Source organism: Dipodomys spectabilis, unplaced genomic scaffold (assembly GCF_019054845.1).
Source record: "Dipodomys spectabilis isolate Male_0828 unplaced genomic scaffold, ASM1905484v1 ptg000009l, whole genome shotgun sequence".
Classification (NCBI taxonomy): domain Eukaryota; kingdom Metazoa; phylum Chordata; class Mammalia; order Rodentia; family Heteromyidae; genus Dipodomys; species Dipodomys spectabilis.
Window position 1 is genome coordinate 17,624,528 of NW_024870686.1, and position 144,179 is coordinate 17,768,706.

The 144,179-nt window shown below is 39.2% G+C and overlaps 2 protein-coding genes across 4 annotated transcripts; one reads left to right on the forward strand and one right to left on the reverse strand.

Annotated features, from left to right (window-relative positions):
* Positions 1-3,647: 3,647 nt before the first annotated feature.
* Trappc11 (trafficking protein particle complex subunit 11) lies at positions 3,648-42,654 on the reverse strand. 2 transcript variants are annotated; one of them, XM_042700149.1, is made up of 31 exons: positions 42,510-42,654; positions 40,021-40,023; positions 39,319-39,543; positions 36,441-36,610; positions 35,750-35,820; positions 34,195-34,309; positions 33,699-33,798; positions 33,059-33,132; positions 30,736-30,832; positions 28,411-28,544; positions 27,682-27,829; positions 25,738-25,831; positions 24,600-24,679; positions 24,424-24,502; positions 24,288-24,342; positions 23,858-24,003; positions 23,582-23,643; positions 23,207-23,339; positions 22,453-22,583; positions 19,816-19,971; positions 18,209-18,396; positions 17,958-18,106; positions 17,398-17,519; positions 16,766-16,885; positions 15,085-15,150; positions 14,836-14,992; positions 11,778-11,889; positions 10,079-10,170; positions 8,432-8,565; positions 6,563-6,730; positions 3,648-5,015 (listed from the first exon to the last, which is right to left on the reverse strand). In XM_042700149.1, exons 3-31 carry the CDS (start codon positions 39,520-39,522, stop codon positions 4,971-4,973), a joined length of 3,402 nt encoding a protein of 1,133 aa, XP_042556083.1. In that variant the 5' UTR covers positions 39,523-39,543; positions 40,021-40,023; positions 42,510-42,654; the 3' UTR covers positions 3,648-4,970. The 2 variants fall into 2 exon arrangements, with proteins under 2 accessions (XP_042556083.1, XP_042556092.1); XM_042700158.1 differs by lacking the exon at positions 40,021-40,023 and having other exon boundaries at positions 42,503-42,654.
* Positions 42,655-42,877: 223 nt separating this feature from the next.
* On the forward strand, positions 42,878-62,798 carry Rwdd4 (RWD domain containing 4). Of its 2 annotated transcripts, XM_042701825.1 has the most exons (8): positions 42,878-43,094; positions 44,899-44,979; positions 47,055-47,164; positions 47,246-47,393; positions 48,700-48,817; positions 51,328-51,377; positions 51,511-51,513; positions 61,011-62,798. In XM_042701825.1, the coding sequence occupies exons 1-8, from the start codon at positions 43,071-43,073 to the stop codon at positions 61,041-61,043; spliced, it is 567 nt and encodes a 188-aa protein (XP_042557759.1). In that variant the 5' UTR covers positions 42,878-43,070; the 3' UTR covers positions 61,044-62,798. The 2 variants fall into 2 exon arrangements, with proteins under 2 accessions (XP_042557759.1, XP_042557767.1); XM_042701833.1 differs by lacking the exon at positions 42,878-43,094 and having other exon boundaries at positions 44,897-44,979; positions 47,059-47,164.
* The last annotated feature ends 81,381 nt before the right edge of the window (positions 62,799-144,179 follow it).

Below are 144,179 nucleotides of genomic sequence, written 5' to 3' on the forward strand. Positions count from 1 at the left end.
AAATGCAGGTCCACACAGCAGTTTTGACTCTGCTTCTAATCGCCTGGGGAAAACATGCTTCAGAAAGCAGAAACAATAAGGCCTTGTGATTACTTGCTTTACTTTTGTTATTGGGCATAAGTAAATTGCGTAGAAGAAAACGTTTCTCACAAATTTGATCTCTGAAGGGAACTGGAATATAACTATAGATTTGTTTCCATGAAAACTTGGGATATTGTACTCATTTAGTGAATTTTGTAGAGCACTTTAGTAGGTATGTCTGAAAATGAATTTGCTAAACAAAAAAAAAAATGGCGAGATGGTCATAGAGCTACCTAAATAGTATTATTATTTTTTTGAGACAGGGTCTCCTGCCTCAGCCTCCCAAATGCTGGGACTACAGGTATATACCACCATGCCTGGTAGAGTATCACTTCTTTAAGAATGTTTTAAAAAAGTGTTTAAGGATTGAGTGTATGTGGTTCAAGAGGCAAAGGGCTTGCTAGCATGCATTAAGTCCTTGATTCAATCTTCTTTCTCTCTCTCTCTCTCTCACACACACACACAGAGTGTGTGATAAAAACTTTAAGTTGTGAACAATGGGAAAATAAAATACAGCATGAATTTATTTCCCGGATCTTACATTAGGATGGTGGCTGTAGTTTGTGTGTATTTTATTTAGCAGTCATTTGCTGTGCTTCAGCTGCAGAGGATTTAGCCCTGCAGGTTGAATCCAGATAGCTTAAAGGGAACAAGATGAAGTGTACATTCTTAATCATCTCTACCCACTGATGTCACACATCTGTTGAAAATTAGTCACTACCATTACATAACACAACTCACTGCTAAACTAGGACTTGAGACTCTTCAGGTACCTTTTCTGGATTGTGAAGTCAAGAGGGGAAGGAATGTAAGAAAGGTATCTGCTGGGATTATGCGGCCCCTCCCTCTGAAAGCGTAAACTACATTTTCCCTTTGCTGCTCCAATGGAATGTGAATGATAGCTACAGCTCACAGCTTAAACAGCGATTGACTACTGGAAGACTTCAGATTCTGAGTGGAGAGAATATGACTGTCAAAGAAATGACTGCATTAAAATGACCTTTCCAAGACTTTTTTTTAAAAAACTAAGTGTAATAGTTAATATTATTCTTAGAATATAAAACTAACTAAATTAGGAATTCTTTTTATTGTTGGTTGTGGGGCTTGAACTCTAGGCCTGGATACTGTTCCTCAGCTCAAGCCTTGTACTCCACCACTTGAGCCACAGCACCACTTCTGGTTTTCTGGTGCTTTTATTGGAGATAAAGAGTCTCATGAACTTTCCTGCCTGAGCTGTTTTTGAACTGTGATCCTCAGATCTCAGCCTCCTGAGTAGCTAGGATTACAGGCATGAGCCGACATCCAGCTAGGGATTTTTTACCCTCCCAAAGGTATTCTCCTTTTCCTCTTTGGATTACTCACTAGAACTTATGGTATGGATGAGAGAGAAGCTATTACACAAATCCTACAATTTATAATGCATTACTTAAAACTTTACTTAGTCCTGAATGGTGACTGGCTGGAGGAGAAGCAATGCTGAGAAGCAGGTGGTGGAGTGGTAGAGATAGAGGTGGGTACTCTCATCAGAGATGGAAATCATGGCTAATGACATAAAGACATAGGGACAAAGGCAGGTTCTTCTTGACACACTCTGAGTAAGCCAACACAACACTTCCTATGCCACTGTGAGAGTTCTGATTTTTTTTAGAATTTTTTTAATTGTGAAAATACTGTATGGGGGGGGTTTTACAGTTACATGAGCAAGGTAATGAATACATTTCTTATCAAGCATTGTTGCCTCCTTTGTTTTTCCCCTACCCTCCCTTCCCTTCCACCGCCACAACTACACTCCCCTGCTCCCTAAATTGTAAAGTTCATTTTTTGACATAAGTCTCCTACATCTCATTGTTGCAATAGGTCGACCTGTATCCCTATTTAAACATTTTGTTTTTCCCCTCCCCTCTCCAAATTATACCAACATCAAATATAGTGAAAACAGGGGTTATACCATGGGGGAGGAACATACAAAGCAACAAAAAAAATGACATGGTACATTATAAATACATTAGAAAAAATAGCAAGAAAGAAAAAAAACCACTTGAGTCCTTATCTTGGACATTTCGCTTAACATCATCTTATCTGACCTTTTCTGCTTGTCTCAGACATATACTAGTTATTGTAAATAGGGGAAACCATGGGACCTATGTTTCTTTGGGCCTGGCTTACTTAACTGAATATTATAGGGCAATGTCATTCTTTCTGATGGAGGCACAGAATTCCATTGCGTATATATACCACATTTTCTTGATCCATTCATCTGCTGAGGGGCAACTGGATTGGCTCCATATCTTAGCCATGGTAAATAATGCTGCAATAAACATAGTTGTATGGTAGCTTTAGTATGGTCTTGTTTGTGATCAATTGGGTAAATGCCCTAAAGTGGGATTGCTGGGTCATAGGGGAGCTCTATGTGGAGTCTTTTGAGGAACCTCCATACTACTTTCCAAAGTGGTTGAACAAGTTTACACTCCCACCAACAATGTAGTAAGGTTCCCTTCTGGCCACATCCCCTCCAGCCTCTGTTGTTATTAGAGTTCTTGATTATAGTCATTGTCTAACTGGGGTGAGGTGGAATCTCAATGTTGTTTTGATTTGCATTTCCTTTATGGCTAAAGAGGTTGAGCATTTCTTCATGTGTCTATCTGCCATTCTTCTTTCCTCTTCAGAGAAGTTTCTTTAAGTTTCTCTTTAGCCCACTTATTTATTGGGCAGTTGTTTCTTTGAGGATTTGTTGTTGGAGGATTTAATTTTTTGAGTTCCAGGTATATTTTAGATATGAGATCCTTGTCCGTTGTGTGGCTAGTGAAGATCTTCTCCCAGTCCGTGGGCTTTCTATTATCTTGCTAGCTATGTCCTTTACCATGCAGAAGCTCTAAAGTACTTTTAAATAGGTTACATCCCATTAATGTGTCAGTCATGCAACTGGTTCAGCAGGTTACAATGAGGGAGTTTTTAAAACACAGTAGTATATAAATGGGATACAGTTACAAGTATTATCTCTTGAAACTCCTGTCTATAGTTTTACATACTTATATAAGCATACTTGTTTGGATATATGTATACCCTCACATGTGTACTAGATTGTGTAATATATGTAACAAATTCTGATAATATGGAGTTGTCTAGGAGCTGCATAAAGTCCTGTTCAGCCTTCTCATGAAAAGAGATAACAGATGTCACCAGTTGAGGACAAACTTTAGGTCAGGGGCTGCCCATTATTGGTATTAATATCCAATACTCTTTGGGTATCAATCTACAGCACCCTAGAGAAAAGCCAGACACACAGGGGCTAAGTAACAGTAATCTAAACAGAAAGCTTCAGAGCTGGGATTTGATCCCAATGAGCTGACTCTCACTCACTCTCCAATGGCCTCTACTTAAAGAAGCATGTCCTCCCATGAAAGCCCATTCCAGTGTCCAAGTCTTAGGAAAGGTGGACAGCCAGCCCTAGAATATGATACCCAGGTCCCAATCCTGCCTTTCTACTCCACCTCATGAACCACTTAGTCGAAGTTGTTTAATGAAGCTGAAATAAAACAAGTTTAAAATAAAGGAATATATACAAGTGTAGTTGAGAGAACATATTTATTTACTATTTCCTTTTTACAATACACTTTTTAAATAATAAAATTTTCTAAGAAATTAGGTAGTTAAAACTTACTCAGATATTTTAACAAAGAAAATAATACTCTAACTTTTTTATTTACATTAATTTCAAGAATTCCAAATAGTTCTTTTGAAACCACTCCATGGAACTAAAAAGCTGTTATTCAGACCTGAGTCACTGTCAGGAAGTTTAGGACTCATGCTGCTATTATCAGGCCTTTGCAGTTCAGATTCTTTCAGAAAGAAGAACCTACTTCATAAATGATACCCTCTCTCAAACTTTTTTTTTCCTACACCAGTTTTATTAAATACAAATTAAGTATTTTTCTTTCTGTAATAGCAAATGGTTCAAATAATGCTGAACATGAATCACTGACTAATACAAGAACTTTAAATATAGAAATAAAAATTAACTTTTCAAAAGTCAAAGAATAAGGTTATATACAAACAGGACTTGGAATCTATATGCTGATTCCAAAACTGCAATGCATCTGTGAACTCTGCGGAGAAACAAGAGCGTTCCACCCCTGCTGTGGAGAAGGGCTGTCACACAGCATTCGGTCGACTGAGGGTGGACTGGTCATTTTTGCTTGTGCAGAATCAACAAGATCTTCCCAAGAGTGAATGAGCAGTCCTGTGGCTTTCTTCCTTTTCCATAAACCCAACAAGGCTACAATGAAGTTCAACTCTCGATGAGCCGCTTACAACAGCTCTCTCACACTTTTTGATCAATAAAAACATTTTGACGTCTTTTAAACTGCTTTCATTAAAACTGTCTGGAGATTTCCTATGTCAGTCACACAGCAGTATACACTGCTCTCTGATCATGAGAGGCAATTAGGATGGGTTCTCTTTAGACTGGCCAACTCTTAGGACACTCACCAGGGATTCAATACTTTCCTGGTACAGAGACTGCATGTACTCTCTTCTCTGTCTGGTCATATTTAGGATGCCTATCTTACCACTGATATTGCACAGACAAATCACTTACTTTACATTAAGAATTTACTGTTCATAAAATGACTTTCCACAGTAACAATTGTCTGACACCCTTTCACATCACACTGACAAAGATTTCAAATTTTTATTAGTAAAACTATAAGACAGGGTGATTTTCCTAATATTTTCAGCAATAATTCCTCTGAATAGTTGATATGACATCCATTAAAAAATAGAAAAGATGATTTTTTTTTTTACCATGATCCAAGCTACAGGTCATTGTAAGACACCTGTGTTAGCTCTGCCTGAGTCCTCTGTAAGAACAAGTCTTCTGGTCTTGATCATCACGCTGCAGCAATAGAGGCATCATCCATGAGTCGACCCTGTGGCTTCACAGTGGAAAAAACAAAATGAGATTACAAAGGAGTAATGGTAAGCTCTGTTAATTGAAAGGATGTGTGAATTCTTGGAGCAATTTTACAAAAGCAGAATAAATGTGCATAAATATCTAATTGTCCTCCCTCTTTTACTGTTTCTTTACCTAAACCTGGTGGTTACTGCATAGTCTGGTACTATGCGGTTCCGCTACCCTAGTACCAATGGCAGACATCTCCAGCTGACCATATACTTGACCTACTGAATCCACTTCAGCTAAAACTTCCCTCTCTGTCTTATGCTCAAGAATCTCCTGCCAATTTATCACCATAGCATGAGAAATGGAAGCTAGTTATCACTCCTGCCTAACTGATGCTTTATTCTTTCTCTCTTTGCTCAAGGCTCTTTTAAATTTCAAACCTTAAGTATGTTTAATGAAATGTTTTCTAGATGCAAAAGAAGCTGTGTGAGTAAGCCTACAAAGATAAAGGCAAGAAGAGTTTGGGGTCATTGATACAGACAAATTTATAATACACTAAATCCTGAACAAGGAAAAACCCTCCAAAACTTGAGTGAGGCAGAACAAAAAAGCAAGTAGTGAGTAATATCATTCCAAAGGAGGGTATAAATGTGTAAGAGGGCACCCAAGAGTCACAGATGTAGTAATATAATGGTTAATATAATGTAGTAATACAATAGCAATATGAAGGACAGAACTGTCTGGAAGAACAGCCTTCTAAGTATCTGGGAGTGACCAAGTCAAAGGGGGAAACTGAGCCAAGTACTTGTCCTTCTCTTATATGCTGAGTATGATCAAATGATCATCATAGGTATTCTAGAAACTGAATCATTCCTTAAGACTGATACATTTATCACTGTACAGTTTCTGACAGAAATTTTTCAACTCACATGTAGGTACTCAGAAGAGAGTCTCAGAAGAGACTCAAATGTAGGTATTAAAAGAATTATAGAGCCAGGTGTCAGTGGCTCACACCTATAATCCTAGCTACTCTGGAGGCTGAGATCTGAGGATCATGGTTCAAAGTCATCCCAGGCAGGAAAGCCTGTGAGACATTTATCTCCAATTAACCACCAGAAAATGGGAAGTGGCGCTATAGCTCAAGTAGTAGAGCGCTTGCCTTGAGCTGAAGAGCACAGGGACAGTACCCAGGCCCAGAGTTCAAGCCCCACAACCGACCAAAAACAGAAAAAAAAAAAAAAAAGAATTATAAAGAATTAGGGAGGTCAAGGCATATTTAGAAAGTTAATATATTTGATAAAAACTAGTTACAAACTATAGCATTTAAACATACTTAACTAAGCCACAGAAAGAGCATATTCAAGGATACTTAAGGAATAAATCAATTATCTAAGGGGATAAAAATCTTGGATTTTGGCTTTAGCTTATATAAATGCTACTATAGCAATGAATGGTAATTTTCAAAATTCAGATAATAAAAGACAAAACTATCACTGTCACAAACTATTCAGTGAGGTTTACATAAAAAAAAGTCTGCTTTTAAGACAATGACTTTTAAAGACCAGAAAATTTGAGCCATACCTTTACAAAAATACTGGTAGGTATAAAACGTTTGAGCAGTTGATTTGTGAAGTTAGGAAATCTAAGTAGGTTGATGTTGAGATACGGTAGTTGCTGATATCCTGCCATTAGAGGATAGAAATTGTATAACATTTCCTGTTCGGTGCCAGGTAGAATGCGTAATCGAATCTAATCATAAATGGTTAGAGAAAAATAATTAAACACATATACTTGCAATACATATATATATATATATATATATATATACACACACACGTAAAATCTATACACATACATATGTATTTAGCTCAATTATTTACAAAAGATAAATATCTAACTATTTTCAACGAAATATTCACTTTTTCCTCTATTCTTCCTTCCAGGATTCTAAAATGTAGGCCTAAATCAGTTGGAGGCTAGGATAAGGCATACAGGAATGTATTAACAAATTTACATAGCATGATTTCTCAGCTTCTATCTATATGAATCATGATGTCTCAGTTTTTATCATGATCTAAAAGCAACTACACCTACTGAAGTAGACAGCAATAGTCAGGTTACGATTTTGGTTTAGGTAAGGTAGATATTATGTTTCCAAGACGTTAAGGAAATTCATTAAAATATGACTCTTGCCAGAGGCTGGTGGTTCGCACCTGTAATCATAGCTTCCCAGGGAGCTGAGATCTAAGGTCACAGTTCAAAGCCAGCCAGGAAAATTTGAGACTCTTATTTTGAAAAATGCCAGAAATCGAGCTGTGGCTCAAGTGGTAGAGCACTAGTCTTGAGCAAAAAGTGCAAGGATAGCACCAAGGTCCTGAGTTTAAGCCCTAGGTACACACACACAAACATGACTCTCTATAGATGGGTCAAGGTAACACAAGCCAGTTGTTTCTGTTTGTTTTCTTTTAGTGATTTTACCACTTGCTTATACAATCAACTTCAGGAATAAAGGTGTTTGGAATCTTAATAATACTTTAAAAGAATGAAAATTGTATGGTTTAGTATTGTTATATTTCATAACAATTTATAAATAAATACCTGAAAACATCAGGATGTTTGAGCAAAGTGTATTCATTTGTAACTGAGATATGTGTATACATATAAATGCATATGACATATCAGAAATAATTTATATATACACATGTTTAATATTTAATGATACATGGATATTAAAGCATACTTCATATATAATTATATTTTTGCATTTAAGAATCTACAGAGCAAAGCTGACTCTTTAGTCAGAACAGGCACTTGCATATTGTCTGTTCCTATAATTACAATTGGGCCTTTATTAATAGAAAGTACTATCACTCAAGGAGTATCTGTTTTGCCTGAGTGTTATGTTGACTCTTTTTAAAACCTGATAAAAATGTACCCATCTAATTTGACTGAACAAATGAAAAGTTTGGAGTCATTTATATGAAATTTTATCTACACATATCAAAGTAAATTCTGTACAAGATGAAAATTTCTATACAACTTCACCGAGAGTTCAGAACAGGCTTTTAACATTGGTATACTCATGTCTCTAGGCTCAAATTAGCACCCCTCCTACCCAGCACACAGAATAAATAAAGGAGGAATTTTCAGTAAACAAGGGAGAAATTTAAGTTTGCCTGGTATATTATTTTACAATATAGCAAGGTGACCCATGAACTTTTGTTTTATTAAGAGAAAGAACTTAAATGATTTAGATGATCTGAAAAGGGATACCCACCTTTGTAGGAATCTGAACTTTTTTCAAAAGTGCTTATAAATTTCAGTAACAAAACAATTCAAATACTGATTAAGTGACTTAATAACTCAACATTTATTTTAAAAAAATCCAGCTCCATTTCTGGACCATATATTTGTGTCTACACCAGCAACATCATGAAAAACGACCTGTACCTGTTTGAGACCTGAGAACATGAAGGCATCACTGGGTTCCACGGAAATCTCCACATCTTGAACTAAGTCGGTCTTATTCTGTAGGTGATACTTGACAGGTAATGATTCTCTGACACGCCCAAATGACGGTAGATCTATAGAAAAAGGTGACACGTTTCTTTTTCATTTTTGTTCTTTTTATCATTTATGGGTTCTTTTTGTAAAATAATTTCATTCAATAGAATGCAATAACATTCAAATTATGGTATTACTCTATTTTTTCCAGATAAGAAAATTCTTTAATTGGACAATAGTTATGGAATTATGATAAAACACAGTAAGTCTCCTAAAAACAATTGACTTAGAAAGGGTCTGGCTATCAGAAGAAAAATAATGGAAGGTGTAACAATGCTCAATAGGAAATGGGCTCATTACCTTGCTCATGTAACTGTAACCGCTCTACAGTATCTTTACAAAAAAAAAAAAATATATATATATATAAAGAAATACTTTGGGTAGAATCAAATGTATATATAAAAAAGAAATTGAATGTAATTTAAAATAATCTAAAAAAATCAAAAAATACCAAAACTTGATTCCTAAACTAAAACAACCCAAAGTTATGTTTTTAGTGAAACTATAAAACTTTTATTCATCTATATATACATATTATTTATATCTTTGGCTGAAATTTGGTTATTTTTTTTTCTAGGATACAAAAATAGGGAATGCTTCACAATTTTTTTTGGGGGGGGGGTCCAGTCATGGGGCCTGGGGTTGGGTGGGGGGGAAGGATAGGAAGAGATGGGAAGGGATGGGAAGGGGAAACAAAGGAGGAGCAACAATGCTTGATAAGAAATGTACTCATTATCTTGCCCATGTAATTGTAACCCCTCTATACAGTATTTTCACAATAAAAAAAAAGAAAAAATCCACAAGACTCAAAAAAAAAAAAAAAAGAAAAGCTGGAAATGGTAGAGGCAGGAGATGGATGGTAATATGGAAAGTAGTACTGGAAGAAGAGTGGCAGAGGTTCATTAGGGAGAGGACTTGGATATAGGAACAAGAAGTTAGCCATCAGACTACTTATACATTTAGATGGACAGACTGATACCTACTATCAACTGCCAGTAAGAAAGACCTTCAGTCAATTAGGAAATTTTTAGCACTGAAATCTGATGTTAGTAAGAATTTATTGTAGCCAGGCACTGGTGGCTCACACCTGCAATGCTATCTACTCAGGAGGCTGAGATCTGAGGATCATGGTTTGAAGCCAGTTGGCCAGGAAAGTCTTTGAAACTCTTATCTCCAATTAATCACAGAAAGAGCAAGAAGTGGTCCTGTGGCTCAGGTGGTAGAGTATTAGCCTTGAGCAAAAAGGAGCTCAGGAACAGTGCCACACCCAGAGTTCAAGCCCCAGGACCAGAATTAAAAATATATATACATTGCTAATTCAAGAAGTCATTAACATTATGTTTAGAAATAGAGACCCTCAAAGGGGCAAATTGAATGGCATGGGGTTTGTTTCAAATAATCAAAGCAGGAAAAACATGTACAGGTACAAATTTTATAAATGCTAGACATTTTTAATACTAAAAAGCTAAAAATTTTCAAAGTTAATATGACTGTATGCTTTTTTTAAGTCAGTGATTTCTGAACTCCTGGTACCTGCGCTCACATGGAGAGGAACATTCTCTACAATCACATGTGGCAGCGTGATGACAGTACTGATGACAGGGATGTTTTCCATGGCTGAAGTCCTACAGCAGAAGAGGTCATATTTTAAACCCACATTTTATGCAAAAGTTAAAAAAAATCAAATACAGGAACATGTATTAATTTCAAAGGGAGTATAAATTACCATTTCCCAAAACATAATTAATAGAAAGTACTGGAAGAACAAGCTTATAGAATGCTATTTTTGTTTTGAATATTTCCATTTGGAAAAAAATGGCTGCTTCACAATTAAAAAAAAAATGGCTGCTATCTGCTACCAGTGGGATAAGTACTCATGGCTACTGTCTGTTACCAGTGAGATACTCATGGCTGATGTTTGTAACCAGTGGGGTAAATCAGGAGTTGTGTCAGACTGTCAATAATGAAGCACACCATTTCATCCAATGTTTTGGACTTTCTGGACTTTCTCAATGCAAAAGTAATGCAGTGGGGCTGGGAAGGTGGCTCAGTGGTAGAGCACTAGTCTTGCATGAATGAGGCCCTAGGTCCGATTCCTCAGCACCACATAAGCAAAAAGAAAAAAGCCGGAAGTGGTACTGTGGCTCAAGTGGTAGAGCACTAGCCTTGAGCTGAAGAGCTGAGGGACAGCGCCCAGGCCCAGAGTTCAGTCCTCATGACCGGACCCATCCCACCCCCCCCCCAAAAAAAAAGTATGCAGTGATTTACACTGTGACACAAATTTTTAATTTCACTGAGGATGGTTCACAATGACTTTTAAAAAATACTGTTAAGGGGCTGGGAAGATGGCTCAGTGGTAGAGTACTTGCCTTGCATGCAACTGCCTTGAAACAATACAACAATTTAAAAGCTGAAATCTTACAAAAAACCATTGTATACCTCTCTCATTTACTTAGGTATCCTTTTAATGCTTTCAAGTTTTGTATTTTCCTCCATAAAAGAACAAAAATCTTCCATCATATAGTCCTGAAATTGTGATTGCTATGTAAATGATAATTCTATTTAAAATACTTGTGTAGAGGTTTTTGATATGGAGAAATGTATACATACGTATTTTATTCAGCAACCACAGTGAAACTTTTTTTTGTCTGATACTGGGACTCGAGCCTGGTATCTGATACTTAAGCTCATTGGCTGGCTCTCTACAACCTGAGCCATGCCTCCAACCCTTGAAACTCTTAATTCTCCTAGGTTTGCTACCAGTAGTAGAAACCTTTCTTCCGCCAAGGGCCATACAGATATCTAACATCATTTACAGACCATACAAAATTATCAGTAGAGGCAGATGGCCCTGGGCAGCTGACAAGAAGCATAGAAGAAACATACATGCCTGTCCTGGTATATACTAAATGATTGCTCAAGCTTCATATATTGTGTGAACAGGATATTTCCCATCCCTGAAATAATTCTAGTGGCTGCAAATGAGGACAGTTTCATCTGGTGTTTTCCAATAATCCTATCTTCAGATTTAGTCTGACTAAAAATTCATTAGCGCATAAGTAACAAATTGTGATAAACACAAATAAAAGTGGAATTTTTCATTTCAATCTTTGTATTTTTAATACCGTATTACTCACTCATGTGTCTTTTACTCTACTCTTACAGAAGGATAAATTATAATAATAAAGGTATGAGAACAACAAAGAAGAGATAGAGTTAATAGAATTTTTACCTTTTCCAGGAGATAATGTAATGTCCAGTTGCTACTCCACCTTCAACATTTCCAACAGATGGGCATCGAAGACAAAAGCATTCACTAGCACTCTCTCCGGTCTGTAAGACAACTACAAGAAAGAATCTTTATAATCTTATGCAAAGATTTCATCTAGGAGTTTCACATTCGTATCGTATAACAAAGTACCAGATTAATTAAATAATATTTATAGGGACTCAGAAACTAAGGCTAATACTGAATGCTTTTTCAAGATCACAAAGGCCAGTGGCCTTGAAATATAGTAAATATTTTAAGAAAATAATATTTACATAATATTCATGGAATATTTAATATTAATAGAAACCAGTGTAGCATCTGTATATCTGTGACAGACATCTACTAAGTTAGTGAATGGGGAGCATGGAGACAGAATGATACCTTGTGATTTTTTTTTCTAAATTATTTTACTTCTACAAAGAAAGACTTTTAGGTACAAAGAAAGAGAAATCTTTCATTACCATAAGTATTCAGAATGTTTCTTTAAAAAATTCTGGCTTTCTCTAAGTAAATATTTATTATTGATAGTATATAAATAGTACAAATACTACTGATACTTCAATATTGTCTAGTGTGGTCACTGACCTTTTTGTGCAAGGAAGGTTTCCTTTTGTAAGTTTTCAAGTAAATTCCCTGATGACAAGCTAAGCATCCACCTACATCAAGTCTGCCTGACCTTTCAGCATTTTACAGTCTATGTCACTTTGAAATGTGAGTGAGCAATGGCGCCTACTATCTAACTCCAGTATTAGCAAACCTGGGATTGCCACTCTGAAGTAATAACAACATTCCTCAACATTGGTTTTTTAAAAATTAGTTTTCTAATGAAGAAGACTGATGGATTAATCAATCTTTGCTTATGACTGACAATTATCCACAGATAAAAGGAAAAAAGCTAGCTTAACTCATGCTTTTAAATTCCTTTACATGATTTTAAGAACTAAGAAATTATATTGTAGCCCAGAAAGTTATAAAAGGTACATCAATTCAGTGCCCTGGAGATAGCTTAAAAACAAAACAAAACAAAACAAAAAATCCTGGGCCATTCATATTAAATTACCAAATTACCTCCCTAAGTTCTAAGCAAGATCAATCTGTGACAGAGACATACTACAGATGGAGCCATGACAAGAAGGGCAAGTAGCTTCTAGAGTCTCCCTTAGACCCTTAAGAGGAATGCACATGTCTGTATCAACACTAGCTTTTTGGACTTCTATACTCCAGAGCTAAAGGCAATAAATTTGTGCAACTAACTTGTGGTTACTTATTATGGCAGCAACAGGATATTAATATAGCACAGATCAAACAAGAGATAATTTCTAATTTAATATAAACCCTTATTAAATGACGCTACAATACAGAAATGTACATATACAGCCCTGTCTCTAAAAGAATACACAATTTACAGAGCCAGATTTATAACCAAATGCAATATAAGGGAATAATTATTATTATAGATGTATGTGCAAAATACTGTAAGAGTAAAGAAGGAAGAATACACAGCCCTGCTTGCGAAGATCAAGAAATCAAAAAGAGCAAGTAAGAATCGAACAGGCTGACAAGAGTAGTGTGAAGGTTCTGAGCAAGCAATAACACATCCAAAGGCTTATGAGGACAATGTTTAGTAAGAATTTAAGTTGTTCTAGTTGTAATCTGAGAATAAGAATAAAGTACAGACGGGGGCTGGGAAGGTGGCTCAGTGGTAGAGCGCTTGCCTTGCATGCATGAGGCCCTGGGTTCGATTCCTCAGCACCACATATGCAAAAAGAAAAAAGCCGGAAGTGGCGCTGTAGCTCAAGTGGTAGAACACTAGCCTTGAGCTGAAGAGCTGAGGGACAGTGCCCAGGCCCAGAGTTCAGGCCCCACGACTGGACCACCCCCCCCAAAAAAAAAGAATAAAGTACAGACTTCTGCAGAAGATGCTGGGAAGGTATGCCAGTGCCTGACTGGATAAGGATTCATATATTATGAAAGTCCGTAAAGTACAAATGACCAATTCAGGGTTGCTTTTTGAGGAAGCAAACATTAGAACCAAGAGTACAAATAAGTCCAAAGTACATAGGATTAAAAATGTGTTGTTTTGGGTTTTAATTTGTTCTATAAATTGTTTTAGTGATTTAAGAAATTTATCCTCTACTTTTCTCTAATTTGTAGTTTAATAAACATCTTATCTCATTTGAAATTATAAACAATATTTGGTTTAAATTAGGAAAAAATTAAAATATTCAAACATACATTAGCTGTAGTAGGACATGCTACTTGGAAGGTAGGAGAAAGGAAGGATTTTTAGTTTGGGTTAACCAGCCAAAAAGTTACCTGACTCTACCTTACAAACAAAGCTGGGCACAGTGACATACTCCTGCAATCTCATGTACTCAAGACATGCAGGCGAGTCAGATGACAGTCCTGCGGACTGATTGGGAAGCCAATCAAAAACAACTAAAATCAAAAGGACTGAGAGATGGCTCAAGTAGTAGTGTTCACCAAATAAGCAGGAGGCCCTGATTTCAATCCCTAGAATCACCAAAAAAAAAATTTAAACATGAAAAAATTCCTATTTTACTTTCAAATCATTTTTACAGTGTAATGTCCTCAGAGTAAGAAATCTCACGGTTTAAAATAAGGTAGACACAGCTGGGTGCCGGAAGCTCACACCTGTAATCCTAGCTGCTCAGGAGGCTGAGATCTGAGGATTGCAGTTCAAAGCTAGCCCAGGCAGAAAGTCCATGAGACTCTTACCTCCAATTAACCACCAGAAAACAGGAAGTGGCACTGTGGCTCAAGTGGTAGAGGGCTTGCCTTGAGCTGAAGAGCTCAGGGACAGCACCTAGGACCACAGTTCAAGCCCCATGACCAAAAAAAAAGAGGTAAACACAAACAAATGGTAAATGACATTAACTCTAATAACACATGTATTATTTCTTCTGTGAATGTCTCAAGGTCCCTCATGAAGTAAAAAGCTAATAACTGTTCCCCCAGCACTCTTTCTAGACCTTAGATGGGGGTGATGCAGTTTTACCTTTGTCCAGTTGGGACTCCAGCTGATCCACTGAAGTCATCGATGAAGCAAGCTTCAGCTCACTGGAAACAACTGTGAGGGCCCAGGGTGAGGCACTTAAGAGGTCCGTCATGAGCAGAAAGGGAATGTCAGCATAGACCCTTTCCAGGTGCTCAAACTGTTACCAATGAGAGGAGTGATTAAGGCATTTTATTTCCTTCTATTTCTATCATCTCAATGTTTCCAGTAGGCATCACAGGCACTACATACCTTTGTGGAAACAAACTTAACTGCAACATCAAATGGAAAGACTGTTTCTATAGTTACAGTTTCATCCTGCAAGAAAATGCAAAGGGCATATTCAAATGGCTTTTCTTTTTTTTGTTTTTTTGGTCAGTTGTGGGGCCTGAACTCTGGGCCTGAGCACTGACCCTCAGCTCTTCAGCTCAAGGCTAGCAGTCTATCTCTTAAGCCACAGCGCCACTTCAGGCTTTTTTGCTTATGTGGTGCTGAGGAATTGAACCCAGGGCCTCATGCATGCAAAGCAAGCACTACCACTGAGTTACTTACCCAGCCCAGCTTTTCTAAACTTTTTGCATAAATAAAAATATGAAAGTAGAAGACATACAAAGAATAATTCGTAATTAATGAACAAATTATATTTGAACTATATTAAGAAGCAAGAGTTGTGTTCTTGTGAACATGTCTGTAGAGGCCCACTGTTTCTAAGTTGTCTGTGATTATATAAAAACTCACACCATAAAGTGCTTTCTTCTACTTTATTTACCTCAGGATTCAGTGAAGAAGGCAAGCAGCATGGTCACCAATTTACACAAGAGGAGCCAGATGTTAAGGCTAAAGTGACTTGCCTAAGGCCATAAATGGTGCTAAGCCTAGAATCTAGGCCTTCCCTTCATTCAAGTTATTTACCTCACCTTGACTCAAGATAATTATGTCTGTATTATTTAATGCTCATAATCACCAAGGAGATAGGTGCTATTATGATTGATATTTTAAGATGAGGAGGTCACACAGATAGCACATAAGTGACAAAGGCAAAAACTTTACTCAAACTGATGATGGAGCTCTATTCTTAACCAATATGCTCCTTCCCTAAGACTCTGTTCAAAAAACAACATGGTTATTATACTTTTCAAAACAAATAACCTACAATATAGGTAGGAAACTTTTAAACATAGTTGTGTTAGTTAAAAGTTCATGCTGTGCTGGATACCAGACTCTTGATTATAATTGTAGCTACTCAGGAGACTGAGATGTGAGAATTACAGTTTGAAGCCAGCCTGGTCAGGATTAATCATCAAAAGCCAGATATGGAGGCATGGCTCAAGTGGTAGAATACCAGCCATGAGTGAAAAGCCTAGCAAGAGCACAAGGCCTGACTTCAAGCCCTCATATTAGCAAAAGGAAAAATAAGAAAAACTCACACTGAAATGCAAGATTGATGTGGATATCCATCCTAGCCTGATACATGCTTACATGTTTATATAAGCTATGTGGCTCTGGAAAGAACTATGTAGCTTTAGGACATCACACATATAACAGGAGTGGCTTTAAGTTTCATTTCTATAATCCCCAGAGGGTCGTTAGGATTAAATGAGACAATGCACATCCACTTCTGCGACTGTCAGCCTTATTTATATCCTAATGACTATTTGCGTTCAGTACTTTACTAGGCTATCTGAAATCTTTGACAGTAATTACATGCCTTCCTCTCACAACTGGGAAATACTAATCACCTTTTATGGCAAATTTTTCTCTCCTAATAACTTAATAAAAAGCCCATTGCCCAGAATCTGTACAGTAACTAAACTACAAATCCCCAAATTTCTAGACTGTTTGTTCTTCTGGAGTGAGAAAGCTGACACAACACTCTTGCCAAGAAGATGAGAAAGATTCTTCATGAGGTAGTTACAGAAAAAAAAAATAATACCTTGTGACACTTGCAAACAATTTCTTTTTCTTCAACAGTTGTATTGATCAGGTAAGAAACATATACAAGAAACATTCTTGAGCCCACTGTTCCACAGCGAATATATAATGTTTTCTCCAGCTGTGACAAAGTAAGTGTCATATTTTAATTACTATTAAAGAATTCCTCCTGATACATGTTCACTGCACTTCTTGGCTAAATTCACTAACATTTACACAAGTTTTCAGAATAACTACTGTAACTAAGGAAAACCTGTACCCTGTACCCGCCACTGCCATCAATGGGATCCTAACTACTCCAACTCCTTTCACTACCACCCTTAACCTCGCAACAATTTTGTCATAATTGGATTGGAAACAGAAATAGATTGAAGGTTACTGCACTAAATTATAGGCAACAATTACTTTATCAGCAACTAGTTCTTCAAATCAAAATTATTTGTTCTAAAATACCTCACAAAAACTCTCTTCTAAAATATTTTACACATTTAAATATGGGAAAAGTGTTCATTAGTTAAATCACTCTTTTAGTCCTAGAAAATGCTGATTATAGGTGCTGAAACTGCCTAAAACTCATTGAATACATAAAACTAGAGAGCAATTTCATCCACAATCCCAGTTGACCAAGTTCACCTGTTCTCCTGGATATAAGTCTCCAACAGGAATGTCAGTGAGTAAAGCTGGGTAGGACTCATCACATAGTTCTGTTCCATGAAGAGTCACATGAGTTTTCTGGGTTAAGTTGGCATCCTGTCCTAAGAGGATTAATACAATGATGTTTTAAGATATAGAGAATTCAGACATTATCACAGTAATCTATACAACAAGCACTGTATCATAACTGTTTGTTTATTTTAGTGCCAGTACTGGCACTCAAACCTAAGGCCCTGTGCTCTTCCTTGGCTTCTTTACTCAAGGCTGGTACTCTACCACTTTAGACACACCTCCATTACTGGCTTTTTTTCTGATTGATAGAGGAAACAGTCTCTCAGAATTGTCTGCCTGGGCTGGCTTCGAACATCAATTTTCAGATGTCAGCCTTCTAAATAGCTAGGATTACAAGATGTGAGAGAGCCTATGGCATCCAGATACAGTATATTACTATCTTTTAAAACAAACATTCTATTGTTGACACAGCGGTATTTACTTCGTTAGATTAATACTGAAAAACTTACAAAACAATGCATACTTACCTGGCTTTAAACCAGCAGTGAGCTTCACATCCCTGATTTGAGTCTTTTCATGGGACTGAACAGTCACAACCAAAGAATACATTTCATTCATCAGAGCAGGAGGTTCATGTCGCAGATGTACAGAAACGTTTGGAACTCTGGAAATTATCCTTTGAAAAAAACCTTAGCTTAGTAACCTATTTACAACAAAAAATAACTTAAAGGAAATAAGAGAATGCTGTGTAACAAGCTGCTTTACAGGGTAAACTTACATGGTGCTTGCCTGGATGATGATGCTGTCCCAGTGAACCTCATTGTCTGGAAGCTTAGGTCTTCTTTTGAAAGATCGGGCAGCCAGCAGTGCTTCCTGGGAGGAAGCAGCATCTCCTCCCCCTCCTTGCCAATTCAAAACTACACACCTACCAGTCTCACTGCCCAGAACCAGATCCACAGAAGTAATCTGAAAGAGGGAGGTAGGTTAAATATGCCATTTCATACCTGCTTGTCATCACTCCATCAACAAAATTACACTGAGAGCAGCAGATATATAAAGTTTACCTAGGCACCATGGTAACAGGGCCAAAATACTTGTTGAGTCTCATCTGGCTGGGAAACCAGCTCATGATTTCAACTTTTTGTTGTTGTTCAGTTGTGGGACCTGAACTCTGGGCCTGCGCACCATCCTTCAGCTCTTCAGTTCAAGGCTAGCACTCCACCACTTGAGCCACAGCGCCCCTTCTGGCTTTTTCTGCTTATGTGGTGCTGAGGAATCAAATCCTGGGCCTCATTCATGCAAGGCAAGCACTCTACCACTGAGCCACCTTCCCAGCCCGGATTTCAACTGCTTTACCTTTAAAACACATACCATAACTTTGGTTTCTATCTAAGAGATGGGACAGTATAGTTATGATGTAACAGTACTTCAGATATAGATGCTCAATCTGTGGATGCTGAAATAAATATCCTATTCTGGCTCACAGCTAGTTGGTTCACAGTTTTTGTTCACAACTAGTGTTCTACCACTGAACCTCATCTCCAGTCCAGCACTTTGTTGGTTAACAGAAGATGAAATCTTCTTCAGACTTTTCTTCTCTTGGGATGACTTCAAACAGATTTTAGCCACCTTAGTAGTTAGGATTACAGGTATGAGCTACAGTGCTTAGCTGAACACAAATGTTTCTTTCAACTAAATCCATTAATGAAAAGATTCAAACTAAAACTATTCATTATAACATATCTGGTAGCTTCCTTAGGTACCAGGTGAAAAATAAAATTATTAGGGATTTAATAAAACCATGAAGGATTTATAAAAAGTGAATAAGCAAAAAACTCAATATTGAATTTAGTCTTTGTTTTCAAGCACAGTCAAACACTACTTAAAACTGATTATTCAGTCATTAAAAATGAGACATAAGACTGATCTCACTGGGCGCTGATGGCTCATGCCTGTAATCCTAGCTACTCAGGAGGCTGAGATCTGAGGATCACGGTTCAAAGTCAGCCTGGCAAGAAAAGTTCATGAGACTCTCATCTCCAATAAACCACTCAGAAAACCAGAAGTGGCGCTGTGGCTCAAGTGGTAGAGCGCTAGCCAGCCTTGAGCTGAAGAGCTGAGGGACAGCACCCAGGCCCAGAGTTCAAGCCCCACAAACAGCAACAACAACAAAAAGAGCAGTATGTATATTGAATGATAAATGCATATAATGTGCCTGGCACTCGGGTGGTTTCTGCTGCTCTTGTCACTTAAGTCTGAAAAAAAAAAAAAAGAAAAAGACTGATCTCATTTTTACTGAATATAATTTTGTGTGTTAAATTTTTTGACATAAATATATATTGCTTATGTAGTTTTAAATACTTCTAAACAAATTTCATAACTAACCTCAATTTTCTTTCCAACATCTTCAGTTTTTGCAACAAATTTAAATAACAACTTTCTTGTTTTACCAGGAACTAAGCACATCTTGCCTTGGGTCAAATTTTCTAAAACTTCACTTGCTTTGGTTGCTTCTTCTAATACACAGAACTGGTTATATTCCTGAAAAAGAGATGAGCATGAGTCACGGTTGGTAAACGTCAGCTGTTTTGTTAACACTAAATGCCAAGTTGAAGTGTATTTTATTTCAACTCTACCAATACCAAAATATTATGATGGATTATTAATAAAAATATTTAGACACTGAATTCGGGAACCTATCTACTCATTGCTGCCACAAGAATTAGTTTGTTAACTATTATCTGATTTCTGTAAATATTTAGATATTCCTCTGTTAAGGGAGAAACAAGATTTGTTCTTTGCTGCACTAGATGCTACTACCTATCATCACCTTTGCCTGAAGAGCTTTCTTTTTAATGTGTCCTCTGTAACATTACACCACCTTCTGCTCTCATCTTTCTTGGTTACTTCCTGGTTTTTCTTCAAAGGTCTTTTTTCCCCTTTATCTTGTCCTACAAGTTTTGGCCCTTAGCTTGCTTTCAGTTCCATTCTTCTTTGTGTTCGTGCCTTTTGCAAGTTAACCTATTTTCTCATTTTTTACACCTCTATTTTCTCATTTTTTACACCTTTGTGTTGAAATCCCCACATAATTGCCTAAGTCCTTAACTGCAGGCTTATATTCATGATTGTCTAGAGAATAAATCCACGCTCACTTCAATCCCCCAATTTGAGTATTTATTTACCTTTCTAGAACAACATATTCCTTACATATGAATCAATGGAGAGGACTTACACTCATGGATTTACAGAATCAGTATACACATCTATTCAAGAAGTTAGAGATTTCTGACCTTCCCAAGAGCCACCTTTCAACTTGGCGGATGAGTTAACCTCACAGAAAATTCTTAGTCTAACTTTTAAACATTCTCCTTTAATTTTTATTTCTAGTTTATGACAATAATATTAAGCATACAACCTTTTTCTTGATGATTTGGATCCTGAATTTCAAATACGATATACCCAGAAAATAATTCATTTGTTTTATATTCTACTGGAGTACTTTTATTAGTTTTAAATTATGAAAGTATGCCTCTTGTTTTGGTCTCTTTAGTGCTAGTCCTGGGGCTTAAACTCAGGGTACTGCCTGAGCTTTTGTGCTCAAGGCTAGCATTCTACCACTTCAGCCATAGCTCCACTTCTGGTTAATTGAAGATAAGAGGTCACTATTTTTCTGCCCAGGTTGGCTTTGAACCGTGATCCTCAGACCTTAGTCTTCTGAGTAGCTAGGATCATAGGCATGAGCCGCTGGTGACTATTGCTTTGTTTGAATTAAAAAGAAAAGGATTAGCAAGCTACTAAAAGAAAAGTAAGACAAGAGTACCTGCATTAACCCTATAATACCAAACAGACTATTTCTTGTTGGAACTGGCTAGAAGGGAAAAAAAAAAAAAAAGAATCTGTCCTGTGGAACTCAGATAATGGGGAAAATTTTTACCAAAAATTGTCACAAACAGGTGGTAAAACCACAGATGTGATACATACTCTCTCTATATAGCTCTATAGAGATCTATCTATATATATTTTATATAAATATAGACAAAGATATTTTCCTGAGGAAGCAATGCTTGTGATAACAGACTAAGAGGAATTAACTAGTCAAGGGAGGAGAGCAAACCAACCCAACCTGAGCAGAGGAAACAGCATGACAAATCTCCTGTCCTTTATTCAACTTTTCTTGGAATATCCGCTTTTCTGTGGCACACTTACTGTAACTATATTTCTACCTTAGACTATATGATTTAGTGTTCATTACCTACAAGGGCAATTTATGACCTTGATCTAACCCTTAATCCCAAAATGCTTACATTTTAGTGGGGCTGATATACTAACAACCTCTTCCAAGTTAAGAATGCTAAAAAAAAAAAAAAAAAATGGAATTCTTAATATGTACTTATTGATTAAATGCTCAAACTGAATTCTAGGTGATCAGACAATCTATACATGAACACACTAATGAAAGATATGGAATATAATCAAGTACTTATACACAGTACTTCAAAAATACTTAAACATGGAAACAGTGGAGTGGTTCAAGTGACATAGCACCTGCCTTACAAGTGTGAAGTCTTGGGCTGGGAAGGTGGCTCAGTGGTAGATTGCTTGCCTTGCATGCCTGAGGCCCTGGGTTCGATTCCTCAACACCACATAAGCAAAAAGAAAAAAGCCGGAAGTGGTGCTGTGGCTCAAGTGGTAGAGTGCTAGCTAGCCTTGAGCTGAAGAGCTGAGGGACAGCGCCCAGGCCCAGAGTTCAGGCCCCACGACCGGACCCAAAAAAAAAAAAAAAAAAAATTATGCATTACAGAAAATCTAAGAACATGGAGTTCTTAGATTTCAGAAGTATAAAATAGAATAGAAAAAGTAAACACTTGAATTTCTAAAAGTTTATAAATTTTTATTTTTAAAATAAGGTTCATGTGTTACCATGAAATTATTAACGCCTAAAATTCATCAGGTTCATCTTATGTGGTGTAATACAAGTCACAATAATATATACATACATTAAAACATGGTAAATACCATTACCTGATTATTAAAGCTAACACAGAGCTTCGAAAACCTAATGGGGTGTGGACAATCAGCCTTTAGATAAACATCAAATTGAACAGGAACATCAACATGAAAACTTGGAGCATGAAACTTGGCTTTACATTGTACTAGAAATCAAACAAAAAGAGCTGGGTTATACAATACCAGATATACAAGACCTGTACACATTCTAAGAGCCACACTAACTTGTCACAAATGGTACATCCTCATTCTTTCTGACTTGAGGTATATTTGTGGACTTACGCACTTTAGGCAGTTAGACATTAATGTAGCTAACATTTTAAAAATGAAAAAAGATATAACAATAAATGTAGATATAAGAATAATAAGATATATTAAATAGCATATAAATAATAAAAGAATATAGGTAGCTTCAAATCCATCTTCAATCTTAAAAACATAATTTCCCCAAATAGTGACAAGATAACCATTCTGCTTTGATTCCAAATCTTCTGCTCAGACATTCATGCATAAATCTTTTAAATAACTATCTTGTCAAGTGTGCTTCAAATAACACCTGTTATAAGCCAACAAGGTATGTTTTTAAACATATATAAATTATTTAATACATGATTATTTTTGGAAGACATTAAGGAGAAAAAACAAATCCATAATTTACCCATAAAATGACTGTACCATGAAAATTTTTAACTTCTGAATTCTTCCTTCTGCATCTGTTCATTTTATAAAAAGAAGGGTGCTTTCTTTAAAATAATTACTGTCTACCTACCAAATGGCACAAAGTCCTGTACACATATTGTAAAAATATTGCTGCCAGCCAGAGAAACTCGGTCTGCCCACAGCTTCTGAGCAGTCTTCACAGCTAGGGTATCACAGTCAGGCTCAGGATCAGGACTTTCATTCTGCAACAACAGTCAAACATTTGCTCAACTAGTTGAAAAAAAAAAAGTGTATATAGAGAGGTATACAAATAGATGGGTAGGTAGATAGATAGACAGATAATTGACAGATATTCCTGTAACACTTTTGTTGTTGTTTGGGTTTTGGTAGTACTGGATTTGAACTCATGGCCTTGCAAGTGTTGTCACTTAAGCAACACCTCAACTCTCCTATACCATATTTTATATAAAGAATTTCAACCTACCATTAAGACATTTATGAGGTTCTTTTCTATCCGAGATTTCTGCTCATCTTTAAGAGTTGAAGCTGAATGGAAAAGAAAAAAATGAGAACTGTAAGACAGAAAGTCTATTCCTCTATTTATTGTTTCTAAAACATTTGAGAGTAAATACTCCTTCTAAGTACAATGATTTGCACATAAAAGTACTGCTAAATATGAGAGACTAAATCTGTTCATTTTAAAAAGGTTGAAGATGTTAATTATGTTGAGTGGAATTTTATGGAAAGAACATCATGTTACCTCTGCCAAGGAGTTCTAGGGAATACGTAATGTAATCCTTCAGCTGGGCCATGAGGTAGGAGCACTTCAGTGCTGTAGTCAGTATAGATGTGAGCAGAGTCCACCATCCTTCACTGCGGTAATCACACATCACATAGTCCAGCAACCTGAGAGGCAACAAACAGTAAGATATACTGAAATAAAAAGTTTTTGGAAACACTATAAAACACATTTTATATAAGAAAAATCTTTAAATACAGTTTACAGGATTTTACACATTAGCTAAACCTGAGGTTTACCAAACTCAGAAAAACAGATTATTACCAGCACTTGAAAAAATTGTCACAGAAATGGCATTTAATAGAAATATATAAATACATGCTTAATATGAATATTCCAATTTCACTGTAAGAATTCTGATTAGAATGCTTACATTCTACACAGAACTTACTTCAAAGCTTTGGTATAATCTTTTGCATAATAATATTCCTCTCCCATTTGAACCACTGCAAAAGAAAAAAGATTTATATACATAATTTAAAGGTATTCCAAGTTACATGAAACTATACTGGGCTAAAGATACATACTTAGATGACTTTTCATTCTTGGACACTTATATTTTTTGAATTGTGCAACAGCATTGCTCAGAAGAGTTATTATTACCTCCTGTTAAAAAAGATAAAAAAAGAAAATATTTAAATTAAAATAATCTCATCTTTTTCTTGAATAAGTTAAGGACAGTTTATATGAGGGGGTAACTTACAGAGTGAACAACATTTTTCTCCTTTAACTGAATGGCAAGAATTCCTGCCTTCTCTTTTTCAGGATCAGAAAGATCAAAACCTGTGTAAGATATAACACAACCCATTTTAAGTAGCTCATTTAACATAAGTCTTCACATGGACACTGTATCTGTACATTCCCAGATTCTTCTACTTTAATGTATTTTCCTAAACATTCTAAAATCTTAAAAGCTCTAAGAGAAAGCTTTATTGTCATGGAAACTTCTCTGTTCTGAATAGAACATTCCTACCCCAGTGTTCTTTTACCTACAAAATTCAACCATTTGAAGAATACCATACATAGCATGTCAGGTACATAATTTCTTGTGTATGCTAGGCAGCTGAGATATAACCCCAGTCTTCTTCACACTTAAGATTCAGATGCCATAAATATTTCTCAAGTTGAAGTACTTATAAAACAGAGAAAAGATACAATTAAATTGTTAAGATGATACAAAATAATTGTTTTAAAAATGTAAACAAACAAACAAGAAACAACCAGCAGGGCGCCAGCGGCTCACACCTGTAATCCTAGCTACTCAGGAGGCAGAGATCAGAGGATCATGGTTCAAAACCAGCCCAGGCAGTAAAGTCTGTGAGACTCTTATCTCCAATTAACCACCAGAAAACCAGAAGTGGCACTGTGGCTCAAGTAGTAGAGAACTTGCCTTGGAGCTGAAGAGCTCAGGGACACACCCAGGCCCAGAGTTCAAGCCCCACCACCACCAAAAAAAAAAAAGAACCAACCATTAAGTTTAACTGGAATTAAGATGTTTAAAAAGCCAATAATAGTTTATGTGTCATTTATGACAACATCTCAATTTTTATTTATTATTTTTTGGTGAACTCAGGGCTCCAACCTTGCTAGGAAGGTTTTCTACCACTTATGCCATACTCCCAGCTATGTCCAAATATTTTAATCACATCAATGCCTTTAATCAAAAGTTACTAATGGCTTGTAAAATTACAAACCCTTCAAAAAACAAAAAAAAAGAATATTTTTAAAGTTTAAAAACCAACTATGTTTACTTCAACATAATTTTTCCACTGATTTAATTAAGCATAAGAAATTATAATTGGTCTTTGCCTTTATGAGGATGAATGAAAGAATGTATTTACTTAGTATTCCTTGTCGCCATGACCTTTGTCCATAAAAGTCAAGAATGCCTGTTTGTGTTTCTAAGGGATCAGGATTGGGATATATTACAGACGCCTGTAAATTAAAACAGAAACTTACATAAGTTTATGTAACCCATCATAAACCAACCCTTGTTCAATCTTGAATAAAGTTTTCATAAATACCAACATCCAATACACTTAAATATCACAGCTGTAAATATTTTAACATGAATTAAATTTTAACAAATTAAATATTTCATTTAATTTGGAAAAGATTACAAACTGAAGAAGTCAATCTAATTCTGAAAAATGATTTCATAATAACTTCTTTATATTTATCATTGCTAGGAGATAATAAAAATGTATTACAAATTATGTTTGATATTGAATCAATATAAATGCCCTCTGTACAAACAAAAAACAATGTTACTAGGAATTTTAAAGAGAAGACACTACTTTCCTTCATTGTTACTTGTATATTTGCCCTGGTATTAGGGCTAATTAAATGGAAGGGATTATTTCTAGTATTAGAAATTAAAGATTTATACTGCTTCACTTATTTATAACTTCTTCCTTCTGAAACCAAAGTAAAAGGATATTGTTGAGAACTGTACAAAATATCCAAAAGGAAAAAAAGAAAATTTAGGGCTGGATGTATGGCTCAAGTGGTAGAGTCCCCGCTATGAGCAAGAGAGCCAAGCAAGAGATCAAGCCCAAGGGGCTGGGAAGGTGGCTCAGAGGTAGAGTGTTTGCCTTGCATGCATGAAGCCCTGGGTTCGATTCCTCAGCACCACATAAGCAAAAAAGAAAAAAGCCAGAAGTGGTACAGTGGCTCAAGTGGTAGAGTGCTAGCCTTGAGCTGAAGAGCTGAGGGATAGCACCCAAGCCCAGAGTTCAGGCCCCACAACCGGACCCCAAAAAAAAAAAAAAAAAAGAGCTCAAGCCCTGAATTCAAGCCCCAGCACCATGAAAAAAAAATTAAATGACTTACAAATGTATTACTCTTTGTTAAAAAAAAGTATATATCCACTTCTTACATATCTTTGTGAAAAATTTAGCTGTTACTAATTAGAATAATTTCTCAACTGTTTTTCCCAGTTAAATATATCTGTACATTTCATCTCAATACTGTTCTTAGTATTATTTTTCATGGCTGCTGGTCATCCCATATTTTAACAAATTCCCTGTAGTTCATCTTATTTATATTTGTGTTATAATCAATAAATCTATGAGGACTTCATACATCTCAGTGCTTAGTTCTTAGGAACTATTATCTGCCTTAGTATTTCTGAAAATGAAACCTGAATCAAAGGATATACTTAGTTTTGCTGGGTCCTGGCTCATACCTGTAATCTTACTATTTGAGAGGCTGAGACCTGAAGACTGCTATTCAAAGCCAGCTGGGCATGAAAGGTCATGAACCTCTTAGCTCCAATTAAACATCAAAAAGCCAGAAGTAGAGCTGTGCCTCAAAGTAGTAGAGCTATCCTTTGGCAAAAAAACTCAGGGACAGTGCCCAGGCCCTGAGTTCAAGTTCCAGACTGGCACAGAAGGATATGCTTAGTTTTAAAGCACCTCAAATTAATTTCCCGGAAGTATTATTTTTTTCATACCAGTCAATGTTATGTCAATGCCCAGTTTCACATATCCTTCACAAAATTTAGTGTTAATCTCTTCTACAACATTGTTTTAATTACAATACTCCAAAGTTTAAAAATATAATACATTAAAATAGTAGTTATAAATCATATAAGCAAAACTTCAATTCAGGTAAAAATGTATTACTTCAGTTAAAATTGAAAGCAGTCATAATTCCTAAATTTATAAAAGAAAAACTATATTCAAAGACTTGAAAAAAATTAATCCATTCCAGTCAGTGTAGCTTCTCTCAAGAAAAGATTAATACATTTCCTAAACACTAAATAGACAAGACTTGGACCTCACCTCATGGTTACAGAGGGTTTTTGCATGCTGTTTCCGCTCCTGAGCGTAATATGCTGCCTGCTGATAATAGAAACCAGGATTCTGAGTTTGAATAGCTGTTAACCCTAACTTAATAGCTTCATCAAATAAATCTCCAAAGGCCTGAAATCTTAAAAAGGAAAACATTTTAAGGCATAGGAAATTAAAAAAACAAAAAACAACAAAGAATCAAGTTCCTTCTAACTAGCTATCATTCTCCTAAAAACCACAAGTTCAACACACTGTATTAAAATAATACTACTGGTTAATAGTATGTGTTATATTTCTTCATAAATAATACACATTAATTATAAGGTTAAATTTTGTATTTAAGCCATCTCTTCTGTGTTAACAAATCTAACTACAATCAAATTAGATCTCAACATGTTGTTGTCAAATACATTCAGATTTGCTTTAGCAATTTTTAAACAACAGTCTCAGCTGTTAGCTCCTGCCAGCAGGAATTTTGTTTTGCTCAATGAGGAACAGTGAGTGGAGACTCAACAAATATATGGTAAAGGAAATATATGGTACTATATATTAACTGATTTGCATTAAGAAACTAATTAATATGATTTTTCCTGAAAATCCATTTATGCTGTACCATTAAAAACCTACTTAGTGAAAATAGGACCAAAGTTCATGCTAACTCCTTTTAAATCCCTACCTTATTTTTTAAAATATACAAAAAAACACAATTTAAAAACATACTGCTTAGACATCCATGCAGCATGCTCAAAAGACAACTCTGCACTTCCAATCTTTTTCTTACACAAGTCGATGTGTTTTCGAAACTGAGCAATTGCATCCAGTGGGGTGTTGTGTTGAAAACATAGCCTACAGATCTGTAAATGGAAAACCAATCCCACAAGGGAGATAAAAGTCAGAAGGCATATTAACTTTAAAATGTGCTTTAGTAACTTTAAAAAAGCTTACAATTTACTTCTCTGATGTTCTTTGCAGTAGGATTAATTTTACTGATCAGAATGGGCTTACTAAAAGAAGATTTCATCTACCTTTGAGAAATGAAGTTAAATAGTTCAACTGACACTGAATTTACTACACCTTAGAAAAGCTTTTCAAAGTACAGAATGCAAAAAGTTATATCCAATGAAGAAAATACAGGATAAAATATTTCCAGAGGGGGCTGGGAAGGTGGCTCAGTGGTAGAGCGCTTGCCTTGCATGCATGAGGCCCTGGGTTCGATTCCTCAGCACCACATAGCAAAAAGAAAAAAGCCGGAAGTGGCGCGCTGTGACTCAAGTGGTAGAGTGCTAGCCTTGAGCTGAAGAGCTGAGGGACAGCACCCAGGCCCAGAGTTCAGGCCCCACGACCGGACCCCCCTCCCCCTAAAAAAAATATTTCCAGAGGGTAAATAAGAAAGAAAATATTGTCCTTTGGTATAAAGAAAGACTTTCTGCAATACAAATTATAAATACTTCCACATCACACAAGGATTACAGAAATTTTCAAAAACTTTTTGTTTGGGATGTTATTTCAAAACAATGCAGCTTATATGTATTGAGGATAAACAGAATAACCAAAGAAATAAAACCTGAATTTATTTCCATATGCTTAATATAATTTTCAATTTTATTTTTGGGATACAACAGAATCCCTGTCCCCAGCCATCCTTTTTCCATGTCCAGAGGCAAACAATTTCTGGTATACAGCAGATACATTCTAACACACACAAGTGTGTAAATGTGTGTGTGTGTTTATACACATAAACTAGTGTACAAATAGCATCAGACCAAATATATGCTGAGTTGTGCCTTACTTTATTCACCTATGTCTTAGATATCAATACTAAACAACCTACAGAATCACAATAACCTTACTAGTTATACAAAGTTCCACTAGTTATAATTTATATAACTAATCAATTAATGTTGGCTTGTTTCTAATCTTTAATGATCAGAGGATGAAGTATCTATAGATGTGGTCTGCGAACATTAGCATATGTCAAACTTCCTGAAATAGAACTGCTAGATCAACGGGAACATTCATTTTAAATCTAACAGTCATTGCAAAAATAGTCCCTATAGAAGTTATACTAGTTTACATTTATACTCACATTGAATTAAAGAATTCACCTACACACCACCAACCCAGGACTACATACTTTAAAAGATGAGTGTAGCAAAAGCTAGCTAAAAACAGCCCTCATTGGCCTGACAGGTGAAGGTGAGGAATCTATTTCTAAAGCATACAATCTTAAAACACTCAAAGCAATAGTTATGGAATTTTCCTCTAAGTGAATAGAGCCAGGAATGGTGATAGATTAAGGCTTACAAAGTTCTTATACTATGTATCTTAAAACATTTTAAATATAGATATCTTTCTTCTCACTACTTCCTGCTCCTTTTTATTTATTTTTTTATTTTTTGCCAGTCCTGGGGCTTGAACTGAGGGCCTAGGCGCTGTCCCTGAGCTTCTTTTGTTCAAGGCTGGCACTCTACCTCTTCAGCCACAGCGCCACTTCAGCTTTTTCCATTTATGTGGTACTGAGGAATCAAACCCAGGGCTTCATGAATGCTAAGCAAGCACTCTACTACTAAGCCACATTCCCAGCTCTTCCTGCTCCTTTAAAAAAAAAAACCAACACTGTAAGAAAAACTCTCTTAGCTCTCAATAACAAGGCCCAATCATTGCTATTAGCCTGATAAGAATCAGGGCCCTGTAAAAAGATATATAAAATGGAAAAATTGGCTGGGAATGTGGCTTAGTGATAGAGTACTTGCCTAACATGCATGAAGCCCTGGGTTCAATTCCTTAGAACCACATAAACAGAAAAAGCTGGAAGTGGTGCTGTGGCTCAAGTGGTAGAGTGCAGCCTTGGGCAAAAGAAGCTAAGGGACAGTACCCAAGCCCTTAGTTCAAGTCCCAGGACTGGCAAAAAAAAATAAATAAAAATTTAAAAAAAGGAAAATGTAATTAATCAAATACAATTTGCAGAGCAAGAAATTTTGATTTTTCCATTTAAAAAAAGTTAACAATATTAAGACAAATCTTTATTTGAAAGCAAACTATTACCTTGTAGTTTATAAATCCTGCCATAGTCTTAATTTCCATTATATTAGTTTCATGTGCTCTCAATTCATGTACAAGATTATAGGCAGTCCTATAATTCCTAACAAAAAGATGAGGAAGTGGTTAATTATGATAAGAATAAATTTCAAGATTTTCGCAAGAACAAATTGTAAGTGAAACTATTTACCCACTATTTCTTAGCATTCAACAGATCAATAACAGTATATTCACCAATTGCCACTGTCATGAAATATGATTAACTACTGATATATGTAGAAGTGATCAATGATTTTTCCCAAAGACCAAAACCACCTAATATCATTGTTCTGTCATTAACATCTGTCAATAACCAATAGAAAATGAGTTTAATAATAAAAGTAAACTGGACAGAATTTTGTTGGAAAATGAGTGTTCTTTTAAAAACTATTTCACAGTACTATATGAGTTTCTCAAAGAGACATAGTATTCACAAAGATGTTATCAAGAAAGCACAGGTCAACAGCTTTCAAAGTACCTGCATAGGCTAAGGAACTACTACTGATTTCAGAGGGTGGCTGGAGAGAAGGGTAGCATCCTTAGAGCTGCAAGGCTAGGCGAGACTGGAGGTGAGAGGAAAGGTCTTGGAGGTATAGTATGGGGCTGCCCAAATTTAGACAGTAATGAAAAAATTTCCAAACCATAGGAAGAGGTGCACTGTTAACCATTCTAGGTATATATTTTTTTCTGAAGTTACTTTTCTACAGACCTGAAGTTGAAGAGGTTTAACTTCACTCTTAATAATGAACTACATTAAAGCCAGTTATTATTTTTCTTTATGTTTTGTCAAGCGAATTATGAGCTGGTTTTTAATCTCTGTATATACTGACATTCTTTAAACAACTGAGGTAAAGTTACACAGAGATTGTGAGGGGTAAGGGAATGTTGTTGTATTTTTTGTTGGTCATGGGGATTGAACTCTGGGCCTGAGTGCTGTCCTTCAGCTCTTCAGCTCAACACTTGAGCCACAGCGCCACTTCAGGTTTTCTGCTGGTTTACTGGAGATAAGAGTTTCACGGACTTTCCTGCCTGGGCTGGCTTTGAACCTCAAACCTCAGATCTCAGCCTCCTGAGTAGCTAGGATTACAGGTGTGAGCCACCGAAGCCTGGCTAGAAATTGTGTTTTTTAAAACTGTGATTAGTAAAAACAAAGGAATAAAATGCTTAACCACTGCCAACACATTTGCAAACAATCTTCAAGACTCTAAGCAGAGTCTTCAGATGCAAAATGAGGTTATAGGCAGGCATTATAAATAAAATAATTGGGAAGACTGTACCTATCATCCCAATTACAAGGAGGATCAGGTTTAGGCTGAACTGCCTAAAAATAAAGACCCTATCTGAAAAACAAATTAAGCAAAAAGGCCAAAGGCGTCCAGTACTTGCTTTAACAACTCCCAAGTTGAATCTCCAGAACTGTCTCTCCAACAAAAAAATCCATAGTGTGTTTTAGATGTTTACTATACTTTGGAACTTCACTGAATATACAAATACAAAATAGAAAGTTTGGGAAAATACTAACAGCATTTTTCCTTAGATCATAATATCTAATTAAAAAGCTTTATAAAATTTACTTCGAAGCCTGGTGCCAGTGGCTCACACCAGTAATCCTAGCTATTCATGAGGCTGAGATCTGACGATTGAAGTTCAAAGCTAGCCTGGGCAGGATAGTCCGTGAGACTCTTCTCTCCAATAAACCACTCAGAAAACCAAAGTGGTACAGTGGCTCAAGTGGTAGAGTACTAGCCTTGAGGGCTGAGGTACAGTGTTCAGGCCCAGAGTTCAAGCCCCATGACCTACCAAAAACAAAAAACAAAGCAACAACAAAAAAAACCTTACTTCTAATAATAAAATGAAAATTTATTTATTTTGGTGCTGGTGTTGAATTCAGGGTCTAGGTGTTGTCCCTGAGCTTTTTTTCTCAAGGCTACAGGTCTATCACTGAAGCCACAGCTCCATTTCTGGCTTTTTGATGGTTAATTGAAAATAAGAGTCTCAAGAACTTTCATGCTTGAGCTGGCTTCAAAGCATAATCCTTTGACGTCAGCCTTCTGAGTAGCTAGGCCTGAGTAGCTAGGTACAGGTATGACCTACTAGTGCCTGGTAAATTGGAATTTTTTCTAAATCCAAAAATACTATATCTCATTCCCTCTAGACAAACCAAATATTAAATATTAGAATTTAATCAACAAATATTTTAATATTAATTAAAGATTGTCTAAGAATTAGAAATTGCTATTAATATACTATCACTAACAAAGAAAAATTTAGATTGAAAACATAAACTTACTTAAGAGCATTTTGTGTATCTTGTTTCAACTCACTGAAGAAAGCTATTTTGAACTGATGTCTAACAAATAAAAGCTGAAAAAAAGGATTGAAAAGAATCATATTACAGACATAGATTATATACTATAATGCTCAAAGTAGAAAGAATATTCAAAATTTAAATTCAACATCATTTCAACAAACAAGTATATATATAATGACTATAAAACTTTAAAAACATTTTTTAACTTAAAAAAATTTTAAGGGCAAAGAGTTAAAAAAAAAATCAAAAACTATAAAAACAAGCTCTCTGTGCCAGTGCTGAGGCTTGAACTCAAGTCCTAGGTGCTATCTCTAAGCATTGTTGCTCAAAGTTCTACCAGTTGAACCACAACCCCATTTCTGGCTTTTTGGTGGTGAACTGGAGGTAAGAATTTCATGGACTCTTGTGCCCAGGCTGACTTCAAACTGCAATCCTTAGATTTCAGCCTCCTGAGTTAAAGACTGAAAGACTCATAAAAATGAGCCATTGGCATCAGTTTTAAGTTTTCAAAAAACTTTGAAATAGACATCATTTAAAATTTCCAAGTATTAAAAGCATACAGTAATCACCTTAAACATAATCAATAATAGATAACATACTCTTATTTTAGAAAATGTACCTGGTGTGTTGTTTTATTGAGAAATTCCTTATGGGATTTCACTCTTCTGATCTCTGTGTAGTAATAAGTCTGTGCATGTTCATAAAAGGCATTCTCTAACCTGTCAAAAAATCATATGCTAAAGATGTTATAAAGACCTGAAAGTGAAATTCTGAAGAGATGATGTCTAGTTTACATAATGCTTAACATAAAAATGATCCAAAAATGAACCAAAGTGTAACCTGGATTTCTAGACACAAAGAAAAATGCTTAACTCATTAAGTTTGAAAGTCTTCTAATTTTCCTTTCTAAGAATGTTAGCAAACCTCTCTAAACAAAGGATTTCCACAAGTAAACTTAAGAAATTACTTAGCATACCTGCCTCAGACAATAGTAGAGTTTACGAGTTTCATGTTACTCTTTATCCCATGTACCATTTGAATTCTTTCTTTATGAATGTGTCTTTTTTTTATTCCTAAGGAACAATGTAAGGATGTTATAGAGAACCTCTGCTTACCTTATAATATACCCCACGAGGTGGTCAGTGTGGGGCAATACGAACAAGGACTTCCCTGAGAGTTCACACACATTGCACAGAGCTGCTGCCCTTTCTGAAGCAATCACATCTTCTCCTGTTAAGTCCCAGAAACACAAAGAAGTAAAATACACATGTATTTTCCACACTAATATAGTTCAAAGGCATAACTCTCTGAACGTTTAAAATACTATTTATCAAAACAAATTACAAGAAAAAAAAGAAACAAATTACAGGGAATGGAAACATGATTTTATTCTTGTTATTGCTGTTGTTTGTGCTTTATTTTTTATTTTGTCTTTTTAGGTAAGCAAAAACGGCACAGAAATGGAAGAAGGAAGGGTGAACAGATGCAGTTATGGATTCAATATACACCATTAAAAATATATAGTATGCAACTTGTGAACAGCAGGAGGGGGAACCTAAGAGAGAGCAAAGGAAGGGGTGACATTATCCAAGAAGAACTGCATTCATTATCTGACTTAGGGGATTGTAACCTCTGTGTAATACCTTAATAACAGTACAATTATATTTTTAAACTATAATAAAGTTGGAATTAGAAAGAACAAATTTTCATGTTAAAAGGGATTCTGGGCCCCTTGAGAGCTTGGAGTCAGAAATTACATAGTAAATACCCATTAAGAAAGCATTATACAATTTTCTGAGCCAGAATAGGCCAGGCAATGCCACATCACATAACTATTTAAAACAAAAAAGAGCTGAGTGCCAGTGGCTCAAACCAGTTATCTTAGCTACTAGGAGGTTGATAACTGAGGATCACAGTTTGAAGCCAGCATGGGCAGGGAAGTCTAGCAAGCGTGAGGCCCAGAGTTCAAATCCCAATATCAACCCCCTTCCAAAAAAGAAAGAGAGAGAGAGAGATAATTGGCATGCTACAAGTTTCAACACAGCAACAAAAAATACTTTAGCCTATGACAATTTGGTAAAATAAGTATTTAAAATGAAAACATTTTCCTGGAGGAAATGACAAATCCTATAGCATTTATCACTATGTAAAGGAATAAAACATTAGATTTCAGGTAAATAACATTCTTTTCTATAAAACTATTTTGTTAATTCATGTGTGCCTATATGAGGAGCTAAGTGGAACTAGGAGTAGGAGTTAAGATTTGTGGTCTTTACTATTTTAATTTTACTACAAATATTCATCCATGTACAATTGGTACTTTTTTCCCCTTTTTCTTTGTTTCCTCCTCCTCCTTTTCCTCTCCTCCTTTTCTTTCTCCTCATTTTCCTCCTCTTCCTCTTCCTCTTTTTTCGCCTTTATGTTTTTAGTGGTTTGGAGATAAGAGTCTCATGGACTTTTTCTGTTTGGCTCCTTCAAACCACAATGCTCAGATCTCAGTCTCCTGAGTAAGCTAGGATGATAGGTGCAAGCCACCAGCACCCAGTGATTGGTGCTTTTTAAAGATTAACACAATATTTGTCTTATAACTGTGTAAAATGTTTAAACATTAAAAACTAACTACCTCATAATATGAAGAGCTGGAAGCTTAAAGCAATTAACATTGGATACCTGGTGGCAGAGGGGTCTTCTTCTGAATCAGAACCACTGCGACCTTTGTGTTCCTTCCTTGTAAACTCTGCCTGCAAAGAAAACATAGCAATAGAATTAAGTAATTAAATTCTTAGAACTATATTCAAAATACAAGCTGGATAACTCAATTGAAGATAAATTCAACTAAAACGATCATTATCACAGTAAATCTTTTTCTGAACAAAAAGAACATACAACTTCATATTATGAACTTCATATTGTAAGTTCCATAATTTCAATTTTCAAAGTATAATCTCATATCAAGCTTCCATCCTTATAAAACTCTGCTTAAGAGTGCAAGTTTAATATATACTTTAGTGTAAAACTTAGACCTTTGAGATATTAATCATCCAAAAGAATTACCTTGATAATAGGGATAGGGAACAGGAAAAATGTGATCAAATAGTAAAGTACTATTTCCAAAAAAGATCAAAGGTATAAAACAACCACTTGAAAATTCAAACCATTTTATATTCCAGATTTCTTCATATACCATGGTATCATATTTAGTTAATACTTAAGACTAGTTATTGGGAACTGAGCAAGTTTCAGTGGAGTTCAACAATCCCCAAAGTATCCACTGCAGTCTAAACAGTCCTCAGTCTAATAAATGTTAGTAAAGACATGACACGCAAACTACCTGGGCCACCCTGATATAAGCAGGTCTTACCTGACAATTTCCACCCTGGTTGCACATTCAGACTGCTTTTCTTTCCATTGAGGCTCATCCCAATCCAATTCATAGAAGACAACCACTAGGGCTGGCACCAGATTCAGATGCTTATTCATCCAGCCAGTCTTTAAGATCCCTTTAGGAATGTACCATTCATACGATGTCCTCTGCAAACAGGAGGAAATGAAAGACTTATGTGACAAGAGCAGCAGAAACCACCCGAGTGCCAGGCACATTATATGTATTTATCATTCAATATACATACTGCTCTTTTTTGTTGTTGTTGTTGGTTGTGGGGCTTGAACTCTAGGCCTGGGCGCTATCCCTCAGCTCTTCAGCTCAAGGCTAGCGCTCTACCACTTCAGCCACAGTGTCACTTCTGGTTTTCTGGTGGTTTACTGGAGATAAGCATCTCATGGACTTTTCCTGCCCAGGCTGGCTTTGAACCGTGATCCCCAGACCTCAGCCTCCTGAGTAGCTAGGATTACAGATGTGAGCCACCGGCGCCCAGCCATACTGCTCATTTTTTAAAATGTGGACATTCAGACCTACAGAAGTTAGGTAAGAAGGCTGGGCGCCGGTGGCTCATGCCTGTAATCCTAACTACTCAGGAGGCTGAGATCTGGGGATCACGGTTCAAAGCCAGCCTGGGCAGGAAAAGTCCATGAGATGCTTATCTCCAGTAAACCACTCAGAAAACCGGAAGTGACTCTGTGGCTCAAGTGGTAGAGCGCTAGCCTTGAGCTGAAGAGCTGAGGGACAGCGCCAAGGCCCAGAGTTCAAGCCCCTGACGAAAAAAAAAAATTAGGTAAGAGATAACAATTCCTGAGGTAGAATCTCCTATTTTTAAACTGAGGAAGAGGGCTGGGAAGGTGGCTCAGTGGTAGAGCGCTTGCCTTGCAGGCATGAGGCCCTGGGTTCGATTCCTCAGCACCACATAAGCAAAAAGAAAAAAGCCGGAAGTGGCACTGTGGCTCAAGTTGTAGAGCGCTAGCCTTGAGCTGAAGAGCTGAAGGATAGCACCCAGGCCCAGAGTTCAGGCCCCACGACCGGACCCAAAAATAAATAAATAAAAATAAATTAACTGAGGAAGAATGATCAAAGACAGAATTCCTAATGACGCCAAGATCTCAAACACATTGTAAAGAATCTAGCCCTTTTCTAGGTAATTCTATTTCTATTCTTCACCAATCCAGCTTTTGTTGTTGCAAATCTGCTCAAGTAAAATAGTGTCTAAGCTGGGTGCCAGTGGCTCACTCCTGTCATGCCACCTATGTGCATAGCTGAGACTGGAGGAACATAGTTCCAAGACAATCTGGACAAAAAAGTCCTCCAGCAGCAGCTCAACAGAAAAAAACTGGGCATAGAGGCACACACCTGTCATCCCAGCTATGGAAGGAAGCACAAATGTGAAGATCACATAAATAAGAGGACTGTAGCCCAGGTTGAAAAAAAAAAATCAAGACCTTATCTCAAAATCACCAATAAAAGGGCTGGAGGCATGGCTCTGCAATAGAGCATCTTCTTAGTGTGGTACCACAAACAAACACTAACCTTCAGTCCACGAGGGTTTCTGTAACATTATCTTACCTTACCCATAAAATAAAAAGTGAGACACAATTCTTAAATATGAAGACAAAACAGCAGTCACTTTGAATGGTAGCAATAAGGGCCAGAGTAAAAGTAAATATCATAGATGATGTGCATGCTGGCCCTGAAGAATTCATCTGAAATTTCAAATTACTTCTACCCACAGTGACTCAGACTACTTCAACTCACAATGAACTACTGTTTAATTCAAGTAAGGAAAATCAAGGAGAGTAAGGAAGTCCAAGACAAAGAAAGCTGGGGACTCAAGGAAGAATTGAGATGAAGAAATAAAAAGCAAACAATTGCAGAATTAAAGAAAGAGGAAAAAGGGTTAGTTGTACTTAGCCCATACTGGGTAAAACTACATAGGACCAGTGGGGCTGAGATTTCTGTTTTCAGAGATGGGTAGATAAAACCCTGATGACATTGTTTCATATAAATACTGTTCTAGGGCAAAAACACAGATACAGTGAGGTAAGTATTATATAAAAACATATATGTAATTGTATATAGTTTAAGTGTTATATATAATTTATATAAATTGACATTATCAGCTTTATAAATTGTTTGTTGTTGTTGGTCCTGGGGCCTGAACTCAGCCTGGGTGCTGTCCCTCAGCTCTTCAGCTCAAGGTGAGCACTCTACCACTTTGGCCACAGCACCACTTCCAGCTTTTTCTGCATATGGGATGCTGAGGAATCGAACCCAGGGCCTCATGCATACAAGGCAAGCGCTCTACCTTTGAGCCACCTTCCCAGCCCTATAATTATTCTAATAAGGCAAATTAATATGTCATGTTATTCGCCTTAAAGTCAGTTCTGAAGTTTGCTTTCTTCATTCCACATTGAGTAAACTGTTTTAGTTATGTGTATCTCTCAGAGATAGAGAAGTATCTTGGTTCAATCTGTATCACCAGCTGGTTGCCTGGTTCTAATTACACTTGCAGAAACAAGCACCCAAAAAAAATGTGTGAAATTGAACCAATCTGCAAAGACCACTGATTCTATAATACTGGTAACGATGAGTAGAGAATGTGACTTTGTTAAAATTGTGGAGACATGTGGGTGTTCCCCCCCTACAAATAGGGGAAGAATTTTAAAAAAGGAGAGAAAACTTTTTAAAGGGATTATCAAAAAAATCTGAATATCAAACATATTATTACACAGTAAATAAAAATGCCTATCTTGATAAATTCAGGGATTTTCTAACACAAACAATGGGAACAAAACAGATACACACATACACACACCAAAGGAAAAAATGTATGCAACTATATTGTCATTACCTTTGGTCTACATTTGGGATATTCATGGTCACCTGGGAGCACCTTGAAAGAAATTGGTACCCGATCAGCTCTCCGATTGGCACAAAAAGCATCCCAGACAGCTCGATGGACAGCATTGTATACCACATCTAAGCCCGTAAGTGTGACAAAAGCCATAGGCCGACAACATAATTCCACAGGGAAATCCCATTGTGTGGCGCTCATGTTTAAGATGTCATAAAAAATCTGAAATACAAATGTTAACGCACTCAGTTTTCAAAAAACTAACATCTAAATCTAAAATATGAATCTCATTTTTTAAAACACTACACAAAGGAAAAAGCTTTGAATGTCTGAAAACTGTCAACCAAATACAAGAAAACCAGAAGAAAAACTTTAATTGCTGAGTAGGACCTATTTAAAAAAAAAAAAATTTTTTTTTTTTGGGGGGGGGGGGGGGGAGTCCGGTCGTGGGGCCTGAACTCTAGGTCTGGGCACTGTCCCTCAGCTCTTCAGCTCAAGGCTAGCACTCTACCACTTGAGCCACAGTGCCACTTCTGGCTTTTTTTCTTTTTTGCTTATGTGGTGCTGAGGAATCAAACCCAGGGCCTCATGCATGCAAGGCAAGCGCTCTACCACTGAGCCACCTTCCCAGCCCCCCTATTAAAATTATTAACATGAGATTTTCTGAAAAATAAAATAATGTGGCTGGGCACCAGAGACCCACTCCTATAATTCTAGCTACTCAGGAGACTTAGATCTGAGGATCATGGTTCAAAGCCAGCCGGGGCAGAAAAGTCCACGAGACTCTTATCCCCAGTAAACTACCAAAAAAGCCAGAAGTAGAGCTGTGGCACAAGTTGAAGAGTGCCAGTCTTGAGCAAAAAGAAGCTCAGGATTAGCACCCAGGCAATGAATTCAAGCCCCAGGACTAATACCAAAACAAACAAAAAACTTTAGTTGTAGTCTATTTTTAGACCAATCAACTGTTCACTGTTCTGCCTTGATATCATGTGTTGTGCTGAAATCATAATGTATTTTCACAGTAAAAAGAAATGTATACCAACCTTTGGGATTAACAGACCAAGAAAGTAGGAAAATCATCAAATTAGCCAGGTATGGACAAAAAGGTCATGAGTTTGAGGCCAATCTAGGCTACATATTGAGCTCAAGGTGGCCTGGGGTACATGAAAGATGCTGTTTCAAAAAACAAAACAAAACAAAAAGCAAATACAGCTACTTGAAACTCATTTCAACAATGAATAAAAACAAATTTAACTTACAGACATAAAAACCAAAACTTCCTTTAATTTCTCTGTAACTGCTAACATCCAATTTCACAAGTTCCTAGGCTATTAGTAATATATGCTTATTATCTAAGTAATTGCTATCTTCTCAATTTTTAGAAACATTAAATGTACCTAAGAGAAAAACTAATGAACAAAAATCTCTAGGAGAATGTATTGTGTTCTTTAGATGAGCTTATAGTAAACTCAAGTGTGCACTGACTTTAGAAAAGCAATTATATAAATATGAACTTATCTGAACAAAGTTCCTCATTTCCAATAAAATTTGTGAGCTGCTTTTAATGAGATGAATCTTCAACAATATATTACGTATAGTTCAAATATAATCTTTGTGAAAAATGAGGTGTACTTATGCCACCACTTCAGCTCTAAAACATAGAATACTTCTCACAGACAGGTTAATTGAGGACGGATGGTTATGCAGCTCAAGCTTAAGTACTGAAGGAGCAATAAGTATTGAAAAATGACTTGAAAGGCCTGCCAGAAATGATAAAATGTCTGAAATGTAAGTTAGCAGAATTTCTCAAATAGATATTTTTAGGACATAATTAAGCTATGGGGGTAAAGATAGAAATAAACTAGTTCTAGAGAATTCCAACCGAAAACAAAAAGTATTTGGGAGTGAACATTAAAAACAGGTCAAAATGTGATTTTGATATCTCTGTCTACTGCCAGAGTCTACACTAGACTCTACAAGCTTATTTCCCTTAGAATCAAAGACTGTCAAAAGAAATACCTGTGACCTTTGAAAACAGAATTGAAAAACTGAGAGCTAGAAACGACATAAATCTTTACACCAGTAGTGTCCCAATAGGAATAGTGTAAGAGCCACAAAATTCATTAAAAGTATTTCATATTGAAAAGTAAAACAAGAACCATGTGGAAATCACTGTAGTGATATTTTATTTAATCCAATAGACCCAAAAGTAGCATAAATGTAATTACTAATATTTTACCATTTTTGAACTAAAGCCTTCAGCAAAAACAACAAACAAACAAACAAAAAACAGGTGCTTTATACTCACAGCATGTGTCAAATTCAGACTAGCCTATTCCAAGCCATTAACATGTGACAACTGACTCCCTTGCAGATCAAACTTAAGGTAAATCGGTTCCAAAACCACTGTATGAAAACTGTACCAGAAGTTGCCGCCTTATGCTACCTGTAAAGCTTGGGCACATGAAACTGTCATGTTTTCTTCTGTGAGAAGAGGGGTAGATGCAGAATGCATGGATCTCAGTGATAGCCAGAGGAAGGGGAAGGGGAAATGTTACTTTCTGGGATGTTAAAGGAGCAACGACACCAAACCAGGACACGGAAGGAAGAAAAAGCAGGCAGCCTTGAGCACTCTGGATGGAGGTCGTGTAGTGTAAGGGATTACTATCTGGCGGCCAAAGAGGATGAGAAATACGCTGACCAAAGTGGCACGTAAACGAATAAACACAGATTACAGACACATAGTACAGTTGTATTTTTATAAACTGGAGGTGCAGGTGCAGAACACAGGCTAGGAAGACGAAGGGATTTAGAGGAAGCCCAGCTACAAAAGAAGATCTGAAATAGTGAAGGAAAATAAAATACGTCTCGCCCCTTCCTGGGAAGGAGCGGGGCCCGGGGTCGCACGTCCAGACGTGTGGGCTCGAGGACAGGCAGGAGCAGGAACCTGGCAGCTCTAAAGGCAGGCGACATCTTTCTCCTCTGTCCCCACCCCTACCTGGAAGGCCTGGGCAAGGAATCCTGGAAGGTTCCAGAAACAAGTGCATGTTTTTCTCGGCAGGTTAGAGCGCTGTGGGGACCGCCGCGGCTGATGCCCTAGGAAAGCACAGGCCCCCAAACCAAACACGCCAAGAGACCGGGGGCCTCGCCAGGCCCCGCGGGCCTCCGGGCCCGGACTCACCGTGAGCGGCCGCACGCCCCGGGCCCGCGGCGTCTGAGGCCGGCTGCCGCCAGCCCCGGAGAGGACGAGGAGGAGGACGCAGGGACGTCACCGGGAGCCCGGGAAGACCGCCGAGCCGCCAGCCCCAGCCGCCTCCAGCTGGCGAGACTTCCTTTTCCCCACCTCCGCTAGCACAGGAAGCACTTTCTGAGCCTGAGTGACAGCGCGCCACGACCAACCGCAATCCCGGAACTTTACGCAGTCGCTCAACACGTACGGAAGGCGCTCCCTTTCCTAGAAGGGAAAGGGCTAGGGGCGGGGAGAAAATGAACCAATAAGAGAAGCGTAAGTGGAGGGGGCGGAGCCCCCGTCGTCACCGCCCAAGTATCCCCTGTCCCCTTTGGGTGCCGGCGTCTCACCAGCGTTGGCCTTGGGCTTCTGGACTCCTGACCGCGGCTCTTCGCCTGGCATTGCCCGGGGTCGGGGGGGATCGCGTGTGAAACCGTGTCTTTGGCTGCGAAGAGTGCTCCCCGCAGCACGAAAGGGGCGCCCTGGTCTCGGGACCACTGCCCCCTCCCTGCGTGGTGCGATGAGTGCCAACGAGGACCAGGAGGTGAGACCCTCCCCCCGGGGCTGGACACCCCCTTTCCCTCGCAGACCCCAAGGTAGGGAAGCCCGTGGACCCGCGTGTGTCCTCCTGTAGGAGCCCCTAGAGGCTGGCCAGGGTACCCCACTTTGAGCGGTCCCCCGCGAGGCGAGCATGGATGGGTAAGGGTCCGCTCGGTACCCTCCCCGCACGCACCACCACGCTCCCCGCACTTTTCATTTTGCACCCCCCCCCCCGATCCCCAGTTTCCATATTAACGAGATGAGGTGTCCTTGCTGCTCGACCCTGGTGCACTTGGCTGTCCTTAAAGCCTGTCGTTCTGGCTCAGCGTTTGTGTGCTGAGTTATGATGTCTGGGAATCCGATCACCTTCAAATGTCTTAAATCTGTTGTCTGTCAGAAAAAGGGTTAATTGAGTTAGATTTCTCCTGGAGGAAAATAGTGACAGCAGTGTCAACGGCTTCTGTGTTGTGAAATCGTTTTTTGTCTGTCCCACCAGACTTACATGGTCGATGCATGCTTAGATTTATTTCTTGCAAGGAAGGTGTTGTTTTAGCGCGGTATCGAGTCAGGGAGTTGGAGGGGAGGCTACCCATCATCCGCAGGGGAATCTTCTAACTCTGGAACGTGAGTAGATGAGGCACGGTGTCTAAAAGTAGTGCAGTCCGCACCCCAGGGCTGCACTGTGAGGATGTGGTAGGAGGAAAATTAGAGCCAAGTCTCCTTGGGCAGTAGTGGGTAAGTTGTAGCTGACTGCGTGATTTAGAACAGACCACTTGAAAGTTACCATTTTTACATATGGAAGATGTAACAGAGTTTCTGGATTACTATCATTAAAGCACCCAAAGTCCAATCAATTAGTTGACACTTGAGCATCTTTCTAAAATATTTTCACCAGGTAATTGAAGGCACGGTATTAAGCTTCCTGGGAGGAAGTAAAGGGAAGGAAAGATGATCACGATGATCACAATGTTCAGTCAGCAGATACCACGTTAGAATTAAATAGGAAGAGCAAGTTCTGATGTTTTATTACACGCTTTGCAGTAATTAATGCATATTTCAAGGTAACTATTCCAGATGGTTGTCCCACAGAAAGGGGTGGAGTTTTCTGATTGTGCTTCATATTTCTCATCTCCAAGTTTAGTGCTTTTATTCTACTTCAGGCTAGGAGAGAACACATGGTCTAAAGATGTTTTAAACTGAATCATATTTTCCTCTACACAGGAAGAAAGAAATACAGAGATAGGGTCTTCTTCACAGAATTGACGAAAGCATCAAGTGAGACAATCCAATATATATTGCTTAGCCATACTCGGCACAGAATTTTAAAGTATTACTAGTATGATTGTGTTGATATGTACACATCTATCATAACCACTTGAGGTCATATGTGTTATCATAGTTTGTCATAATTTAACTTTATCATAGTTTGTTTTATCGTAGTTTATCATAGTTAAGGCAAGTGCTCTAACACTGAGCCACCTTCCCAGCCCCAGTTTATCATAGTTAAGAGAGCTTGACGGGCTGGGAAGGTGGCTCAGTGGTAGAGCACTTACCTTGCATGCCTGAGGCACTGGGTTCGATTCCTCAGTACCACATAAGCAAAAAGAAAAAAGCCAGAAGTGGCGCTGTGGCTCAAGTGGTAGAGCGCTAACCTTGAGCTGAAGAGCTAAGGGACAGCGCCCAGGCCCAGAGTTCAGGCCCCACGACCGGACCCAGAAAAAAAAAAGAGAGCTTGACTCCGAAACTAGGGTCTCCAGTTCCGATCCATTTATACCACTAAACCAAACTCATTGACTCTTCTCTTTCAGATGGAGCTAGAAGCATTACGTTCTATTTATGAAGGAGATGAGAGTTTCCGGGAATTGAGCCCAGTTTCATTTCAATATAGGGTAAGATATAGCATGTGTAAGTATACTGACTGCTTTGCTAGAAACAGAATCTAAAGATGGCTAAAAGTGTTGATTTTGTTTTTTGAAATTAGTAGTTTAAATTTTTTTCTGTATTTTCTGAAGGATCCAAATGAAAACTCATCACTATGGTACCATTCATATTTAGCATTTGAAAACTTAGTTCAGAACTTTTTTTTTTCCCCTGCTCTTGGGCCTAGAACTCTGGGCCTGGGTGCTGCCCCTAAACTCCTTTTGCTCAAGGCTAGCATTCTACCACTTGAGCGATAGCACCACTTTCAGCTTTTTCTGTGATTAATCAGACATAAGAGTCTCATGGACTTCCCTGTTCAGGCTGGATTCGAACCATAATCCTCAGATCTCAGCCTCCTGAGTAGCTAGGATTACAGATGCGAGCCATCAGCACCCAACTCATTCAGAACCATTTTTAAAAAAATAAAATAATTTGGGTTTTTATTTTTGTTGTAACAAATCATAAAATTTAGAAATAGATGAAATCTATTCCTTGGAGAGGAATGAGATGAGAGTTTGGAGAGAATTATTCTTTTGTCTTTGCTAGACTCTTTCATTGTATGTATGTGTTGGGTGGGGGGGCCGCTGTGGGGAGGACATTCAGCCTTACTATGTATGTAGCTTGAACTAGCATCAAAGTTGCCATCCTCTGCCTCATTCTCCCAAGTGCTGGGACTATAGTGTGGACTACTATACTCAGATTTGGTTCTTGTACCAAATAGTTTACTATGTTCCTAACTTGCTTCCCTACTTTCACTCCTTTCTTCAGTTTCCTCCTTACTCTCTCCCATTAGTCCTCTATCAATCAGAACTCGTCAGCTCTCTAAAACACTTAGTTATTCCTTTATTTAAAAGGTTTAAAGAGTTTCCCTTGCTTACAGAATGAGGACTACCTTTATTCCTTCCTCTGCTACTCATAAGCCCTCCTGCTTGTTTAAACTGACTCTCCAAACTTCCCCTGGCATTGACAGCCATTAGGCATAACAGATTGTTAAATCATTTCCTAAAGTTTTTTTCTTATCTGCCAGGGCTTGAACTCATTGCCTCATAATGGCTTTCTACCACTTGAACCACCACTGCAGCTGTCTTTTTGCTAGTTATTTTGAGATAAACTCTCAGACTTTTCTGCCCAGTCTGACTTCCAATTTCAGTCTTCAGATCTCAGCCTCCTAGTAGTCAGGATTACAGGCGTGAGCCACTGGCACCCAGAAGTTGGGGGAGAGGGGCGGTTAATGTGAGTTCTATATTAGTGTGTATCAGTGTTAAATTTCTAAGAGTTGTTATATTATATTTTAACACATTTGATTATTTTCAACTGGTTCAACAGAAAACAAAGGGAAAAAATCACATGTTGGTGGAATGAGTGTTGTGTTTGGAAAGATAAATAGGCAAGAAGTTTTGAGTAAATAAAGACCAGTAGCATTCATGGTACTATTTGAGTTTTTCATTAAGATTTAAAAAGGTTTAAAATGTTAGGGGAACAAAAGAAAAGACACTTATAATTATTCAGGAATTGCTGTCCAGCCTAAAGTATTCATTCCTTTTCTTTAACTTTATCCTTTTGTTTTTTTTCTCTCAGTTTTACCCTTGGTTTTCTGGTGTCTTGGTAATGTGCTAATACATACGGATTGACTTGTTCTTTATATCTACTATAATTAAGCAGTTAGGAAACAAGAAAAAATATGTGGTATTTCAAGTTTATGAATTATTATTTTGACCCAGTCCCCTCATCTTCTCTAGCCTTCATCTTGGATTTAAGACAAAAACGTATAAGATGTAGCTTTGGTACTGGAAAGGCTGAGGGTCTAGAGAGACAGACAGGCCGTGGGCTTAAACTAAAGCTGTAAGGCAGACCAGATTAAATCAGAAGTTAGACTCAGTATTGCTATCACTCCTGCTCAGGTTTAGCCTGGGACTAGACCTACTCAAAATCTGATCTGAGCATAAACATTGGGAAGAATAAGTAATTTAAAAGATCAGGACTTACTATTCTGTCTTTTTTTTAAAATCACTTTTCACAAGTGTAAGATTTCTCTTTTTTTCAGATAGGTGAAAATGGCGACCCCAAAGCCTTCTTAATAGAGATTTCCTGGACAGAAACATATCCTCAGACACCTCCAATTATATCTATGAATGCTTTTTTTAACAACACCATGTGAGTAGTTTTGTTTTCCTTGTGTTTTCTTTTCACACCCTATTACTTTTCTCTTGACAGTATATTTGCTCCACATTACAGATCATCAGCTGTAAAGCAGAGTATCTTAGCCAAGTTACAAGAAGCAGTGGAAGTTAATCTTGGAACTGCTATGACCTATACGTTGTTTGAATATGCCAAGGACAATAAAGAACAGTTCATGGAGAATCACCATCCTGTCAATTCTACAGTGAGTATGTGATGATTTTTTTTTTTACTAGATTTGTTCTTTTGTTGTTTTGGCTTGAGTGTTCTAGTGATGATTTTTTGATCATTTTTTTCAAGGTTTTTTTTTTTTTTTTTGGTTCTTTTGTTTTTGTTTTTGGCACTACTAAAATTTGAATTCAGAACCTTGTTCATCCGACACGCCACCACTTGGGCCATGTTCATGAGTCTAGTTAGTATTTTTTGAAAATTGGAAAACTTTTTCTCTGTTTTAAAATGCATTAACATCTAAGTTAAGTAAGAAGTTAAGTAAGCTTAGTTTTCTTCTATTTAACTTGGGAAATGAATTTATATTCTCTAGACCTTCATCCTTCATAAGAAATTAAAATACTTGTGTTTTAAAACTGAAATACTGAAGCCCAGCACAGTGACACACAACTGTAATCCCATCACTCAGGAACCTGAGACAGGAGGATCAGGAATTTTGCTGCATAATTCTAGGCCAGGATGGGTGATTGCATTTCTTAAACGATAAACAAACAACAATAATTACCAGCCAGATAACCAGGCTTGAGATCCACTTCAAAGCAAGCCAGAGCTGAAAAGTTCATAAGACTCCATTTCTAAAATAATAACAAAAGTTGGGCTGGAAGCATGGCTCAAGTGCTGGTGCTTGGCAAGCAAGCTGAGTGAGCTGAAGACACTGAGTTCAAACCTCAGGATCACCTCACCCACACACAAAAAGGTAAAATATACTTAGCTTCTTTTCTTAAATAGTGCTGAACTAAGAGGTCTGAATGTATGAAATTACTACTTCTATGAAGCTGATTTTGTTATAAAGAGTTGTCATAGTCCTGTTGCAGTTCAATTTAAAGATATGCTAGCATTAATGCAAGTAATAAGATCCTTCCAGGGTTCTGCTTTTTTTTTTTTTTTGGTTGATCGTGGGGCTTGAACTCTGGGCCTGGGCACTGTCCCTCAGCTTTTCTGTTCAAGGCTAGCACTCTACCAATTGAGCCACAGCGCCACTTCTGGCTTTTTCTGTTTATGTGGTGCTGAGGAATCGAACCCAGGACCTCATGCATGCAGGGCAAGCACTCTACCACTGAGCCACCTTCCCAGCCCCCAGTGTTCTGTAGTACTACTATTGAACTTTTAAAAGAGTACAACCAATAGTGTGCTAAAGACACTTGATTTAGAACACAAATTATAGCAATCAGATTATTTTATATGTTTAGAAATTACTGGATTGTCATCAGGATATTCCTATAGTTAGTCTACCCCAGTAAGTTTTAAGGCACGAACCTTAAGAACCATTTCCTGTTTTTTAGACATCCACAGGCAATATTATCTCAGTTGAAACACAAAATGTAGCCTCGTCAAGTAAGAAAAAAGACAAAAAAGAACAACTTTCAAAAGCCCAGAAACGTAAGCTGGCAGATAAAACAGGTTGGTATTATGTCTTGTCTTTTATAACACAGATAAATGGTCGTCTATGTTATTTGTATTACCACACACTGTGTAGTGAGTGCTTAATAGATTTAGATTTAGGGTAATTCTGTACTCTTTGTTCTTGGAAAGTTTAGATTGGAGATCTCTGGGGTCATGGTGTAGAAATATTGCAAGTATTTATTACTAACTCATTACAGGACATGAGCATTTGAAGAGAAGGTAACTGAGAGGCTCAGTAACTAGAAATGAATTTGGAGATTGAGGACCAGTAGGACAGGATACAAAAACGCGTATTACTGTGTCTTCTACCTACCATATTTGGGATTTCCTTATTTGTTTATCTCTGTGTCAGGTATCTGTATTAACAACTGGGTAAATACCATTTTCATTTGAAGTGAAGTCTGGTACACCAGAATTGAATATTTCTGCCTGTAGTTAACTCATGTATACAACATTAAGACCCAAGAATAGAATTCCCTAACCTATATTCCTTTTGGAAAAGATTAAACTCTAGTTCATATCAGCAATAGTATTTGATCCTTTCTATGTAATTGGAGATTTTCACATTGGTATCAATCTATAATTTTTCCCCAATCAGGGAAAGTGAGGACATTATCATTTTTACACAATCACATTTATACTTAAATGTGTGTCTGTGTGCTATTGGTATAAGGTTATAAACTGTCCGTCACTGAGAACTGACTCATTTATTTTGATGAAGGGATTTTTAAATGCCATTTCTCTCATAAATGGATATTAGGGTTGGTGGTTTATATTTTATTTAATGTTTGTCTTTGACACAATAAAAGCAAGCAACCCAGTGTTAGCCCCAAAACTATACTTTTTTAGTTATTATGGTTTGTAAGATAAACACCTTGGAATCTAATACCACCACCTGTCAAAGCATCATTAATATATAAACAATGAAAGAATAACTTGTTAGCCAGCGCAGTCCAGTGTTTAGAATTTTGATTATTCTCTATAATATTTTAGCATGTCAGTTACCTGTTGGTGTCGTGTATAATTATCTATGATCATTTCCCATAATTTATATCTCTTGACCTTCATCTCTTTGATGATGTCCACATATCTAAAGTCATTGTCTTCCTAAAATGACTGGAAGCTTTCCTTCTAGATAAAACTTTTAACATGACAGCCAATAGTACTGTGGGTGTTACAGTTAACCCAAGTTGGTGCCCCACCACCGTGCTCCTCATAACTGGTAGAGGATTCTTTTTGGAGAAGAACCATTAGCATCTCAGGTTTAGCTCCAGAAATATTCTTCTCTCCCATAGGAGAGAACAATGCTGCTAATTCACAAGGTGATAAACTATTTTTCCAAATAAATGATATATTTGTTGACTCTGTATTTGTTATATATAAGTATATATAAGATTTTAGAATATTAAGACTAGTTTCAGTATTCCCTTTGCTATAAAATTAACACAGGTTAAATATCCCTCATCTAAAATTCTTCAGATTAGAAATGTTCAGATTTCAGAGTTCTTCAGATGATGGTGTATTTGCACACTTATCAGCTGAGCATCCTTCTAGAAATCTAATTTTAGATTATTTTGGATTTAGGAGTTTGGGATTAGAGGTATCCAGTCTATGTAAGGTACTTGTTTTGAATGTGAAAAATAACACAGCATGTATGGAGTATAAGGAGCATTGAGCCATTTGAATTGAATTTGAATTGAAAGTAGCATTTGTTAAACTATTCTTTTTTGCCAGTACCAAGGTTTGATCAGGGCCGTGTGCTTTCTCAGATTGCTTACTTGGCTTGTGCAAACTAGAGCCAAGCCTTCTGCCCTGCTTTTCCTTTGCTTTTTTGGAAATGAGTCTCTTCAACTTTTCTCCCCCACCAGCTCTAAACCACAGTCTCTAGATCTTAGCCTCATCAGCAGCTAGGATTATAGGCATGAACCGCCGATACCCAATCTGTTGTTTATTTTTGAATATTTTATTAAAAGAAGGAAAGCACTTTGTAAACTATAAGTTCTTAGTTTATTTTCAATCATTCTCAATAAAGGAAAACTGGTTTGAAAAATATTAGATTAAGAAGTGAATATTTTATCAGTACTCAGAAAATTAAGACTCTTCTTAGGTTTGAAGCTGAACATTTGTTTATGAGGCCTTCTGTGTTAAGTCTAGCTTCTTGGAGGGAAGGTGCTAACCCTTGAAACAGGGAACTCACACAGCTTCTCCTTTTAAATTAGCAGTGACCTGATAGAAGGCAGAATTGGCAAATGCATGAAACTAAAATGACCCCAGCCCACTATAACATCTTTTAGTTCTTGAGTAGAACTAGAGTAAACATAATAGGGGTGTACCTCAAACACTTTGTAGAACAATGTTACTAATTCACAAGGTGATAAAGTATTTTTCCAAATAAATGATATATTTGTTGACTCTGTATTTGTTATATATAAGTATATATAAGATTTTAGAATATTAAGACTAGCTGACCAGTCTTAGAAATACATTTGTTCTTTTTTATCCTCCAGATCACAAAGGGGAACTTCCTCGAGGCTGGAACTGGGTTGATGTCGTGAAGGTATAGAACATTTACATTTTAGTCATCAATTTTTATAATAATCATTGCCATCAAGTAATGAATTTGTATGTTCTGTTTTCTTCCCTGCAATCTGTGGAATTCCCTGGATGTCTGTTTACTTTTTTACATTCAGCATGTAAGTATTTTAAAAATACTCTTCACATTCTTTGCTTCCCAACACCCTTAAATTTAGAGTTTTCTTAAGTAAGTGAAACTTCTATAGGTGTAAGTAGTATTTAAAATAAAGCCTGACTGTTTCTTGCATGGACATGGTTAAATGTGACAAATTCTAGATAATATGGAAATTAAGTAAGACCAATAATGGAAAGGAAAGCTTTAGATTTTTTAAGTAGAAATCAGTCATAATGTTCTCTTAACTGTTGCCTATCATTGCAAGAAGAAAAATTCTGATTTTATTGTTTAAAATGGTTTACTTTTCATTTTAATTTTTCTAGCAAGCATTCTTAAAATTTACTTAAACTCTTGGTAGTTTCAACTATGCTAAACTGATACATAATACACTAAGTTCATTCTGTTTATGGGACTTCATGAAATAAGTTTTGCATGTGGTATGTGCTACGCTGCTATTAGAAGTATTTAATATGACCAAAGAATAAAGATTAGCATTTTAGTGAGAACCACTATATGGGTAATTTAGGACTAGCATATTTTTGTGTGTGTTCTGGTCCTGGGACTTGAACTCAGGGCCTGGTTGCTGTTCCCAACCTTCTTTTTGCTCAAGGCTAGTACTCTTATCAGTTGAGCCACAGCTCCATGTCTGGCTTTTTTGGTAGTTTAGTGGAGTCTCACAGACTTTGCTGCTCAGTTTGGCTTCTAACCACGATCTTCAGATCTCAACCTCCTGAGTAGCTAGGATTATAGGTGTGAGCCACCAGCACCTGGCAGGACTAATTTTTTTTTTTTCTTTTTTTCTTTTTTTTTTTTTTATTGTAAAGCTACTATACAGAGGGTTACAGTTACATGAGTGAGGTACTGAGTACACTTCCTCTTGAACATTGTTACCCCCTCCATTGTTTTCCCCCTACCATCCCCTCCCTCCCTCCCTCCCTTCCCCGAGGTTCTTTTTTTTTTTTTTTTTTGATTGTGATTAAATGATTACATAATTTCAAAGTCACAAGTTCATTCTAACTTCCCTGGAGCAAATTGTCTACCACAGTCTGTAATATATAACAGTGTTCACATGTTATATACCATATTTGTGATCAGCAGCATGGGGATATTTAGTAGTGGTTCAACCAGATGAGCGGGAGTTCTTTGTTTCTTAAGTCCTGTTAGTTTTGTCGTATCACCTAACCTTTTGGATTTAGCATCCACTTATCAGGGAGACCATGTACCGTTTGTCTCTTCGTTCTTGGCTTACCTCGCTCAACATGATTCCTTCTAGCTCCATCCATTTCCCTGCAAATGCCATTATTTTGTCATTTCTAATGGCTGCATAATATTCCATTGTGTATAGATACCACAATTTTTGGATCCATTCATCTGTGGTGGGGCACCTAGGTTGTTTCCATATCCTAGCTATTGCGAACAGTGCTGCAATAAACATGGAGGTGCACGTGTCCTTGTATATTGGTTCCTGTTGTTCAGGGTAGATGCCTAGAAGTGGTATGACTGGGTCGTAAGGAAGGTCAATCTTTAGCTTTCTAAGGACCCTCCAGACTGCTTTCCAAAGTGGTTGTATAAGTGTACATTCCCACCAGCAGTGTAATAGGGTTCCTCTTTCTCCACATCCCCTCCAGCATTTGTCGTTGGCTGATTTGTGGATGTGGGACATTGTGGGGTAAGGTGGTATCTCAGGGTTGTCTTTATTTGCATTTCCTTCACCACCAGGGATGATGAACATTTCCTCATGTGTTTCTTTGCCATTTTTATTTCTTCATTTGAGAAGTCCCTCTTTAGTTCCCTTGCCCATTTAGTAATTGGTTAGGTTTGGGAGGGATTAGTTTCTTGAGTTCCCTGTATATACAGGATGTTAACCCCTTGTCTGATATATTGCTGGTAAATATTTTTTCCCAATTAGTTGGTTGTCTTTCTAGCTTAGTTGCGATAGATTTAGCTGTGCAGAAGCTTTTTATTTTAAGGTAGTCCCATTTGTCGAGTCTCTCTCCAACTTGTTGTGACCCTGGGACTCTGTTCAGGAAGTTCCTTCCTGTGCCTATTAGTTCAAGTGTCTCTCCTACTCTATCCTGTAGTAGTTTCAGAGATTCGGGTTTAATGTTAAGGTCTTTAATCCATTTTGAGTTGATGTTGGTGCATGGTGATAGGCTGGGGTCCACTTTTAGTTTTCTGCATGTGGCTGCCCAGTTTTCCCAGCACCAGCGGTTGAAGAGGCTGTGTTTCTTCCATTGTATGTCTTTGGCTCCTTTGTCGAATATCAGCTGGCTGTAGGCCTGTGGATTTATATCTGGATCTTCTATTCTGTTCCATTGGTCTTCGGGTCTGTTTTTGTGCCAGTACCATGCTGTCTTTGTGATTATAGCTCTGTAGTAGAGTTTGAAGTTCGGCATGGATAGCCCTCCCATATTGTCTTTATCCCCTAGAATTGTTTTGGCTATTCTAGGTCTTTTGTTGTTCCATATAAATTTTTGGACTGTTTTCTGTATTTCAGTGATGTACGTCATTGGGATTTTAATAGGAATTGCATTGAATTTGTATATTAGTTTTGGAAGTATCACCATCTTTACTATATTAAGTCGGCCTATCCAGGAGCATGGGAGGTCTTTCCATTTCCTAGTGTCTTCTGCAATTTCTTTCTTTAACTTTTTATAGTTCTCATTAAATAGTTCTTTTACATCTTTGGTTAGGTTAATTCCTAAATATTTTATTTTTTGGGAGGTTATTGTGAATGGGGTTGCTCCCTTTATTTCCCTCTCTTCCTGTGCGTTATCAGTGTATAGGAAGGCAACTGATTTTTGTGGGTTTATTTTGTATCCTGCTATTTTGCCGAAGTGACTTATGATTTCTAAAAGTTTGGGGATGGAGTTTTTGGGATCGTGGAGGTATAGTATCATGTCGTCTGCAAAAAGGGATAGTTTCACTTCTTCTTTCCCTATGCGGATCCCTTTAATGTCTTTTTCTTGCCTTATTGCCCTGGCTAAGGGTTCTAGGACTATGTTGAAGAGGAGTGGAGACAGTGGACATCCTTGCCTTGTTCCTGTTTTTAGGAGGATTGGTTGTAGCTTTTCCCCATTAAGTATAATATTGGCTATTGGTCTGTCATAAATGGCTTTTATTGTTTTTAGAAATGTTCCTTCTATTCCTATTTTCTCCAGAGCTTTTAGCATGAATGAATGTTGAATTTTATCAAAGGCCTTTTCTGCATCTGTGGCGATAATCATGTGATTCTTGACCTTGGCTCTGTTGATATGCTGGATTACATTTATTGACTTACGTATGTTAAACCATCCCTGTGTCTCTGGGATGAAGCCTACCTGATCATAGTGTATTATTTTTTTAATGTGTTTCTGGATTCTGTTAGCTAGAATCTTATTAAGGATCTTTGCATCTGTGTTCATCAAGGAGATTGGCCTGTAATTCTCCTTTTTGGTTGGGTCTTTGCCTGGTTTGGGGATGAGTGTGATATTGGCTTCGTAGAATGAGTTTGGGATAGCTCCCTCCTTCTCTGTTTCTCTGAAGAGCTTGAGGAGTATGGGTATTAGTTCTTCTTTAAAGGTCTTATAGAATTCTGCTGTGAATCCATCTGGTCCTGGGCTTTTTTTTTGTTGGAAGACTTTTGATAGCTTCCTGTATCTCATTATAGGATATTGGCTTATTTAATTGGTTAACTTCTTCTTTGCTCAGTTTGGGTAACTTGTATTTCTCTAAAAATGCATCCATTTCCGCCAGATTTTCTTCCTTTAGAGAGTATAGCTTTTGAAAGTAGTCTGTTAGAATTGTTTGGATATCTTGGGTACGTGTTGTGATGTTTCCCGTGGCATCCCTAATCCTATTAATATGGGTTTCCTCTCTTCTTTTTTTAATTAATCTTGCCAACGGGCCATCAATTTTGTTTATTTTTTCAAAGAACCAGCTTTTTGTTTGGTTTATTTTGGTTATGGTTTTCTGATTTTCTAATTGGTTAATCTCTGCTCTCAATTTGGTTATCTGGCTTCGTCTAGTAGCTTTAGGTCCCATTTTTTCTTGTTTTTCTAGCTGTTTTAGTTGCAACATGAGATTATTTACTTGGTCTGTCTCCATTCTCTTGATGTGGGCACTGAGGGCAATAAATTTGCCCCTCAGGACTGCTTTTGCTGTGTCCCACAAGTTTCTTTGTGAGGTGTTTTCATTTTCATTGAGTTCTAGGAAATGCTTTATTTCTTCTCTGATCTCTTCTGTTACCCAGGCCTTGTTAAGGAGTGTGCTGTTCAATTTCCATGTATTAGAGAAATTTCTGCGGTATGCTTTGTTATTGAGAGCTAGCTTGATTCCACTGTGGTCAGATAGGATACAGGGGATTATGTCGATCCCTTTGTATTTGCTTAAGTTCCTTGCATGAACTATGATATGGTCTATTTTGGAGAAAGTTCCATGAGCTGCTGAGAAGAATGTGTACTGTGTTGTTTTAGGGTGAAATACTCGGTAGATGTCAGTTAATTCCGCTTGAAGTATGGCCTCACTTAATTCGGTAGCTTCTTTGCCAATCCTCTGGTTGGTAGACCTGTCCTTTGGTGAGAGTGGCGTGTTAAAAGTCTCCTAGTATTATCGTATTGGGATCTATTTTATTCTGTAAGTTTGAGAGCATTTGTTTAACATATCTGGGTGCACCGATATTTGGGGCATATAAGTTGATGATGGTTATATCCTCCTCTTGGATTGTTCCCTTTATTAATATGTACTGTCCGTCCTTGTCTTCTGTACTGATTTTAATGAAAAGTTTATTTTGTCAGATATCAGGATAGCTACACCTGCTTTCTTATTGGGGGAATTTGATTGGTAGATCCTTTTCCACCCCTTCACTCTGAGTTTGTTTGTATGTTTGGCTGAGAGGTGGGTCTCCTGAAGGCAACAGATGGATGGGTCTTGTTTTCTGATCCAGTCCTCAGTTCGTTTTCTTTTAATTGGCGAATTCAGCCCATTTATATTAAGAGAAAGTATAGAGAGATGCATTGTTGTCCCTGCCATTCCGTTTTCCTAAGTTTTTCTTCTTTCCTTTCCTCCTGTGCTTGCTCAGTTAGACTTTGAGTAATGCCTGTTTGGGGCAGGTCCCAGTTCCTGGTTGCTTTCTTCAGGTTGTGTCCCCCCTCTTAGAATTCTTTGTAATGCTGGCTTAATGTTTATGTATTCATTTAGTTTTTCTTTGCTATTAAAAGTTTTCAGTTCTCCATCGAATGTGAATGCTAGCTTTGCCGGGTATATCAGTCTGGGTTGGCAGTTATTGGCTCTCAGGGCTCGTATGGTGCTTTCCCAGGCTTTTCTTGCATTCATTGTTTGTGTGGAGAGATCTGCAGTGATTCTAATTTTTTTCCCGTTGTAGTATAGCTCCTTCTTCATTTTTGCTGCATGCAGGATTGTTTCCTTATTATTCAGATCCATCATTTTTACTATAATGTGCCTAGAAGTGTTTCTCCTGGGATCTTGCTTGTTGGGTGTTCGATAAGCTTTTGTGATGTAGTTAAGATGGTCGTTTTTGAGGTGGGGAAAATTTTCATTGACTATCTTGTTAAATAGGTGTTGCATTCCCTTGCTCTGGAATTCCTCACCTTCGTCCACTCCGATTATGCGAAGGTTAAATTTTTTAGCATTATCTGCTTGCTCTTGAATTTCCCTTTGGTTTAATTTGAGTGATTTTTCCATATCTGTCACTTTTTGGTCCAGTTGGTGTATTCTGTCTTCTGTATCTGACACTCTACCTTCCATTTCATTCACTCTGTTGACCGTGGCTTCTATTGTGGTTTGCATGGTGGAAATGGATCCCTTTATGGATTCAATGCTGGTTCTCAGAGTACTGATCTCACCTCTCAATGAGGTGAGATCAGTATGTATTACCTCTAATTTGGCGTTTATCTCACTTCTTACTGAGGTTTGTGCAGCTTCTATTTTTGCATCCAACTTTTGTTTAATGTCCTGTATATCTTTTGATAGTTCATCCTTGTGCTCTTTCAATTTCTGATCCATTTCTCGCTTTATTTCTTGAGTCATTGCCTCCAGCAACCCTTGGATGTAGTTTTTGTCTTCCATTCCTGCTTTGCTCCCACTGGGGCTCTCCCCTGCGTGGCTGCTGGCTTTTGAGGTGAGCTTGCTGTCCTGGGTAGTGGTAAACCTTGTGATTTTTCTCTGTGATTTTCGCATGGGGGTTCAGGAGACTGCTCTTCAATCTTGTTTTGGTGTGTCTGTCTTTGCTTGGTTGCTGATTCTGTATTGGTAGAGAGAGTCTGTGCCTGACCTGGATTCTGTTGGGAGCCTATTTCCAGCTGCTATTCTGACTTACTTAGGATTCTCAGCTCTCTGCTGTAGCAATTCCCGCCTTGGAAGGGTTGAGCAGCCTAGACTGCTTGTGTTTGCTCCTGCGGGTGCTCTTGGGAAGATCAGATGCTCTGGATGCACTCTCCCAAATACTGGAGTCTGCTATGGGCTCCTGATGTGTTTTTGTTTGTTTGTTTTGGGCTGGTTGTGGGCTTGAACTCTAGGTTTGGGTGCTGTCCCTCAGCTCTTCAGCTCAAGGCTGGCACCCTACCATTTGAGCCACAGCCCCACTTCTGACCCTTTTTGCTTTGTTCAGGCGCCGGTCCCCGGGCCTGGTTCCGGCCCCAGCCTGGAGCGCGCTCGTTAGGCCTGTGCTAATGTGTATACCACCTAGGTTATGCAGCCTGGAGGACACAGTTCAAATTTCTTCTACTGTTGGTAGTCTTGACCCAGGGGCGCTGTTCCTGGCTTGGGCATTTAAGCTCCCTTCCAGGGGCGCTCTTGCTCTGGCCTGGCCAGCAGAGTGTGCTCCACCGGCTGGTGGAGCTCTCGAACAGTTCCCAGTTTTAGTGGGTCCTGTGGTCCGGGTGTTGGGGTAGGGAGTCTAGGTCAGGGTCTGGGGATTCCCTCCAGCTCTGGTCTCCCTTGAGGGATTCACTCTCCCCTGTTGGGTACTCACCCTGTAGGTCGTCAGTTGTTGTTGCAGTCCGAGTTCAGTTGGGGTGGTTGCGGGCTGGGTTGGGCGGCCCCCCACCGGGTAGTTGCGATCGCGATTGGGCGGGTGGTCTGCCGACAGGTCCCTTTGTCGCGCTGCTGGTGCCGGGCGGCTTTGGCGGGATGGAGCCTCTCTGCTCCGGTGGAGAGTGATGGGTGGGGTGGGATCCTCCTGGAGACTCCCAGCTGGTAGGTTTCTCTGTTCCTGGCGATCGATCCGCTGTTCTGCAATCCGGTACCTGGTGATCTGCAAGCAGCCCCCTGTGTCTCTGTGGCTCCGGCAGCCCCCGCCGGGCCGGCTGGCCGGCGGCTTGGCGCACTGCCGCGCGGCCAGTAAAGGTTGGGGGAGGGGTCTTCGCTCTTCTCTGTTCTGAAATTCTTCTTTTCCTCTCTTTCTTTTTTTGTTATTTTCCACCTCTGGTTTTTCTCTGAGTGTTCGTCTTTTTGTTGTTGTCGGTCTCTTGGGGAGATTAAACGTTGGAACTCGAACTCTCTTTTTGGTTGGAGAGAGCTGTGGCGTTTCCCTACTGCCCCGACGCCATCTTGGTCCCCCCTCCTAATTTATTTTTAAAGCTGTTTGTCAATACTAGGACTTGAACTCAGGACTCTGCTCTTATTAGGCAAATACTTTGCCACTAAGTCATGCCCTCAGCCCTAAAATTTATTTTCAAATCCATACATTTTCTATGAAAATATTAAAATAACCTTTATAACATATAATGTAGTGTAAGAATATTACCTCGGAGTAGGGAGCCTCAAAATGTAATCAGAATAAAGGAGCATGGTTTCTGTTCTCCCATTCTTGGGAAGAAATGTTTGCATTGATGAACCTTCAGTTGCAGTCTCTCATAGGTTTGCTGGATACTTCAAGTTATCTTCGCTCTGTCACAGGTCGCTCATCAGCTAAGTCCATTCTCTCCCAGTGAGTGCCTGTCCCAGCCAGAATGCTGCATTTCTAGTACAGCAGATCTCGGCTGAAAGTGCGTACAGAAATCCTCTGGTTGGTGCAGAGGGAATAAAAACGGTGCTCCTTTCCCAACTGGAGAAATTGTTTGTTCTTAAAGGAATCCTTAGCAACACACATACAATTCCAAGTTGAAATCGGAAAAAAAAAAAAAAAAAAGCCAAAGTCAGCAATCTTGGGAGACAGGAAAACTTTTTTTTTCCCTTCGTGATAGGGATCAGACCTAGAACACACACTCTATCACTGAGGTACACTCAGGCCTTTGTTCTTAAAGCAGTCACCTACACACCGTTCATTCCCAGAATCACACATCCTAAGCCAATATTTTGCAATTGTGTTTGGATGCCTAGGAAATCTCATAAGACTTCTGGGTGCCAGGTGTACCAGGCCAAAACTCTTTGCATCCTAATTCTAAGATGTTGCTTGCGTGTTTGCCATTTTCTCTTGAGCATACAGTCACATTTTGGAGCCGCTCCCAATGGCTGCAAGAAGTGAGGCCTTGCCACTAGCACTCTGTTAAAGCTAAAAGCATGCAGACTGTGTGTTCTGTTTCTCGCAGTGTCCTAAAGTGGCAAAAGGGGTACATTAGCACCTCAGGTTGTTCCTACTACTCCCTCCATGCTGTCAGCCACAATACCTGCTTTCTATAGAAAGAGATTCACAGGAATGGAAAACCAGCACCACTTCATATTACATTTTGCCTGTTTTAGAAAATGTAGTGCTTTTTTTCTATTACCATTTATCATCTATTTGAGGCTTTTCAGTTTTAAATTTCAATACACTAAATATGACTCTGATTTAGGATCCTTAGTTTGAAAATATGAAGAAGTCCAAAATGTTTGAGAACATTACTACCCTGAGGACTTCCTGCTTTTCCCAGCATCCCCCATTCTCAGGAGGTACAGAGTGCTGCTCAAGGACCCGATGGTTCTTCTCATCAGGATTATCATCTCTGTATTGCCTGTATCTCTGTGCCTCGCCTCAAACTTTGCCAAGCCTGCCCAGATTTTTATCCAGAAAAATTACAATTTAAGATTTTTTAATCATATTTGCAAAATTATACTTTTAATATTACTTTTCATTATACATTTGTTGTCTGTTGCGGGGGAGGATAACTCAGTGGTAGAACACTTTCTTGCCTAATCCATTACAAAGTCCTAGTTTTAGTCCCCAGCAAAACACACACACACACACACACACACATACACAATGTATTGTCTGTGATAGGAAGTAAAAGTAGAATGTCATTCATTTTACAAATAGCACTTTCTGCTTTTATAATCTTGGTTATAACTTATTTCTGTTGAGGTTGTACTTTTGCTCAGGTCGTATTTCAAATCTTTTTGAAGTAGCTAAGCTTAATGTTGAAAGGTAATTAGCTTGGTAAAGAAGCTATAAATAATTTAAATTTCACATTGCTTGAAACTTATTTTCTGTTGTTTGTTTAGTTTTGGTTCTGAGTGGAAATAATGACTCAAATACCATGATCACTTACACTTGTTGAATGTTTCTTATGTCTTTTTCTCTTATAGTTAAGCAAAACCGGCTCTAAAGATGATGAATAGCATTTGGACCTAAAGAAAAGGAAAGCGTCCTTTAAAAAGTAAAATGGGCTCAACACCTTTCATTACTATTTTCTGATATTGAGGTGGCTTTTTTATATAATACAGGTTTTTGTATGTTTCTTAAAAATATTGTAAGTAGAAAGTTCATGGAGAGATCTGGTTGTATTAAATTATTTTCTCAAACTTGCCTTAATAAAAGGTGAAATTGTTAACATTGTATATTTGATGAAGCCCTCTGAGCTTTGTGAATGGACAGGTATGGGTATACTAACAGTATTTATTTGTATGCTCTTACTACAGTGGATGTGATCATTTTTAAAGGAATATGAAGCCGTTTTCAGGTTGTAGAGCCAAATATTGACTGAGTCACCACTTGATCCATAGCATGACCATATTATAGGCTTCTCTCATGTTAAAGTCCTCCTCCCTTCTTTTGCCTAGTTACTGAGGTGTAAATTGCTGCCGAGAAATTCAAATCCCAGTGTTTGAACTTTATATGATACTCTTTGTAGTTCCTTTTTTTAAAAAATTTTTCATCAGTGAGTGAACTGCCTCCCTTTAATAAATTGATAACCTATTTATACCCTTGTTATTTGGACCAGGGTGTTTGATCATGTGGTCAGAGAATATTAAAACAAATCTGCCAAATACTTTAGAAAGACATTTGTTAGCTCTTATTTAAAACATTTCTCTTTGCTGCAAATATCAGGATAGGGAAAAAAAGGATGCCTTAATATTTAATTTTTGTATTGTAGAAGACAGTGGTTTTAATAAATTCCTATTTATCTGTTATTGCGTTTTTAGTTGTTGGATAATAGGTCTTTAAATGAGTTTAACATAAAACCATATTTCAAGTCCTGGGATGTTCTTTTTTGTAGTGTCTTTTTAACATCCAGATGTATTTCTCAATCTCTACATCTTCATACTATATATAGAACTCTTGAAATGCCGAACTGTTACACATGCTTGACTTTCAACAATTATCAGTAGAGAGAAGGGTATAGTTTTAGTAGGGAAAGTTGTTGATACTTGCGTGTGATTTACACAGTGACTTTGTATGTGCTCCTAGCTTTAAGAACTCTTAGAACTACTGCTGTGGATTTGGAAGGGTAGGTTGTTTGTACATCAAGTTATATTTCTATAGTTGTTATCTGAGGTTTTAAAGAATACTTTTAAAGAAGTTACCTTAGCATAGATAGAGCAGTTGGAGATATGTCCATGGTTTTTAACACAGTTAATCTTGGCTTCATTAAATTGTCCGAATTATAAAGTAAATGTAATTGCAGTTAAGGAATTTAATGTCATTTTCAAAAGCTGAATCACATTTTGTGTCTGGAATTAATGTTAAAATTGAGGACCACTACAATATGCCAACTTGTATTTTCAAGATTCTGTATATGTAATTTTTGGTGTTAGGTTGATTTGTTTGATCATGTTTTCTTGAAAAAATATTTGGTAATGGAAAAAAAAAACACATTTTGTTCTACTCTGGAAATTCTGACACTCATCAAGGTATGTTGTGGTTCATAGATTACAAAAAAAAATGCTAGTTAAATGCCAATGAACTATTTTTACTCTTTTTATATGAAATATACAAATTTCTGGGGTGATGGTGTCGTGGGGGCCTCTTGTTATCTATCATAAAACACTTGAATGTTGTCATCAATCTATCATGACTAGCCAACACTCCCAGTATATTTTCTCACTTGTGTAGAATGACAAAATTAATAAGCAATAAAGTCTGAATTACAGAGACTCTTGTACATGTTTTATTTCAAGTCATTTCAGCAAGAAAAGTTAAAATTAGAAACCTATACAAGGCTATGTAACCTGTTGAAAACTACTCAAAATTGGATTGCAAAATGCTTCTTGAATGAGCTCAGAAGAAAGTAAGGAATATCTGTAGTCTAGAGTAAATTAATGAATGGGAATTATAACTAGACTAACCTCGATGTTAAGGAAAAAACAAGCTTTCCCAATTTCAAGGTCCCAGAAGCCAAGATACGGAATCAGTTCTGGGTAAGGAATCACATACCTGTATATAAAAGTTGTTCTATCCTGTGTGTATACACACATACATTTGTATACATACAGACACATAATTTGTACCCCAAAATTACTTGTATTTCAACTCAAATTCTTTCCCATATGGGTGATGTTTGTTTTGTTTTGTTTTTTAATCCAAGTTTTAGTTTCAAATTGTTTCAAGTTGGGAGAATTTGTGGACACCTGTAGAAACAGACAGCACCTTCAACTCAGATCTGCACCCACAACAGCAGAGTGAACACAACAGCAGGGCGGCCTGCCAATAGAAGTACTAGAAGAATAGTCACAAGGACGTATTGACATTACCCATACTCCTAAGTAGTCCATGTAAGGAAGTGGAGTAATAAACAAGAAACTATTAAACAGATTAGAAAAGAACCAAGGAGAACTTCCGATGGAAATGATTGTAACTGACAGAGTTACAGGAGAAGACAAGTGCTTCTTGCAGTATGCTTTGACAAGTCAGAAGTACATAAATATCCTGTAGGGGGTAATTGGTATTAAATCTGCACTTCTGGTTTTCTCTGTTTAATTGCAGCTAGGAATCTCAGCCATCCTACATCAATTTTTTCATAGGCTGCAACATTTTAACTGAGTTAAGTATGCTGTCTAGCCTTCACTAAGCTCTGTTGGATATTACAGACATGTCCAAGGCTAGATGTTGTTTCAAAAGATTTGGCCAGTAATTTGCAAAGGGCTATCTGATAATTTTAATAATAGTAAATTTAAAAATCATACTGTGCTATAATATAGAGATTGTTTGGTGTTGTTTTATTTTTCTTACCATTGATTAGTCCACAGGGTAAAAACAATAATACCATCTGCTAGTCTGTTGTCATCATTTCAGTGTTTTCAATTATGTGCCAGAATCTGGCAAAATTTCAGTTTGTGAGGAAAGTAATTGAGCGTGTTTACTAGCATTTTGGAATAGAATGAAATGAAAGAGAAGAGAATTGGCCAGAAAGTACCAACATGCACTATGGGATATAAAGCTTCTTTGATGAAATTTCTTTAGATGTAGACGGATATATACTATGTAAGTTATTAGTAAGTATTCTTCAAATGAGAGTTTAGAAGCCACTGATCAGACAAAAGATTGAACAACGTTAAGTGTTAATATTTATAAACAAGCTTTTCGATGTGCTAAAGAATTTAATCATTGGCTCAAATTGGGATCTTTAATGACTTTGTCAAATTTATAAAAAGGAAAATTCTTCCATGAAGAGTTTTGCTTATATATATTTTTTGCTATTGAGAACCAAAAATAAGAAAATCTGTTTAATTTTTTCCATTTCTACTCATTTCCTGTGTAAATCTAGTTTCCAAAATAAATTGTCTGAAAAGGCTGACGGTGGTGACAGGAAACATTCCCACCCCAGCCATTTTCCTTTTGTAACTGCTGGCGTCTGGGAGGTTTTCCAGCACCCTCTGAAGCTATTGTGTGTTCTTTGCAGTTCAAGACCTCCATGCGTATTTGGAATGTTAACAAATTGTCCTTGATTTTTATTTTTGTCAGTCATGAGGCTTGAACGCAGGGCCTAGGCACTGTCCCTGAGCTTGGTTTTTGCTCAGTGCCAGATGTCTACCATTTGAGCCACAGCTCCACTTCCAATTTTCTGGTGGTTAATTGGAGATAAGATTCTCATGGGCTTTCCTGCTCAGGCTGGCTTCAAACCTCAATCCTCAGATCTCAACCTCCTGAGTGGCTAGGATTATAGGTGTGAGCCACTGACATTCAGCCTGTCCTTGATATTTTAAACAACAAACCATCTCTATGCTCAGTTCTATCTCCTTTCATTAATAAAACAATGCAATGCAGAAAAATGAGAAAGTATAGGAAAGAGGAGATCCCGATTTAAACGCTTGGCTTCAAAATTAGCTGATTCAAAATTAACCTTGGAGCTAGAGGCAAAGCTCGGTGAAGCCTTGAGTTCAATCTCCAGCACCAAAATGATAAAAATAAATGTAAACAAAATTTAACCTTGGGCTCAATATGGTGGCTCAAACCTATAATTCTAGCTACTTGAAGGGAGAGATGAGATCAAAGCTCAAACCCAAACCAACAGTTCAGGAAACTCCTCAATATTTGGCTGGAAAAAGTAGTACACATCTGCAATTGGGGCAGCAAATAAGATCATAGTCCAGGCTTGCTTTGAGCATAAACTGAGTCCTGTCTTAAAATAACCAACACAAGTTGGGCACTGGTGGCTCACACCTGTAATCCTAGCTAAGGATTTCAGTTCAAAGCCAACATAAGCAGGAAAATTCATGGGACTCTTATCTCCATTTAATCACAGAAAAAGCCAAAAGTGGCACTGTGGCTCAGGTGGTAGATTTCTAGCCTTTATCAAAAGGAGATCAGGAATAGCACGCAGGCCCAGAGTTCAACCCCTAGAACAGCAAAAAATAAATAATAATAATAACCAAGCCAGGCACCTGCAATCCCAGCTATTCGGGAGGCTGAGATCTGAGGATCGCAGTTCAAAGCCAGCCCAGCAGGAAAGTCCCTGAGACTCTTATCTCCAATTAACCACCAGAAAAACGGAAGTGGTGCTGTGGCTCAAGTGGTAGAACACTAACCTTAAGCTGAAGAGCTCAGGGGCAGTGCCCAGGCCCAGAGTTCAAGGCCCATGATGGATAATAATAATAATAACCAACACAAAGGGACTACTGTCAGAGTGGTTCAAATGGTAGAGTGTCTGCCTACCATACCTGAGGCTCTGAGTTCAAAACCCCAGTATGCCTTTAAAAAAAAGAAAAGAAAAATTAACCTTGAAAGTTTTAATATTGTAGGAGTTTGTAGAATACAAACAAAAGTGCAGAGGAAGGGTTTTCCTGTAATTACAAGACGATTGTATCAAGCACTCCAGGGGTTCTTTCTCTGCTTGATCTGCAGAGTGAAGCTATGCCCTGTGTTTGTTTTTACAGAGGAAAGGTAGTCTGAGTGGGTTATGATCAGCCTCATTTGTGAAGGCTCATAGTTAATTAAATAGCCTGAAGGGATTTTTATCTCTCTGAAGCTTTTTCAGTAGAAGTAAATTTAATTCCTATATTCTTTTACTTGACTGTTTGGTATTCCTAAAAATCATGCTATCCCCTACCCCCACCAATCCCCTATATGATTCTTGTTAAGATGTGAAATTGAAGGAAATTGAAAATTGTTGTAACCTTTTTCTCTTTTTGTTTTCCTGTTATGTTTTTCCGGAAGATCACTAAACTTGTCAGTATGCCATTTGGCTTGATAACTGTCACATATACTTTATATTCCTCACCTTCCAGAGGCAACTCAAAAATTAAAACTTTAAATTGATGAATGTTAATGATATCATTTAAAATCACCATGATGTCCTGGTCCCAGTGATTCACATTTGGAATCCTAGCTACTCAGGTGACTGAAAACAAAGGATCTCTGTTCCAACCCAGCACATTCAGGAAAACCTTAGTTCCAATTAACCACCAAAAAGCTGGAAGTAGAGCTGCAACTGAAGTGGTGGAGTGTTAGCCATGAAACAAAAAAACTCAGGGACAGGTTCCAGGCCCTGAGTTAGATGAGAAGGAAGGAAGGAAGGAAGGAAGGAAGGAAAGAAAGAAAGAAAGGAAAGAAAGAAAAGAGGGAGGGAGGGAGGGGGGAGGGTGGGAGGGAGGAGAGGGAGGGAGGGAGGGAAGGAGGGAAGGAAGGAAGGAAGGAAGGAAGGAAGGAAGGAAGGGAGGGAGGGAGGGAGGGAGGGAAGGAAGGAAGGAAGGAAGGAAAAAAGGAAGGAAGAAAGAAAAAGGAAAGAAAGAAAGGGAAGAAAAGGAAGAAAGAAAGCAAGAAAGAAAAAAAGGAAAGAAAGACAGGAAAGAAGAGAGAAAGAAGGAAGGAAGGAAGGAAAGAGAAAGAAAGGAAGGAAGGAAAGAGAAAGAAAGAAAGAAGAAAGAAAGGAAAGAAAAGAAGGAAGAAAGAAGGAAAGAGAAAAAGAAAGAAAGGAAAGGAAAGACAAGAAAAAAAGGAGGAAAGAAAAGAAAGGGAGAGAGGGAGGAAAGAAGGGAAGGAGAGAGGGAGGGAGGGAGGGAAAAGAGAAAAAAAGAATGTCCATATAAGAAAAGCCTAGGGCTGGGAAGGTGGCTCAGTGGTAGAGCGCTTGCCTTGCATGCATGAGGCCCTGGGTTCGATTCCTCAGCACCACATAAGCAAAAAGAAAAAAAGCCGGAAGTGGCGCTGTGGCTCAAGTGGTAGAGCGCTAGCCTTGAGCTGAAGAGCTGAGGGACAGCGTCCAGGCCCAGAGTTCAGGCCCCATGACAGGACCCCCCCCCCCAAAAAAAAGAAAGAAAAGCCTAATTCCTACTACATGCTGACAAGGGCCATCTGTTCAGCTTGTCTGGGTTTTTATTTTTCCTTCATATGTAAGTTTTAGAATTTCCTTCATTCTTATTCAAGTCAGGGGTAATTTTAGAATCAAGGTAGGTAGCTACTTTGAGCTGTCCTCCCCACACCCCCCCACACACTGTCAGATGATGCTGTGGTCTGTGTTCTGCCACTGTGTTCTGACAAGGCTACCTTTTGCTCTGGCTCTTATTCTGAATAGAGCACCCTCCCCTGGCCTCATCCCTGAAATCATGTGGTCAACTCACCTCCATAGCTCAGCTCCATGTCTGTTTTTCCCAGAGAGCTAGGCAGAAAGCCTTGAGAGGGTTTTGCTCTTTGGTGTGAAGTAAAGGGCTTAGAAAAGTTGGTTCTGTATGGAGAATAGACTGAAGCAAGAGGGCGGGCAGGGAGACAGTGAGGAAGTGACTCAGAATGCTGATGGCTAGGCAAGGATGGCAGTGGAGGTGGGTGAGAAGTGGGCAGTTTCTGGATATACATCAAAGGAAGTGCGGCAGGATTTGCTAATGGCTCAGATGAAGGGTGTGGGAGAAAGAGGCATCAAAATGATGCCAATGTTTGCCACCTTACTGTGCAAATACACACACACACTAATTGTGCCTATATGGTCCTACAAATTCATAGTTATCTCAGTAAAATTCCAACTTCTTTTTTATTATTTTTGATATTAGTGTTTGAACTCTGGATCTGGCCTAGGGCCAATTTCAACTTTGATTGTTCTACCTCTGTTTCCCAACTCTCCTACCTCTGTCTCCCACATAGTTGGGATTTCAGGCATACTCCACCATACTTGTCCCTCCAAAGTTCTTATAGAGCAAGTTAGTTAATAAAGAACCTAATGCTATAATAATTACAGAGCAAACATTGAGAAATAATTACTATTTTTAAAACAAATTCCAGGGGTTGGGGATATAGTTGAGAGATAAAGTACTTGTCTAGCAATGTAGGTACATGGGTTCAATCCTTGGTTCAAAAAAAACAAACAAACCCAAACTTTGTTACCTTTTTTCCACAACTCAGATAATCTTGACTATCAATGCCAACTGTCCTCTAGTTTTTGAAAACCAGGCTATCTTCTACCACATAGATTACCTAAAATGAGAAAAAATATATATATTTTCTAAGCCTGTGTTTTTCAAATTGGCTCATAATCCATTAATGCATATGAATTCCATTTCACGGGGTTTTCAGCAGCATCTCTTTTACAGGAACTAAACAGACCAGATTGCAAACCCACATTCTAAGAGAAGATACTGTTCGGGAAGTATTTTCAACTTGTTTTGAGAATGACTGTTTCTTTAAGAACTAAGTTAGGTTATAAAATCTGCTGTGAGTTCTATTAAAAACAAACTGAAAACAGCTTTTCTCAGTCCTAAGTTGGTGCTTGACTGGGGGTGATGATGGCAATAAAATCCCAGTAGATGGTTTAACCAGAACAGTGCTCAAATGCAGCCAAAGCTGACGAATTAGCATACGTGACTTTTAACAAGCCACTGGCCATTGCTCAGGCCATTTATCCCACAGTAACCCATTATCAGGATGAAAGTCTGCAGAGAGATCAGCTTGAGATTCAAATAAACAAAAATTGTCACATCCATTGTCAGCAAATAGATTCTTTAAATTGGTTTCAACATGGAGCAAAATCATTTTCTTGAAGCCCCTGATTCATTCATAAGCCTTAGAACTGGCTGGACATGGTTCTCCACTTGTGCTCTTTCTCTGAGTCACCCTAATTACATCATACTTCATAGGACAGCTACTTTACTACTGTGTTGAGTCATTGATTAAAAACAAAAATAGTCTCAAATTTCTGTACCCACTTTGTGATTCTTATTTACGCACAAAGAGAAGCATCATTTGGAAGCAGTTGGTAATCATTTTCTAATTTCCTCATCTTTCTAAGTTGTACCCTCAAATCACTTTCTTTTCTACAGTGAATTTCCCCCCTTATTATGACCTGACTACAAAATAAACACTTGAGCTTATATCTAAATCTGGATCCTCTTGCTCTCATCCCTCTTCCTTAGACTCTAGCAATCTTCTTAAATCTTCTCTCTACTGGGAACTATTTAGAGATAGTTGCTTCTTGTATTGATTTGGCAGACTTTGATTTCTTCAACGACTTACAACTTAAATCGGAAATAAGAAACTTGTGGGCTCTTAAGTAGAAGATGATGGTGAAGTCATTAACTGGAAACTTGGAACATTATCATAGACTACCTCATTAAAACTGCAAAGCTCAATTTCCCCCCTTCCCTTCCAGGGTCTTCCCTCTCTGCTCCACAGACACTGTGAATTCAGATGCTGCTGTAAAAAAATACAAGGTTCTATCTACTCTGTGCCTTCCTCCTCTTATTGCCTGTCAACCATATCCTATGTCTCAGATCTCTGTTCCCCATGAATATGCATATCAATGGTTGAAAATACCACCTGGTGAAAAACTTAAAAGCAACTCATCTTAACTGGGCATTTGTGTCTCACACCTGTAATCCTACCTACTCAGGAGGCTGATATCTAAGGATCATGGTTCAAAGCTAACCTAGGTAGAAAAGTTTGTGAGACTCTTATCTCCAATTAACCAGCAAAAATCCGTAAGTACAGGTGTGGCTCAAGAGTACCAGCCTTGAGTGAAAAAAATCTAAGAGATTCCTGGTCCTGAGTTCAAATCCCAGTACTAGCACAGAAAAAAAAAGTAACATCTTTGTACAACCACAGCCCACTTTCACAGCCATTCCTGAGTCCTATAGCCCACCTTGAGTTCTAAATCCCATAGCCTAAATTGAATGTTCTCAAAGACTTCTGCAGTGCGCTCTTTTTTGATTCTCATCAGTTTCTGTCTACTGGATCATTTCTTCTAGCAAACAGGTGTGTGCCTTAGCTCCTATCACATAACATAGGCCCTTCTTTAATCCCACTTCCAGCTAAGAGCCTTCAGTACCAGAAAGCTCCTCTTCATCATTGACCACATGGAGTGCTCAGAGTGCCAGGACTTTGATGTGCAGTAGAAAACAAGCACCATCCCTACTTTACAACAGATCCGGTCATTCCCATGGCTTCAGACTGGCCCTGGCTAGGGTGCCTGCCCAGCATTGCAAACTGGTGGTTTGGGGAATCCTCAACATCTTCCATTTTAGTTCATTGGGTGCTCACTGTATGTGCTGACAAGCAAGTGTTTTCCCTGATTCTAAAAAGACAGAAGAGACATGTCAGTTTGCACAGCATGTCCTGACCTGGGAATACTGGGATACTGTCCTCCCAGTTTCTGGATGGCCACTGAAGGCCGAAGCTATCAAAATACCCCCACACCACAAAAAGACCAAGTCAGGTCTGGCTTCTTTAGAGTAAGTCTATTTTTAATTTTTATTCTTTGGGGCACCCCTACAACTTGGCAGTGGAATAGGTAGTCTTTGTTTTGGCAAATATTTCTTGCCTGACACCTTATGGAAGGTGGATATTACAAAAGCATCAGGCAATATATAAACAGGGGTAAAGATTTAGCCAGAAAAGTCTTAAGGAATATCAAGGCAACTGGTTCCTCCTGACCCAGAACATAGTTTGTCCTTTCTTGTCTCACAATCAATATGACTTAATCATCCAGGCAGTTCCTGTGTTCCTTCACTTTCCATAAAATATGGCTCAAGCCAGCTGCTGGTGGCTCATGCCTGTAATCCTAGCTATTCAGTAGGCTGTGATCTGAGGATTACGGTTCAAAGCCAACCCTGGCAGAAAATCATGACACTCTTATCTCCAATTACCCACCAGAAAACATGAAGTGGCACTATGTTTCAAAGTGGTAGAGCTCTAGCCTTAAGCAAAAAAGCTCAGAGACAGTGCCCAGGCTCTGAGTTCAAACCCCACAACCAACAACAACAACAACAAAAGGTTCAAGAGCTGTACCATTAGAAGTCATATTCTCCCTGGAATCTAAACACAAACTGCATATGTACATTATCCTATTTCCCAAGTTGCTCTCACCCTAGAGATGTGAAAAAAAAAATGTACAAACAGAAGATTAGGAATTGCAGCATTCATGTGGTGGTGTAAAGTTTGGCCTGGTCCTACTGTGAGCCAACAGTAGGCAATGCAACTTGGTAGCACTCTGACCAAGATGCTCCTACCTTTTGGCTTAAAGCCAAGATGCTAAAGAATTTGAACTTGCTGCTGTAACTTATGGTCAAAGGTAAGTGAGACAGTAGCCAGGACTAAATGACTCAAAGCCTACACGAGAGTGGACAGTCACAAAAGTGAGTAAAAGATAGGTTGGATTAGGAAAAGCAGCATCACAAAGCTCTAAGGAATGACAACCTGCTGTTCAAGCAGAGGCTAAAATTCATGGTACAACAAGTCATGGTACACTCTTCCTGGTTGCTAGATTACAAGGAGCTTAGGAAATCAATCCTTCTGTAACCTAATAAACCAATCACTAAATGGGCAAGGGAGCTAAGGAGAGACTTCTCAAAAGAAGAGGTAAGAATGGCAAAGAAACACATGAGGAAATGCTCATCATCCTTGGCCATAAAGGAGATGCAAATCAAAACAACCCTGAGATACCATCTTACCCCAGTTAGATTGGCCAACATTTTGAATTCCAACAACAAATATTGGCCTGGGTGTGGGGAAAAAGGAACCCTTCTGCACTGTTGGTGGGAATGTAAACTAGAACAACCACCCTGGACAGCAATATGGAGGTTCCTCAAAAAACAAAACGACCTTTCCTATGTCCCAGCCATACCGCTCCTGGGCATCTACCCTGAGTATCATGAGCTAGGATATGATAAAGATACCTACACATCCATGTTCATTCCCCCACTATTCACAATAGACAAGATTGGAAATAGGCCAGGTGCCCCACAATAGATGAGTGGATCTACACAGTCATTAGAAAAAATAATGACATTTACAGGTTGATGGAACTAGAACAAATCATGTTAAGTAAGGTAAGCCAACCTCAGAGACACAAATGGTACATGTTCTCTATAATATACTAAAATTAGGTCTAAAATACCCTGGGATATGACAAATAATACAGGATTCTAGATACTCACACACAGTGAAACCAAAGGAGGATATCCTTAGGAGACAAACACAAAGGCACAATGCTTAAGTGGCTCTTCATATTTATATAATCTACATATTGAAATGAGCTCCAAGATATGGAAACAAGAGACTTTTTTTAGTTTTTAGTTTTTGATGATTCTGTCTTCTTTACCTTATATATGGAGGATTCAAGTGTATATCTTCAGCAGGGTTGGGGGAAGGGCACAGAACTCAAGGGGAAGAGGGTGAAAAAGTGCAGCAGTGGAGCTCACTGGACACTGATGAAATTGAACTGTACAACTCATATGTGGAGATGGGAGGGAGGGACTGAGAGTAAGGGAACAGAAGATACTGTACAAAGGGAAATGTACTCATTACCTGACGTGTAATTGTAATCCCCCTGTACATCACCTCTATAATAACCATTAATAATTTTTTTAAAAGGAGTCCCATTTTCCTAATTTTCAAAAAAAATACCTGTGCATACCAACAGTTACCCTGCCAAAAAGATAAAACTTAGAAAAAATCCTGAGGGTTTTCCTAGGGTGTTTGGCAGCCAGTGATAAAGTGTGAAAATGAATCAAGTCACCTCAAGTGTGGAAAATTTCCATTCATTATGCTAATTTCTTTGGTTTTGAAGATAGCTTTGTATGTCTATGAGCATCTGTGTTTCTTTACAATTACAGCTTATAGTCAATTTGGGGGGAAAATACAGGATTTCATGAGCTATAACAACGAGAACATGATCTTGTTTGGCAATGGCTAGATGACAGATGACAAACTAAGTGCATCCCATAAAGAAGAAACGGTGAGCACTTAGCTACCCTCTACATTGCCCATCCAAGTTCCTCATCCATGATAAGGCTGTCTCTTAGCTAGGCTCCTGGAGCCTAGATAAGGCACTTGGCCTGTCACGGGTAGAAGTAAGAGCTACTATCTGCCATTTTAGTTATCATGAGAAGGAACTAGTGGTTGGCCCGAAGACCACATTCTCCACTCAAGTCTCTTGCCTTACAAATAGTTTTACATTTTCACTGTGTGTGTGCACACACGTGCACATGTGTGTTCAATCTAAAAAGCATTAAAGATTCTTCTAAGAAGAATGATACTGCCAGGCACCAGTGGCTCACAACTGTAATCCTAGTTACCCGGGAGGCTGAGAACTGAGAATCATGGTTCCAGCTGGTCCAGTGCAAGCAGGACAGCCTGTGAGATTCTTTATCTCCAAATAAACTCTAAAAAAACCTAAACACTTAAAAAAAAACTAAAAAAACAGAAGTGTAGCTGTGCCTCAAGTAGTAAAGTGCTAGCCTTGAGCAAAAAAAGCTACAAGCAACCCCTAGGTCCTGAGTTCAAGTCCCAGGACCAGCAAAAAAAGAAGAAAAAAGGAGAAAAAGAAAAAAAGAGTGATACTTATTTGGGAATAGCAGTGAATAGGAATACATCACGAACTATGGGCATAAATTCAAAGAGACTGAGACACGGGGAAAATTTACAAGACAAAATTCAGAAGACTGCATTTCATATTTCACAATAATAATCTTATGTGTGTGGTGGGGCTGGGGTGTGGAGCTTGAACTCAGAGCCTGGGCACTGTCCCTGAGCTTTCTCCATTGAAAGCTGGTTCTCTTCCACCATGAGCCACTCCTCATCCTGAAATACTAATTTTTTAGCCATGATGGTTAGTGATCAGAGTGACACCAGACAGTTTCTGGGGAGTTGTCCTATAGAAGGATGTTTTGTATAGGCTGTGGTGGCCTCTCTGCAAACATGTGGTCTGGAAGGTTTTTGTGGTAGGTACTATCAGGTAATTGTGTAAGAACCTTCCTTCATAACCTCCTGGCTGTTTTTTGTTTTTTTTTTTTCTGGTATTGGGGTAATAACTCAAGAGTCCCAGGCTCTTGCTGGGATTTTTTGGATCATGGCTCTACCACTTGAGCAATGCCTCCACTGTACTGTTTATTGAAAATAGAGCCTCACAGATTTGACTACCCCTAACTGGATTTCAGTCTGGATCTTACATTATCGTCCTCCATCTCCATCTCTCTCTGTGTGTCTCTCTGCATGTCTATGCGCACACACGCGCATACACACATACATACACACACATACATATGCACACAGTACATTATATACATATTTCTACCCAGTAGCTGGTGACATTATGCTGCTTTCTCCTCTATATTCAGTCTGTATTTCCTTAAAATAAGGACATTCTCTTATATGAGTATAGTATGGTGGTCAAAATCAAGAAATTAACATTTATAAAAGTCCTATTTTAACTTACAACCATTTTTAGATTTTTAACATTTTTCTCAAATGCTCTTTATAACAAAATATTTTTGGGGGGGTTGGCTTGTAGATCTTATCTAGGGTCAGACTCACACTTCATTATCATGTCCCTTTGATCTTTACTACTTCAATAGTCTGTCTTGTATGGCCTTGGCATTTTGAATGGCTCAAGCCAGAGATTTTATAGAATGTCCCTGGATCCTAGTTTGATAAAGTGTTTCCTCATTATTAGATTCTAATACCTGTGTGTGTATGTGTGTGTGTGTGTGTGTGTGTGTCTTGAACTCAAGGCTTTGAACTCTTATTCTGCCTTTTCAGTCATCGCTGAGATTCTACCACTCAGCCACACCTCCAGTCTGTCTTTTTACTGGTAAATTGCAGATAAGAGTCTCATAGACGTTTCTGCCCTCCCTGGCTTTGAACCATGATCCTTAGATCTCAGCCACCTAAGTAGCTAGGATTACAGACACTGAGCCATCAGTGTACAGCTACCCAGCAAACATTTAAATGAACCAAGACTGCATAAACGGCTGGACACAAGTGTAACTTGGTCAGTGCTGCAAGATCAACTGGTGTCTACAACAGGCATTCCCAACAGCCAGCTCCCTGAGCAGTTGGATGCCTAAACTGACCACTTGTGCAGCTGGCAAGGCTGCCTCTAGCTTGCTCTATTAAAAAAAAAGAGGGGGGGGAAGCACCTGATTGGAGGAGGAAAATGTAGTCCTGATTCACATTAGATCCCAACTATAGGAGCAAAACATCTTAGAGTACATAGGCCGCACCAGCTCCTGAGTTCCAGCCTGTACCTCAAGACTTCATTTTTATTTGTCTATACCCTTTCAGTGACACATGTCTGCTTCAATTAATCTATCTTTTCCCCCAAATAGGTAACATCAAAGACAAACCACTGGTGAAAATCCAATAAAACTATCAGAGATAACAAAAATTGAAATTGATCCAAAATAATGCAGTAAATTTTTTTCTATACATGCACATCTATTTTCTAACAAGGTGTGTGCATATACTTTTACAATAAGTTAAGAACAAATTATTTGCTAGTTAGCTCATGCTAAAAAAATATTAAAGCAACTTTTCAAATTGTCTGGCAATTGATGATTATTGTGGTGGTTCCTTTTTTCCTCTTTTCTTTTTTTCTGTGTGTGTGTGTGTGTGTGTGTGTGTGTGCGTGTGTGTGTGTACACACACACATATGCCAGTCCTGGGGCTTGAACTCAGGGCCTAGGCACTGTCCCTAAGCTTCTTTGGCTCAAGGCTAGTGCTCTACCACTTGAGCCACAGTGTCACTTCTGGCCTTTTCTGAGTACTTTATTGGTGATAAGAGTCTCATAGACTTTCCTGCCCTGGCTGGCTTCAAACCGCAATCCTCAGGTCATTGCCTCCTGAGTAGCTAGGCTTACAGGTATAAGCCACCAGTGCCTGGTACAATGGTTCCTTTTATGAGTCAATTTGGCTAGTTATTTGTCCACTAATCATTAATCAGATGTTACTATGAAGGTGTTTTCTGGGTAAGTATTTACATAAAGAGGAGTGACCTTTCATGATGTGGGTGAACTGCCTCTAGCCAATAGAGGCAGAGGAGCAGAAGCTGAAGTGTCCTGGAGGAATTCTACCCAGGATGGTAACACCAACACACCCTAGTTTCCAGGCTGTGGTTCTGCCTCACACACTTCAGACTTGCCAAGTTCTGTAATCATATGAGCAATTAAAAAAAAATTGTTTCTCTTTTTAAGCCATATATTTTATGTACAAATATCTATGTATATAGCTCACACTCATATATAGCACATATGCATAAGAATATATTTCCCTATGGGTTCTGTTTCCTTGAGAACTATGAGTAACATCGCTATATTCTCTATTACAGATTTACAGAAAATTACTTGAAAAGGAAATGTTTGGCTGTTCAGTTTTGTTGTATTTATTCCTTAAAGATCATGAGTCAAGGAAATGTCATAGCTACATGTGGTCATTTACTTCATTGGCAAAATATATATACTGTAACTTTGTCTGAAAGTCTAATCTGACTTTCTTTTATTGGCATCTACATACATTCTTTTGTCTACTCAGTGTGAAGACAGAAGCCTCAGTCTCTGTGGACTGTAAACAGAAGAATAGAGTCATCCTTAATTGCATGTTCTCTTCTCTAGCCAGTGGTAACTATTTTCATCAAATTTGGAGCGCTGGAAAATTCCAATGACTTGTTTTAGTTTAAACAAGTAGTGTAATTTAAGAAAACAATAGAACTTTGTAGAAGTAACTGAATTTTTTTAAATACAAAAGTAACTGAGGGACAGGGACTAGATAGCTTGGAGGCAGAATGCATACAAGAGATTCAATCCCTAGCACCACATAATAAAATAAAACTCAAATTATGCAAGGAAGTTTTCATTCTTTCTTCTTTGTATAAAGTCAAAACCCATTAGGTGCAGCTGAGTAATGTAGACATCTGAATGAGGTAGAACCAGAGGTGTGTGAATCAATGTCGAAAATCAACATGGATAGAGAGAGCTGATCTGAAATGTTTGCCAATTGCTGTGGTATAAATACTTCCACCGTGGTCAATTCTTCCCTACTGATATGGATATGATCTGAATAGAGTTGGGAAGACATAGACACCAAGGATGATAATGATTCAGTGGGAGCCAGATCCAGTACACCTGGAGTAGGCAATGCAGTGTTAGATGTTTGGGACAAAGTAAGGTGAAGAAAGAGATTGTGTGTGTGTGTGTGTGTGTGTGTGTGTGTGTGTGTGTGTGTGTGTGTGTGTGTGTGTGTGTGTGTGTGTGTGTGTAGGAATTGATCAGCTCTCATATCAGAGTCTAGCAGGTATTTGAATAAGAAAACAATATGGGTCTTGGAACCAAGTAGAGTGAATAGGAAAATTGTGGAGGGAATGGCAGAGGTGACCACAGGACATCAGAACCTTTCCAATGGGGAAGATACCACAGAGTTCAGGCCCAGCTGTTCGAGTCAGGCAGAGAAAGAAGCATCTAGGTGTGGAGAACTGGTAGGGGAGGCCCAGAGCAGAGTGGCCAAGGCCTAGCAGAATGATGGAAGTACCTATGTGTCCTCCTGAGTTTAGAGTGTTACATTACAATTAGAAGCATTGCCCCAGGCATTGGTGGCTCTCACCTAAAATCCGAGCTACTTAGGAATCTGAGATCCAAGAATCATGCTAGGAAGCTAGCTTGGGCTGGCCACAAAACTCTTGTCTCCAATTCACCAGCAAAAATCCAAAATTGGAGTTGTGGTTCAAATGAAAGAGCACAAGCCTGGATGGAAAACCTATGGGAGAGTGCCCAGACCTTGAGTTCAAGCCCCAGTACTGGTGCACATGTGCGCGTACCAGCACACGCGTGCGTGCGCGCGCAGACACACACACACACACAAATGATCATCACTTATCAGTGGCTCAAGGCTGAGATTTGAGGATCATGGTTCAAACCCAGCCCAAGCAGCAAAGTCCATGAGACGTTTATCTCCAATTTACTATCGAAAAGCCAGAAATGGAGCTGAGATTCAACAGGTTGAACACTTGCCTTGAGCACGAAAGCTCATGGACAGCACTCAGCAGGACTAGCACAAAAAAAAAATTAAAAAGTATTGGCAGACATATGTGGCTTTAAATATGTATATATATATTATATAATATAAATTATGTCCATATGTTTTTGAGTGTGTGTGTGTGTGTTTGTGTGTGTGTGTGTGGATATGTGTGTGTGGTGTGTATGTTCATACATATGTATTTCACTTCCTATAGCAAATGACCTGAGAGGTTCTAGGACCAGTTACTAATAATAATGATCATAGCTAGTGCCCATTCTTTATCATTCTCCCTTAAAAGGAATCAGAGATTTTTTTTTTTAATGGCTGATTCTAGGGATAGTGCAATGGAAAGTACAGGATGAGTCTGGAACATCTTGTGCCAGATAAGGAAGCTCTGAAAAAATGGAGGAAACATGAAAAAGAGCACAACCTGCTTGATGAGCGGCCTGAGTGGCCAGTAACAGACCCGAATCCACTGACTCAAAGCTCCGTTTGGAAAACATTACTTCATAAACAAGCCTCTCCCTGCCTGTATTAAATGTTATAAGCCTTTGTCTTCGTTTTAAAATAAATCTGATGTCATTTGCTTTTAATATTCCAGAAATCTTCCCTCTTCTGTGGTGATTTCCTAAATGTATTCTTTTACAAACTTCTGGTTTGCTAAATACATTTTCTTCTTTTCCAGCTTTGTGTGTTGTTTGTTTAGATATAATTTCACTATAAACTATAAACTCATGATCCTCCTGTTCTCCTGCCTCAGACTCCCAAATACTGGGATTACACATGTATACTACCACACCTGCTTCTGTTAGAGGTTTATTCTTTTAAGAATGATATTGTATATTACTCCCACCAGACTTGGGGAGCTAAGGAGAGGCAGTAAAGACACACTGACTGGGTCATCCTCAAAGAGAAAGTGCACTCTGCATTTTCCCCTGTCTCCTGGAGTATTTTCAATGGCAAGACTTTCTTGTTTATTTTCACAATAGTGAAACAAACACATTTTAACCTTCACAAGACGAATTGTCATTATCATGGTCTACAAAGTTTGTGAATTCTATAAGCTTTGACAATGCAGTTATTTCTTCTACATTCCTTTCCTTTTGCTTAGTGTCAGCTGTTCCCTCTTTCCCTCTCGTTCCCTCCCTCCCATTGCTGCCCTTGAGTTGCTTAGTTCACTTTCATCAATGTCCAGTGCAGACGATGGACCCCTCTGCTGTATTTTATCACCTGTTTCCTTCTGATTCTGTTCCCTCTTCCTAGCTTCCCTCATTATGCACATGTATATATACCATATGTGGGGTCAGGAATATAGAGTCATCTAAAAACAATATAACAAATTAAGAAGAGGTCCTTTGTTTCTTGAGTCCTGTTTACTTTGTCATATCTCCTTGCATTTTGGATTTAACATCCACATATTAGGGAGACCATGTGCTGTTTGTCTCTCTGATCTTGGCTTATTTTGCTCAACTTGATTTGTTGTAGTTCCATCTTTCCCTGCAAATGCCATTATTTTGTTCTTTCTAATGGCTGTGTAATATTCTGTTATATATAGGTCCCACAATTTTTGGATCCATTCATCTGTAATGGGGCATCTGCGTTGTTTCCATATCTTGGCTATTGTGAACAGTGCAGCAATGAACACGGAGGTGCGTGTGTCCTTATATCCTGGTTCCTGGGTTGTGAGAAGGTCTATGTTTAATTTTCTGAGGAACCTTTTGGGGTTGTTTTTTTTTTTTTTTCCAGTCCTGGGGCTTGACCTGAGGGCCTGGGCCTGAGCTCAGTCCTTGAGCCTCTTTGTGCTCAAGGCTGGTAGTACTATACCACTTGACCCACAGCACCACTTTCAGCCTTTTCTGAGTAGTTTATTGGAGATAAGAATCTCATGGACATTATCTGCCCAGGCTGGCTTTGAACCTTGATCCTCAGATCTCAGCCTCCTGAGTTGCTAAGATAATAAGCGTGAGTCACCAGTGCCCAGCAAGTTTTAAATCGACATGATAAAGTAATGGAGCCTAAATAGCAAAAAGGAGCTAAGGGAAATTTGTGAATTTTACAGAAAAGAGAAAGGTAAATGCCACTTATTCCCAAAAGCTACAGCTTCTGTATGCTTACATGATTATAAAACTAATCAATTATTAAAGAAGTGTTTTCTCCATGCCTTTTAAAATTAAATGTAAGTATCCCTGGGATGTGGATAGAGGAGCCAATGTTTAAGTTTCCAAATGATGGTGAGTTGATCCTTGGGATTAGAATGTTAAAAATTAAAACCAAAGCACATTGCTGAAAGTCTGTATGAAAGACAAGGAAATAAACACAATGGGGAAAACTCAACAATGTGTTTTCCAACCATCAAAGAGGAGATAGTAAGACAGAAGACACTGCTATTCTGATATGGGGGTGGAGGGAGGACAAGTCAGAACTGCTTCAAGGTATCAGGGCAAGGATGGATGATGGCTGAGGGGCAAAGATACAGGGAAGAATAATAGCACAAGGAAGAATAACCCATGCATCCGTAGGATCAGCTACAGTGAAATGGAGAAGACAAAGCAGGCCCCATGCAGCTGTAGGGCAGCTGATGAGCAGGTTGGGGTGGGGAAATGCCAGTGTCACATGGCACCCAAAACTCTGTGTTCAAGCATGTGCTTCAGGAAACAGAGACCGTCCATCCCTCGTGCTGTTCATCGGGGTGCTCTATACAAAACAGAGCCGACTCAACATGTGTAAATCAGAGAGGTTCTTTTTTTGGGAGAGAAGAGGTTTATGGCACTGCTCATACAAGTGTGGAGCCAGGCAAGTCAAACCTCTGCAGACTGGGATGTCAGTTTGGAGACCTAGGATAGGGTCAATATCTAAGTTTGAGTACAAGGATAATTTGCTGGGAGCACTCTTTCTAGTTCTCAGTCTGTTTTCTCATGACATCTTCAACTGATTTCATGATGTTCACCTATATTATGTACAACAATCTGGTTTCCTCAAAATATAACTGATTTAAATGGTAATCTCACCTAAAACTACCATTGTAGCAAAAACTAGATTAGTGTTTGACCAAACGGCTGTATATCATGGTCTAATATTGATGGATAATATTAACCAATTTGCTCACCTCCCTCTTGGGCTCTTCTTTCACTGGAGAGAGTGATTTTCTTGCAGCTCTGCAGATGGAGAAGAGAGAATAATAACAGGACCCATTTGGGTTATTCTATTATTATTGTTTAGGAGCTCATCATGCTGTGGGGAAAGTTAGCATTACTACATTATGCAAGCAACATGAATATCCATATAAGTCTACAAAGGTGTCAGCGTGAATCTGTACAAATCCTTGTGCAGATTTACAACTTAATTAGGACTTAATTCATGACTTAATCCCATTACTCAAGGCTCAGCCTCAAAGTACCAAGGAGGAAGGAGCCATGCTCTGGTTTTCTGTTTGTTTGTTTTCAATACAGAAGAAGAAACTATCAAAGGTTCCTAGTCTTTATTTTTCCCCAGGACAGAGCAAAGACTAATTTCACCTCATAACTCTGAACTTCATATTTCTTTTGAGTGAAAACCCATTCCTTTGAGGAAGCCAGAAGTGGTATGTGAGGTCAAAGGAGCTGACTGAAAGGTATGTGGCATGTGCCAGATCAGCCAGCTCCATACATTCAGTTTCTGTAAATGCCAATTCAACCAACCTCAAGTCAAAACTAGCTAGGCGTGCACTAGTTGCATCTGAATTTAACATATGCATACATATTCTTGATGTTAGTCCTACACAGTACAGTGTACCAACCATTTCCACAGCATTTACATTGTATTAGGCACAATATATGATCAACGAGTAATAACAAAGCACAGGAGGATGTCTGTGGGTTCTTTGCCAACTCAAGACCATTAGATAGGAGAGACTTTGAGCGTGGATTTTGGTATCCATGGAGATCCTGGGCCAATCCCTTATGGATGCGGAGGAATGCTGCACTCTTCAAGCTGCTGTGTCTGTGTCCTGAGGCTTCTTCTGCCACTAGCCAGTGATGAGACCTCAGGCAAACTACTTAGGTATTTCTACATCATTGTTGGTGGGGAGAAGTGTGTGCTAGAAATTGAACTCAGAGCTTTGAGCATACTAAAGCACACGCTTTCTCAATGAGCTACAGTCCCAGTCCCATTTCACAAATCTCCAAAATGGAGGTAATAGCACCTGACTCCCTCCCAGTTATCATGCTATCTATGTTGGTTATTGATATTGCATAAATGTGAATAAATATCAGCCATCATACTTGCTTTTTTGTTGAGATGAGATCTTTTCACTGGGCTGGCCTCAATATCAAATCCACACAATCTCCAACTCCCAGGCAGCTGAGTTTATATTTATACACCACCATGATTGCCAAGACAATTTATTTTATGGATAAAATAATTTTGAAATAAGGATACTAAAGTTTAGGTTCTTTGTAATTTTTTTATCTGGTCCTGGGGCTTGAACTCAGGGGATAGGCATTGTCCCTTAGCTTTGTTGCTCAAGGCTAGTGGCTCTACTATTTGAGCCATCGCTCCACTTCCCACTTTGGTGTTTAATTGGAGGTAAGAGTATCATGAACTTTCCTGCCCATACTGGCTTTGAACTGTGATCCTCAGATCTCAGTCTCCTGAGGAGTTAGGATTACAGGCCTAAACTACTGGTTCCCAGCTTAATTTTTATCTTATGTTAAGAAGCAATAAGAACTTTGCAACAAAAGCTTGCTAGGCCTCTAAAAAAAAAGAGAGAGAATTGGGGGAGACAATTTGTTGTATAATTTATGACTTGTGAAAATTACTGATTAAAATTGTAATATTGTTCCTTCAAGTCTGAAGTCAGATGAGCTATGGAACGTTGAGGGGCTGGATTTGTATAGTAGGTGTGTGACTTCCCCAGTGTTCTTTCCCATGGGAACTTTACTACTCTGGCAGCTCTGGTAAGACTGTCAATCATCGGACCCTCTCACAAAGCCAGTATGTGACTCAAGCTGGCCAATCAGAATATTGATCTCCTTTGACACTATGGTTGGTACAAGGATGGTTATATGAATTAAGGGACTCCTGAATTCTTTATGTTGAGTTAGGAAGTGTATTATCTTTGTACACTTAAGGTATGTGGGATAGGTTGAATAGTGTCCCCCTGAATACATTTTCCCCCAGAACCTCAAAATATGATCTCATTTAGGAATAGAGTCTTACCAGATGTAATTTATTAAGGATACTGAGATGAACATTTCCTTAGATTTAGAGTGGGCCCTAAATTCAATGACCAATGTCCTGGCTGTGTACTTCTGAGTTCTTAACTTAATCTTCATGTTGCAGGATGAGAGGGCTCTCTGAAATCCTTTTATAATAAGGCCAATAATAACACCCATGAAAGTTTCTGCTAATATCCAACTCTGCTGATACCCATCCCCAACTTCTGATACTATCACAATGGGAATTCATAATCCAGCGGATATGAATTGAGGACAGGGAAGATAAGGAACACAGCATCCAGTCTCTAACAAGGGCTAAATAGGCTGCGGGAGAAGAGTCATAATAGTTAGAACTTGAATTGGGCCTTGGGGGGAGTAAGGGACCTTGTCAGCACACAGCAGCAAATTCCAAGCAGATCCTTAGAAAAAGTCCATGAGTCCTCATAAATTAAGCTGCAGGAGACACCCAACATAGCCACAAATGAAAGACAAGTGGGTGTGTGAAAATTATTCATTGCTGCAACCTGATTTTCCTGTATGGGTTTGTCTTCATTTATGTTTACCATTGCGTTGTGAGCAGATTAATGAATCAGCTAACTTCAGCCCTCTTCCAAAAAGAGTTGTAATAACCAAGGAAAACTCAAGCTCAAGGACAGTGCCCAGGCCCTAGTTCAAGCCCCACTACTGGCAAAAAAAAAATGCTAGCCTGATTCCTTAACAAGAAGGACAATGTCACCCAGTGGGTTGGAATAAAAACTGAGCAGACCGCCCCATGTGCCTGCCTAGCTCTGGGAGAGTGGTAGCAGTGCACCCTTCTGTGCTGAAGTAAAATGCCTGAACAAAATCTCTATCTCTTGTGTCTATTCCTTTTCTGGCACTGAAGGGTCATGTGTTACCAACTTTCTCCCACGTGATGTCTCTTGTCATGTTCTGATGCAGCAAGAAGCCTTTCATTAGATGTGTCTTAATGGAAACATGGACCCAAACTCAAGCTTTCTTTAAAGAGATGTTCAAACATGTGTCACAATAACCTAAAATTAATAGGTAAATCAACTCAAAAATCTCTGAGCCCAATTGATAGGAGAGTGCAAAAGCAAGCATGACAGGATATACCCCATGTCAGCTCCGAAAAGAACACTCATCCTAAAGTGCATTTAGCCAAGCTTCAAACCACTTCGCACCCTACATACTAATGACGTCAGAACTCACATTGTTCCACTCATGACTGAGTCATCCACTCTCTTCCTAGCTTTGCTTTACTGAAAGACTTTGGTGGTCTCTATCTTGAAGTGCCCTAAGATTTTGTTTTGCACCACCATGCAAACAAAAACTAGTATCCAAGGGCCAGGCAGCGGTCTCCTCGCTTTTGAAGACCAGCCCCCTAGATAGAGCATCACCAGTTCAGGGTGGGTAACTGCTGATAGTTATACTGAAGGTCTGAATGTATTTCTAAAGATGTCTTCCAGAGGGTGGAATTCTCAGAAACCCACACCACTTAGACAGAAGGAATGAATGTCTCTGACCAATCTTACCTCTATTCAGCACCTATCAAACACCTTGGAAATGAAGCTCTTTTTTTGCAAAACATTAAGGCCTTTGGAATTCAATATGTAGGCAATAGAGACTAAGAATTTTATCTTACAGAGTAAGCTCAGGAATAAACAGCAGTCATAAAGTGGGAAGATCAGGTCTGGCAGACACCATCTTGGCCACATGGTAGATGTAGTGTCTGACATCTTGTCTTCAGAGTGGGAGAATGCTCCTCCCAGGTGAGGGGCATGCCTGAATCCCTGGAGGCTGGGGTGGGGACTTGAATGATAGGGTACTAAACCTGTCAGTCCAGTGCCTGGGACTGGGAGTTTCCTGTGACCCTGCCCCCTGCCCCTCACACTATTTAGGCCCAGAGCAGCTCATGCACTGCTATGTCATGTATTCCTGTCCTGTCTCCTGTCTCTTCTCCAGTCATCATGGCATCCTACTTCGAGTTAACTTGGTTTGTTGGTATTGTTATTGTTCTTTCTTTCCTGTTCTGCCTTAATGGCTCAGTTTCCTAACAGTGTTAAGTGTATTTTGCTGGCTGCTGGTCTTTGAAACAGGAGTCTACCAAGTAGTCGCTGGCCTTTTAATAAAGACTTGAAGAATCAATCCTTCAAAATGTGGCTTCTCCATTTTCTTGCAACTATCTGATACAACTATCTGATACAACTATCAGATATTTTCCAGTCCTACTGTGCCAGGTAGGTGTGGTAGGAAGACCCCTACTCAGGCAGGCAAGCCCACCTAGTCATCCGGAGTGACAGAGCCCACCGCAACAAAGTTGTTAATAAAGAAGCAACTTTATTGAGAAGGTTCCTACACTGACCAGCCAGGGCCACAGCACAGGCTCGGAGGCTGATACTGCGACCTCAGCTACTTAGGTTTTTAAAGGCAAAATTCACAAGGTCAAGCCTGGTCACGCGCAGGTGACCAATGGGATCGTAACCATTACACACACAAAGGATTGTATGGTCATACCAGACCACACACAGGTAGCCAAGAGGTGGACTCACCAGTTGGAGCCAGATTACAACCCATCTGTTTTATGGGTCAGTCTTTAACTGAACAATCAAGGTGGGTTAGGTTGTTAAGAGGAGGGGGACCTAGAGGCATTCTTTCCATTCCAAGAACTGGGCTGGTTGGAGCCAAGGTTGAGTTAACCTTGTTTAGGTTTTTTTTTTTTCCCCTAAAATCCCTAAAACAAAAGCAAAGCCTAGAAAGAAGCTGTACCAGCTCGAGTCTCCTCTCAGGGCCTACTTCACTCCCCACTTTGACTTGTTCCTGAGTCGAATCATTGACTCAGTTTTTCCATTGGGATGGAATCATATTGAGTTCTCATTACCATTAATTTTTTACAGCTCTAATCCTCTTTTGTATGAATGACATTAATGCATTAATTACACAAGGGCCAATTTATAGCATCAGGAGGATAAGAATCAAGGTGGGCAGCAATAGTTGAAATCAGGGTCATCATCATCCATGGAGACCAACAGTCAATGTCAGAAGCAAGAGGAGAACTATATCAGCCAGGGCAGTTATTAGGGTTGTCGCCCATGGGGATCATGAGAAGAGAGGCTGATAACATGACTCAGTCCCTCAGACTCTTCTAACCGAGGCCAAACTTTCCCTAATACAAAGGCTACCTTGCTTCATGAGAAGTCCAATCCCCGGCGATTTCAGAGAACTACCTCTGCCAATGAGTCTACCCTGGTGGCTCTAACTGAACCAGCATCTAGATTGCAGTAGGCATATAGATAAGACAAAGAATATTCCACATCAGTACACCAATCCTGACTTTATGTATAGCACAGTTAACTTAATTTTATACCAGCTCTACTCGTAAGCTCCAATTTCAAGACATACTCAAAGCATTTGCTACATACTCATACTTTCTGAGGTTTGTCTTCTTTCCTTTCAAACATTTAAAGACAATTCTTACTTTTCAAATCCTTTCTTATCCAGAGGATACCAATTTTTCCCCCAATTCCTTTCCCAAGGCTTTCTTTACCACCCTCCTCTTCTTTTCAGTTTCTTGAGCATCTTTGTGGCTAGAGTTTAAAACTGCCCAATTTTCCTTTGGCTTGCGGAACCTTTATCTTAGAACAGCCTTAAGGCACCACTGTGATGCAGAAGCTTGCTAGATTTTAAGACTAAGAGTACTACCTCCATTGATAACACACTCAGGTTATTACCATACCAGATCCAAACTAGGCTGTGACCCTGAAGTACCTAAGGCAGGCCAGTGATATCCTTGCCCCCAATATCCTCTGTGGGAGTAGAGAGGGTTACTGGATATCACTAAAAGAATGTCTCACAAGATTTTAGTTTTAGCAGCTTTCAACCAGGAAGCAGTCTCAGGTGATGGAATCAGGCAGTTCAGTCTACTTTTACCACGGTGGAGGTGGTCTGGGTGATGATGTAGATTTCTTCCAGGTGACTGTCAGGCTGTCATTGAACTTTACCCATTAGGGTGTGCAGCAGCAGCAGCAGCAGCAGCAGCAGCAGGGTCTCTCAGTGGCTCCAACGGACTGGCACACCTCGTGCTGGGCTGCAAATTTCTACACAGACCGGTTAACGATGCAAGGCTTGGCAGGCTTTGGCCTCATTTTTTTTTTTTTTTGGGGGGGGGGTCCGGTCATGGAGCCTGAACTCTGGGCCTGGGCGCTGTCCCTCAGCTCTTCAGCTCAAGGCTAGCGCTCTTCCACTTGAGCCACAGCGCCACTTCCGGCTTTTTTCTTTTTGCTTATGTGGTGCTGAGGAATCGAACCCAGGGCCTCATGCATGCAAGGCAAGTGCTCTACCACTGAGTCACCTTCCCAGCCCCCTCATTGGTTTTTTTTAAGAACATTTAGACAATAGCCCAGGACAATTTACCAAAATTACAGCTTTTTTACTAACCAGACATTTTTGTAAATAGACACAGAAGGCTTCGTCTTGTAATCATCTCTGACAGATGCAGTCTCCACACCTACAACTGTTAATACTATTCTTTATGCCTTTTTCTAAAAAAAAAAAATTATTTATCTATTTTGTCTCATTTCTCCAAAACTGACTCTGGACCCTTGATCTTAAAAGGGGGTAGAAGGGTGAAGGTCCATCTTCTGTAACTTCTTCAAGCTGACTTCAGGGGCATTGATCCTACCTAGCCAGGAACCTATAACCTTAGCCTATTTTACAAAGAGGCTATCAGGGTTAGATGTCATTAAGAATAATATTTAACTTTTGACAACTGCACAGACCTTTTCTCTGGCTACACCAGTGTAGCTTGTTTAGCACTCTGGTTTGCAAAAGCATCTTTCTGGATGGCTTAGGAATGTGATCTCTAGTGACCCTAACAATGCCTACATTACCTTTGCAGGCCTTTAGACAGATATCAATAGAAATACACTCTCAGGTTTACAAACTTTTTCCTGAGCAGATGAATTTCATGTAGCTGGTGTCAGCTCAATAGTTACTGCCAATTAGAGCTTTTGGCACATAAAGAGGTTAAGATTTAAACTATCCCCCATATTTTATAACTTTAGCTTTTTACTAGTACCACAGAGGATGGCAAGTTCCTGTCCCTTACAAGGTAGATAGTCATGGACATTAGGCATGCTTACAAACTATCTTCCCATGACCTCCTGCTCTGAGCAAGTTTTGAAGGGCCATGCACAAATGACTCTAGGATCTGACATTTCTGCCATCCAAGCAGTGGCTTACTGCCTCTGGATACTCCACCATTGCTTTCGTCCCAGGAGTGTCTTCTCCACACTGGGATAAATGCCTCATTGGCATTTCCCTTAGCTGGTCACTGGACTTGAACTCAGGGCCTGAGAACTGTCCTTCAGCTCTCCAGCTCAAGGCTAGCACTCTGCCACTTTGAGTCCTAAAGCATCTCTGCTTGCTCTTTCAGTACCCTGCTGGCTGAGTAGAGGTGACAGTCTCACAGGGACCTTTTTCTGCCCGGGCTGGCTTTGAACCAGTTTGCAGAGCAATGAGTCTTATAAAAGGCTACTTTACTCCAATTAAAAGCAACAAGGTGGTCAACATAGAAGTAGCTTGTAAGCATGCTCTTACCTGGAACTTAAGAGCCAAAGTTACATCTGACGAACTTGTAAGAATCCTCTGTGCTTTGCTCTGGGCTTGCTGGAAACTTTAAAAAAAAAAAAACCTATAAGAGCAAACTGGAATAGCAATTATTTTGGTAATCCTAATTTTTCCTTTGTGCACTTTGAGGCAAATGTTAAGAACAATTTTACTTTTAAACTTTATATCCAAAAATCTATTCCTAATTTTTTTAATTCTCCTATTAATCTTCTTTTTAATATTGTATACTTTAGTTTTAGTTGCATTTTTTAAAAATCCCTTAAAATCTTGAGGCCAAGTGTCACTCATTGTCTCTTGGCTGCTTGTTTTAAAAACATACACATTAAAAACCTTTAAACTCAAATGACATTTTTTTCTTAATACAAGAATTACAATCACCATCACTGTACCAAGAAGCTGGACTTAACACTTGTATTAATTTTAAGAACATATCCTAATTGTAGAACATAATTGAAAGTAAGCCACAGTATACAAATAACTTTTTAACCCTCTTCTTAAGGCCTTCCTAATGTTAACACATCCAAGGGGAAGTTTTAGCAATACTAATCAGATCATCACATCACTCATTTTAACCATGTTTTCAGTGTCTATCTGCAGGGAAAAGGGACAGAACAATGATGAGCCGTTCGGCCCCTCCTATGGAATGGGCACACACCCAATCTGACTCTTTAGGGTTAGATGAACTGCGTTTGTGCCAGCTTGCCCTCTTTCGCCATGCGTGGACTACTCCCAGGGCCTATCCCACCATGCATGGCCAGCTGAACTGCACTTCTGCCTGTTCACCTCTCACCCCTAAAGATAGGTCTTCTGTTGGCTTCTAGTTTTCCTTGTCTTTTCTCTTGGTTCTTGAATGAAATACAGCTTTAAACAGACAGAACAGGTACGGTCTTTGAGAGTGTTACACTAACTTTTACATTTAAGTTTCTAATATTTATCCCCAAATTTTAGCCTAGGGAACTAAATCCCAAACAGCCAATGCATTTTTGTTAAGCCAGATAACTTGATTATAGTGTCAACAGCCTTATGTATTTTAAAATATTAGGTTTTAAAATACCAGATTTCCTAAGTTTCAAGTTAAAGAATCCTTAAAAAGCCTTTTAAAACAATGTGAAGATTCTTTAAAATTTTTGGTAATGTCCAAACTTCATAACCTTTTGAATTTTAAACTTAAATTCACCCCCCAATTGTTACAGCATGCTTACAATTATTCAGCCTGAGGCTTGAAGGGGACCAAACTAGTCCAGCAACCTTCTACGCCTCACACAGAGGGGGCCATAGCAAGCTGTGACTGAGCCTAGCTGGAGGCTGTAACTTTTATTCCCCCAGAGATGTTCAAATAAATAACAAAAACACAAATAAACACAAAAACGAAGGATCCACACTTAAAACTGGTACCAATTCTAAAACAGGGTCTGCTGAATGAATCTGCCATGCTCACCCAGAACTTCCCTACCTCAGAAAACATAGAACAGAAAACACACCGAAGTAAACAAGACAGACAAGTGGCCACAAAGACAAAATCAGATCTCAGTGAATGGGGCGACATCTCACCACCATTCCCTTACCAGGGGACTCAAACCTCCCCCCACCCCCCCTACTCACCTCCAGAGGATTTTTCTTTTAGATTCCTGCAAACATTGACCCAGGGGCCTTCCAAGGTGGAGGAGAATTCTCAGTCATCTTGGGGCAAGGGAAAAAAGTCCCTAGCGGCCGTCCCCTCAGACTGACAGGTTCTCCCCCATGCTCAGACCCCCTGAGCCAAGGCCTGAGGCTGAGATCTCACTGGGGCCACTCGCAGTGGTCAGTGGCAGTTTCATAATTGACAAACAAGCAAGTTACAAAAGCAGAACCAGCAGTTTTTGTTTTTGTTTTTAAACGAACTAGGACAAGGTCTAGGGGAGTCCCGGGAGTGGACTCACTTTGCCCCATATTTTTCCTTAAAGTAAATCCAATTACAAACATGGCAAGCAAAAGCAAAAGCACAATGAGACCCAGACAGACACGATTATACACAGAACAAGGAGGGATCCCAAAATCAAAAGTTACTTTTTTTTCTCAACCTATTTTCTCCACAAGCAAGCCCCCGACCAACCAGGACTGCTAGGACTGGTGGAATTGAAGGTCCAGGCATCCCTGGACCTCCTCGGCCTGCCGTAGGGGACTCTGCTGCGTCCAGCCTCACCCTACTTTTGGCCTCACTCTGGCACCTTCTCTAACCTAGGGCGACCAAGCTTACCTCGAGGCTTTTCTCAGAACTTCTCTCCGACAGCTGAGTGCCCGCACAGGGTCCTCCCGGCCAGGGACTTCAATCCCCCTCAGGTTGGAGCGGCTAAGAGCTCTATCCCAGACAAGCCCCCATTAAATGTGGTAGGAAGACCCCTACTCAGGCAGGCAAGCCCACCTAGTCATCCTGAGTGACAGAGCCCACCGCAACAAAGTTGTTAATAAAGAAGCAACTTTATTTTATTTTTTTTTTTGGGGGGTCCGGTCGTGGGGCCTGAACTCTGGGCCTGAGCGCTTCCTTCAGCTCTTCAGCTCAAGGCTAACGCTCTACCACTTGAGCCACAGCGCCACTTCCGGCTTTTTTCTTTTAGCTTATGTGGTGCTGAGGAATCGAACCCAGGGCCTCATGCATGCAAGGCAAGCGCTCTACCACTGAGCCACTGTCCCAGCCCCAAGAAGCAACTTTATTGAAAGAAGGTTCCTACACTGACCAGCCAGGGCCACAGCACAGGCTCGGGAGCTGATACTGCGACCCCGAGCAGGTTTTTAAAGGCAAAATTCACAAGGTCAAGCCTGGTCACGCGCAGGTGACCAATGGGATCGTAACCATAACACACACAAAGGATTGTATGGTCATACCAGACCACACACAGGTAGCCAATAGTTGGACTCACCAGTTGGAACCAGATTACAACCCATCTGTTTTATGGGTCAGTCTTTAACTGAACAATCAAGGTGGGTTAGGTTGTTAAGGGGAGGGGGGACCTAGAGGCATTCTTTCCATTCCAAGAACTGGGCTGATTGGAACCAAGGTTGAGTTAACCTTGTTTAGGTTTGTTTTTTTTTCCCCTAAAATCCTTAAAAACAAAAGCAAAGCCTGGAAAGAAGCTGTACCAGCTCAAGTCTCCTCTCAGCGCCTACTTTTTATTAATTCATCCAAGCCTTCCAAGAAACCTAGTAAGTGGGTTCTGTTATAATAGCCATTCAACCAGAGACTGAGACATGGAGATTACTCAATTAACACAGTTCTAGTCTCTAGAATTACAATTTAATAAATATATTTGGCCTTAGTTCCCAGTTCCTAACACTGAGTATCCAAAACCCTGGTATTTCCTGAATAGTAGAACGTCTTTTGTTATTTTTAATGGACCAGTGACTCCTAAGTTTATGTTAATGACTTTAGATAATGCCCCTAAATGGTCTCTGGCTGGGGCTGGTACTACAAAGATCTAGTAATTAGAAGATTGAAACCCCTTGGATTGAGAATGAGGAGCAGAGCCTACATATGATTATATTTATATATATACATATATATATACGCACATACATATACATATATTTATATATGTCTAGAGAGAGAGACACATATACGTATTTATACATATGTATGCATTATACTCATATATATGAGGTGTATCAGATTGGCTTATATGAGTGGAGGCTAGATAGTCCATGATTGGAAACTGCCTGCCCTTGGAGAGCCAAAGAACCTGTTGAGCTCAGTCTAAGAAACTGGAAGCCTCAGAACCAGGTGACCAATGATGAAGCCTCAGTGCAAGGCTGGAAACTCCAAGTCTCTGGTTTGAGTCTGTATTGAAGGCTAATGAACCTGGAGTCTGATGTTCATGTGTAGTACCCTGATTTCCCAACAGGACACCCCAACACTCGGTCAATTAGGCTAAGAGTCTTTATTGCCGGGTGCCTTCTGCATCCAGCTCGCAGAGCTTGGGAATGCAGTCCTGAAATGCAGAGCTGCTTATTTAAGGGTACAAACCACACGCAGGTGGCATTTTCGCAATAAGCCAGAGCAAGCAAGCTGCGGGGGGGGATACAGAAGTGAGAATTAGGCAGTTATGCTTGGTTTCCTCTCACCTATTTCTCAGATTCTGCGGAGGTCAGGCTTGATTCCAGTTATTTGGGTCACTGTGCCTTCTGCATCACCCCTGGCCTGGAGAGTCCCCCAGGCCAGTAATGATTGCTTTACTACTACTTACTGAATCCCAGAAATCTGGTGTTTAACTCACTAATCTACTTCAAGTCTTTATCTTTGGAATTTTCCTTTTAATGACTAGCCTTGAGTTTTTTTGTTTAATACAGGGAGATTCTGCTTTTCAAGCATGGCCCCATTCTTAATAATCATTAGTAATTTTGTTCTGTTTCTAAGTTCACATTTTATATCCTTTTTATGGGTGGGGGGGGAGAAGGAACATTACACATGGTCATGTCAGCAAAGTCACTCCAGAAGAATAAATATATATGAGGTTTTCCTGGTTTCCTCCTTTTCCATTTCTTTTTATTGGGGCCCCCAGCCGATCGGATTGTGTTACATTCAGGATGGGTCTTTCGTCTCAGTTACTGTCTCCTGTATCAATTGTCTCTAAAATGTCTTTACAGAAAAACCTAAAAGTATATTTTTCTCATCTTTTAGGCATGTCTTAATCCAATCAAGTAAATGGATAAGATTAACCATCATGATTATTAAAATAATTCTTCCTATGTATATCATGATCATTCCATAAATACTTGTTGAAGAATAAATGAGTAACCTTACGCCATAGATAAGTATGATCACATTATAGATGTGATCACATTATAGTAATATGTTCATGGTAATGGTAAAAAGGAAGATGTAGTTTCTTTTTTTTAAGTAGCTGTATTTGAAAACTGTATTCCATACTTTGGTTTTGTTTTTCATATGAAGATTGCTTCTTTCAAAAATTAAATTTGCGTGATATTGTTTACCAGCTCCAAATCAGTTTCTGTCCTTACAGTTTTTTGGCTTGTTGTTGCTGCTGTTTATTTTGTCGTATTTTTGTATTTCTCTGTTGAGCATTATTTGTTATTTCTCTTTTATTTTTTGAACATTGTTATTACCCTTAAGTAGCTGTCCAAAGGAGTTGCCATTCAACAAAGCGGTTTATGTATACAATACAATGTATATTGATCTGTGCCATTCTTCAGCATCTTCACCCCCCCACTCACCCCTTCCCTTATATTTCTCAATTCTGTAGTATATATAATTCATCTTGCCCGGATTCTATTCATTTCCCCCGTTCAGTCTTCTACCCCTGCTCCTTCCCCACTTGCAAATCATTTCCTGGTATTTATTTTGTTGGGCTTTGATTTAGTCTTTCTCAAGAATAATACTATTTGTGCTCTCCACAGAGCCTATTATACTTCCCTTAATTCATTTATAACTGCTTGAATACCACCCAGTGTGCTTACTTATAGATTTATAGATACATTCTAGCTACCACAAGGGAAGCTATGCAACCTATGTTTCTCTGGCTCTGACTTAGTTCACTAAATATTATTTCTTAGTTTTGTTGTTGTGAAATGATCTCTATTACTGAAACAGTAGAGGGAGCTAACCTTCTGGAACTGAAGGTGCCACCACCATCAGAAACACTTGAACACCACTCATACCAGTTTTTCATTCTATTAGGAACATGGTTTGAACAGAGAGGAGTGCACTTGGGAGGGTAAATGAATCATGGTAGTCTAAGTGCTGGTGGCTCATGCCTGTAATCTTAGCTACTCAGGAGGCTGATATCTGAAGGTCATGGTTTAAAGCCAGCCTACACAGGAAAGTCCATGAGGTTCTTACCTCCAATTAATCATGATAAAAACGAAAGTAAAGCTATGACTCAAGGGTTAGTGCTAGCTTTGAGCAAAAAAAGAAAAAATGCAACAGCATCAAGGATATGAGTTCAAGCCCCAGGACTAGCAAATACATACACACCACACACACACACACACACACACACACACACACACACACACACACACAATGTTAGGAAAATAGGATGGTAGAACTAAAACAATGCTTTTAAAATTGAGACAATACCATGTATGCATGAACACGTTGCAGAGGAGACCCAAGAGAGAGCAACAGCTTGGACTTACAGATCTGTAAATCAGCACACTAAGTCCCACTCTCCTGGGAGTGAAGTTAGACACTCTAGGTGATAAGTCCCCTCCAACAGGTGCAAGTCTCTTTGAAAGTGGTCAAATTGTGAAGAGAAGGCTGGACACAGTAAATCTCTGTCACCTGCAGCATACAATCAACTTGCATGTAATTACCAACATACTTTGGTTTAAATCTCCCCTTCCGTTAAGCCAGTCTGTCTCATATATCTTCATGATGTTTAACTTTATGTGTTAATATGACCGGGACCTAGTCTGGGCCTTATATAGAGAGAATATATGTGATGGTGTTTGGGGATGAAGTCAACAGTGAAGAAGATTACTGTCTTTAATATAGATGGGCACCATCCTATTAGTTGAAAGCCTATATTAGAGGGAAAAATAATAATTCACCAACCCTTCTTGAAAATCTCCAGAAGACTACCTTTGTGTGTGTGTGTGTGTGTGTGAAAATACTGTACAGAGGGGTTACAATTACATGGGCAAGATAATGAATACATTTCTTATCAAGCATTGTAGCCTCCTCCTTTGTTTCCCCTTCCCATTTCTTCCTATCCTCCCCCCTCCCCCCTACCCAATCCTCTTACCCCCACCAAAGTTGTGAAGTTGGTTTTCGACAAAATGACTTGTACATCTCATTGTTGCAATGGGTCCACCTGTATCCCTATTTAAACGATTTGTTTTTCCCTTCCCCTCCACAACTTATAACAACATCAAATACAGTGAAAGCAGGGATTATACCGTGGGGGAGGGACATACAAAGCCACAAAGAAATAATATTATAAATGTGTTAGAAACAATCACATGAAAGAAAAAAAAACATTTGAATACATATCTTAGGGTTCATTTCCCTAACATCAACTTATCTGACCTTTTCTGCTTGACTCAGACTTGACTAGTTATTGCAAATAAGGGAAACCATGGGACCTATGTTTCTTTGGGCCTGGCTTATTTCACTTAATATAATTTGTTCCAAGTCTTTCCATTTCCTAACAAATGGGGCAATGTCATTCTTTCTGATGGAGGCATAGAATTGTGTATATATACCACATTTTCTTGATCCATTCATCTACTGAGGGGCATCTGGATTGGTTCCATATGTTAGCTATGGTAAATAATGCTGCAATAAACATAGTCGTGCTGGTAGCTTTAGTGTGGTCTTGTTTGTAAACATTTGGGTAAATGCCCAATAGTGGGATTGCTGGGTCATAGGGGAGCTCTATGTGGAGTCTTTTGAGGAACCTCCATACTACTTTCCAAAGTGGTTGAACAAGTTTACGCTCCCACCAACAATGCAGTAAGGTTCCCTTCTGTCCACATCCCCTCCAGCATCTGTTGTTATTAGAGTTCTTGATTCTAGCCATTCTAACTGGGGTGAGGTGGTATCTCAATGTTGTTTTGATTTGCATTTCTTTTATGGCTAGAGAAGTTGAGCATTTCTTCATGTGTCTATTGGACATCCTTCTTTCCTCTTCAGAGAAGTTTCTCTTTAAATCTTTTTTTTTTTTTTTTGCTGGTTGTGGGGGCCTAAACTCTGGGCCTGGGCGCTGTCCCTCAGCTCTTCAGCTCAAGGCTAGCGCTCTACCACTTGAGCCATAGCGCCACTTCAGCCTTTTTCTGCTTATGTGGTGCTGAGGAATTGAACCCAGGGCCTCAGGCATGCAAGGCAAGCGTTCTACCACTGAGCCACCTTCCCAGCCCTCTCTTTAAGTCTTTAGCCCACTTATTTATTGGGCAGTTGTTTCTTTGAGGATTTGTTGTTGGGGGGTTTAATTTTTTGAGTTTCAAGTATATTTTAGATATGAGACCCTTGTCCGTTGTATGGCTATTGAAGATCTTCTCCCCATCCGTGGACTTTCTATTGATCTTGCTAGCTATGTCCTTTGCCATGCAGAAGCTCTGCAATTTCATGCAATCCCATTTGTCCAACCTTTCTTTCATTTGTTATGTTTCTGGGTCTCTATTAAGAAAATTTCGGCCTGTGCCAAGGAGACCTAAGGTTTTTCCTATTCTATCCTGTAATGTTTTCAGAGTGTCTGCTTTGACTCCAAGGTCTTTGATCCATTTGGAGTTGATTCTGGTGCAAGGTGATATATAAGGATCTAGCTTTAGTTTTCTACAAGTAGTTAACCAGTTTTGCCAGCACCATTTACTGAAGAGGCTTTCTTCCATTCTATTTTTTTTAGCTCCCTTATCGAAGATTAGGTGACTATAGGTCTGTAGGTTCATTTCTGGGTTTTCAATTCTATTCCATTGGTCCTGAGGTCTGTTCTTGTGCCAGTACCAAGCTGTTTTGATTACTATGGCCTTTTAGAAGAGTTTGAAATTTGGTATTGATATTCCTCCAGCAGTGTTCTTTCTGTTGAGGATCATTTTTGCTATTCGGGGTCTTCTATTGTTCCATATGAATTTTTGGATTGCCTCTTCTATTTCCTTGAAGAATGAGGTTGGAATATTGATACGTATCGCATTGAATTTGTAGATCACCTTAGGAAGTATTGCCATTTTCACGATGTTGATCCAGAAGACTACCTTTTTATACAGCGAAATTAACTACTCAGTCTAACTACAGTTAGGTTTAGGGTGTAAAGATGACGCTGAAAATACATCCTGTGTCACCCACAAGAAGAAAGAGGTAAACTATGGTATACATTTTAGAGAAATTGCCCTAAAATTTGAAAAATAAATATGTCAGTGCTTTAAAAATAAGCTTTAGATATTTGGAAAATTGTGTATCTTACCTCTTGCTCTAATGCTAAGACTAAATAAATGTGCTTATTAATCTTATGGGTACATTTAATCATGCATTCTGCTCTTATATCCCGGAAGGAATACAGCCAAGCCATTCAGAGACTGTCTGGTGAAGACTCAGGGTTTCGATTTCCCAGGGACCGATCCAGACACTAAATCCACCCAAGAGAGTGCATGAGTCTCTTCTGCAACAGCACAGCTCCTACCAGCATTTTCATTTCGGCATGATAGCTGCTAATACAGAAGGTAGCATTGCATTCATTCTTATTAATATGCTGAAAATATTTGCTTCCTGACATCTGTCATTTTGCATAGTTATGAACACAAACCATGGGCACCATCTGGAATGTCAGGGCAAGGGGGAGTGTAACTATTTGAAATTCCCATCCAATTTAATTTCATAGGTTTTAAAAGCCTTGTTTTTCTTCCATGATTGATCATCATAGGGAAAAATAATTAATAAGGATCCTCTGAGTGATAAAATTACTAAAAATTAAGAGACCATTATGAATATGACTTACACATAATTATGTGACCGGAGTATGAGAATTGTAGAATTAAAGCAACAAAAATTAAAGCAATTGAGAGTTACTTTTGTTTTATGTCTATTTGTTTTGGTCCCTGAAGAAGAGATTTCCCAAAGTGTTTTGCAACACCTAGAATTATAATTGAGAAGAATATCATTCAACATCCAATGCTTTCTGTATAGTTTCTTTCCCTCAGTATACAGCCTTTGAGATTCACCCATGTTGTTACACCTACCTGTAGTTTGTTCCTTTTAATTACTGAGTAATATTTCATTATATTGATACATACTATGTGTACCTATCCCTGGTGGAGGGTCATTTGTGGCTTTTTTCCAGTTTGTAGATATTGTACATAAAAATATTGGGAACATTTCCATACAGGTCCTTTTGTAAATCTTAAGGTAAATTTTAAGTTTGTTCTTAAGCGACCTAGGTATTTAAATGCCATAATGTATTATGTATACATTTCAAGTTCCAATTGCTCATTGACAGCAGATTAAAGTATTATTGACTTTCTACATTTATCTAATATTCATAAACTTCTAAATCTTCTCATTAATTTGAATACATACTCTGTAATTTTGTTTGGGTAAGAACAATTATGCACTATAAAATGAGCAGACTTTTATTTCTTTTTTTTTGGGGGGGGGGTGCAGTTGTAGGGCCTGAACTCTGAGCCTGAGCAGTGTCTTTCAGCTCTTCAGTTCAAGGCTAGCACTCTACCACTTGAGCCACAGCATCACTTTTGGCTTTTTTCTTTTTGCTTATGTGGTGCTGAGGAATTGAACCCAGGGCCTCAGGCATGCAAGGCAAGCACTCTACCGCTGAGCCACCTTCCTAGCCCCCAGACTTTTATTTCTTTCTGTCCAGTCCACATGTTTTTGTTTTTTTTTTTTATTCAAGTTTTTTTTATTGTGAAAATACTGTTCAGAGGGGTTACAATTACATGGGCAAGATAATGAGTACATTTCTTTTTTTTTTTTATTTAATTTAATTTTATTTGTGAACATACTGTACAGAGGGGTTACAATTACATGGGCAGGATAATGCATACATTTCTTACCAAGCATTGCAGCCTCCTCCTTTGGTTTACCCTTCACATCCCTTCCCAGCCTCCCCCCTCCCCCCAGTCCACATGTTTTATTTGTTTCTTTTTTTAACTTGTTGCATAGGCTCAGATCTTCTTAATATGTTGAAGTAGAAGTAACAGAAACAGATATTTTTGCCCAGGTAAGAGCACTTGTGACAATAATGGGATAATATCTACCGATTTGTGGGGTGGAGGCAGGACGGAGGTCAGAGAGCCAGTACTAGGACTTGAATTCAGGGCCTAGACACTGTCCCTTAGTTTTTTCACTCAAGGCTGGTGCTCTACCACTTGAGTCATAGCTCCATGTCTGGCTTTTTGGTGGTTAATTTGAGATAAGAGTCTCAGATTTGTTAAACTGGACTGGCTTCAAACTGTGATTCTTACATCTTGGCTTCCTAAAAAACTATTTTGAAATATAAATTTTAGTCCATCTAGAAATGAATCGCAGAATTTTTCTAAAAACATTCTTTTCATACAAAACCAGTTTTAACAAAACTGAATTTGATTTTAAGTGTGAATTTCCACATAGACCATTTTAACATTTTCTGTAATATTTCCTCTAATTTATAGAGGTCATTTGAAACTGGCTTCATGATATTTACATAATTTATAAATCCTTGCTTATATATTCAATGACTCACTTAAAAGGAAAATGTAAAACTGGCTTTCTCATTAATAACTAATTTACTAGAGACTTCTTACAAAAATAGTGTTCTTTCCCATCGAATGTGATGACCTTTAAATTTAATTTCTAAGCCTGTGGATATTTACTTTGCCATGTCCCAGTTGTTTAGAAAAATGAAGATTGCACATGCGTTGCAAATTCTAATAACTTCCTGACATGCTCCATTGCAATGTTCATGTGTGTGCTTTACGTGTGCAATAATTTATTGACCAAGCTTGCTGCTGGATCATCTGTACTTCCTGTCTCTATTTCCAAGCCAGAGAGTCTATGATTGTGCAGACAGCTAGGATGAATGCTTCAGACTGGAACAAGTTGTGTCCCACACCAGGACCTGGAATATCTTTTTGGGGAGTGGGGGCTGAGATAGCATTTCAGTATGTGGCCTAGGCTGACCTCAAACTGGAAACACTCCCCCATTCACCTCCTGAGTGCTGAGATTAACTATGTGCACCATTATACCTGGGCTCAGCTGGCTTTGCTTTTTATGATGGCTGCAGCTGCTGGAGTTGTCCGGCACACTGCCAGTGCAAAGATAAAATTATTGATATTTTGGGATGGAGCAATAGAGCATTAAATCAAACATGAAGCTTCATGAAGAAAGCCAGTCCCAGAGAATTGTACATACTACTATTCCATTTATAGGCGACTAGGTCACAAAGCCATGATATCATCATCTCTGGCTTTCTCTTGTTTATTTCCGAACTGTGCTGCCACTGCCCAGCAAGAGCACCTGAGGGCCGTTGGGAGAGATAGGAGGCATCTTCTACACTGCACACCTCTGACCTCTGTCACTAGAGACGTCATCCCTTCTCCTCCCTGGGATCCTTTATGTGTCAGGAGTCCTCCAAAGGTGATTATGCACCTATAATCCTACTTACTCAGGAGACTGAGATCTAAGACTGAGAACTGAGGGTTAAAGCCAGCCTGGGCAGGAAAGTCCATGAAACTGTTATCTCCAAATAACCACTAAAATGCCAGAAATGGAGCTCTAGCTCAAATAGTGGAGTGCCAACCTTGAGCAAATAAGCTAGGAGACTGTGCCCAGGCTCTGAGTTCAAGCCCCAGGACACACACACACACACACACACACACACACACACACACACACACACACACACACACACACACGATGTTTATGACTGTCTCCTCCACAGATTGTTGAGACAATGTTCCACAATGCCTAGGAACAATTCAATCCACCATATCCTTCCGATTGATATCTTCTTCGGCTTCTCGTCCATATCCCTCCTTTTGCAATAACGCAACCACTTTTTTCTCTTCCCCTGCAACCCCTTACCTATCTTCTGTGCTCATGGTGATAGCTGGAAGGCAGAGTGCCCACTGCAATCAGAAGCCATTCTCTAACGATGCAGGATGGAGTGTAAAGAGCCTGGGAGAACGTATATTTGGAGGCACTGTTGCTCTATGCTCAAGCTGTAACATTCCAAACAAGAAAGTTAGGCTGACAGGAAAGTAACCCACTATTCTATTTTCCTGCATGCTCAGGTCTCATGGGTAAGATTGTATTCCTGGCTGTGGTGTGGATGTGGTTTGTCCCCTGAAGGTTCATATGCCAAAAGTTCTGTGGCAATGTTGGGAGGTAATGGGACTTTAAGAGGAATGGCTTGCCTCAAGGTGATTAGGGTATTAGGGCATCATCCTCTTAATATTGCTCTCATTCAATGAGTAAATGCCCACAAGAATAGGTTGACATATACATATACTATACATGTTCATATTCATATATATTAAAGTTAGCCAGATCCTTTGACCACTGTGCTTCCTGGTCTACTATGCGCTCTCTCTCCCTGTCTCTGTCTCTGACTTTGCCTCTGCCTCTGTCTCTCTGTCTCTGTCTCTCTCTTCTTCTTCTTCTTTTTCTTCTCTCTCTCTCTCTCTCTCTCTCTCTCTCTCTCTCACACACACACACACACACACACACACACACACACACACACACACACACACTTCTGCCATTGTGATACCATTTGTCTCCAGGCCATCACCAGATGTTTGTCCTAAATTCTTGGGCCACCAGAATTGTGAACTGAGTAATACTCTTTTCTTTCTATATTCCCCAGCCTCAGATACTTTGTTATAGCAACAAAAAACAGACTAAGACAGTTATCTCCAACGAAGCACAGAAACCACCTTGAAGAGCATCCTCAGAAGCCAATGTTCACAGCCAGGCTGGTGGCTGATGCAGTATCATGAGTAGTGATATAATCAGCATTAAATCAAAGATATTGGCGAGGGACAGCAGCAAGAAACTCTATAATCCAGTATATCCAGGTCTAAAGAGCCATAGCTTTTGAGAATTAGCCATGCTTCTACCTTTTTCTCTTAATAGAAATTGTGAAAATAGGAACGGACAATATAGCAATTAAAAAAAAACTCTCAAAGATGTGATGACTAGAAAGTGCTAAGGGGGATTTGAATAACAGAAAAATGAGTAATGGAAAAATGCTTTCGTTTGTCTTCTCTGGTCATAATTCTGAATCTTCATCAATAAGTAGTGGTTTTTACTTCATTAATTGTAGACAAGGGGCTTGGAAAAAATATTTCCCCAGAACTCCCATCTGTCCCATGCTAAGTTTAACTTTGCCATCCTCTTGCGTGTGAAATTCTTGAGGACAGGAATCAGCACTATACAATACACTAGGTTTCCCTGGCACCATATTGAATTTAGCTGCTTATTGAACACATATCAACGTCTAATGAAATCCATGAACCTCTCTCAATAATTGTTGTACTGGGAAATTCTTTGGAAACAGAGATTTCTATAGATATTGATAGAAGCCAAGTTGGAATCTTTTGAGTTCTCAGATTCAGTTAACAGTTTTTAGGATTTCTTCCATATTTTATACTTTGCATATTTTATAAGTATGTGTATATGTGTATGTGCTTATAGGTAAGTATGTGTGTGCCAATATTGGGCCTGTATGTGTCTCTTAGCTTTTTCACTCATGGTTACAATTCTACCACTTGAGCCACAGCTCTACTCTCAGATTTTTAGTGGTTAATTGGAGAAAGAGCCTTACAGATTTTCCTAATGAAGTGGCTAACCATTATCTTCAGATCTCAGCCTCCTGTATAGATAGGATCATATGCATGAGCCACTGCTGCCTGGCTTTGCAGCCATTATTTTAATTCACCTTTCTGACTATTATTACACCATCTGCCTTTGCAGTGGAGTAAACAGACATGTGGCTTGGTGTCATGTTGGCTAAACAAGCATGAAAAGACAACACTTGTGTTTCTAGGACATTCACTGCCTGAATCTGAGAGCTACATTCCCTGCTTTCCTCTATACTCTGGACTGCAATGTTTTATTCATAAGGCCTGTAACTGCTTTGAGATACCATTGCTTTCTGACAATAATTCATGCTGTTCATCTACAGACTATATTTACTCCAGCCAGTAGAATAAATACTAATCTTCGGGCAATAACCTAGCATCGTTTCTGAAAGTACAAGCAACATGATCCTGCAAAAATTGGCTGAAGTTATGTTTGCAGATGAGACCCAGAGGGTGTCCTTTATAGACAGACAGCCATCATCATTTCATGAGGGGTCCCATTTCCACCTTCGGTGTCCATAAAGCCTGAGTCTGAATGCTCCAAGCCATTTGAAAGGCATGGATGTAGAGAGTGGATCTAATCTGAGCTAAGCTGGAAGGCTGTTTAGGATGCATCTAAACAGGAAAACACCAGCAGGTAATATCACATCAACTTAACTGCAGCAGCATTGACAGCATCACTGTCATTGATAAGATTGTTGTTGAATATGTCATGGGTGCAAACATCCAAAGTCTCCAGAGAACCTGAATAATATACCATCTCTTCTGTAATTCATGACTGTATTCACAACTCATACCTGGACATTCACATGAATTACACATCAACTATAATTTTAAAATCACTGCAAAACACATGGAACGGACAGCCAATTTTTCCCCCTCTTTTTGAAAAAGACTCTCATTTAGTTCAGACTGGTCTCAAATTTACTATCCTCTAGCCTCAGCTTCTCAAGTTCTGGGATTACAGGTAAATCAGTACCAGCTATTTCTTATTAAAAAAAATTGTATTGCATATGAGGCACCTGATAATTAGTTATCTATTGTAGTATATGAAATATTATTTGCCTATTAAAGGAAATATTGATGCATGTGGTGAACTCTGTGTGTGTGTGTGTGTGTGTGTGTGTGTGTGTGTGTGTGTGCGCACCAGTTCTGATGCTTGAATTCAGAGGACTAGTTGCTGTCCCTTAGCTTTTTTCACTCAAGGCTAGCACTCTGTTATTTAAACTACAGCCCCACTTCTGGATTTTTGGAGATGAGTCCCAGGGACCATCTTACCTGGGCTGGCTTTGAACCACAATCCTCATATTTCAGCCTCTTGAGTAGCTAAGATTACAAGTGTGAGCAACTGGTGCCTGGCAATCTCAATACATTTTTGAAAGCATTATTCTAAAGTGAAATAAGCCAACCACAATAGATCACACATTTTGTAAGGCCGGTTTCTATGAAATTTCCAGAAGAGGTAGATCTATTGACACAGGAAATTGCTTTAGGCTGTACTGCCTGTTGTGTGCATTAGAAAATTTTGAATCTTTAAATGGGTGGGTTGTGCGATAGGTAGGCTGGCTCTTGATAAAGGTATCAGATTTTGCGTTGGAGTTTTCAGATATTGATAGCTAAGTACAAATTGTAATTTAATTCTAAAAATCAGAAGAATCTCAGTTCAGCAGTGGGACATATGGGTTCGTTAACTGCAAGTAAAGGCCACGCACTTAGTACTGCACTAGGATGGGAAAGGGCAAAGTTATAAATAGCCTGGATTTCATGCTCCTCCTGTTCTGTAACACGATGCTTGTTCTTCCCTGACATCTTGTCAAATGTGAAGTGAAGATCTAAAGAAAGCTGTTACAACAAGGCGGGAGGGAGATGAGGGCAGGAATGTGCGTGAGGCTTGCATAGTGTGACATGTTGTAGAAACACAAGCTTGCAGGTCAGAGTGGAAGCTGGTGAACATGCCAGGCTGATGGTTCACATGAAAATATGCTAAGGTAATGACAAAATGCACTGCCAAAGTAACCTGGACTTCTCACTCAGAGCTATTGTTTGGGCCACACCTAGTCATTAGGAAGAATTCATTGAAACTTGTTCACTAAAGATGGCATGTACTGACTGCACTTGATAAGAATATAGGAGACAGTTGTTTGGTTGTTTGTTTGTTTGTTCAGTTCTATTTAGTGTGGATACTGGGGCTTGAACTCAGGGCTTCACATTCTTGCTTGGCTTTCTTGCTCACAGCTGACATTCTACCACTGGAGCCACACCTCCAGTCCAGCTTTGTGCTGGTTAATTGGAGAGGGAGTCTGGTGGACTTGTCTGCCCCAGTTGACTTTGAACCATGATCCTCGAGATTGCAACCATCTGAGTAGCTAGGGTATGAGCCACCAGTGCCTGGCTCCTGAGATAGTTTAAAATAATCTGCAACCCGTTTGCTCAAGAGATGGAAGTTGTTCTTCAAATATGTCTTTAATCAGAACAGTGGAAGAGCTATTCAAAAATGAATTAGTAAATAATGATTTAAATTCACCATTCACATCCTAATGACTATGGAGTTCATAAGACAGTGTGGATTTGGGGTCTCGGTTTAACTTCACCTGCAATAAATATAAAGCACCAGTGACATCTCACTTGTGAAAGTTCACCGTGGCATTAGAGTCAGAAGATTCTTCAAAGCACATAGATGGAGAATGTTGCTTCATGGACTCTTCTTTGGTATTTGTTCCTGATGTTCCTATTGAAAATTGCAGTGATTGAAATTGCCTTTGAAATACCTGAGAATCCAACTCTCTTTCAGAAAATCTCCATTTTGTGAACAAATCTTGCTTCCCAATCACAGGCCAAATAGGGCAGGAAGTTTCTATGTTAACAGCTACTAAAGACTAAGTAAGCATCAACATCTTCTAGTGGTTTGGGTTTGGGGTTTTCTTTTTAATCCTTTCTGGATTTTTTTTTAAAGGGAATTTTATTCTCACTAGTACTAGTCGTACAAGTAGTTAGCGTGCCACTCAGCCTCCTTGGCTATCTTTCTGCGACTATAACAAAATGCCTGAGACTGAGGACTTTATAAAGGAAAGAAGCTCTAGAAGTCTAAGAGTATAAGCCCTTGGCTGTGTCAGACATTGTGAACAGCATCACATAGCAAGAATACATGCAAGCGAGAAGCCAAAGTCATTGTGACAACTCGCAGTATAACTACTTGGGAACCATCTAGGCCCATAAAAGCAAGAACCCACTCCCAGAGCAAAGCATTAATCCCTCTTAATGACTTCATCATCTCATAAAGGCACCATCTCCCAACACTACCTCTGGGACCTAGCTTCCAACACAGGGACTTATCCAAGCCTTAGCAACAGTCCTGAGCTCATGAACCAGCAGCTCTGCCTCTATGAAAACTTTTGGCTACTTCTTTTTCCTTTAAAACCTTTTGGGGGGCTGGGAAGGTGGCTCAGTAGTAGAGTGCTTGCCTTGCATGCATGAGGCCCTGGGTTCAATTCCTCAGCACCACATAAGCAGAAAAGGCCGGAAGTGGCGCTGTGGCTCAAGTAGTAGAACGCTAGCCTTGAGCTGAAGAGCTCAGGGACAGCGCCCAGGCCCAGAGTTCTGGCCCCACAAGAGACAAAAAAAAAAAAAAATCTTTTGTTTCTTTTGTTTGTTTGTTCTATTTTTATTAATCCAATCTCTTTGCATCCTGAATTCATGACACAGTGTTTGATATTCTGCATTTGAAATTCCACTTTTCCATAAGTTGCAATGCAGATAAATTATGCCATTGATCACTAACTTGAGTTACTTAGTAGCACAATCTGCTTTCTCACTGAAAATGGAAGAGGGATATTCTTCACAGCGTCTCTTTCCTTCCACTCTGATTAATTAGATCTTAAGAGATATTTTCAGGTTCAATTCACACCGACAGCCCCGAGATTCTAGCAACCCTACTCACTCCTGTCTCTACTTATCTCTTCATAGCCACAGCTTTCAGTTCCTTCTTCATTAATTGATCATAAAATTAGACATATAACTCACTTTTCAGATGACTTAGGAGATTTTATGTACCTGACTTTTAATTTAGAAAGTGAATTGGTTTAATACTATTTATCTAAACTTTTATTCATTGAACATTTTTCTAATCTCATTTCTTCATTTTAGTGGATTTATTCAACCAGTTACATAGGTTAGATTAATCTTTCATTGTTAGTTTAAATTAAATTTATTGTTATCTCTAAGCACTTGTACAAAGCAGGTATTATTTAACAAAGCAGTTCATGAATACAATGCATCTTGATCAATGTCACCCCTTTCAACGTTCTTCCCCCCCTTCCACCCATCCTTCCTTTACTTTTCTTAGTTTTGTGGCATATACAATGAATTCTTCATCATCTCCCTTTAAATTAAAATTTTAACTGGAGGAAGCTGAGAATAAATAAGAAGATAAAGAGAATAGAGGACTTAGAAATCAATTCTGAGTCTGTGGATAAGATCAGAGGTGGTGTGCTTGCCTGTATACACAAGACCTTGAGCTTGAACCTCAGCACTGTAAGGAGGAAAAAAAGGAAAAAGCGGCCAGTCATGGGGCTTGAACTCAGGACCTGGGTGTTGTCTATGAGTTTTCTTTTGCTCAAGGCTAATATTCTACCACTTGAACTACAGCTTCACTTATGACTTTTTAGTGGTTAATTGGGGAGAAAAGTCTCACAGGGAGAAAAGAGGGTAAGATAAAAGATTTTAGTGGGTAATTGGAGACAGGAGTCTTTTCTGCCCTGGCTGGCTTTAAACCACAATCTTCAGATCTCAGTCTCTAGAGAAGCTAGGAGGACAGGCATGAGCTACCAGCCACCAGCAATCACTTCTATTTTTTTAAATAACAATGTTATTAAAACATAATTCACAGCACAACATTTAAAATATTTAATTCAGTAGCTTTTCATATATGCACAAAGTTATATCATCATCATCCCTCAAAAAATTTCCACATCCACCAGCATTCATCCTATCCTCCACTCCACCTGCCCAGCCCCTCACACTTGGCACAACAACCAATCTACTTTGGGACTCAGGATTTGATTATTTTGAAAATTTCCAGCTGGGTGCCGGTGGCTCACGCCTGTAATCCTAGCTACTCAGGAGGCTGAAATCTGAGGATCGCGGTTCAAAGCCAGCCCAGGCAGGAAAGACCATGAGACTCCTATCTCCAATAAACAACTAGAAAACCAAAAGTGGCACTGTAGCTCAAGTGGAAGAGTGCTCGCCTTAAGCTGAAGAGCTGAGGGACAGCGCCCAAGCCCGGAGTTCAAGCCCCATGACTGACACACACAAAAAAGTTTCCTATAAATGGAATCCCATTATATGTAATCTTTTGTGAATGGTTTCTTTCATCAAGCAGAATGTATCAAGGCTCATCTATGTAGTATTTTGTATCAATAGTTAATAGATACTTGGGTTGTTTAAATGCTTTTACTACTACTATTATCATTATTAATAATAATAATAATATTCTACTATGAACATTTGTATATAAGTTTTGGGGTTTTTTTTGTCAGTTATGGGACTTGAACTCTGGGTCTGGGCACTGTCCCTCAGCTCTTCAGCTCAAGGCTAGCACTCTACCACTTGAGTCACAGTGCCACTTTGGGTTTTCTGGTGGAGATAAGAGTTTCACAGACTTTCCCACCCAGGCTGGCTTTGAACCATGATCCTCAGATCTCAGCCTCCTCAGTAGCTAGGATTACAGGCATGAGCCACTGGCGCCCAGCTTGTGTATGAGCTTTTGTGTGAACATGTTTCTAGTTCTCTTGAGTTATATACCAGGAATGAATTGCTGTATCATCTAACAACGCTGGTGAGTATTCATTAACAGCATATGAGTGTTTCAATTTCTCCATGTTTACCAATACTTATTATGTCTCCCTTTTCATAATAGCCATGCTTGTGGGTATGATATGTTATCTCACTGTGACTATTTATTATTAATGTGACATTGAAAGATAAGGGGTCATTATAAAGAAGAGAAGACAGACAGTTATGGCTAACCTTGTCCTTAGATTCTATTATCTTCCATAGCTAAACTTCTCTTTTTTTTTTTTTTTAACTCATGGTCTCCTTTGGAAAGTATTTAAAGCTCAACCACCCTGAGACTCTCATGAACTTGAAAATCATAGTAAGATTTTATCTCAAGCCAGGCACTGGTGGCTCACACCTATAATACCAGCTTCTCAGGAGGCTGAAATCTAAGGATCACAGTTCAAAGCCAGCCTGGGCAGGAAAGTCCCTGAGACTCTTAACTCCAATTAACCACCAGAAAACAAGAAGTGGCACTGTGGCTTAAGTGGTAGAGTGCTCGCCTTTAACTAAAGAGCTTAGGGACAGTGCCCAGACCCAGGGTTCAACCCCATGACCAACAACAGCAACAAAAAAAGATTTTTTTCTCAGTCCCTTTGGTTTCACAATAAAAATTAAGTTGTTAAGTTTATATTACCCATTTACCAACTATGGTAAATGTCCTTTCTTTGATTTAATCAGATACTATTTACTCCAGATTAGACTAGAAGAACTATTTCAAGTTGAAAGATAGTCTTTCGCAACACTGTCTTATTCACACACATACACACAGACACACACATACATATGCATGCACACATTCCCCACACACACAATGAGAGAGAGAGAGACAGAGAGACAGAGACAGACTAACAAATAGACAGACTGGTGAGACTTTACTGTCCATAATTTCCAATACTAAAAATCTAATTTCTTATATGGAGCTCCCATAAAACCTCATGCAAACTTCTGTTGGAACAATATTGCTGCTACACAACAGGCTAATAGATCTTTAGGGGATACCTTAAAGGGCAGGAATGTGGGTGAAGAACAGAGAAGCTATGGAGAAATGGTGTCTAAGCTGGAACGAAGACTATTTCCATAACGAAATCTACACCACTTCAGCCATAATGTTCCTAAAAGCACTAGCCCTGCTTGTCATAATCTAAGTATACAACTGTCCTTTGAATGAGGACAAAGCCATTAGATATTTGTGAGAACATCTTAATGGAGGGCTTAGTGTCACTTAATCTGACATATACTTAGTCAATCTTGGCCCTTCTAAAAGTAGGACATGCCTTTGTGCACTACAGTATGCGATGCCAGAAGAGGCACATGGAATCTCACATAAAGGATGGTTGCCTGGAAAACTGAGCCCTTAGACTTCTAGCTCTACCACTTTAAAGGAGATGCAAGATTTGTACACAAGTTAAATGACAATATAAGGAAATAGCAGATAAAGATTGTGGGAAATTTTACAGGCAAATCATTTATTTTCTTTAACATGCATGTTAAAGGTCTATGATCAGATGAAAGATTTAGGGCAGCAACCTAGGACATTTTGAAGTTCTTGTTTAGATGCTGGTTCAGACAGATCACCGACCATAAAAATGAATTTTGAGGATTAAGGATGTAGCTCAGTGGTGGAGTTCCTATTTAGTGTGTGCCAAGTACTGGATTCAATCTCTAGAACCAAAAAGAAAGAAAGAAAAGAGAGAGAGAGAGAGAGAGAGAGAGAGAGAGAGAGAAAGGAAGGAAGGAAGGGAGGGAGGGAGGGAGGGAAAGAGGGAGGGAGGGAGGGAGGAAAAGCAAAGAGAAAAGAAAGGAAATTTTAAGATAAAATAAGACAAGGGAGCTGATGGTCCATGCCTATCATGCTAGCTGTTCAGGAAGCTGACAGCTGAGAATCACAGTTTGAAGCTAACCCAGGCAGACAAATCTAAGACATTTGTCTCCAATTAACCAGCAAAAAGCCAGAGTAAGGCAGGGCTCAAGTGAAAGCCAAATGAGAATAAGAGGTTCTGAGTTCAAGCTCCAGTACCAACACAGAGAGGGGGAGGAGGGGAAATAAGGTCAATTCAACATACTACTTAAGAGTTAGATTATATTAAGGAATAATTATCAATTACCCTTTTCCAGTGAGAAACAACAAAGTGATTTTTAAAGTCTTTAGTAATCAATAATTCCTTTAGACATTCATACTGAAATAGTTCTAAGACATGTGTTGTCTAAAATTTGCTTCAATACTCTCAAGAAAAAATAATCATACAGGAGAAATAGACCACATAGATTCTTGGAAGTGCAGGAAGAATTTAATGGTGACTCATTATTGGTAAACTCTCTTTGGCTGATGAGTATGTTTGGAAGATCTCAAAATAAAAAGTTAAGTGATAAAATAGACATTTTGCCTCAGATTTCCTTATTTTCTGCTTTCGACAGCATTTTGGAGATAGAGAGATGAACATAAGGAGAGCCTGACACTCCTTTTGAGAGAAGAGATAGCTGAGAATTTCAGACAAAGATGGCTAGAATTCAGAGAAAAAGAAAGGATTGATTGGAAATGAGTTAAATAGTAGAATTAATAAGTGAGGACATTTAGGTCGTAAATATGATGACATTCCATTTATTCAAGAAGGTTAAGGAAAGCATGAGCATGTTAATAAGAGACATAGGAACCATCTTTTTTCCCCCCAATTTAGCAGGTGTGGTGGCACATTCTTGTAATCCCATCTATTCAGAGTCTAAAGCAAGAGTATCACTCAAGTCGAGGAGTTCAGGACCAGTCTGGACACCAGAGTAGAAAATACAGAAGACAAGATCAGGAAATGTGACACAGTGCAATAAAAGTTATTCTGAGTCAACTCAAGCACACGCAGAATTTTTTTTTTTTTTTGTCAGTCATGGGGCTTGAACTCTAGGCCTGGGCATTGTCCCTGAGCTCTTCAGCTCAAGGCTAGCACTCTACCACTGGAGCCACAGTGCCACTTCCAGTTTTCTGGTAGTTTATTGGAGATAGGAGTCTCATGGACTTTCCTGGCCAGGCTGGCTTTGAACCATGATCCTCAGATCTGAGTAGCTAGGATTATAGGCCCGAGCCACCAGTGCCGGCCAGAATTTTTTTTTTAACTGGAAAAAAAGAACAAAATATAAATGAACTATGGAGCCATTTCAGTCAGCCTAATATATGCATAATTGTATAACTGAAGTTTGGTTTGATCAGGGAGTAGACTCTCACAAAAGCTGTTGGAGTAAACAGTAGCTGAAATTGTTCCAAATATAGTGCAAACTACAAAACAAATCCACAGGCTTAAGAAATTCAATAAAACTAGCTGGGAATGTGGCTTAGTGGTAGAGTGCTTGCCTAGCATGCATGAAACCCTGGGTGCGATTCCTCAGTACCACATACACAGAAAAATCTGGAAGTAGTGCTGTGGCTCAAATGGTAGAGTGCTAGCCTGGAGCAAAAGAAGCTCAAGGACAGTGCCCAGGTCCCAGGACTGACACACACACACAAAAAAGAAACAACAAAACTCAAATATACAAGAAATTTTTTTTTAGAAAAAAAGCTACAACAGAACACATCAAAACCAAATGTTTGATTGGAGAAAACAACTAGAGAAAGAAAATGCAAGTACAGAGAAACAAAGCTAAACATGACAGAAAACTTTATTGGAAAACTTTATTGGAAATCATTAAAAATCCGGATTATTAACCAAGAAACTCACAAACATTTTGTACTTTAAAAATCTCTTAAAGCCCAGCTCCAGTGGCTCATGTCTGTAATCCTTGCTACTAAGGAGGCTAAAATCTGAGGGTCACAGTTCAAAGCCAGCCCAGGCAGGAAAGTCCATAAGACTCTTACATCCAATAAACCACCAGAAAACTGGAAGTGGCGCTGTGGCTCAAGTGGTAGAGTGCTAGTCTTGAGCCAAAGAGCTCAGGGACAGCACTCAGGCCCAGAGTTCAAGCCCCATGACAAAAAAAAAAATCTCTTAGAAAAGGGACTGGGAATGTGGCCTAGTGGTAGAGTGCTTGTCTAGCATGAATGAAGCCCTGTCCTCTGTTGGATTCTTTAGTACTACATAAACAGAAAAAGCCGGAAGTGGTGTTGTGGCTCAAGAGGTAGAATGCTAATCTTGAACAAATGATGCTCAGGAACAATGCCCAGGCCCTGAGTTAAAGCTCCAGGACTAGAAAAAAGTAAAACTAAAAATCTCTTGGAAAAAAAATCTCTTAGAGAATAATTTTGTAAAGAAAAATTACAATAGTACATTGTATGGTTAATAAATTGGAATACAATCTTTGCCAATAGCACAAAGGTCAAGCCAGAATCTTGCAAGTAAATGTGAAATAATAAACATCTCCTGAAGACAGAATTTACTAAGTTCAAATGCTTATCTGGAATGGGCAGCCTTTTTCTGTAAAGAGTCAGCTAGTAAATATTTGAGACTTTATGAGCCATGCAGTCTTGTTTACAATACTCAGCTCTATTGCTGTAGAACCCAAGCAGCCCAAGAATATAAACTCACTAGTGAATTATAAATAAAACTTTATTTATAAAAACAATTAGTGGGGGCTGGAAAGGTGGCTCAGTGGTAGAGCCTTGCATGCCTGAGGCCCTGGGTTCGATTCCTCAGCACCACATCAGCAAAAAGAAAAAAGCCGGAAGTGGCATTGTGGCTCAAGTGGTAGAGCGCCAGCCTTGAGCTGAAGAGCTGAGGGACAGTGCCCAGGCTCAGAGTTCAGGCTCCACGACCGGACGCCCCCCCCAAAAAAAACAAACAACTAGTAAGGGTCTTGGAATGTGGCTTAGTGGTAGAGTGTTTGCCTAGCATGAATGAAGCCCTAGGTTCAATTCCTTAGTACCACATAAACAAAAAAGCTGGAGGGGCTGGGAAGGTGACTCAGTGGTAGAGCGCTTGCCTTGCATGCCTGAGGCCCTGGGTTCCATTCCTCAGCACCACATAAGAAAAAAGAAAAAAGCCCGAAATGGCGCTGTGGCTCAAGTGGTAGAGTGCTAGCCTTGAGCTGAAGAGCTGAGGGACAGTGCCCAGGCCCAGAGTTCAGGCCCCACGACCGGACCCAAAAAAAAATAAAAATAATAAAAATTAAAAAAAAAAAGCTGGAAGTGACACTATGGCTCAAGTGGTAGAATACTAACTAACCTTAAGCAAAAAGAAGCTCAGGGACAGTGCCCAGGCCCTGAGTTCAAGCCCCAGGACTAGCAATTAAAAAAAAAAAAAAGTAGTAAATCATTATAGCTTGTTGTGTGCAATAAACCCTAAACCAAAGAGTTAAAAATAAGAGGTACTGCAACCAAGTCACAAAAAGATGAGCTTAATCACTAACTTCCAGTTCAATGCGCTGAGTATGTTACCAGCAAGTTAAAGCAACTAGACCACCTCAGTCCTTTCATCTGGCAAGAGGAGAATTCAGGCAAGATGTAATCATAAATAAAGGTGATGGGAAAGTTTACTAGAAAAGAAATAAGACAGAGAAAGAGCACCTGGCATAGATGTGTTATGGGAAAGATGGCAGTTTAGCCTGTCTCTGCATCTTGGCCCATCTTCTTTATTTACAGAGTTTGGCCTGAAGTGACCCATATAACCTACTGAGGCTAGAAGGGGCTAGAAGGGGCTAGGAGGTAGAGACCCTAAGTGTGGACATGTGGACCAGGGGCTTCATCAGGGTGGATTAGGATTTATGGCTGTTGCCCAAGTAGTAGATAAGCGGCCCTACAGATGCCCAGACCTGAAGGTCACTCTAAGGGGCTCTTATTTGGTGACAGCTGCCCCAGAGGAGTGCCATCTCAAGGTAAAGGGGGGTTGGGGGCTGATTGTTTACTGCCTTTACTACATGGGCCTAGAGTTGCCTAGGAAAGGAGCATGCTGAACTGTGGAAAGGGGAAGGAGAGCAGTGTGTTACGCTATGGGAAGGGAGCTCATTGGGCTAACCGTGTTGGTGCTGAAGATTTAGATTTCCGTCCTTATTTCTTCATTCTCTTGTCCTTTTTACTACCTCTTTATTTTTTATTCCATTGCCTCTCTTTTGTTGTCAGGCAGGTTTGGCTTTGTCAGGTTATCTTGACACAGATGCAAGTTCTACAGGCCACAATTCCCCAGTTGGTTGCTTTTCTACTAACTATCCATATAACTAAACCAACAAAAAGATAAACGAAAATTATAATCAACAAACAGAAAAGAAGGCAGAACAAAAGCGCCATTCAAAGCCTTATTTAAAACTGAGGCCTACTGCAGGAGCCAGGAGGCACCCAATGACAGAGGGCTGAAGTGGAAGGATCTCTTGGTCACTCAGTCCATCTCTAGCCCCAGCAGCCTGCTTTCCAGAATGGAGGATCTCATGTGGGAAACAAGTGCTGGCAGGACATGGGAGGAAAGCTAGCATGGGCCATTTGGCCAACAGCTTCAAGGCTGAGGGGGCCTCAGATTTTGGCTGCTGTTCAATGACAACTTTGTGCAGAGGAACAGGATGAGGCCTTTTGACAAATGCAGACTTTGACCTTGAACTACATCAGCTAGCATATACAGATGCTGTTGTCATGGTTACTCCTGTGCAGCCCACAACCAGGCAGTTGTTTCTGATAGACAAAAGCTTTGCACTGCTGGACTACTTTGCTGAGAGGAATTTCTTTTTGTTAAATCTCCTCCTATAGCCAGGTGCTGGTAGCTCATACCTGAATCCTAGCTACTCAGAAGGCTGAGAACTGAGGATTACAGTTCAAACCCAGGCCAGGCAGGAAAATCCAGGAGACTCTAATCTCCATTTAACCACCAGAAAACCAGAAGTGAAGTTGTGGTTCAAAGTGGTACAGCACTAACCTTGAACAAAAGAGTTCAGGCCCTGGGTTCAAGCCCCATGACCGACAAAACAAAAAACAACTCTTACATTTTGGGTGACCTCTTTCCCTGACAACACTTTGTGATATGCTGAGCCAGTTCCATTGTGTTAATTGTGTATTGTGATTGTTTTGCTTGATGAGGAAGCTTTAAAGACTCATAGTTCCTCATTTGAATCAGATTTGGATTAGGTTTCCATTTGTTTTCAGATAGTATTTACTTTTCTCTTAGTTTTAATTTAAGTTTATGTAAAATAAAATTTTGCAATCAATTTTTGTTGATACATATAGCCTTTTAAAAAAAGCATCCATGTACTATGTTCGGTCTATTTTAATTTTTTCCAGGAATACTTGTATTATTATCCATTACACATTGAATTTTTAAAATGTCAATCATCCAGAATGTAACAAGTAAAATGTAGTCGTGTCAGAATTTAAATATAATAAATTTTCAATTTTCTCATAATGTATTGTATTTAGGCAACAACTCTATTGTTTTTCCATGAGTCATTATCAAATATATCCCTGAGCACTGGTGCTATTTAAACTTGAAGGTAGAAGGCGGGGAACTTACTGAGTGCCCTCATGCCTGTAATCCTAGCTATTCAGGAGTCTGAGATCTGAGGATCAAGGTTCAAAGCCAGCCCGGGCAGGGAAGTCTGTGAAACTCCAATAAACCACCAGAAAACCAGAAGTGGTGCTGTGACTCAAGTGATAGAGCACTTGCCTCGAGCTGAAGAGCTGAGGAACAGCAATCAGGCCCAGAGTTCAAGCCCCATGACCGACAATAAAAAAAGAAGGGAGGAACCTGAAGAAACCAGCATAACCATACAGGCCCTGTGCAGATACCTCCCTACCTCTTGACTAAGTTTCTACCCAGTATCTGTTACCGAGGAAACTGGTACACCTGGAAGCAGTCACCTTCCCCTCCTGCTAGATCACATCCAGATCCAGTGTGGCCACACCTTTCTCCCACCTGGCCACACTACTTCCTGTTTCTGGCCTAGATAAGTCCTGGCCTACCATGCAGGGTGAGTGCAGCAGTTCAGTAAATAAACTTCTTTTCCTGCCTGAATAGCACGTGGTGTTCTCTTTGTCGGCTACCTAATGAAACCTATCTATTTAATATACCTTACAACCAGAGTGCTATCTGCTTTCACTGAAGATCCATACAAGTTGCTCAGACTCGAGTGTGACAGTGAAGGAAACTCCAAGACTTGTTAAGGATTAAATGAGAGGAATCGGGTTGTACTGAGTTTGGAAAGTAAAGATATCCATAGTTAGGACAACACCTGGGCTGCTGCTTGTGTACGTGCCCGCTGGTTCCATTCACTAAAATAGCATTGGAAGAGAACCAGTTTTACTCATGATGACAACAAATTCAGCCTTGGACATGTTAAGCTTGAGAAACCCAAGTGGAGAAGTAAAATATAGACAATATCTAGAGTTGAGAACAGATGATAGGCCAGTGTCACCTATTTGGGCGTGGTTATCTTTGGTATTGATTGATGCCATGGCAGAGCTGTGAAATGCAGAGATCTCGGAGCCTGCAGAATGGGGACAGAGCTTAGAACAAGGTACTACGGAATCCTGATCACACAAAATAATACCAAAATGAACTCCAGGAAATGGAAACAAGAGGAGTTTGTTTTTTTTTCTTTTCTGCTGTTTTTGGTTTTTGTTCTTTTTGTCTTGTTTGTCTATATGTTTTTGGGCTTCTAAGGGGAGGCACAGGAATGGAGGGACAAAGGGTGAACAAATGCAGCAATGGTACTTACTGGACACTGTGTGGAAAATGAACTATACAACTTGTGGGCAGAATGGAAGGGAGAGAGTGAGGAAAGGAGTGATATTATCCAAAGGGAAACATACTCTTTGCAACTGCAATCCCTCTGTCTTTATCATTTTCACATAAAATTTTTTAAAAAGAATTCTGATATCTAATAACCAGAGGAGCCAAAATTTTAAGTAGAAACTAGATTCTTTAAGGGACTGAATGAAACAAAAAACAGAGGAATGGCAAATTCTGTTTGACATGCTCCCAAGCTAATGAGCCTACTCTCAGCTGGCTTGGATAACTTAAGGTAGCTTAGATAAAACCCTGATAAAGGATGACAAGCTCCAGCTGAGGATGCTCAACTCAAAGCTAAGTCCTTGTAGTCCACAAGCATCACACTCCAATCTCAAACTCTAGCCTCAAGGGACTATTTCTCCTGCCATCTTGAGCCTGCCTCTCCTGCCCACTGTGTTCAAGGAAGTCAACGTATGACTTGTCAATCCACACTTGGGTTAAGAGTCCACAAGTGCAATAATGGTCTTGTGACCCAATAGGCCAATAACACAGAGAGGGTGTCCTCGCAGGAACAGCATAGCCCACTGACCAAAGACAAGTTAGAGGAACTTCCAGGAAGCCTGGGGCTGAGGGTTGAGGGAAGGAGGAGAGATGGTTGTTTGGGGCCCACGTGAGAGTTGGCTGCCTTGAGGGCCCGTATGGCCAAATCACAGCCTGGAAAGAGAACACTAACCCACCGAAGAGAACATTAACCTACCTAAGCAAATACCAACAGCATTCAGTGTTGGAAAAATGTTACTTAGCTATGGTAACAAAATGTTATGGTAAATAATTTACTTTTTAACCCACAATAAAATCAAAATAGAACAGAGACAGAAACAGTCTTAAGATAGAAATTGGCTTTCCTAACCTTAGTTTGTGTTTAGCTGTCTCTTTTCAAGTTAAGAAGTTCTTTATGCTGAGAATCATAGATGTCAAGATATTTGTAATTTTAATTTTTTTTACTTTTATATAAGTGATCATTCCTTTTAAAATAGCAGCTATGAAGAGAAAACCTACAGTGATCATTTACATGAGATATTTTCATAAAAAGGCTTTAAGTTTTTTTTAAATCATGTTTTCTCAAACTAGGGGTTGCGGCCAGTCTGGTCTTACCTAATGAGACTCTGTCTCAACAAACAAACAAACAAAAAGGAAAGGTAGGCACCAGTGGCTCACACTTGTAATCCTAGCTACTCAAGAGGCTGAGATCTGAGGACTGTGATTTTGAAGCCAGCAGGACAAGAAAGTCCATGAGACTCTTACCCCCAATAAACTACTCAGAAAAAGCCAAAAGTAGTGCTGTGTGGCTCATGGAGGGTACTGGCCTTAAGCAAAAGAAGGTCAGAGACAGAGCCCAAGCCCTGAATTCAAGCCCCTGTACTGGCACAAATAAATAAATAGATGATAGATAGATAGATAGATAGATAGATAGATAGATAGATAGATAGATAGATAGATAGATAGATAGATAGATAGATAGATAGAAATAAATGACACATATAACTTATTTGCACTTAGAATTATATAGTTTTTTAAAAATATGAAATTAATGCTAGTTGTGACTTAAGTGATAGCAGATGCCTGAATGCCCTTCTTTCATTTGTATGAGATATTTATTCAGATATACAGTTATGAGAAGCTCCAAAAGGGAAAAATTTATACCCAGACTGAACTGTACAAATATCTCCCTCATGCATGACATGGTTATAAAACTACCTACATTATAATGTTATATTAATTTGCTTTGTAGCTTCAATTGCAAATTCCTGGAATCTTCTTGAGCTGGATTTTTATTTTTATTTATTTTTTTTGTCGGTTATGGGGCTTGAACTCTGGGCCTAGACGCTGTCCCTCAGCTGTTCAGCTCAAGGCTAGTGTTCTACCACTTGAGCCACAGCACCACTTCCGGTTTTTCTGGTGGTTTATTGGTAAGAGAAGAGTCTCAAGGCCTTCCCTGCGTGGGCTGGCTTTGATTAGCCATCTTCAGATTTCAGCCTCCTGAGTAGCTAGGATTACAGGTATGAACCACCAGCATCTGGCTGAGCTGAATTTTTTTTAAAGGAATTTTCAAATAAAATAAAATGAGCAAAATACAGGACTTAAGCAAACGTTCTTTTCACACTGACTTGAAATCTTTTAGTGTCTAGGAGCTTTTGTGATAGTCAGCAGGCCCAAAGATCATTATAACAGTAATACATTTCAGTACTTTTTAAATAATTGAACTGTGTCCGAGAGGCAGAGATGGGGAGAAACAACAAAAGTAATAGAAGATTGGGTTATTATAGTCTGTAGTGTCTGGGAGACTATGACCTATTTACTTTAAAAGGGTAATTTTTAAAGCAAAACAAATATTAATCATGTACTTTTGAGAGTTTGGTTAGCCTTGGGAAGTCTTATGGACTCTGAACTTGACCTTAAAAGAAGAATGGGATTTAGATGAAAGAAAGTAATGAAAGAATTTCTTGTATTAGGACAAAATGAATAAGCAGTGCATACAGAAAGAGAATCAGCGGTGGGTGTGGGTGGAAGTATATTCTTGACCATGGGGGGACCTGGACAGACCTCAGGTAGGCAGCTGGGAAGAGATCTGAATTCTCCTACTGTACAGATGGTTGAAGGGCTAACAAGATACTGGGCAGTGAGGGGTTAATCTCTCCATCTGATACACACTGCAGAGCAGTCAAAACCCCTTCATCAGAGACGGAGACAATGGAGAGAGTGCTTCAGAATGAACCCAGTTGTGCAGATAAGAGGCGTTGTAATTACAAGATGGTCGAGGAGATGAGGGCTTTCATCAGCACTGGGAGCTTAGCTGAGCCTCAGAAAATCTCTGGCTTTTATACAAAACTAAGATTTGTATAGCACAATGAAAAGACGAGAGAAAGGGCGAGGGTCGGGCAAAAGCCTGAAACGTTAATTTTGAGTTCAACAGAGAATAGGAATCAATGACAGGCTTCTAGCACAGAACTAGTGACACAGGAGAGCTTCGTAACCATCATCACTGCTATGTCACCATCCTTGTGGTATTTGCTATTTGTTATTAAGGTTTCATAGAAATAGAGTGTAAGAGAACCCTATGTGTGTGTGTATGTGTGTGCGTATGTATGTATGTATATGTATATCTGTATATATATGTGTATATATAAAAATATATATATAAATATTTGTATGTCAGCTAGGCTAGAATTGTGGAGGTTTTTTTCCTCTTGGGAAGTAGATAGAAATATCTCTGTTTTCATAGCTCAAAATGTAAATTTTGGAATAGCTAAGAAACATGCAGTTGTTGTAAGTGGTAGAGCCTGGTTGGATCCAGATCTGTCTGGTTACAAAATGTATCCTTTCTCTACTCTGTCATTAAATTTAACAAGCTAGAAGAACAGATTTATGATTATAAACTGCATAATGTGATAAACACAGCTAAAGGAAAGTGTCAGTAAGGAGTAAAACTGTTTGACAGTGGAACATAGTGGGGGGGGGGGGGGGGGGGAGGAGGGGGAAGAGTAGTTGTAAGGATCCTGAACTAGGATTGGATTTAGCTCCTTGCTGTAGCCAGGCTGATGGTTGTGATGAATTCACACAGTCAAGAGACTTCCATTAATCCCACTTGGTGCACAGCTTTATAAGATTCCATAGTATTCCTTATCTTCTCATATTTACCCTTGGAATTTTTTCATGAGCTTCCTGAATACTTTGTCAGAGAGGGAAGATATGCTGTCTCTACTAGAGGTGAAATGGAGAAGAAGCTTTTAGCACTGGAAGGAGATTGTACCTCATAAATTAAAATACTGATGTACCTATTTATTCCCTGCTCCTTGTAGTATTATCATGAGGCATTTTCTCCATGCTTCTAATCAGCCTGTCACACTAAAAAGATAAAGTTTCTCATTGTGAGCAACTACTTAGCTCAATATGGCATTGAAATAGAGAGCATTGTGCTTCTACCTTCTGAGCACTGGGATTACAGATATGCACAACTACACTGGCCTTTTACCTGGAAAATTCCTAATCTTCCTTCAAAACTCATCAAGTGTGTGTGTGTGTGTGTGTGTGTGTGTGTGTGTGTGTGTGTGTGTGTGTGTGTTTGTGTGTGTGTGTTCTACTGGGAAGTTTCCCTGACTCCTCTTCTAGACAGCTGCTTCCTTCTTTGGTCCCAAGAACACTTGAAAGAGAATTCTATTGTCCTTTTCAGGATGGTAGATATAGCTCAGTGATAAGGTGCTTGCCTAATGTATATAAGGCTCAACACTATAAAACAAAACTTAACTTTTTTTTTTCTGATCCTCGGGCTTGAACTCAGGGTCTGGATGCTACCCTGAGCTTCTTTTCCTCGAGGCAAGCATTCTACCACTTGAGCCACAGCATCACTTCTGGCTTTTTCTGAGTGGTTATTGGAGATAACAGTCGCTTGAACTTTCCTGCGTTGGCTAGCTTTGAATCAGGATCCTCAGATCTCAGCCTCCTGAGTAGCTAGGATTGCAGGTGTGAACCACCAGTGCCCAACTGAAATTTAATATCTTCAAACATCTTTATATGTTATGGTAATTGTTTTCAATTCTGTCATCTATCTTCCTTCCTAGACAATAAGCTTCATCTCTGTACCTTCATCTCCTAGCACAAGACCTGGCATCCATAGAAGTTCAAGAAATTCCTTTGCTAACTCATAATTAAAGAGTCCTATCATTCCCGCCGTTGGCAAACTGAACTAGGAGCTGAAGTGTGGTGGTGACATAGACAGACAGGACCCTTGTTCTGTGGGGGCACTGGATGATAAATAGATTTATTAAAGGACATTCTTTTTAAAACTTACTATTGCTTGGCCTAGTTTTTTCCCCAGAAATTCAAATTTGTTGATATGCACCCTATCATCTCTTGTTTAACACACCTTCTGTGCCAGTGACAGGGACAGTGTTAATTAGGATGAATAAGGATTGCTCCATTGGGATTTCAAAGACACTTAAGTCTCCATCTCTGCCTTCCAGAAACATGTAGTTTGGTTGGAGAGTAAAAGCCAACACATGGAACAATTAGGAAACAATATGGGAACGTAATTAAGTGCTAATTATTTGGGACACACTGCATGTTTTCAGAAAGGGGATAATGAAATCAACCATATAATTAGTACCTAATTTATAATGCATGCTGTGTTCACCATCCGTGATGTAGCAGAGCAACAACTTAATGTTTGATGCCGAAAACAAGGCTTTGGTCTCTATCCTGGTCTAAGAATCAGTTCTGTGCAAAAAACTGGCTGGTTTGGCTTTCGTTTCTTTGAATGTGAAAAGGGTACTCTCAGTGATGTTGGTGAAAAGAAACTGAAATATCATCCCAGATTTAGATTTCTGAAGTCCACAGACCATGGGAGTACCCAGAGATGGAAAGAATTGGGCATTTGTTTATTCATGTATGTCTTTACTGACAAGGAGAGGAGCTGGAGACTACTTAGGGAAAGGATCATTCAGAATACCAAGGTCCAGTCCTCACTGTGCCCAATAAGGTCTTGTCAAGGACAATTATCACTGGGACTGGAAATGTAGCTCAGTGTTAAAACCCTTGCCTGGCTTGCACAGTGGTCCTTAATCCCTAGCAAAATATACATGCATGCATGCATGTGCGCGCATGTGCGTGCACACACACACACACACACACCAGTCATAACCTGGGTAGTTGTGATCTGCAAGGAGGAAGCCGCTGCAGGAGGGCTGAATTGCACTTCTGAAAGCTAATCTTGCCTCTTGGAAAGCTAACCAGAGATTTACCCTAATTAGCCATATTTATACTAGAATAAATCCTCTTGAGTCTTTCCATGCTTCCCAATCATCCCATCCGGAAAGGCTTATCAAGAGAAGAGGTGGCAGAGAACACGGCATAGAACATAGGAGCCAGTTGTTACCTCAATTTGTTAGACTTTAGACAACAAACCCCAGGAAAACTAGAACAAGATGCTATACCAACTAGGCCTGGTGACTCACTCACACAAATAAGTAGCGCTAACTATTTGAAAGTAGAAGACTGTAAGTTTGAGGCCAGAAAGACTGTAAGTTTGAGGCCAGCCTAAGCAAAGTTAATGGCATCTCAGAAATAAAAGCAAAGGTCTGAGTGCATGATTCAAGTAGTAGAGCATCTATCCTACCAGGCACAAAGCTCTGGGCTCAATCCTCAGTTGAAAGAGGGGATTCTGGACCAAATGCCTTTATTTAAAAGGCCTATGGGAAGATCTCCTCTGATCGAGAGAGTTCTCATCTACTCTACATTATCCTGGGGAACAGAGAGTTAAAAGATAAGAGGCCAGGCTGTGGTTACTGTGAAATTGCCCTTTTGGTCGCAGAGATCTTGTGTTTAGCTATTTAATTTGATATGGCTTTAGCAGGGATGGCACACCTTCAACATTTGGAATTAATGTTCTAGATAGTTCTAGAAGGGTCAGAGGTAAAGCGCCTAAAATTCTGCTCTAATCCAGCAGGCTCTGCAGGGATGAAACAGCATCCGTGTGGCCACGGCCTTGAGTTAGTGTGAGGACACAGTGTTCTCCATTTGCTAGAGCTAATGCCTGGAGCTGCAGCAGGAATTAAACTGTCTTGATTTTTATTCTTAAATGAATACTTTTGTTTTCTTTGCTTCTGATAAGGCAGTGATTTTATGCAGCACTTGGAAATATGGTTTCTTTTGTCTCAGAGCACAGAATCTAGAATCTTGTTTGAAAAGCTGTTTCTAAAAGGGGGGAAAGTTCTCTCTGAAGGAAGCATTCATATTTCCCACGTGTTGGTTCCCAAAAGTGGAATGAATATTCAGATTCTGGTTCAGTCCAGGCGGACTGGCAAGTGCAGGCCTGTGGTTCTTGGGGAAGCTGCAGAAGTGTGAATCTAAGTGCCAGCAAATCCATCAACCCCCTGGGTGTGATGCTGGTGGAGTTCAATGGGCTAAGCTCTAAAATGAAGCTCTCAGCCTGACTTTGAAATGAAACTTCATGAGCAAAGCAGATGGAAACAAGCTCCCTTGATAGAAAGGTGAAAAGATACTTAGTCAGCATGCGTAGATATTCATAGAATGCTCAAAGTGAAAGAAAGGGGCGACAGAGATGATTTGTTCGGTTCCCACATTTGAAAGACAAGAGAAAAGGAACTTGCTGTAGGACCAAGGACCTGTCCAAGTCTGCAAAGCAACAAGAGACCATTCCAGAATACACCAGGTTGGTGTTTGAGTCTGTTAAGCTGAAATCACCTGAGGAACTACAACTCCAGAAAGAGCATGTGCTCTATACTTTTTACATGCAACAAAACATGAAGGTTCTTTCTTTCTTTCTTTCTTTCTTTCTTTCTTTCTTTCTTTCTTTCTTTCTTTCTTTCTTTCTTTCTTTCTTTCTTTCTTTCTTTCTTTCTTTCTTTCTTCCTTCCTTCCTTCCTTCCTTCCTTTCTCTCTTTCTCTCTTCTTTCCTTCTTTCTTCTTCCCCTCCTCCTCCTCCTCCTCCTCCTCCTCCTCCTCCTCCTCCTCCTCTTCCTCCTCCTTCTCCTCCTCCTCCTCCTCCTCTCCACCTCCTCCTCCTCCTCCTCCTCCTCCTCCTTCTGCTTCTTCTTCTCCTTCTTCTGCTTCTCCTTCTTCTGCTTCTGCTTCTGCTTCTGCTTTTGGAAACCAATACTGGGGCTTGAACTCAAGGCCTTGAATTCTTTTTCACTCATTGCTGACAGTCTAGTACTTAATCATACAACCTTTTCTAAAGGTTTGTCTGCCCAAGCTGGCTTTGAACCAAGATTCTCAGATCTCAGTCTCCTAAGTGTCAAGATGATAGGTGTTAACCCCCAGCAAGACATATTCTTTAGGAAGGGATGTTAGTTGCACATGGATCCTGATCCTTGGGGCTACAATGAATGTGAATAAACAACAAACCTTTGTAATCCTTAATTTCCACAACCTTCTACATCCTCCCAGCCCACAGAGCTCTTAGTAACATCCCAGTGAAATATCCATCTGTCCTCATTCCTTTACAGATTTAGTGTTCTTCACCTAAAAGTTGAAAAGCAACATGCTTTGGTTTTCCTTTGGGGTTTAGCTCTTGTGTGATGATATGCAAATACTATGCCATTTTATATAAAGCATGTGGCAAGAGGATTTAGGGATCTGCAGGAAGCCTGGAACAAGTCCCTATGGATTCTGATGGATGAATGTATTTCCCGCTCCCCAGGATTTTTTTTTATAATCTCTGACAATCTTACCTAAAACAATGCCAGCTAACAAACAAACAAATAAATAAATAAAATCCTCCTGGGTGCAACATAAGGAGATGATGAAGGGAGGAAATTACAAGCTATAAGTGGCACTTAGGATGGCTAACTATTTTCTAACTGCAATGCAGCTAGTTGTGGCAAAATATGAGCAGCAACATGAGGGGATTTTGATTAACCCAAAGTGGTAGGCACAAAGAAATTGGGAGTGTGACCCATCTTCCCTGAATAAGTTGGGTTGCTTCTATGAATTCTTCACATCTCTCCACTTCATTAAATTCCATAATAATGCCATATTAATGAATTTTCATTTCAGGAAACATTTTGGAAAGATATGTGGTATAAGAGAATTGGACTATAAGAATTGAATGACACTGCATGGCTTCTCCAGGCCCAACCCCAGGTAATGCCACCAAGCCCCAACACATGTCCTCATCTTAAATCAAAATGCTAAGTCCATCCTGGCTGAGGAGACCACCTGTCTCATTCAAGTAGCCCTCCTTTGCTTTCACTAGTTACATGGTTTCCTTTTTTTTAATTAAATATTTTTATTATTATAAAGGTGATGCACATGTCATATGTAGTCAAGAGGTTTCTGGACCAGAAAACTAAAAAAAAACTGGAAAGCAGAATGGAGGTCATGTTAGAGCATTCTTTGTAACAATACTGCTTTAAAAAGGTTGGAAACATGGCGGCGGGGGTGTATGTGTGGGGGATGTTGCTGGTAATGGGGATTGAACTCAGAGTCTCAAGCTTACTAGAGTCTCAAGTGCCCTACCCCTTTGCACACACCCTAACACCTTTTCTTTTAATTTTACAAATGGGTTTTGTGTTCTCTTGCTTTTTAAACTTCAAATAGCCTTTCCTCTTTCCCTTTCCCCCCAACCCCAAAAAAGCATTGACTATTACAGATCCATGTCAGTTATCTCATAGTCCAGACTTTTCTGATAGTTTTCTTATGTTGCAACTTAGCTTGTTTTATATATTCTAGATATTAGGCCTAGAGGAGTTTGAGTTGACATAAAGCCAACATTACTGGCAAAAAAAAATACTCATAGGTCATATTGGATATCTCTGATTGCACCACAGCCCAAGGTACATAGCATTAAACTATTCCACTATTAGTAATGATTGGTTTGATGGATGCTGACAACCAGATCACTCCAAAGATCTGGAACATTTCCCTTTGAAACAAATCAGTAATGTTAATGGTGATACCTTGTTACCATACAAATAAATCAAATTCCCAGTTCCTCCAAGAATCCTTTTTATCAAGTGGGTAAATATTTGACCCTTTCATGATCCCTGAGCCCTAGATCTCCCTATTCAAATTTCAACAAGGACCATGTAATAATTTCAAAATTCCATGTTGGAAATTTTAAATCTCTTGAGAAGTGAGAATTTAAAGGCCAGAACTGTCATGTTTTATTGAATGGAGGTAGTGAATTGATCATGTTAAATAGAGGAAGAAAACAAAAGTTTATATCACTAAGTACCTACCTACATCAAGGGGGGTCTTTCTATTGAGGATCCTCAAATATGTGCTTGGTCCAGTTAAGTTAGCATTTTTGAAATAAAGGTGTTAGAATGAAGCTTACTGTATCAGTAGCTGAGCCTGCTAAAAAGCCTATGGATAGGGGCTGGGAAGGTAGCTCAGCGGTAGAGTGCATGCCTTGCAAGCATGAGGCCCTGGGTTTGATTCCTCAGCACCACATAAACAGAAAAAGCCGGAAGTGGCGCTGTGGCTCCAGTGGTAGAGCGCTCGCCTTGAGCTGAATAGCTGAGGAACAGCACCCAAGCCCAGAGTTCAGGCGCCATGACCAGCAAAAAAAAAAAAAAGCCTATGGATAGATTACTCAGAATAGGCGAGCCTCTCTAGTCACTCTTCTCTTCCTCTGCTCAGTCCTTGTATGGTTTCAGCATTGTGGAATCCTTGAAATAAGAAAGATGAAAAAAGGCTGGGACTGTGGCCTTAGTGGTAGAGTGCTTGCCTTACATGCATGAAGCCCTGGGTTCAATTCCTCGGTACCACATACACAGAAAAACCGGAAGTAGTGCTGTGGCTCAAATGTTGAGCAAACGAAGCTCAGGGACAATGTCCAGGACCTGAGTTCAAGCCCCAGGACTGGCCAAAAAAAAAAAAGGGAAGGAAGAAATGAGCTAAAGTTACAAAATAAAAAGTTTTCAAAAACTGCCTAGTAAAGGGGAATAACAAAACCCTGAAACAAGGACACAGGATGACTCATCGCAACAATGACACCCACAAGACACTATGTTGGAAATGATCTTTATAACTTGGGGGAGGGAGGGGATAGTGGGAGAAAATGGAGGGGGTAACAATGCTCCACAGGAAATGTACTCATTCCCTTACTGGAGTATCTGTAACCCCTCTGTAAAGCATCTTTACAATAAAATACATTTAAATAAAACTGCCTAGTAAAAATTTCCTGGTGTTTACTGGATTCTCCTTAAAGGACATGGAAAATTAGAAACGTTTTATCATTTTTTAGTTTTTTTTGTCAGTCATGGGGCCTGAACGCTGTCCCTCAGCTCTTCAGCTCAAAGCTAGCACTCTACCACTTGAGCCACTGTGACACTTCTGATTTTTTGAGTGGTATATTGGAGATTAGAGTCTCACAGACTTTCCTGCCCAGGCTGGCTTTGAACCAAGATCTTCAGATATCAGCCTCCTGAATAGCTAGGATTACAGGAGTGAGGCACCAGTACCCAGCATAAATGTTTTATCCTAAATGAAATCAAAGGATTTTTTTTCTAAAATGAAAGCAAGTCTTAAAAAGTGAAGGAGTAAAAGTTATTCTGGAGTTATATTTCTGTTGATTGAGTAGAATACGCTGACATTAGAAGAAGAATGATGTATTCCTTAGGGAAAGTCCTGCCCTTACCTTATCTTCCCTGTGTCAGAGGCCTTGACTTCTTGAACAAGGATGTGTGTGAGAAATCTGGTGAGGAGGTCATCTGGTTTTTTTCTCCCAGAGTCTGTTCTAGGCTGCAGCTTACCACCTTGCTTTTGAGACTGCTGAACACAAATGGGTTCTATCTTTTTTTTTTTTTTTTTTTTGATCTGATCGTAGGGCCTGAACTCTGGGCCTGGGTGCTGTCCCTCAGCTCTTCAGCTCAAGGCTAGCGCTCTACCACTTGAGCCACAGCGCCACTTCCAGCTTTTTTCTTTTTGCTTATGTGGTGCTGAGGAATCGAACCCAGGGCCTCATGCATGCAAGGCAAGCGCTCTACCACTGAGCCACCTTCCCAGCCCCAATGGGTTTTATCTTGGATGGAGCCAAATGAAGTGGAATGAGGAGAATTTGTACAATGGAAATGTTCTTTTGTTGCTCAACAACTGTTTATTGAGGACTAATTATTAACTAGGTGTGGAAGTGTTAGGGGGTGAATAACCTTGAACTAATCATAAAGCAGTAGGACATGGACAAATGCAGAACTAAAGGCCAGCTTTATGCTGATGGACAGCATAAAGTTTTAACTGCAGCCAGGTAATCTTGTTCCTTGGATTAGAGTCATTATCTGCTTGGTTCCAGGCAGTTCCATAGCACAGGCCTCTATTGTGTAGCGGAAGGTAGATGAAGATGCACCTTTCCAGTTGGCAGTCTGGATGAACAGGAAAATCTAGAAGAAGCTGAACCACACAGACATTCCTTGCTCCTTTTCCCAGATTTCTGCCTGGATTCCAACCATTTCTCACCTCCCAACAACATTCTCTCCAGACAGCTTTAAGACTATTACCTAACCTATCTCGCAAATGTCTTCATGGTATGCCCCAGGTTACCCTAAAACACTCTGGTCCAATCAGAATGATATCAGATGGATGACATCTAAGTTAGTATTGAGCTCTACTAATCATATATTATTTACAATTGAATATCAAATACACTAAAATTTTATATCATGTAATAAAGGGAAGACTTTGAAATAGAAAATACTTTTTTTGAGACAGGATCTATGTAGCCTAAGCTATCCTTGAACTTAAAATCTTCCTTTCTCAGCCTCCTGAATGCTAAGATTATAGGTGTGAGTCATCATAGGACCAATACTAATAAAAAAAGGAAAATAAAGAGAATGCCTGCAAAGACAGGGTACTTGCTAGCTGTGGCCTACCAGGTGTCCTAGTTATTGCTGTTTATATTCCAAGAACCACAAAACTTGGCTGTTGCCACTGAGTGTGAAAACTTGCAATGGACAATGATTCCATGACTTGCAGGTCTAGAGCTGGCACAGCTAATAGAAGGTATCTTTCTTTGATCCTATGGAAGAGTGAACTCTTACTGGAACTATAAAGGAGAAACAAGTGCTGATTTGACATTGCCCAGTACTGAGGAATCTGCAGAGCTGGAAATCACCAGGTCCATTTTCTCTCTACTGCCATGTTATCTCCCAAAACCTAGGCTGGGAGAAACAGCAGCCTCTGGATCCCTTGCAGAAAGCGTCTGCAGTTTACAGTAAGAATTGGAAAACTACAGGACGCATTAAGGCCACAGCAGAAACACACATCATTGGTGTCCAGAACATGATACATTGCAAAGTAATTTCTGGCACCAAACTCTCTCTCTAAGCAATGCTTCCATACAGTGCCAACTAAATAATGTAACGGCATCTGGACGCTTTCTACACTGAGGATGGAATGATGTATTTCTCCCCTGACACAGAGGATACCAAAAAGCAACATTTCCTAAAAGATGCAAAGTGAGTGAAAATAAAAAAGGAAACTAAGTGTGATGAGACAGAGATATGCTGCTCTACTTTGCAGCCTGTTGAAGGGACTATTAACCATTCCCCCCATTCTCAAGCTGTATCTCCTCACTTCTGCTGCTGCAATTTCCCCCATGTTCCTTCTTTTAGTAAAGAACCTACTGGCTCTCTAGAACTTCACATTCACAAGATGATGATGATGATGATGATGATGATGATGATGATGATGATGATGATGATGATGATGATGATCTCCTATGGAACTGCAGTAATACTGCATAGTAGAAGGTGAAAAGAGAAAATAATGTGGATAAAACTTTCTGACATGGAAATTCAAAGAGATCTGGATGATCAGAGAAAAGATGCATTGAAGATGTGAGCTGATACCAGGCCATCCAACAGGGATCAGCTAGTGCAAGCTAGATTGAGAGAGTGTGGATGTCAGGGTAAGAAGGTGGTGATATAGATTTGTAAGGTGATGGTCAAAGCCTTAAGAGTGAGCATGCTCTCACAAGAAGGAATGTGTGGAGAACAATAGAATGAGATGGAACATCAGATAAGTAGGCGGATGAAGAAGAGAGACTCAAGGGACCAAAGAAGAAAACAAAACAAAAGCCAACAACCAAAACAACAAGTGTTTCCAATTAAGCAAAATCAGATAGTCTATAGCAATGACAACACTGTGAAGTACAATGACAGTTAAGGAGAATGGGAGGTATTTTGAGAGGAATGAAAACAAAAACCAAAAAGCAAAACTTACTAAGAATGTCTACCACCAACATACTAGTTCATAAGAATACCAGCTCTTAAAGAGAGCAAAATAATGCCTAACATGATTCATGTATTTCCCTCCCACTTGAATTTGTTGGTTGTGAGTCTGTGTCACATGTTTAACATGGGATCTAATCCAGAAGTATTGTTTTCCAATTTCCCAACTCTATATAGCCTGAAAAGTTCAAAGTACTTCACAGCACACCAAAAAAGGAAGAGAAAACTACCTAATATTGGAATCCAGCAAGCAGAAAGTTAAGTTCTCTTTGTAGATTCTGTTTAACCCACTGTGATGAGTGAACCAATAATAACTTTGTTTTCACCTGTTGCAAAATTATCTTCAGAAGCCTGTGCCAGTGGCTAATGCCTGTAATCCTAACTACTCAGAAGGCTGAGATCTGAGGATTGGGCTGAAAAGTTGCTGTGAGACTTTTATCTCCAATTAACCACCAGAAAACCAGAAATGGTGCTGTGGCCCAAAGTGGTAGAGTACTAGCCTTGAGCAGAAGAGTTCAGGGATTATGCCCAAGCCCTGAGTTCAAGCCCCATGACTGACAAAAAAAAATTCAATCTTCAGAGAATTACAGTCAGGAAGCAGAATCCCTACATTTTAAGTTCCATTAATAGTGCAATCACTCTGAGCACTGTGGCTCACACCTATAATCCTAACCAGCTTGGACAGGAAAGTCCCTGTGAGACTCTTATTTCCAATGAACTACTCAGAAAATGTGTGGCTCAAATTGTAGAGCACTGGCCTTGAGCAAAACAAGCTAAGGGACATCACTTAGGTCCTGAGTTCAAGCCCCAGGACGGAAAAAAAACAAAGATATAGTCATCTCTATTTGTACATCTCCCATTCTCTGACTCATGTAAGACTGTGACCAATCAGTATCTTCTTGGAAAATAGCATTTTGAGCATTTAACTTACCTGTGACCTTGACCATTTGTTTGCTTATCTTTACTACTTTAGATGGAAAACACCACTTTAAAGGAGAAAGCAGCTGAACTTGGATGGAGCCAGCCCTGGGAGAAGCCCTCCCTGCTTAAAATAATACAGTTTTAGTCTCTGGATAACAGGAGACGGTTATCTACAAGGCAACACAGAAAATGAAGGGTAAAAATATGACCATTTGCTAGGTGCTTATAATCCTAGCTACTCAAAAGGCTGAGATCTGAAGATCATGGTTCAAAGCCAGCCCAGGCAGGAAAGTCCATGAGACTTTGTTGTTTTTGTTTTTGTCTGTCATGGGGCTTAAACTCTGGGCCTGGGCATTGTCCCTCAGCTCTTCAGCTCAAGGCTAGCACTCTACCAGTTGAGCCACAGTGCCACTTCCAGATTTCTAAGTGGTTTATTGGAGATAAGAGTCTCAGGGAGGTTGGGCACCAGTGGCTCATGCCTATAATTCTAGCTACTCAGGAGGCTGAGATCTGAGGATCACAGTTCAAAGCCAGCCTGGGCAGGAAAGTCCATGAGACTTTTATCTCCAATTAACTATCAGAAAACCAGAAGTGGCACTGTGGCTCAAGTGGTAGAGCACTAGCCTTGAGCTGAAGAGTTGAGGGACAGTGTCCAGGCCCAGAGTTTAAGCCTCACGACCAAAAATAAAAAAAAAAGTCCCAGGGAACTTCCTGCTTGGGCTGGCTTTGAACCATAATCCTCAGATCTCAGCCTCCTGAATAGCAAGGATTACAGGCATGAGCCACCACACCGAGTGGTGAGACTCTTATCTTCTGTTAAAAAAAAAAAAAATATGGAAGTGGAACTGTGACTCAAGTTGTTGCGCACTAGCCTTGAGCAAAAAAGTAGCTCATGGTCAACAGCTAGGCCCTGGTCTCAAACAAAACAAAACTGAACATTCACCTTCCCTTTGGATAAGTAGCAATATACAGGTAGATGACTATTTCAGAATCTGTTAAATTTGATTTTGAGATCATAGTAGGATGCAAGTAAAAGTTCAATCTTGCTTTTCTTTACTCAGATCAAACAACCCACTAGTCAATTTGTATTTTGTGATGGTTGACTCTTCATTTCATGTCTGTATTATTAGCTTATATTAGGTACCATTCCTTGATGAATTATTATTAAAATTAAATTTTCACTTCCCCTATTGTATATAAAATTTTACTTCTTGTGTTGGAACCAAAAGTGTTTGAAATTTTTCTTCATTTGAACTAAATGAATCAGCCTTTAAATGGAAAGAAACGGCACCACAGCTAAATTCTCCCATGATACTCGAGGAGCAGATTTCCTATCTGAATCATTCAGTTATATGTGCAAGACCTTGGGCCACTTAACATCTTTATTCTAAGAAAACAGGAAAGCCTAGTGAGAAAAGATGATATGCTTAAAGACCAAATACCCTGAATGGATTAACAAACATACCATGATACTCATTCAAAAACTATTTATTAAGAGTATACTGTGTATAAGTATTGTCCAAGGCACTGAATATACAGCTGTGAAAAAGTACTTTGTTCCTGCTCTCAAGGAGCTTACAGTGTAATTAGAGGAGACAATCAAAGGTCTCTTAAAAAAAAAAAAAGGTAAATGGATAGATCACATGCCCTTGAAAATTTACTCTTTTCAGTAGAGTTCTTTTCTATTTTTGTCTCTCTGTATCTATCTCAAATCTATACAAATACAATATTTGTTTGGATTACTATTACTGTAGCTGGGCTGGCAACATTAAAATTCTCGGAGAGGTGCAGTTCAGGTAAACACTCCTTTGTTCAGAGTTTATAAATTATGGCTTTCCTCCTAACTTACAAGGAAGAAGATAAGATGTGCCACAGGATTCCAGGGCATGCTAGAACTGCACCATAGAGGGAGCAAGTGAAATGGAACTCTGAGACAAGACCACTGTAGACAGAAGAGTAAGGGCAAAGGCCGGTGGCCTGAGCGCGCAGATTGTGCTTGATAACAAGGTGGCCAATAGGACTAGAACAGAATTAGCAAGACGGGAGTTCTGAAAGAGCTGGGAGCTGACTAACTGGGGCCACTGGGTTTCACTATGAAACAGAGGCCACTGGTGGACTTCGTAGAGAGACTGATTTGGTGGAATCTCTAGCTAATTTGTAGGTAATCAAATTCAAGCAGCCAAGGTAGACAGGAGACAAGTAACCTCTGCCAGATATATTTTGAAGGACAAAGTGACAGAATTTGCAGACAAATTGGCAGTGTAAGAGTAAAAAGAAGTCAAAGGTAACTTCAAGATTTTTTAGTCTGTGTGATAAAACAACAACATAAGAAACGCACTGGGTTTGTGTATGTTCTGGCTAAGTGAACAGAGGACAATCAGCTCACAATCTGAGTATGTAAGTCTGGCTGAGAGGTCTGGATTACTGATAAGCCTTTAGGAATCATCTTAGTATGAAAGGCACTTAAAGCCGCCAGGGAAGAAGAGATTCCCTAGGGAGCAGATTTCTGAAAGCTTAGCCCAGGACACTCTGGTACTTGGAGGACGATGCAGGGCCATCAGAACAGAGTGAGAAACAGTCTGTCAAGAGCAAAGTACTTTGTTTTTTGTATCCTGGAGGCCAAGTGGAAAAAAAAAAACATTTTTAGAAAGAGCGATCATTTGTGTCAAATGTTAGCAGAGACACATAATGACAGAATTGACAGTCACATTTGATCCTGGAAAGACAGTTTTACTGGAGTACCAGAGACAAGCCATTTCAGATGGAACAGCAGGAAAGTAGAGAGAGAAATTGACCATCTTTTTGAGGTTTCTCCAGAAAAGATGAAGTAACACACTAAAGGGATAAAAGTTAGCTTGGTTATGTGGGGGTTCTTGTCACCTTGTCAAGATGGGTAAACGTAACATTACATAGCAATGAGACTGCCCAGTGGAAAGCAAAACTGGATTTAGGCCGAAGAAATAGCAGCAAGAATGAAGTTCCTGCGTGCAAGCGAAGGGAGGGCCCAAAGACCAGCCAGCCACTTATCCACCAACCACAGAAGTTCTGGTGAACTTCGTTTTTTAAACAGAATTAATCACCTCGTGAGTATGAAGGAAGAAGGGCTGAGGAGTTCAAGAAAGCCGTGAAAGCCCAATAGTGGTCTCAGAGAGTTAAAAATAAAAACAAAAGTTGACTAAGAAAATGTAGGGTGGCCAGGCAGCTGTAAAAGCCTGCCTGTAGAACATTTGTCATGAACTGAAGACAAGTGTCATCGTCCGCACATTTGTGTCCACTTGAGCCCATTTCCAGCTCTCAGGCTGCAACTGCTGAGTAAGCTGGGAGTTGGATTCCAACAGAAGAAAAGGATAAGGGAGGGGAGAGTGTCGGCGGGCTAGGGCTGAGTGTGGAGGCCAGGGAAATAGGTCGGGCAAGGACAACCTAGAAGAGTGGCTGGTGAAGTTGGAGAAGTATTTTGAAGGCTTTGCTAGTGCTGGAGACCTTGCTAGCTCAGTCGGCAGGGAGGAAGGGATGAACTAGGACATAGGGAATTAGTCAGAGGATTGAGGATAAAAATGGAGCATTTGTTTATCTATCTATGGGTGGAAGGTAAAGATTTCAGAAGTTGTAACATAACACCACACAAGTGAATGGTGAGCTCAGACAGATCATTCAAGGTGAAGAAAAGAATTAAGGCCAAATAGTGAATAGACTGTGTCAACGATTTCTATTGTTTTTGCTCTTATATATCCTAAAAACTATATACATTCTCTCACACTTCTAAAATGTTTTATCATAAGCTTGCATGATTTCAGAGACTCTACTTTCTGGTGTTATACTGTCCATTTAATAATAAAGCAAAACATTAAAATTACATAAGATATATTCAATGAAATATAAATGCTATATCATACACTTTTAACATACTTCTACAAGTAAAATTTTTTAACATTACCTTTTTCTAAAATTTTGTTTCCTTTCAACTTCTCTCTCCCACTAAATGGTACTGATGTATTTTTAATCTTAAACCTTTTGATTATCCTGTTCTACTTCTTTGTAATCAAATGATGTATAAGTTCCTTTCTTCTGAATTGAATACTATCATTATTAGTTCACACTTGATTAAAACATCATGAAGATAATAACTAAAAATAAATAACTTACTTAGAATCATGACAGACTACTTAGGGTGAATTATATAGTGCTTTGAAAAAATATTTCTCAATTATCAGTATTTCAAATGTTCCTTGTGGTGCTTTTAAAACCACAAGCAGGAGGTGGGGTGTAACTCATTGGTAAGTATGTACTTAACATCTGTGAGGCCCTTTCCAAGTCCAGTATGCCACTGAAAACTGAAAAATCCTTCAGGCAACTAAATGGCTTGGTTTTTTTTTTTTTTTTTTGACATAGCAATGAGATGGTAATGAAGCAAAGAGAGCAAATAGTTAGTTTTCATTGTTTCAGAATGTACAGCCATTTCCAGAACTAGAGGTAAATGCATACCAGGGTGAAAGCCTTCCTTTCTTTTGTAAACTGAGACGGTTATGGAAAGGGAAATTCTCCCTTTGTACGACATTCTCATTTGGCCTTAATGCTTTACTGTCTTGGAATAAACATTCAACTATTCTTCATGTAGCTTTAACAAACCAATGTGTAGAGATAGACAGGAAGCCTCTTTCAGAATATAGATACCAGTACATCACATACTGCTTTAGCTTAAATTATTTAGTTCTAGGACGAATTTAATCTTCCCAAAGATCCAAATTAAGAGGTAAGAATCAGCTAAACTTAAAAATCACTAACCTGTGCTAGAAATGACTAATCTGGAACTCTACCAGTGATTCCATCTGGAATTACAATCCTTGGATAAGGCAGCTACCCCTTTTCTCCAGAGGCCCTATGCCTCATACACAGCTCAAATGCTAGTTCTAGCTCCAATTGCTATTTTTCTACCCTTTCCCAGAAACTTCTGACCATGACATTCATTTAGCAATTCTGACTTTCCAGTAAATGCATTTTACAGGAACAGATTATATTCATTACTATGAAATAACAATGAGACTGTGAGGAAAATCATTTAGTTGGCCTTTATAGGTTCTAAAGCTAAAAGAACATTACATTGAATTCTAGTAAACTTCAGAGCTCACTGGGAATGTGGAATTGCTGCCCAGAGGTCGCTTCTCACAGTCATCTAGTTGACCCATATGGTTATAATAAAATGTGGCTTGAACTAAGACATCATTATCATGTGTTTCTTGTCATCATAATTCCTCTTAACAGTGGTGTCATCAAAAGTTTCTCTGATCAATGGTGCTGTGGCTCAAATGGTAGAGTGTAAGCCTTGAGCTGAAGAGCTCAGGGACAGTGCCCAGGGCCAGAGTTCCACGACCAACAAAAAAAAAAAAGTTTCCCTGATCAGCTACAAAGGTTACACAGAACTATTGGTATGTCTGATATCTCGCAATCAAGAAGCTAGCAAGTTATTATTTTCAAAGTGGAGCTTGTAGAACACAACATGCTTATTGTCATTTGTTGTGGCAGACTTATACTTTTAAACATGTACACCTAATTGAGCATGAGGATCTAACAATCAGAAAGAAGATAAAGATCCTTATCTCTGGACTAATACTTTGAAATAATGGTCAAAGTGCTAAGACCATAATACTGAGGATATAGAAAAGTGAGGAACTTGAGTGCAATTCCCTGGTTCATGATTATCCCAAATATTTGGATGTGATTCACCCTTTGGCACAATCTTGCTTCACCCTACTCTCAGCTTTTTAGTAGGGAGAAATGTGGTGGTGTTTCTCAAAATGCTAACATAAATACATACTTTTGAATCCCTCAGAGGAAGGATATAATATGCAAAGCATCACAGCTTTCCAGGGCTGAGCATCCTAGGACCCATAGAACATGTTGGTTTGGGGCATGACCTCACTCCAGGCAAGAGGATGTTGCCTGACTATCACAGGAATGTTCTTATAGTTCCATGGGACATGATTCTGCAATTCTAGCTATACTACCTTTATCATATCAATGTCAAAAGTCAAGACAAGGCAGGTCTATGTGGGAAAATATATCAAGGAAACAAATAACATTCAATTTGTGGCTAGGGATTATTTACAAATGACTATGTATGGTAAAATTCTGTTTTGTATTTTTTCCCCTTTTCTCTCTTGGTAGGAAAGATCTCATGGAGAATAACAAGTAAAACAAACATGAAAGACTCTGGTAAAAAACAAATCAAAATCATCTACTTTAGTTGTCCATATAAACATGCACAGAAATCTACCTTTCGTTAAACAGAAACCCTGTACTGAGGTCTCCAACTCAATTCTTATTAACCTAAAATAATGAAATTTAATCTCCCAATTCCAGACAATTAAGCATTACTAATAGAAAGAGAAGTCTAATTAAAGATTAATTTTAATGTAACACACTTAGGGAGTACTTAAATACCTCTCTCTCAACTAGCTATGATAAAGTTTCCTTATTTATCATTGTAAAAGTAGAGAGGGGCTGGACTGTCAATTCCTTTAAATTACACCTTTAAATTTAGTGAGAATTATCAAGTAACTAAAGAATGGATGCAGAAGTTATTCCCTGGAACACTCAATGCCATGAATTATAGTGTTATAAACTTTTTGTTGTCAAAACTGAAAATTGTCTTAATCCTCACTTTTTTTTTTCTTTTGGCTACAGTGCTTTACAATTACTCTGTGAGACTTTACTTTTTTCAAAGTGGCAAAATGAACCTTTTTAACCCCAAAAATGAAATGTACTCCAATGAACAGAAGAAATTTTCTGCTACTTAAAATGATTTGTGTTAATATCTCAGGAAGGTGTGTGTGCACATGCAAAATACAGGCTGGGAATGTAGCTTAGCAGTAGAGTGCTTGCCTTACATGCATGAAGCCTTGGGTTCGATTCCTTAGTACCACATAAACAGAAAAAGCCAGAAGTGATGCTATGGCTCAAGTGCTAGAGCACTAGCCTTGAGCACAGAGAGATTTAGGGACAGTGCCCAGGACCTGAGTTCAATCCCCAGGACGGGCAAAAGAAACAAAAAAAGTTAGAAATACTATACGCTCCCTTTTGACATTTATTCATATCCTTTACATAGAACCAAACTCATTACTTCCCACTGAGGTGAGGATTCCATACTGTTATCTAAACTATGAACACATGGAAAGAAAATGAGCCAGCTGGCTTATGCAGTCTTCTCCATGGCAAGTTTCTAAGGTTAGTGTAGTATGTAAGGAAGGCCTGGTCAAAGTCATTGCATTTTGCTGGTCAAAGGATGTAGCAAAATGCTGCATGTAAGCAGTCAAGAACAGAGTAGAACCCCCCCCCCCCCACACACACCAATCTACCTACTTTAGAAAAAAGAAACCCACACATGGAACCTCTAACACTAGATCCTCTCTTACAGTCCTATTTATTCCTAAGCTAGATGCAAATGCCTTGCTGACTCAATATAAAGAGGGATACACACTACTAAGCATTTTTTGAAGAACAAAAAAATTGTTTAAAGACAATTAGAAGTACAGAGGCATTTAAAGGTCCCTCCATACTGAAGCAGAATTTAAGGATATCTCTATATAACAGCATGGTGCTGTGTCATAGGATGGACATTAAATATGAGTTCATACCTTCTCATATGCCAAAAAAGATTTAAGAACCTAGTTAAGAAAACAGGTCAAACTTACCCAATACTCTTGACATCTCAAAGAATACTGCTGACAGGTGCACAACTATCCAAGCTACCAAAATACCCTATGGTACTAAAAAAACCTCACTCTTTCAGTGCTTAGAGAAGATATGGGTTTATTATCATATGTGCAGGGTAATTGAAACTGCTTTGTAATCATCAAACAATTTTATGCTAGAGAATGATAAATCGGGAAGTTATCTGTGTAACTCTCAAGATTTGCTTCAGGTCTGGAATGATGGACCCAAAAGCAGTGCTATGACAAATTTGATCCAGGAATTCTCTTCCCAGTCAAAGAAAAGGCACTGAAGGGACTTTTTTTTTTTTTTAATTCTAGATCAGGCCAGACGAGACTAGAAATTCTATGGGTCAGACAGTAGCTTCTGATCAGTTACTATAAAACTAACAGACATGATGCTGGTCAGTAATGCTTACCAAAGTCTTAAGGGTATAAATACAACTTTAAATTCAGAAATAGTAGTTTTTATACTGAGATAGTAAAAAAACAAAAACAAAAACTTCAGTGGTTAGCTTTCTGTTACTGTTTCTTAAAATGAGTAGGATGGTAAGGAAGTATTCAAGAAAATTATTTTTATATCCTTTTGATAATTTAAATACTTTAGATGATTTACTAATCATGCCTTCTAGTAACGGGTAGACTGCACTCAGTTTTCACAGGAAATACTAGCTGGCCAGAATTTAGTATCACTGTTTTATTTTCATTATAGTTTAAGGTAATCTGCAATCTATGCATAAAAGTAGTACTAATTTTCTATGTATAGAATAATATACTTCCTTTTAAAAATGTTTCATCAGAGAGTTAACATAAGCCAATAAAAAAGGTGAGTTGATTTAAAAAGTAATATTTCAAAATATGATTTTAATGTTATGTTTGTGGTCAAACCTCTTCCAATTTTTCCATAGTATCTGTTTAGAAAATTCGACTTTAAGATGTAGAAACTGGCCAGTCATGCCTTCATGCCTATAATTATCGCTACTCAGAATAATTGTCTGAGGACTGAGGTTCAATGCTAGCAAAAGTATCGCTACTCAGGATAATTGTCTGAGGACTGAGGTTCAATGCTAGCCTTGGTAGACAAATCCAGAAATGGCCATGACTCCAGTAGTAGAGCACCAACCAGACTTGAGCAAAAAAAGCCAAGCAAGAGCTTGAGGTTACGTCCAAGCCCTACATTAAAAAAAAAAAAAAAAAAAAAGTCTAGTAATCATTTACATGAGTTGAAAGATATTGTATAAACTACATTTGTGATCAAGACCTTTCCCTCAGCCTCCTCATTCAGAAACAAAAGTAATAGCCATTTTAGGATATCATTGTACTGTCATTTTTCATCTCAACAAAATACAGGCCAGGGAGGACAGTGACCTGACCTAGCTCAGACAGCCCCATTCCCGCCCAAGCATCTCCCTGCGGCAATAGCAAAGGTTAGAAATCATGGTTTCTCTGATGAATAGTTAAGCAATCATGGTAAAGGTAATTCCAAACAACAAACGCTACCAAAACTCTTGAACTTTTATCAAGAGGGGAAGTGCTGTCTAGCTCTTTTATGCCAACTGCTCCTTGCAGATTTGACTTCCAGTCTGCTCCATGAAGGATAATGACCATAGAGCCCTCAGAGAAGCCACCTCTGTACATACATAGAGAACTAAGAGATGGAATTTTTCTGGCTTTGAGAGATTTTGAAAGCTGAAGTCATTTTAAATGTTTATCTTTCTTTTTTTTTTTAAATACCTGCATCCAGTGAAGAGAATGAGCTATTAGCTTATTTCAAGTTATGACCAAAATGTCTAGCTTGACTGCACTATACTTCTGACTGGTATTCCTGGGGCATTCAATTCCCTAAGTGGCATTTTATACACACCTCTAATTCCTACAGACTTCCACCATCTTTTCCCCAGCAAAGTGGAAGGTATTAGAGAGTACAATCTCATGTTCCCAGTACTAAAGTTAATAACCTATCTGCATTTACTCCCATACACTCCATGGCCTAAGCACTAGCAGGTCAGCTTATTGTCTTTAGTTGCTGTTTTATATCCAGTACCTAAGACAATGCCTTGCAAGTGCAGAAACAGTATTTGAGTAAGTGGATAAGTGAACTACTGCCATCTTTTACATTAAGAGCTTATAGTACACAGTAATTGCTGTCACTATTCTAACTCTGCAAGCAGTCCTTCATCCTCCAAAATTGCAGCTTTCTAAACTCAACAATGACCCCGCTAATGTGTGTTCATGAATGAGTTGATTTCCTGTTTGGTGTGCATACCAGTCCCAGGGCTTCCTGGGGCTTGAATTCAGGGGCTGGACATTTGCTGTCCTTGAGCTTTCATGCTCAAGTCTAGTGCTCTACCACTTGAAGCCACAGCTCCACCTTCACCTTTTTTGGTGGTTGGCCAGAGAGAAAAGTTTCATAAACCTATGAATCGTCATCCCCAGAGCTCAGCCCTCCTGAGTAGCTAGAATTATAGGCATGAGCCACTGGCACCTGGCAGGTGATTCACTTTCTGAAGCCCTTTCTTCTGTTTCGGTTGAATCATTTTTTGGTTTTCATTAAGGGTTCTCAAAAAGCTCCTTTGCTGGTTCTTCTGTATTACAAGGGTTGCAGTACCTAGGGCTGACTCCTTTCTATATACCTGGTTGCTACTCAAAATGCAGAGTTTTGAGCAGCAGCAAATTTGTTAAAAAAGTAGAATCTCAGGGCCCATACCATATCTGTTGAATCAGAATCTGCATTTTTCAACAAATTGAGATGACTCGTGCATAGAAACTTGGAGAAGCACGAATTCAATCACATGACTTCATCACCATTGATAGGCAGACTCTTCAGTGGTTATTGCCTCTCTCTTCCCTCAATTCCATGGTATTCTCCTAGAAATTGGAGGCATCTCAAAACATGCACAGAACAAAAACCTTATTTTCCCCTCAAGCCAAAAACCTAAGTTGTCATCACTTTACTTTCTAATTCCTGGGCCTAAGTCCTGGTGGCTATGTTTTTAAAACAGAGAGCTATCATTACACATCATTTCCGTTTCTAACCACCATAATTTAAGCCACCAGTATTTTCTGGTGCAGATTTCTGAGTCTTCTGTTTCCCGATTTCCATCTATGCTGCCCATAATACTATAAACAGTATCAACTATGACCTTCAAATCCGATCATGGCTCCCAACCCTTCAATGGCTTGCCCAATTTTTCATGGCTTCCCTGAGCCTACACTTCCCTTGTCCTTCTACAATGTGCTCTAACACTTGGCTTCAAGTTTGTTCTACTCCTCCCACCCCAAACGCTTTATACCTATTTCATTTCCTTATTTCTGTTCTATATACTCTATTTTACTTGCATTTCAGCACTTAAAGTCACCTGACATTATATGTGCTTGATTCGTCCACCAAGATATAAGGGCCACAAGAAGGGGCTTTTTCTTTTAACACCACACCCAGGTTAAACAGTTCCTGGTGCACATTGCACTTAAGAATAGGAGTATTCAAGTGTTGACCATAGAACTGCAGAGGTAGGAGATACACTGTTGTGTATGTATCTACACTTATATGTGCTACAGTTACACAAATCTGGATGTTGAGAATCCATTAGCAGTTTCCAAAGTTTTCAAAATGGGGCAGTGGTTCTGAAACATTTCTATACACTAGAATGGGGATCTGTACATTAGAATGAAGGTTTAGAATTTCTTTTTGGGGGGGAGGGAGGTGTCAGTGATGGGGCTTGAACTCTGGGCCTGGACACTGTCCCTCAGCTCTTATCAGCTCAAGGCAAGCACTCTACCACTTGAGCCACAGAGCCACTTCCAGTTTTCTGGCGGTTAATTGGAGATGAGAGTCTCACGGACTTTCCTGCCTGGGCTGGCTTTGAACTGTGATCCTCAGATCTCAGTCTCCTGAA

What these genes read in the sequence shown, in the direction of transcription:
- Rwdd4 (XM_042701825.1), top strand. Translation starts at nt 43,071, where the DNA reads ATGAGTGCCAACGAGGACCAGGAG. An exon ending in ACCATCCTGTCAATTCTACA is followed by an intron (nt 47,394 to 48,699) that starts GTGAGTATGTGA and finishes CCTGTTTTTTAG; the next exon opens with ACATCCACAGGCAATATTAT. An exon ending in TAAGCTGGCAGATAAAACAG is followed by an intron (nt 48,818 to 51,327) that starts GTTGGTATTATG and finishes TTTATCCTCCAG; the next exon opens with ATCACAAAGGGGAACTTCCT.
- Trappc11 (XM_042700149.1), bottom strand. Translation starts at nt 39,522, where the DNA reads ATGAGCGCCACACAATGGGATTTCCCTGTGGAATTATGTTGTCGGCCT. An exon ending in TGTTCTCAGGTCTCAAACAG is followed by an intron (nt 6,731 to 8,431) that starts GTACAGGTCGTT and finishes ATTTATGATTAG; the next exon opens with ATTCGATTACGCATTCTACC. An exon ending in CTACCAGTATTTTTGTAAAG is followed by an intron (nt 5,016 to 6,562) that starts GTATGGCTCAAA and finishes TCCACTGTGAAG; the next exon opens with CCACAGGGTCGACTCATGGA.